The following is a 133,910-nucleotide window of genomic DNA, read 5'->3' as shown; positions in this document are numbered from 1 at the left end:
AGGACTCAGCTGACTGTCACTTTGTTTCTCAATATAATTGCGATTACACTGTGTTTCACTTTCAGCTTTTCCCTGTCGGGGGTCACCACATCATCGCATTCATAGTTTTGGCTTAGTTTTTAAGCCAGATGCCCTTCCAGACACAACCCTGGCTGGGTGTCCCTCTGCAATGAAAGGCAGATGCGTATACCAAAATGAAATTGTGTGATTTGTATTTTTTTTTTATTTTTAAACACTGTAGAGGATAGACATTTCCTATACAATAAAGGGTTTGAGCCTCCCCTCAGAGAACATAACATGGATAGGGTCTCTCCAACTCCCTGAAAAACTGATTTGTGTGTGTGTGTGTGTGTGTGTGTGTGTGTGTGTGTGTGTGTGTGTGTATATATCTATATATAATATTATATTATATTTTTTTTTCTTGCTCACCCTCTCTGTTTACCCAGTCATTGTAGGAACTAAAAATCTATTCATTTTGCCTTTGACATAAGTGAAGAAGGTTTTGAAAATCGTTTTTCTTTAGTTTTCTCAAGCTACTGCATTTCACACTTCATACTTTTACAATATACAGATTTCGGTCAATATCTTTAAATTCTTAACTAAAACTCACTTAAAAAGAAGTGAATCCCTGTTAAACCAATAAAACATAGTTTTAACTGTAATAATGAATAGCATAATGGGCGTAATGTGAACATGTCGTAGATGCACCTGACGCATCCAAATTTTTTAACACACTTAATTGTGAGATCTCTGGAGAATGTGTTATCTTTGTCTTGTTTTAACACCCCTTGTAGAGGCTGCTGTGTTTGGAATCAGTGTTGCAAAAAGCCAAAGAAAAAGCATTCATTTATCCTAATGACTCCTTTTATTGATCCTCCTCTGTCCTGTCATCCTCATTTCTCCTTTTCTCTGTGTCCTTTACAATGTCTTCTTCATTGCCTGTTCCCCTTCCAGCAGTCTGTCCTCTTGTCCCCTCCCCCAGGCTTCCATAAACATCAGCGTCTTTTAACGTAAACACGATAGACACTCTGACTTGGATAGAATGCAAAGCGGAAACAAAGGGGCTGGTAATGGGAAACCTAAATCAATTCATATCTTTTTAATAATCAGTGTTGCTGAGTGTGGTGGCTGTACAAAGCAGAGGAAGCGATCCTGCAACAATGGCGATGGTGTTGAATAAAAATGAATCGCTTTACCAGAATTTATGGATTAATTTAGCTTGTTAAAGCGTGTGCACACCCACCCAAACACACACGTAATGTAATTAATGGATGAATAAGAACACCAAGCTCTTTAGCAAGTGCTCTCGCATTCAATCTTTGTATCATCTTTCACGGCCTGCAGAGGTCATAAAGCAACGCCTTGCCATTCTGCTTCCCCTTCTCTTGTCATGTTGGTCCTCCTTAAACACACACACACACACACACACACACACACACTCTCATCACGATGGGATTGCGGGCCCACATTTAATGCACCCAATTACTTAGGCTGCCGCATTACGTCAGGCTTGGCAGGCTGTATTTTTAGCCGGGATATGCCCACACTCCCTCCCTTTTTGTGTGGATTAAGTTACCTCCTCGATGTCGAAAGAGCCTGTCCAGCAAGGCTTGATGGGAAGGTAGGAAGGTTTTGGGGGGTCACTCAGAAGTGAGCACGTTAAGTATAAGTGAGATGTGCAGCTATGCCTCTCCACAGTCAGCATTGTGGTTTAGGTAGACTCACTGTGAGTACGTTTCTATAGAATTTGGTCTGTGGTGAGGAGTGAGTGCATGCGCAGATGCCAGAAATTACACAGTTGTTCAAGAAAAAAATGTATGAAAATACATTTCCCTTACGACCTCCATCTCATTCTTTTGCAGTTTAACAGTTACAGTTGTGCTAAGAAAGCTGTTTCTCCGATGCTAGCCAGCTTGCAGCTGAGGAATCAGGAAGTGGCGATGACAGCTAGACCCCATGCAGCTAGAGAAATGCACACAAGGCCCCCTTAAAAGAAAGCTTTGGAATGTTTTCACTCTACTACCAAGTGTTTGCACCGTAAACGATGTGGAGCCAACAGCTTCACAAATAAGCCCTCCCCGCTCCCCCTTCCAAGATCCCCATCAATGCAGTTGACACAGGCGCAAGGGGGCCCCCGCAATGACATCCTCATTGAGAGGTTGGTGGCCACTCTCTTGTTGAACTTTCTTGCCAGTCCTAATCACTAGCGTAATCTCTTCCTCGACCTGGCATCACAGTGGTCTTGTTTCCTGATTCTGAGCAGAACAATCTGTCGGTTCACCCAGCTAATCCCTTTCATTCAGCCTTTAGATGAGATCTCAAGGAGGGTGTCAACAGTTCATATGGATGCCCCCTTTTTGGAAGGATTTAGGTTACCATGGCATCAAGGAGATGGCTATCGAGTCACTTCCAAGAGAGCTCTGTCATATTTTCCTTTCAGAATGAGCAATGAGTCAGTCGTTGCTATTTACGATGGAAAACAACATGCACTGTGCAGTGAGGTTTCCCGTTTGTCCTTTCCCTGCAGTCATGTAGATGCAGTGCTGCATTTTACCTAATGTGTTCAGCCTTGAATGATAATGAACTACTCTTGTCTGATTCTCATTGGGCTCGAGCTCCATGCAACCCTGCATTTTAAATAGAGATCCTCGGGTGCTTCCTGGACAATTTAGCAATAAGTGGTCCCATCATGAGAAGCAAGAAAGGAATAATTTACATTTCAAGGTGCTTTCAGACAGAAATTCCTATTGAATGAAACCGTAGATTGTTTCCCCTCTGATGCTCACGTCTGAACACCGTCAACTCTGGTGCGGACCAAAAACACCATGTCTTATTTCCAAACTAACCCTTTGGTGAGAAAGCGATCTGTCCCCGATCCCATCAAACTGGCAAATGATTGAATGTGGCCCCTAAAATTGCAGTCAACTCAACTTGATTCGCCATATAATTAATAAAGTTAGCAACAAAGTCCATGTGTTAGCACTGTTTCACTCACTAGTATGTACAGCAGGTCTTCCTGTTTACATTATTGTGACCAATAAGTAAAGAGAGTCATCTCATGTGCTTTCTTGTCATGCATTTTTGTTTACTTAGGTTTGTTTACCACCTGAAAAGACACCTAACCTGAGGAAAATTGGACCAAGTCTACAAACCCATTAATTGGTTCGGATTAGAGACGGCAAGCTGTTGGTTTTGTGGGAAACGGCTGTGCTGTGATTCTAAGTTCGTTTTACTCCTGATTCCTTCTGCCGTTACAACACATTTTACCTTCAAGAGCCCTTAAAGGCACACTTGCTGGCGCAGTACAGTATCGCGCACAAGCTGATTAAAGGATGATTTAATAAACGGACGTCTGAGTCTGAGCAGTGACTCAGTGAGTGAGGAGAAAAACCCGCAGGGAGAGACGGTGGGTCGGTTGGACAGTGTCTAAAAGAAGACGTGGGTGGAGGAAATGAGACACCACTCACCATTAAACGAAAAAAAAAAGATTAATTCAGAAGTAATGACATCACTACTAGAAGCAAAGTATATTACAACACCAAGGCTTGGTTGACATCTGAAACAGAACTTTAGCACCTCACGATGCTGGTATTGAAACTAGAGTGAGGTGATTCGCCAAACAGCTGCTTTGAGTTGCCTCCAAATCCCAGAGGTCCTCACACGATCAGAGCAGTGCTACATTGTCATTGCAGCCTGGAAGCAATGTGGGGTTTTGGGTGGCTTGTCTCCGCTTTCCAGGGATCAGAGTGCGACTTTGCAACAAAGAGGCAGGTATGAACCTGATATCCCCTCTGTGTCGCACAAGCTGCCACATACTCACTGCTCCCCTCCCTGCCCTTCTTCTGAAGACCCCCACATGTGATCTTCTGCCTTGGGGGACACACATTTGGTTGACTTCTTGCACCCTGATGTCAGTAGACGTGAATGCCTTGAAAGGAATTACTCCTGCTGCTACGTTTGCATTCTAATGTCTTGTTCTCATCACCAGATGTAAAGAAGGACTGGTCGGACCACGCTCTGTGGTGGGAGAAGAAGAAGACATGGCTGCTGAAAACCCACTGGACACTGGACAAGTACGGCATCCAGGCTGACGCCCGCCTCCTCTTCACGCCACAGCACAAGCTCCTGCGCCTTCAGCTGCCCAACATGAAGCACATGAAGGTCAAGGTCAACTTCTCCGACCGTGTCTTCAAGGCCGTCTCCGACATCTGCAAGACGTTCAGTAAGTGGAATCATGCTCGAATCACTCCTCTTACATCCTCCTCCTCCTCTTTTTTTTTTTTTTTTTAATTTCTTGGCAATCTGTTATGTTTACCCAACATCCTTACTCAGCTCTTCCAACTGGTAGTACACTGTTTTCTCAAGAGTCATGTCCTTGGAACCACGGCTCCATCTTGTATTGCTCTTATGTTTAGTAAACACAAATGATCAGTTTGGCTCCGATTTAAAACACAGTACAAGTACAAATCATTCATAAACATGAGAAAGACAGTCCGTAGAGTGGAGACCTTCCATCAAGGTGGACTGGCCTGCACAGAAACACTGCATTACTGCAACTTTACTGAAGTGTGGCTCATTTTCAGTTTATTCATTTTTGTGCAGGGTGGTGTATTATTATTATTATCATTATTATTATAATTGTTACTCATATCCCGATATATTTATGTTGAATATCGATATACGATATATATCCCGATATTTTTTTCCACAAAGCGAGTTTAGACAAAGTCAAAGTCTGAAGTTGTTTCATTAAAATAGCCACTAAAATAAAATAGTCCATTCTCTTTGTGAAATAAATATACAAAAAGTGAAATACAATCATCAATCTTCTTTATAACAAACCTTTAGCTATGCTAAAATCTTCAGCTAGTACTAATAGCACAAGAGAACAACATATGAAATAAAGTGCCCCGTTTCAGAGGAATTTTTTTAAATGTCAGTAGCAGTAACTTTACTTTTGAACTTTTTTTTTTTTTTTTTTTTTAGAAAGCAGAACCTCGTAAGAGAGACAAAAACGTGAATAAAAAAAACCTTAATTAGGCTTAGAACTACAAATAAACTTCATTCTTAGTTTGTCAATTCAAATTTGACCATCCCTTCATCAAAATAAAATTATTTCAATATTTTATTTTGGCAAGCGCCTCTCACAATCTAGACAGCATAATAATTGCATCCGGACTCGCTTCAAACCTCCTATTTTTTTTTTTAATCTTGTAGTTCGGACTAGTTTATTTATAACACATTGTTTTTCCATCACACGTTCTGACACACTGACAGGTAAGTGACCGACTCCCAATGATGCTCGAGTGTACTGAGTAGTCATTTATGTTATTTTATGAAATAGTGGCTACTATCGGGAGGAAAGATGGTATTAATTATATGACATATCTATGTTGCACGAAGCGGCATAGAAAATGGATGGATGGATCTATGTTGCACGTCTGTGCTTGTGCATCAGCAAGCATACCGTGGGCTTTGAATTTGTGGATTACTTGGAGTTGTTCTGGTTACTTCTATGTAAAGCCATCATTAATAACTAGTGGGAGGAGCAATTGCATTTGAAAGGCCATGGTTGCATTTTGTGTTCGGAATGATCAAAATAAGCGGTGCTCCCAAAGGTCAAAGTCACATATTCTATTGATATCCGCCATCCTGAGCACCACACTATCCCGTCTGACGCCTCTGAGTCAAAGTTTGCCCACCCTTAACCTGCTAACGCCCACTTTTCCTTGGCCTCCAGTCACTGTCTCCAGTGGGCTTTTCCCCTCATAAAGCTGTCCATCATGCAGGGTCATGACACACCTGTTGTGTCCTTGTCATTCGGCCACGTTCACCAGGCAGGCAGGATCGTGTGGCAGCCTTTCTATTTTTACTGGCCTCTCCAGGTAGCACTCAATTCTTCAGAAATAGAGCGTTTTATTTTCTGATGGCATGATTTTATGGAGTGTGGCTATACAGAGGGGTTGTTTTTTGGAAGGCACTGGCAATGACGGAGAGAAACAGGCCTCTAGCTTGAGCCGGGGCCGCCCTGGTTGGGAATGTGTCTGCTTGCCTCTGTAATACCTCTATTTTAGCTCAGAAATTTGGGACAAATTGCTTTTGGCAGACTTGTTGCATACCGAGTTGTTGCGAGATTTGGCTGTTAAGGCCCGACGCTGTGCATTATTGCTTCAGTGCAAAATGCAGGAGTGAGTGTGGCTTTCTTGTTCAGTTGGCACGAAGCACTCTTTCTACAATGTAAACCAACTGTAACCTCACTTCCATCTTTTTTTGAATTATAGCTACATTATTGTTATCACCAGCCAAAGACTTTTAATAGGGAGACTCCCATTCTTGAGAGTAGGAATACGGAAAAAACACTCCCAGTTTTAGAAGAGCTTCTCCCATCTTCATGGCAGCCTGACACTCTCCATGCTTTAATGTGTGAAATTGCTCAGTTCCACCCCTGGTTTGACCTTTTTACATTTGGCAGCTTTACCTCCCATGCTGCATTAGGAAGTGACCCATGAGTCACAAGACAATAACATTTTGCAGCCATCTTTGGAAATTAAGTTAAACCATCCAGACTATAACTATAATGTTTTAACATGAGTTTCAACGATATTGCTTTCCACATAAACCACAGATCCACCACTAATTACAATCGTGTCCTCGCCCATTTGTCCATTAAGAGTCATTCAGACCTCAGCTTCTCCTGTCTAGACATCCTGGATTTACTTCAGTCACTTAACCCCCCACCCTTTGCCGACACTAGGTTGTTTACCTCTTCCAAGCCAGCACACGAAGTGCAGTCTTCACAAGTGACTAACACATGACTGGACCTGGGAGCCCAAAGGTGCCACAAAAGGAGCTTTTTCTTCCCACCTCCCCACCACTTAAGGGTAAACAAGAGTCAGGTTGCTCTACTAAAGCACCACATGCAACAACTTTGGCTGTGTGAAGCCTCTTTTGCGTTGCCTATAAAAGCCGGAATTTGTCTATGTTGCCTTTGAAATGGAAGAAGATCCTCCAGTTTTCTGAGGTAGTATCAAAGCTATAACAGAGGCGGGACATCATCTATGTGTAAGGGTATTTCGGAATTCCGGGACTTGGCCTTGGATGTTTAAAACCTGGCTTTTGCTTCTCCCTCCCAGGTGTGTTGAAAGCAATTTTTGAGCTGTCCAAGTATTTTATACATCACACAAGACCAGGGTCCCCCTTTATATAGTTCTATATATTTCAAGAAAAAAAAATGCATCTCAGCTTTGTGATAGTAGAAAAACCCCTTTTATTAGTGCGGACTTTGGTCTTTGCTCTTTAATTTTTTCTTATTTTTGCTGTTTTTTTTTAATGTAAATATTATAACTGTATAAAATACTTTAACTGTTTTCTTAAGTAATTTTCATAAATTTTCTTTTCGTTATGACCTCATTGCCATAATATTTTGATGTTAATCAATTAATATATTTTTATTTATTTACTTTTTCCCCAACATAATTTTCCAAAAATTACAACTCTTTGTTTTTCATATTATGACTTAAACATTTTTTTTCTTTAATATTTCAACTTTATGCAACTCAATTAACATATTTTTCCTTATAATATTATGAGTTTATTCTCTTAAAATTGCAGCATATTTTCTTGTTAGAATATTACATTTTTTTCTCTTAATATGTTGACTTTATTCTGGTAAAACGGCAGCTGTTTTTTCCATTTCTGCTGTTTTTTAAAAAATATTATTTTCCAACTATTTCAACTTTCTTTTGTAAATTTTATCCTCCATAATTTATTTGTTGTTTTGCTTGTTTTTTATGAAGAAAAGAAAACATTTTTTTTTATATTTCAACTTTATGCTATTAAAATTATTTTAATTGTGACTTTAGTCTTGTAAAATTACTGCTGATTTTTTTCCATTTTTGCTGCTGTGTTTTTTTTTTTCTTGTTAAATTATAGTTTTTGAATGTGCTGTGGGCCAAGGAAAAACAGCCACGGGCTGCAAATGGCCCCCAGGCCGCACCCTTGACACTCTTGCACTAGCCTGTGCAGATGATTATCTGATTTCAGAGTACCACGTCTCTTGTATGAATGTGCACACAATTCTAGCAAAATTCTGCTTCGCTCGGTTCTATGTGAAAGGCTCAGATGGCTAAACACCACATCTACTGTCAACGCTCGGATGTGACAATTGTGCACAATCCTTGCGTAAAAGAGGCCTGACGAATGTAAGGAATGTACCACTAATGCAGGGGTCCCAAACTTGCGTATTTGCAGCCTGCTATGTGGCCCCACTACTTGACATCAAAGTTTAGTCTCAGTGCTACTCGCACACACTGGGGAGATGTTCAGAAGCACTGTAGCTTGCTCAAAGGAAGAGGCTCTTTAATTGGTCAATCAACACATAGGACAACTACTACTGTACTATTATTGGGATTAATAAACAGCAACCACGTTAACTCTCGACACGTAACTTTAGCAACTTGGCTAAACCTCAAAGCATGCTGGGAAGCCAGAAGCACTCTCAGTGACGGGAGTGATGCCAGCGCCGAGCATGCCTTGTGGCACCTTTTTGTAAATAGAATGCTCCAAGTACATGTTTAGAGTTAACGTTGTTGTTTTCCTCCACGAGTAGTAGTAGTAATCTACCTGTTGCTGTGTGATGGTTGTAACGTTATTTCTTTTACTGTGTGACACAGTGAGTCAGACTAATACGTTGAGTAATGATCTGCCATTTCCAAAGGAAAGCCACAGTATTCTATTTTTATTTTTATTTTTATGTTATGTTTTATGTCAGGTGGTGTTTGTTGCCAATTTAGTTGGTTGAAGCATGATTCCGGACTGAATACTTGTTGCCTCCCATCCTGACCCAGACTCTACCACCAGCGGCCCCCCGATGAAGTTGAAGCTTGAGACCCCTGCACTAATGTGATGTTAAACGACGATAAGTAGTATAGCAGCTAGCTAACTAGAAGGTAATGATAGCTGCTGATTCCATTGCAAGTGTTTTGCTACAACTTTTGATACATACTGTATTTCTCCAGAAAATTGTAGCTAGAATCATACAATGTCTGCGCTGGATGTTAGTTAAAGAATATGGCAATCAAGCGTTTCATTGCTTCGATAGTTCAGCACATTTACGGTCTGCCACGTGATGTCTTGGCAGACCACTGTTGTCATAACAATGTGTTTCTGCTTTAAGGTCCTGTTTTAACGAGCATTATCAGCCTTTTGCTTGTCCTTTTCACCTCTTTCTTGATGGGGGGGCATTCAGTGCCTCTTTAAATAATGCTTTAAGGACAAGCTGCCGTTCTTTTTGTGGTTTCTTCCTTTGAGTGAGTTATTTGTCGCCACATCAGCTACATGAATAATATTGACTGGACTTTTTTTTTATCCAGTCAGAGCAGAAAATGTCAATGTGACGATGCCTTTTGTTTTGGAGGATTTCTATCAGATAATCTCTGGATGATAGGAATTTATTTTATGAGTCTCTTGATTGGTTCCAGGCTATTGATCCATCAGCCAGGAAGCGAAGGTGAGTACTTGTGAGGGACATAAGGAAAACATCATCAGATGAACTCACCCCTATTTTTAGTCCATTTAGGGTCTTTTTTTTTCTGCTACTGCTTTGTAAATTCAGACTGTGACAGTCTACACGCTTGTTGTTGTGCACTGCAGTGAATCATGTGTTCCAAAGAGCACACCACCCTCCAGCACTGCTTTGCTGGCTCTCAGTCAATCCCTCAGCTCTGCTTACTACCGCAAGCTTTCTGGATGGAAGGTTGAGTCTTATTCAGGTGTCACGTCTGCTAATGGACCACATTTTTTTTTTGTAAGCCCTCGTCCACACGCGGGCCGCAAGTATGCGGCAAACTTTTTCCCACCAGATTGTGAAAGATTCTGAGCATAAAATTCAAATTCACGACCAAGTATGTCCGCAATAAATGTACCTGTTTTGTCATCTGTATCCGTGTATCGTTCCTGTGCCAGGTAAATTGCGGTTTTGTTGGTATTTTGTTGTGTTTTTCTGAATTTTCCTAGATTACACAAGTTATTGACAGATATCAATAGAATATGTGACTTTGACCCTTGGGAGTACTGCTGATTTGGATTATTCTGAACACAAGATGCACCCATGGCCTTTCTAATGGCATCATTTCAGTGTCAGTGTCAGTGAAGAAGACAACTTGGGGAAAATGCAATGTATCTATTATTTTGGGGGGAAGGGAAAGATTAGTCCTACCTTTTAAAACGTCAGAGACCCTCTCCCGCAGAAACTATTTTAACAGAAGTTGTCATAAAACTTCTGTTTCAGTTATTAGTGCCATTCAGTGATGTAACTTTGCAGTTTGAGTTTCCCATACATTCCATTGGTGGTAATGAAAATGTAATTAATCTGTTCCAAGGTCAAAATATGGCCATCGTTGAATCTTTACAGGCTAGGTTTTAGGTAATCAATGAGCTTCATTAACTGCATTTTGCAACTGTAGAAAGCGTAAAAAGAAGTAAAATGGTATAACAAAACAAAATAAATAACATAAAAACAATGTATGTATTTTCATTCAGAAAAGGAATTTGAAAAGGAGGGCTTCATGCGTGGCATTTGCTGTCATACAGGTGTAAAAAGAAGGTAACCCATGTTCATGTTAAAAAGTGAAAACTAGGAATGCATGGTTTTTACAAATATTTTTTACGATGCTGGTACTATACCTACTATACTGATCTATTTTTATTTTTTTAAGATTTAACTGTATTTTGTGCACACATGCACGTAACAACAACTCAAACAAAGTTGTATTTGACCAACTGTACCTGTAGATTTGTCCGAACCAAATATCATGACGTCACTACTACAGTGGAACCTCGGTTACAGTTCGCCTCGGTTAGCGTGTTTTTCAGTTAATGTTGAAATTTTCCGACAAAATTTTGCCTCTGTTTACGTTTTTTTTTTTCTTTTTCCAGTTAGTGTACAAAATGGTGTGTGTTGTCATGTTATTAATAAACTGCGTGAGTCCTACCGTGTTAAAAGTCTTGAATGTATTTTTATCACAAAACGTCCTTAGCTTCTAACAAATAAGCCAGCTTGCTAACAACATACCAACCGGAACTGGAACTCAGCTATGTAGCGAATTCGGTCATCTCTGGCAATGTGTTTGCACTTCTCAAATGTGGTGGCGATGGGAACAAGCCCTGGGCATCGTAGCGATGCCAGCGTTTTAGGTGGTGATAACGTTTGGTGTGTTGAAGCTCGATGTTGTTTTCCCTCATCGTGGAAGGTTTGCACAGCCTCCCTCTGAAAGAGTGAAGAACTCCCACACGTTATGATCACGTCACAGAAAAGGGCCGCTTGATTTGCTCATCTTGACCCACCCACAGCACAGTACGGGTGATCTTGCCTCATTGGAACTACATTGATTTTTTTTTATCAGATTTATCAGTATTATTTAATTCCTCCATATCGCAAAATATGCTCGCTCATGCAAGAAAGGGGTATTTTTCCACAAAAACAAAAGTTGCGCAACATCAAGGGCTTTAACGTTGGAACATATAATTCCATTTTTACTTGGCGAGAAATGATGTACTGTATCATCCTCTGATTTGTGATAAAGGAAAATAAGAGTGTATATGCATTTCCACCCCGACAATTATTCCTTAATAGTAAGTTAATAAATGCCATGTGGCTTACACGCACATAGTCCAACACACGCTTGTGCAAGTGTGTGTGTGTGTGTGTGTGTGTCTGTGTGTGTTCTGGACCCGTAGCTCAGTGGGACAGAAGCTCAGCAGCACGCCTGCAACTGACATGGCTGTATAAGGGCACAGGGATTGTGCTTTAACGCTACAGCGAAGCTAGAATGGAAGGAGAGAGTGAGAGTTAGCGAAATGGTAGATTTTAATGCTCCTGGAATGCTTTTGCTTAGTTACACAAAGCAAACAAGCCTTCCTACTAACTAAGATGTTCTCCCTCTGCTCATGCTTCCCTAAACAACCTCTTCAATCACATGATCATAATAATAATAAGGTGGGGAAAAAGAAGTCATTTGTGTGTCTGAACAAATAAGATTCTCAAATGTCAGCTTGGGTCTTAATTCAAATGGAATTAAATCCATGTGAGGATCCAGATGTGCTTGATTCCCAACTTGCCACATGTAGTCTGGTCCTGACACATGCAAAGCCCCCCCCGCACCCGCTATCACCGTTGCTGTTGCTGCAGAGTGATGATTCCCCGGCCTCGGAAAAAGAAGCTACTCTGTTTTAGTCATTAGATCACATTGTGAACATGACTCTTCTTCAAGCACACACACACAGACACAGTTATGATATGTTTAAAGTTCTACTGTTCAGCAGCAACCTAATAGCACTTGTGTGTGTGTGTGTGTGTGTGTTAGAGGACTGGAGGGGGTTGAGGTTGTGTCTGGCCTGTCTCAGTTAAGGATTACAACTTGAAGCCAGATTTGTGGGTTGCCTGAGAAAGGGGATTTGCAATTTTTTTCCACCGCTCATGTGGACAGCTGTGTACATTTCTTACCTTATCTGTGCTCACGCTCACTATTGTAGCATCATAACATTCTTTTTTTACATGCACGCCATTTGTACTGTATACATTTTATAGGATTCCCAGCTAAATGTTTTGAGAACACTTTGGTAATGTTCCTGAAAATGAGTCCAGCACTTAATGTAACACAGTGTTCAAGATTTTGCACAGTTCACTACGAAACAGGAAAAAAAGTCCAGGGCCTTAGTAATGCCTAACTTTCAGTAGCTGGACTAAATTCTTGTGTAATTTTAATATATGGTGTATAACATTTCATATGATTTTTGACAAACGTAATGTTTTTGTATGTTACTGTGAACGTGCAATTTGTATAAAAGTTTAATAATGCATGTTAAGTAGATAGCGAAACCTCTAACATTTACTATTAAATTCCTAATCAAGATAAGATTTCTTTTTCACTACCTAAAGTTTTGTTTTGTCACATGTACTGTATAACATTTTTATGACTTTTGACTAAACTAATGTTGTTTGTGTGTTTTTATGCACTTGCAGGATTAACGTTTAATAATGCATGTTAAATAGATAGTGGAACCTCTAAGATCGAACACCGTCAATTCCAGGAACGTATTAACGTTGAGAATGGACAAATGTTACATTTGTCCATTTGTCCATGAATGACTTTTCTGCTAGGCCACTGCTTAACTAGTGGTGTTATATGCACTGTTTGGGAAAACCGCATTTATTGAATCAAAAGTGTAAAAAATCTTTGTGTGTAACATCTTTCTAGTAGTACTTAGCTTTATCATAGCTGCTACTCTATTGTTAGCAAAAAATATTGACAACCAATGAAACTTGTGACTCCCTTTCTCACTCCAGATATCCGCCACCCAGAGGAGTTATCTCTTCTTCGCAAGCCACGCGATCCCAAAAAGAAGAAGAAAAAGTTAGAGGAGGCGGAGGAGGACGATCTGGAGCTAGAAGGTCCGCTGCTTACCCCTGGATCAGGTAAAGCACCATGAAAATGGGATAATGCTGATTTTGGTGCATTTTAGTCGAGAAACTAATATCATTTGCTCTCAGTGGAGCTTGTGATGGTTCCCATTGGCCTCCTATTCATTCTATGTGTCAACTTTTGAATTTGCCTTTGAAAACCACTAAGATACACCTTGCGACCACCGTACAAAATATTGTGGTGTTAGCCCTGCGTGGCCTCTGCAGACTCAATTCCTTGGCAGGGAGCATGAAGGATGGTTGAGATTCCACACATAGTTGGTCACGCTGCCATTTTAACCAGGCCACACAACCCCCCACCTCCCTCCCTCTTCCTTTCCTTCAGCCAGCGAGGGCTGAGTTACGACCAAGTGGGCAGGGAGGAGCAGAAGACAACAGGCTGCATTGCTTTCACCACAACAGCTAAAACTGTCAGACAGGGTAATGTCAAACTTTCCCTCCGTCAATGTAGCAAAACATCATATATTTTCATGTGCAATCACCTCCAAAAACATGATTTAACGTCTTTTAATGGAAGACAGCACCAACACCCAAACCGTTGGGTGTCTTTTCCGTGATGGATATATAGATATGTTATTTTTTCCCTCGCACTGTTTAATGGTGCCAAGGAGTGCTTACGGCAAGAATGTGCAGCATCCCCTATCAGATCACATGCTATAGCTGGAGAGTGTGTTCCATGGCCAAATTGCTAGGCATTATTCCGTCCCATGTGTGCAAGGGGCCTGGCCTTTTTGCTTGGATCTCCTGATGGGAATCACAAGGCCTCCACAAGGAGAGGAAGCGATGCAATCACAGCACCAGCCAACTCAACTCTTCCCTTCTTAGTACTCTAATGTAGGACATACTGTATATCACAGGGATGGGCATTTACTTTTTAGCTATTTGATGACATGCTAGAATCACTCTCTGATTGTTCTGAACCCCTGTTTCCATGCCAATTTCTCATTGAGCAGAATAATCAACGTACCATAGCTCATATCATGTTTGTCCTCTTTAGACACCAAACTACTGCATATGCTGTAGTTACAACTGAGGCATTTATTTATCTAAACCGCAAAGAGGACGGGGTGTTATTTGCGTTATGTTTCATTAGAGCAATTTATTTTTTTAAAGTTCAATAATGATTGGAGTGCAGGAGAAAGTGGAAAGGAAAACGTAGCTCTTTTTGACCACATGGTACATTTTAATAGGTATATTGCACAACACAGCGGCAACAGAGCCGATGTTGTAGTAGCGGTAAGGAGCAAACTGCTCAGCTCAGCTAGCATTAACAGCATCATCAACAGTATGGCAAAGAGGACGGGGTGATTTATGCGTTATTAAGCTATTAAATTTCTTTTTTTGAAGTAGTGGAAAGGAATGCAAAGCTCTTGTTGACCACATGGTACATTTTTAACAAGTATATTGTACAACGCAGCGGCAACAGGAGCAATGTTGTAATAGTGGTAAGGAGCAAACTGCTCAGCTAGCATTAATAGCGTCATCAAATCTCTTAATTGAATGGAGGCATTAATGTTTAGTTTCTTATATTCAGACAAGATTTTTTATGTTTCGACCGTCCGAATATGATAAGGTAAAAGCTCCATCTAATATACAGCGTTCCCTCGTTTATTGCAGGGGATAAAATAGCCCACAATAAGTGAAATCCGTGCAGCCAACTTCATTTTTTTTTTTACAATTATTATATATGTTTTAGGGCTGTAAAACCCCTCACCATACACTTTATACACATTTTTCAGACAGGCAATACAATTTTCTCACATTTCTCTGTCATTTAAACACTCAAAAAAACCTCACCCTCTATCTTTTTCTATGTCCCATTTTAGAAAACCCCACATACACAAGGGCCAAGAACATTAAAAAAGGAGCCTTAGAATGCATTACTGTGCTTGTACATTGTGTCCATAGCATCCTCTCAGACACTCGGGACTGTCACTTTGAAACGAGCATGGCTGGGTCAAGTTGTCTGACACCTCGCCTGTTTTGACTCTTCAGCGGGTGGACTTCCCATGCCAACACCTAAAAATGACTAAGATCTTCTCATACTTGTTTTCCTTTCACCTCCTTCCATCTTTAAAAAGTCTCCCCAATATTCCCATTGATTGTCTGTTCCCATTCCTCTACTTTCCTTCTATTTTCCCTACCTTTCTCTTTTCACCCTAGCCTCTGAGATCATATACATCGGACCTGTCAAAGGTAAGCTTTTCCCTACTATTCTTTTTTTTTTTTCCTCCCCCCTGCACTGCTTCTTCACCATCGCTTTCCCCCCCTCCACTGCCGGTTTGATGAGGTCACATGACATCCGTAACCTTTAGGAGGAGGGCGAGCAGCATACTGTATCATTTGGCTTTTCCGAGGCAAATGCAGCCCACATGATAAGTGCTTACGGTGTAGTAGCTCAGGGGTGTCCAAACTTTTTCCAGTGACCACACTGAAAAATGAAAGGATGCAGCTTTGTGATATGAGTGAAAATGCCTGTTATTAGTATGAACTTTAATTTCTACTTTCCTCTTTAATCATTTTTGTTTTGTAATACTATCATATTATTCACATAATATTATAACATTTCCCCCAACCTAATTTTCCAAAAGTTTATGTTGTTTTGTTTGTTTCTCATAATATTACAACTTAAAAAAAATAACTTTTAGTATTTCAACTCTATACAACTAAAATGACATTTTTCCTCATAATATACAAGTTTATTCTAAAATGGCAACTTTTTTTCTTGTTGTTACAATACTTTTTTTTCTCTCAAACTACACGATGTAGTTTATTCTCGTAAAATTACAGCTGTTTTTTTCCATTTCTGCTGTTTTTTCTTTTATTATCCAACTATTTCAACTTTCTTGTTGGAAATATTCTTGTAATTATGACATTATTCCCATAATATTTCAACTTTTTTCCTCATAAAATAACTTTTTCCGCAGCCTAATTTCCCAAAACTTTGTTTTATTTGTTTCTTATAATAAAGTATTTTTTTCTTTAATATTACAACTTTATGCTACTAAAACAACACTATTTTGTCTCATAATATTGCAATGTTATTCTCATCAAATTATGACTTTTTCTCATCAATGACACCATTTTTCTCTTAATATTTTTACTTTATTCTAGTAAAATTACTGCAGATGTTTCCATTTTTGCTGTTTTTTTGTTTGTTTTCTTGTTAAAGTATATTTTTACAACGTGCCGCGGGCTGATATACAACAGCTGTAGGCTGCAAATGGCCCCGGGCCGCGCTTTGGACACCCCTGTAGTAGCTTATAATAGTTTTCTCACATTTTTTTTTTTTAGATGACTTTAAGGCAGGGGTCTAAAACTCAACTCAGCTGCGGGCTACTGGAGGCAGAGGCAGGGTGAGGCTGGGCCGCGTCAATTATTCAAGTAGTAAAGTGACTAAATTGTCAACAAACAGAAGGTCATGAGATTACTCAAGAGTTTGACTCACGGTGTCATATAAGAAATAACGCTACAGTCGTCACACAACAACTTAACATGCAACAGGTACATAACACATAGAAGTGCCGCAAAGCATGCTGGCAGTCTGGAAGCTAAATCTTGTCCAATTAGAGTCTTTTCTGTTAAGCAAGCTAAAGTGCCTCTCACCATCTCCTCAGGGTGTGCGGGGTGCACGTACACTAAACTTCAATGTCAAGTAGGGTCCACAAAGGCGAGTTTGAGACCCCTGCTTTAAGGAGTGTAGAAGTTTACATCTTGGTGGTCCAGAAGCCCTCCATGGATGTGTGGGGGACAGCCTGTGGGAGTTTGATGCACGTTAGCATTCTCTGTGACTTTTCCCTCATATCAGCGAGTCTGTAAACAGGATGGAGGAGTTGTGTTGCCAGCTTGTATGCTCCTCTGTAAGATATTTTGGATTCCTCAAGAGACCCCTCGTGGGAGAATGGGAGGGCTCTTCCTGACCCGCTGAACCCGGCATTAGAGAAAATCCGGCAAGGAGTGCATGAATAACACCTCCTTTCCTCCCAGAAAGAAGGATGGGTGGCCCCAGCTTGCACCCACTGTTCTCATGACCTCCGTTGTTGTGCCCTCACGAACCAAGCCCACTTCCTGGTTAGAGATGCTCTCCTAGAGGAGAGCGAGATGGAGGAGGCTACAAATATTTGACAGAACATCATTTGATTTTGACCAATATTAAAGTACTACAGCTCATACATGCCCATGCCCTGCCTCCTCTGTGTAGCGGGTTGTAATTAGCTTTCCTGTGTGCAGTGCATTCCTGTAGGTTTCTTGACTGTGAGTAAGCGGGTATCCCTGCTCACCGCGTGCATTATCTGCATGCATGCTGATCCACATCAGCCCCTCCAGGAGGTTACTCATCTGCAATGTGTGGGCTCGTTTATCACATGCTGCTAATAAGTGTGATCACCTCGATGCTTCAATAGCTTCTCCTTAAGCTGCTCTTTCTGGTCTAACTGATGACTTTGCGCTTACAGGAAGCATCTACTCCAGCCCGGGATTGTACAGCAAGACAATGACGCCCACGTACGACTCCAGGGACGGCAGCCCACTGTCGCCCACGTCCGCCTGGTTTGGGGACAGCCCGCTCTCGGAGGGCAATCCTGGCATCCTCGCTGTCAGCCAGCCCATCTCCTCCCCAGACATCCTGATCAAACTCTACAAGCCCCAGTCCTTGCTGGACAAAGCCAAGATCAACCAAGGGTGAGCGGAAGTTTTTTTAGCTTGATGGTTTGTGACTGTAAGTATGTATGATTTGTGCTTTGAGAAGAATACGTTCTCGGTGTGCGCAGGTGGTTGGACTCCTCCAGATCTCTGATGGAGCAAGATGTGAAGGAGAATGAGGTGTTGCTGCTAAGGTTTAAATACCACAGTTTTTTTGACCTCAACCCAAAGGTAATTATCACAGGCATTTTTGACATTACTTATTACTAGGGATGTCCGATAATATCGGCCTGACCAATATTATCGGTCGATATTAGCATAAAAATTAGATATTGTTTTATATTGCCATAGATTTTTTTGGCTGATGATAGGATATTGGTAAAAAAGCAGTGTACATTATCCGTGTACAGTATTTTTAGTACAGTGGAACCTCTGAGATTTGTTCAGATTTAGAATCAATTTGTCCCATGCAAAGCCAACTGTACAGGCAATGTTTTTATCGAGTCTTACAAGTGTAAAAAAATAAGTTAACCACTGTTTGAAAATAAAAACAACAAAACCGTCTATCTTAAGTTCGATATCAAGTGATGACATGAATGGTTTTTCTGAAAATATTTCCGGGACATTCATCTGAAGTGGTTGTACTGTGTTATGGTGTGGTTTCCCCCTTGGTCATGCTGTTCTCAATCCCTCCCCAGTATGATGCCATCCGGGTGAACCAGCTCTACGAACAGGCAAAGTGGGCCATCCTGCTGGAGGAGATTGAGTGTACGGAGGAGGAAATGATGATGTTTGCCGCCTTGCAGGTAACGATTTGACTCTGAATGTGATGGTGTCTTATTCAGTGTTGCCTTGTCATCATTTAAAAATGGTTAAGACCTAAGTCTTCCATGGGGGATTGCGTACATCGGCCTCCCGACCGCACACTCGTAAATTGAGAATGGCCTTACAGCTCCAGAATCGGGGCTTGTGGCAGCCAGTTCTGCTGCGGACTGTTTATTGACTCTTGGCTGCTGTACATTGCAAAAGAATCAAACTGTCGTTGCTGTTGCCTTTCCTTACCAGGCTGATTGACATCAGTGTTTCCCATACATTCATTTGTGGTGGCCCATCCCGCCACAGATAAATTACTACAGTACATGTTCTGAACTCCTGTTTCAGTGCTGTGTTGGATTAAGTAGGATGATGCAGAAATATGCCTACCGTACTTGACATCATCATGTAGTCTTCCTTAGACTGCAAACTAGTCAGCGCCTCTGCTGGTTGCAACCAAGTAGTGCACTCTGTATACGAATGAATGAATCTATTAATTCATTATTATGAGGGGCAGTGGAAGTGACATACAGATTGGCCCCACTTAGTCCTGGGGTGGTGCCCTTGCTATTTCAGACCCTTGTAAACTGCGGGTGCCGGGACCTGAGGACGCCACCTCGTCCTCGCCCCCAGGGTTAATTATAGAGCATCTTAGTGCCACGGGATGCTGCGCTTCGGCCTCGGACCACACACCCTCAGCGGGACACACAGAGCAGTCTCATGATCTGCTCGGTCAGGCGTTGAGGTGTTTCTACGTTTCAGCTAAGCTGTTATAATTAACCGGTTTCCCGTTACTCCACACTGGGAGAATCCTAGTTGGGTGTGTTAGGACTGCTTCACTTTCTGTTAGCGCTTAAGCAGATACTATTTTTTCATCGGGGGGGGGAATAGCATGAGCTCACCCTATTGGCTAAGGTTTCATGAGTCTGGCTGAAGGCTGAGTGGATACAAGAGTCTAAATAAAGAGCGCAGATCATCCAAATTCACTTTGTCGCCTGCTACCGTTGGCATGTCATCACCTGGGCGGCACATTGACATGATCAGGTGTCAATCTCAAACCCAACACTAGGGTGATGACTCATGAAGAAAACAGGGACCACAGTCTTTTGTTTTTGAAAGATAGCAGTAGAAAAGTGGTGCATCATGTTGTACTCCTTTGTCCTACATTTGGTAACCACACAATTATCTGTCTTTGTGTCTAATGGGTCAACATCTGTTCATTTCGATGTTTTAAGAAGATGGCATTAGGAATCCCATTTGCCAGCGTGTTGTATTTGAGTTGTTGCGACACAAATATCGCCCTCTAGCTTGATTTATATCACAACCTTTGTTTCTTTTCTTATCCCGTCCCATTAGTCATCATTCCCAGTAAAATGCGTATTTGTCCGTCTCCTTCTCTTCTCTTAGTACCACATCAACAAGCTGTCTATCATGTCGTCCGACAACCACATGAACAACAGCGAGAAGGAGGTGGACGAGGTAGACGCCGCCCTATCTGACCTGGAGATTACGTTGGAGGGAGGCAAGACGTCCAACACGCTGGTAGGAGCACACAAATGAGTACAATGGAACCTACAAAGTGGAATCAACCACCCAACCAGTGTCAACACTGAGCGATGTACCAGTTGATATTGCTTGACAATCTTCTGTCTGGTTTTAAGGGAGAAGTTGTTTCACTTTGTTGATTATAGCATATCAGTCAACCATTGCAACATAATACTTTGTGTCCCACTGTGGTGGTTCCACTGCACGCCTGTGTTCATGTTACGTAAAGCACATTCTCCCAGCTGAAACAGCTCAGTGGCCGATCATGAGGTCCGATCATGAGGTCATTGTTTCACTGTGTTTCACTTTTTAATGTTAGGATTTGCTCAGCTTTGGCTCTAACTACAACGGATGGATTTTCCTTTCCTTCCTCGCAGGGTGACATCACGTCTATTCCCGAGCTAGCGGACTACGTCAAAGTCTTCAAGTGAGTCCACCATGTGTTCATTCACCAAACATTTACCAAGTGCATGTGAGTGAAGGAAGCAGGAAATAGCCTGAAATGACTTGGCCAAACAACTGCGGCCCGCTTAGATCCACTTTTGCTTGTTTGCCAAAGGCTTTGGGTTTGACTTTGAAGTTGGAATTGTTAAAACGAAGGAGTCTCGTAAAATTGTTGGGGTTGATATGTAAGGCATTTCCTCTTTTGAGAGTATTCCATTAGCGTTACTAACTGACCTCACCCGCTAGTTCCTCATCGCGCTGGCTCTTTAAGGCTGGATTTATACTACATGAATCCAGTTACACAAATCCCATTGGATAATCCCATGTGGCCTTGAATCGTATGTACTCGCATCAGAATCAGCTCTCCTTGGAGAAAAATTGGATCGGCCAATGTGACTGCAATGTAAACAGAATAATAATTCTGATAAACACACCCGAGCTGATTAAATCACAACTACAGTAAAAGCATAGACCAGCAGAGGATATAACAAAGTTATTCATCCTAGTCAAAGATCCTCTGTTTGACAAGAGCGCTCTGCGTTTTTTTTTTTTTGAGAGCTTTTTGTTTGTTTGTTTGTTTTTTTCGTTTAAAGACCTGCAAAAATCCTCCACAGTACAGCACAGGAGGGCTGAGCTTTGTGTAAAGATTGACTACAAAAATGCTAGTCAAAGATCCTCTATGTGAGAGGAGCGCTCTGGGTTTTTTTTTTTTCCCCAAAAAAACCAACTGCATAAATTCTAATCAAAGATCCTCTATATGTCTGGAGCACTGCTTTTTTGAAGACCTGCTGCAAAAATTTCCGTCAAATATCCTCTATATGACAGGATCACGCTGTTTTTTTGTTTGTTTTTTTTAAGGCTCTACTGTGAAGACGCCAATGAAATAGTATGTCTGATGTCATTCATGGGCTGGATTTTGCTCGCAAGCTACTAGCTGAGTGGCCCTAGCATATTGGTTACTTTCACTGTCTAAGATATTGACATGTAGTTGCTAGTAGGGTGCTAGTATTTGAAAGTAAAAGGTACTAAACGCCAATGGGGACCAGAAGTGTAAATCCAGGCTATGAAGGAAACCATATACCATGATGTGTTTCCAGGCCCAAGAAGCTAACCTTGAAGGGCTATAAGCAGTACTGGTGCACGTTCAAAGACATCACCATTTCCTGTTACAAGAGTAAAGAGGAGGCACACGGGACGCCCGCTCACCAGATGAATCTCAGAGGTAAGCATTATTGCAAATATTGTACAAGAGCGCTGCGTGTATCCTCCATCAAACCTTTGACCTCGCCCTGTAGGCTGTGAGGTGACACCGGATGTCAACATATCAGGTCAGAAATTCAACATCAAGCTGCTAATCCCCGTGGCCGACGGCATGAATGAGATCTGGCTGCGGTGCGACACGGTAAGGACTGCCGTCATGGTGCAGAATGATTGGCTAGTGGTTATGTGTTGCAAACCTGGCCTTTGACTTCCAGGAGAAGCAGTACGCCCACTGGATGGCCGCATGTCGCTTGGCCTCCAAGGGGAAGACCATGGCGGACAGCTCCTACAACCTGGAGGTGCAGAACATCCTCTCCTTCCTCAAGATGCAGCACATGAACCCCGACCCTCAGTTCATCGAGCCCATCACCACGGACATCAACCCAGAGTGCCTGGTGTCCCCACGCTATTTGAAGAAGTACAAGAACAAGCAGGTACAAGCAGTGACTAGCATGTGCTCTTTTAGCGAGACAAGAAGGTCACTCTTCTGTGGGAGCTTGTTGTTTACTTGTTTGACTCCAGCTGGGGGCGTAGCACGGAGCAGCGCCTGATGCTCCCTGGATGGACGCCTCCTGGCATCAGCGTTGTCTTTTCACTGTTCTTTACGGCACATCACCCATCAAACAAAATGTCCTACAGGCCAGATTTTCAGAAAAAGCTAGGGGCAAGGTGAAAGATTTCTACTTCAGTGTGGTTCATGGCCACTTTTTCATACTACTAAGTAGTTTTGCGAAGTTTGTAACCAGATGAATGTGTTTCATCAAAGTGTTTTTTTGTCCTGCATACGTCGACCCACACAATGCACCCACAGTGAATAAAAACACTCCTAAAATGTGGTCTAAATGTACATAGCATATATTACATGAGTGCACGTGATCATAGATCATAGAGCTTCTATTTTAACATGAGAGCTTTGCTATATTTAGGGATCTGCAGTAGTCCCTCGTTTATCGTGGTTGATTGGTTCCAGTGAATTTCCGCAAAGGATGCCTTATTTATCAATGCAATATTTTAGTTATCAGCATACAAAACCTGGTTCCGACCTTCTAAACACCTGTAGACATGAAATAACAGCCCTATCGTCACCTCATATTACCCAGTATTTTACACATAATAAGATAAAATAAGACATAATATAGACTCACACACGTTAGCATTGGGAGAGTTCCTTCCACTTCCTATCTCTGTACAGTACTTCCTACAGTGACTATTCTAATCAATGTAACATTACTGACACCTAGTGACCAGTGAAGATACTACATCTTGTCACAACATTGTCTTGGAATGTGTCTTCTGAATGCCTGTATTTGTATTTTACTTCATTTTGCCATTTTTATGCTTGAAAATGCTTAATTTAGGCCACAAATATGTAAAACTTGCTAAAATATGCATATATTTTTTTACAAATAGGGCATCATTTACCATGGCACAGTGAGGATTGACTGAAAAAAAAGTGACAGAGTGAAGTTGTGAAATTCCAAGTGGCAAGGGATGACTTTTTTTGTAGGTACAGATTTGCAGGCCGGTTTGGGTGTCATCCAATGGGGAGCATTTAAGTGAGCCTTGCAAACACCAGGAAATTACGTTGGCGGTTGATTTGTATGCACGCATCAGCTCTGTGGTGTGTGTGTGTGTGTGTGTTGGAACAGCTGAGTACACGTCACTGTGCTAGTGTGCAAGGGGATTGGGTTTTGCCTCTTCATGGTGCTCAATCTGGTTTCGTTTAGTCTAAGAGTGGAGCGTCGTAGGGGGTTTTAGGCGGATGTTGAGGTACAGTACCATGACTCACTAATGACTCGGTGTCCCATAGCAGCTGACGACATATTGTGGTGAGGAATACCAGGGCAGTTCTAAAGGCAAATATATAGCCTACAGTATGTACTGTACGTATATCACAAGTCATTACAAAAAGAGCCAAACTAGTTGTGCAGTTGCTCACGTTGTGTGCAGGAAACGGGCTAGGAATGCTGCGCGGGAAAACGAGGCTGGGAAAAGCCATGTCAGCGTTGACCCCCCCTCTTCCTCCCACTCCCCCAAAAGGACTTCCTGTTGCCAGAGAGAGACTCCCGCTGGACACACTCATAGGAATTCCCCGGGTCAAAGAGTACACATTTTACTGAACAGAAAACAAATGCTAATAATAAAAAGCACAACAATAAACTTCCTGGGCGTGCAGTTGGAATAACAAATTCTTGTCTGTAGCTACGATGAAGCGTGCGCGCGCTGCTGGGTATATGTCGCCCCCTTGTGGATATATGAGGAATTACATGGGCTGCACAAGACTATTGTACATTGTTACAGTGGAGAGAACGACAACAAGAAGAAAAGCTTGATATCAACTCTAAAACATAAATATAAATAAATAATATATACGTCATATAAATATCCTTAGCATGCATTCACGATATATCAACTCACTCCTTACTCTTTCTACTACATCCCTTCTTGATATCAATTTTACTTCCTGTATTCAACCTATTTGTTGTTTTTTCCTCCCCCTTTTTCCTCTGTGTCCCCGTTTCCTCCCTCTTCCCTGTTTCCAGCAAGGCTTTATCAGGGATTTGGTAAGTTTTGTACCAGTGTGTGTCCACCGGGTGCATGTTTGGTAAACTGACCATGCAGGTGCCTGGTTTGGAAGAGTAAAACAGTAGGTAGTATGATTGTTGGTAGTTTTCGTCTCTAACATGTGTTCATGGGGGTCTTACGTATACAATATGTAGAGGTGGAACAGTCGGGATCAGTCATTCTAACCTGACAGTGGAACCTCCGTAGATGGGCGGCAGTTTGCAGATCAAACTAAAACAGGCCATCAAAAGCACGTGTCAAACTCAGGCCTGGGGGCCAAATCCGGCCGCCCTGCAATTTCATCCGACCCGCGGAACCGGCCTCACAGACCTTAGCAAACAAAGTGCTTACAGTGATCTGCGTAATGAAGCAACTCCTCCAGAATAAAATACTCCCCTGGCATTTTAATTTGAAAAGTGGAAACGGTATTTTTTAAGGCACAAAATTCCCAAGCATTCATATTAAGGGTACCGGGATAAAAGCTGTGTAGGTTGCTTACTTATCTAGTCGTCAGTTCTAGTGAGCCATTTTCTCAAAGTTTGACCATACTAACTAGTATGTTTTCACCCTGGGTTATTGGCGCATGTCCTGTCATGTTGGCAACTTCGAACGAGCATCTGTGTGTTTGCACTTATGATGCATATGAGTGTGCTTCATTCACCAGTTATGTTCTGTAAAAGGACAAGAAGCTTTTAATACTTTCAATATGCAGAAATATACAAGTGTTGGAAAGTTCAGAATAAACAGTAAGAAAGATACAAAGTTGGGGGTGGGGCGTAATGTCCAGTGCGGCCCACAACCTAAAGTCGGCTTTGAGTTCTGGTCCCATGTGCGATTGAGTTTGACATTCCTGATCTAAAGGATTAACCTCACAAGAGTTTGGATTTTGAAGTGTGACAATAACCATAGAACAGCATGTGGCTGCGCAATACAATATCACAATGAAATATACACTAATTAGTGAGCACATGCTTTTTCAAGAGTGGTTTTACTTTATTTCAGTTTTATTTAGTCCGTTTTTGTTTTACAAATGTTAGGAATGTTAACGGTTTTATGATGACGACCGTTCATTGACGAAATGATTGACTTCCAATGGGGAGAACTTGAAAGTTAACCGTCGTCACTGTGGAGGTTCTACTGTATAGTTTTAACACATTTAACATGGTAGCTTTGTAGTGCTGCTGACTAGTTAGACTCCATCACCCATGTTGCTAGAATCCATCACCCCTCTTAAACCACATATTTCACGCATGAGGTCATCCACTTCATTGAGCCATATCGTTTTCTTCTGTATCGATTTGGCTCTTATCTGACCGCTGAGGAATGGAAAGTTGAGAGAAATAACAACAAAGAAACAGGAAGTATCTTCAGTCTGGAAGGATCCATGGCTGCCTCATGATTGAGTTGTATGAAGATGTATGCATGCACCCTCGCACGGGCTGGAGTCTTCCTTTCTCCACCGTGATATTTGCTTGGTCACACATGGTGTGCATCTTGGTGGTGGTAATGGTCTCAACAATGAAGCATCTCAAGGCTGTCACTGTGTGTGTTTGTTTCAGATATCAGCCCGCATCCTTGAAGCCCACCAGAACGTGGCCCAGATGAGTCTCATTGAGGCCAAGATGCGCTTCATCCAGGCGTGGCAGTCCTTGCCCGAGTTTGGAATCACTCACTTCCTGGCCAAGTACGAGGAGTCTCCATCCGCTACCTTGCCTTGTCATGAAGACGTCCCACAGGCTAACTTTCACATTTTCTCTTGTCTTCAGGTTCCAGGGTGGGAAGCGTGAGGAGCTGATCGGCATCACCTACAACCGTCTGATCCGCATGGACGCCAGCACTGGAGACGCCATCAAGACCTGGCGCTTCAGCAACATGAAGCAGTGGAACGTCAACTGGGAGATCAAGATGGTAGGACCACGGCCACGACCACCCATTCTCTCCAAAACAGCACCATGAACAAGTGCAAGAAGTTCACCAATGACACATGCTGACAACAATGGACTCCTATTTACTTCTCCGCTGTCATTTTATCCAAGAGGAGACTGAGAGCAGCAGAGACTGTGGAGTAAAATACTGTCGAATCCTTCAGCATTTGAACATCTTGACATTTAACTTAGGATATCAAGGAGATGGTCGAGATGGGACAAAACCCAGGAACTATGAGATTGTATTTCTAGTACCTTGTCAGTCTGACTTCCAGATTGCTAAAGTAATCAACGGCTGGTTGCTCATTGATGACATTTGAGGCAAGAAATGATGAGAACAAATCCACATGCTAACATTATCTTAGCCTGTTGCTGTGCCTTATGTGCCACAGTATCCTCTTTGCTGCAGTCGTCATAAGAAGTAAATAAAGGAGACTTTATTTACGTTCGCCTCTGTTAGCATATCTCCAAGCTTACCCTGTTGCTGTGCCTTTGTTGCAACTATTTTCTCGCAGCCCTCAGTCTCCCCTTGGATAAAATGTGTCTTCTGATATCGAGAAGTAAGTACAGGTGTGTTTTTCGCAGTTTTCTCGTGGTAACATGAAGTGGAAAAGTGCTCCTCCTGTCAGTCCTTTTAAAAATAACCACCTTGCACAACAGAAGTAAACAATGGCTCAAAATAAGCCACCAAGTCTATAATACTGAGTTGTATTACGAAGTGATGGCCTTAATTCTTCCAAACTAATCAAAGGTCCCAACATGAGCAACTCCTTGTAAAGCCATCCATTCTTGTTTGTATGTCTTTAGGTGACGGTGGAGTTTGCGGACGAGCCCAGCTTGTCGTTCATCTGCGCCGAGGTGGACTGCAAAGTGGTGCACGAGTTCATTGGAGGCTACATCTTCCTCTCCACGCGGGCAAAGGACCAGAACGAGACTCTAGATGAGGAGATGTTCTATAAGCTGACCAGCGGCTGGGTGTGATCAAGTGGCAGCGGTGGGCGTGGTCGCATTCTTTTTTCTTTTTTTTTTTTAAGTCTCCTCAATGTTTTCATTTTAAAGTCCACAGCAGCTTTTGTCCCATTTAGTTTTCTAATGAGGTCACTTGTTAAAAACACTAAACCCTCCGTGCTCTATTTTCGCCACCTTCTAAGCACTTGGACCGTGTAGCCTTGATGATGAGCCGTTTCCTTCTTGTGATGTTTTATCGGAGGACAAACTTCGATCACATGACCTCAGCGGCCTTCTGCAATTCCGGGTACGTTCAGCTTTTGAATATCTGACAAAGCAGGATGAAGGCTTACTATTTTTTTTACGCTTTTATTTGTTGTTAAACCGTACTTCGGAGGACATTTTGAATTTGCACCTCTTTGCATGCACGCCATCATTGGTTAAAAAGTAAATAATCTCGTATTATCTTAGTTTGTTGCCAGCCTGCCTCTCACACCACATAGTATTATTATTATTATTATTATTATTATTATTACTACACACCAGCAAAAGGCCACGAGAGAATGAATTATGCAAGCTTTTTCCCACAGTATGAAGAAGCAGTAAATGAAGTATTATTTTTTGTAACTAATGTAAAAACACAGGTTTTATAGAATTGTACAGTCTTTTTCTCTGCTTTTTTTGTGTGTAGCGGGTAAACACATTTTTTGTCATCCTATCAGAATTGAAGGGGAAGTAATCATGTTGAAGATAGATGAAGATCGTTTTAAATATGAGATATTAGCTAAAACTTCAGTTTTGACATAAATGAATACACGTTTTGCCTTTCTCCTGCCAATTATTTGTCTTTTTAACAGTTGTCACCTTTTTTGTCAGCTTCTCACATCTGAAGTGTTTTATCATTATTATTATTATTATTATTATTATTATTTAGGTATGAAGGAGATACTCACGCACATGAAGACTCTAAAGTCCAAATCAGCAAAAAAAAAAAAAGAATAAAACCAAGAGAGAGAAATTTAAAAAAACACCCTTTGCTTGTGTGTATGTGTGTTGTTTTTTTTACATTTTCCCCCTCTGCATTTTTTATTTTTATTTGCCTGCGCCTCATGTCAGGTGTGATAGTGCATGTCCTGTTGCTCGTTTTTGACTGTAAAAAATGCATTTATTTTAAAAAATAAAAGTAATTTTTATTTAAATGTTTGCGCCTTGTCATTTGTGTAATTTCTAAAAACAAAACAAAACAAAAAAAAAATCCCACTTAAGGCTTTAAATTGTCTGTACTGCCTACGTTTGGCCACCAGAGGGCAGTGCGCTGTTACGTGTCTACTGTTCCACGACAGGCTCTCCGTCCCGCCTCCCGGTTCCAGTTAACTGGTGTCTCAACACCAATCAAACACCTCCCTGAGCGGACAAAGAGAGAAAATCACGTCTATTTGCAGGTTTTTGGGCAAAGCCTCTTGGCTCCTCCGTCATTATACACACTTTGATGTCAGGTATATGAAAGTGATGCGGTCACCATGACAACTACTTGGAGCTAATGTTCACCGAAATATGGATTTCAGTGCAGATGAAATTCAAAAACTTGTACTTTGTATTTTTGTATGAGGTCAAACATTTGGGGGGATTTAAAACCGTTTCATCCAACCGAACTGCTGTGGTAAATTCATTGTGTGTGTTGACTTCAACAAAAATAGCTTCCGTACATGCCTAAACCTTTCTTCCGGTAGCTAAAAATCTTTAAAACAAAAAAACAAAAACAAATGTAGAATCCAGGTTAGTGTAATACTTCCACCTTTTTATTTTGAAGCATCCTTTGCACTGAACAGGAAGTTTTAATGCTCTGTAACTTGACAGTATTTATTTGCTTAGCGATGATGACGTTATTAAAAATACAACACATGTCGACATAAACCCATTTTTCATAGAAATGACCCCTTATGTCGACCATGTATTTCGATGTCTGCTTAAGCCCCTGGGGGACAGAAATGTTTACGTACCCCCACGATTTTAAATATTGAGAAACTGACAAAATCTATTTATCTGTACTGTACAGACTGAACTCAAAACCAGCGAAATGCAACAAAATAGAGAGCAGTGAAGCATACAAGCATATTCAAGAGTCAAATTGCATGCCGAGTACAACAAATGCATCCATGTTGGCAGGTCTGCAGTAAAATTGAGAGTCCTCTCTTTCTCTCGTCATGTCTGCCATGTTTGTGACTTTTGGGAGCGTAAGGATCAGGGTGTTGCTGTCACCGCAAATCGTCTTCTATAAAGACAAGAAGGTAAGATAACTGAGCGTCTTAATTGGATTGGCTGTTTATTAAATATGAAGGTGATTTTTGATTGATTGATTTTTACTTATGCAAAATCCAGAGGAGCCGATAGAAAGTAGCGGCGATTGATCGAAAGCAGGTGATGGATGGGTGATATCTGCTTTAAATATCTTTCCAAGTAGCTGTCTTCGCATCCATTAAGAAATCTTTTCCTTCTAACCCCCCCCACTGAAAAAAATAAATAAATCCCCCTAGGTGAGCAAGTGAAGCCACAGATCAAAACTCAAAAATGACATCAGCGCAGAAAGGAGCTAAAGAGAATGAATGGTTTTTGTGTTCCAGTGGAGATTGAAAGGTCACATGAGTAACAGATGATGATCCATTCAAAGAAAATAAAATGAGACCTTTTAGAAGCGCCGACCCAAAAGAAACACATGAATCTTCCTTTTCAACGTCTCTCATGTTATTTTTCTTTATGGAGCTTGGTAGTCATATTATTATAACCAATATTGGAAGAAAAATGACATGTCGGTTCATTTCGGTATCGCTTTTTCCTGCTGATAATGATCATAATCAGCGATAGGGGACATTGCAGAGTTTCATACTGTCCATGGATGTTTGTGCCACATGGAAATGTGCAGCATTCAAAATTGTACAGCTGCTCTCTGAAGTTCGACGTCTCATATGATGACAAGACTTTTAAGAAGTTATGTTTCCAACAACAAAACGTGAGCGCTTCCAGTAAGTACCTTTTTGATGCACGTCTCATGAGATTTGTTAGAAAATTATACGACCACACAAGCGTCGCAAATCAGCCAAAGAAAAAACAGAGTTAATTCTTGGATGTTATCCGAACTGAGGTCTTTCATGACAGGGATTTGAACGTCGGTAAACTTTGCGTTAAACTTTACATGTATTAAAGCCAAAACAGCACCATCTGGTGGGCAAACGGCAGTCGTCTTTACCCGGCTCACCATGGGGACCGACGCACCTCGCACTTCCCGGTCCATGTGGATCTCCACAGCCAGAGAGGATGTTTATGTTTTCCAGGATTTAGGGAGGAGGAAAAACAGGGACGGAGCCAAGGGAGACTGCAGTGTGCCAGGTAGCCTCCTTTGGGAACGCCAAGTGATGGAAAAGTAGGGCAATTAACCTCTCAACCCCACAAGCTCTTCAGTGGCTCCTTCATCACGCAAACATGTCATGTGAACAAACTTCAAGATTATCTTTGGAGACGTTTACCAAAGCATGTTACTCTGCAGACCAACTATAAGGAGACCCCGTGCGACATGTCATCCACTAAGTGGCGCCTGAAGTCCCATTTGAAAACACGACAAAACACCTGAGAACCTCCAAGTTAAATTGTCCAGTGTGATTAGCTTGGATCGATTTATCTATTTACTGGGGCTCCTGTCAGTCATGGGACTTTAGAATTGTACTAACTTTTCCCCCTTTAACCCTGTAGCCATGTGTCGCAATTAGCATAGCAACCAAGCTGCCCCTAGTGTTGGGGTCTGGCGGTTTTTCAAAGGCTTGATGGCGCCAATTGTCAGTATCCCATTTAGTATGAAGTAATGTAGCAACCCGTGACGACTGATAATTGTAGGGTATTATTTAGTATTAGCATCGGTCTTGGTGTTGGTGTTACTAATTTCTATTTTAGTTGAAAATCTGACTATCAACTCTCACTATCGTCCAGAAACTTACAGGTAGTTTTAGATACAGTAGTTAGCGCGTGCATTATTTGCGTGTCTTATTTAATAATTAGCCCTTATTACCAAGCTTATTGCCTCATTGATTGTTTTATCTATTTTGTATCAATTATCCTTTTAAGGTTGCAAGTAACTGGAACCCCGCTGACCTCGGGGGCAACAGGTGGACTACACAGTGGAATCACACAAATCACCAACTGCACCCCTACACTATCAGTGACCGCTAGGTGTCTTTGGCTACCAGCCCATTGTCACAAAAACACCATCGCTGTTTCAGTTCCTGCATCCGAGCCCAACCTGGACTGAGCAACAAGAATGTCTGCTGTTGGGCAATCACTCCGCAGCCTCTTATTGAGCCTGGCGGCGTCCGTACGAACCTGGACTCGGTGGAGCGTAGCGCCTCTTTCATCAGCGTAAATCACCAGTCAGCGTTTTCCCTCCAGAGACCCAGCTGCCTGAATTCCCAAAGTCACCGTCAGGAAACAGCCAGTGGCCTTTTAACCCTCCCTACGTGTGCATCCCTTCAGCCTGTGTCGGTTCACCCCACTAGGAAAAAGTGACTCATTACACATAGCAGGTTTACTCATGTAGGAGGTTTCACTTCTGCCTTTCCGCAGTTTCCACAACCTTCTTGTTGCTGTCTCTTTCCCCGTGGACCTCGTAGCAAAAAAAACATTCCCCGCCGCATCCGCGTTTACCAAGCTTGTTTAAATCAAAGTAGATCGTCTCGAAGTAAGCATAACATCCCGGTCCCTGAGGAGTTTTTTTTTTCCAGGGAACTGTTTCCACATGCTGAAGCAGATGGCTGAGCAGCTTGCTGTAGTGTGGATTCAAAAGCTAGCCAGACAAATTGTAATTTGAGCCCATGGAAGCTTCAAGGAATGGAAACAAGGATTATTCATACTTGGTTATTAAGTCTTGCCAGCTGCCAATTGCATGTGTTTTGCCCTGCATGGATTCATGAATAATTGGAAAGTATTTGTCACTGATGAAAGCTAAACTTTGGGGTGCATGTTGACAGGACTGCCATCACTGTCATCCGAACCAGACCATTCAGTCCAAAACCGCTTTAACAGGTGAGTTTGAGTCCGACAACTTGATTATTTACAAATTTTGCACCAAAAATTCAAGCAAATCAAAACAGAGAGTCATTGATGTCTTTTCACACTTGTCAGATGCAGGTTACAAATATGTACACATGTAATATGGACACCTCCCAGGTGCCCTTTCACGGGCATATAGGCTGATGCACTTCGTCGGACATCTTGTACAAATTCTCCTGTTTGGTCATGTATGACGACATGCTAACCACACAGATGCAAAACCCAAAATGTGCTCGGCAAGTCAACATTTGACCCATTTTTTCGACCTGCAATTATGTCACCGCCAAGCAACACACCTGATCGACTCATTGTCAGTCAGACTGGATCGAGTTTGGATCAGCATGTCGACTGTTCCGAGACAACCGCTCAGGCCAAACACCATATCTGACCAAACGTACCGCACTAACAGGGAAAGCAATCTGGAGTTTAATTTCAAAAGGTCTAGAGGGGGCTAGTGTGAACTGAACTATGTACTTACGGTGACCAAATACCTGTGGTACAGATCCAGGTACAACAAATTCTGATAAAGCAATCCTTTTCTGTAACATGCTAGCACTTTGTTACCCAAAAGGTATTGTATTGTATTGTATGTACTTTATTTATCCCACAGCGGGGAAATTTACTTGTTACAGCAGCAAGACAAGTAAAGAGAACAGTGTAAAGAAAGCATAGTGTCTACAACATGGTTCAGGTGGTGCAGGTGTTGTAGAGCCTGACAGCGGTCGGTATGAAGGACCTGCGGAACCTCTCCTTCTTACACCGTGGGTGTAACAGTCTGGTGCTGAAGGAGCTGCTCAGGGAAACAACAGTGTCACTGGTAACTGGTTTGTTTCTTTACAAAGCATTTGATCAACGACCTCAGTGGAGGCAGTGGTGTCTATTCAAAAGCTAACAAGGGATGCCAAAACTATCAGGAAATTATTTCATCATTTTGCAAAGGGCTTGGATGAGCGGCCAAGCAAAGCAGGACAGACACAAACACACACACGGTTGTAGATACTCACACAGTTGCACAGTGCTATAGCGATGGCGTTGAAACAAAGACAGCAGTGGGAATAGTACGGATATCTCCCATACTGTTAATTGCGGGTTGCTGGAAATTGTTCAGTGATTCGAAGAAGCGTAACGACCCCTTTCATGGCGACCTTGGTAAACGAGCTGGTTCCCGTTCACCCGGTTATTGGGTGGGAAACCTACCATGTCAGAGTTACTGAAGGTTAGTGACTGCGTAATTAAATCGTAAAATATTATGTTTGGCACCATTATGGGCTCTGGGAACGGAGTGGCTTTATGACCGTTGGACATTGTCTTGTAAGTCCAGTATCACGTGCAAGACATTTAACTCACACCGATGCATAACAAGAAAACACATCCAACAATAGCAGTAGCAGAGGCAAGAAGGCAGTAGTAAGAGGACAATGGGCGCTGGTGACATCCTTCATAATGGCGCTAGCTCTGTGGCAGCTGAAACGATCCAAAAGGGAGGGGCCTGGGGGAGTCCAATTATTTTCTGGCCTGAGTTTATGAGCCTTCTGAGAGCTGTATATTCTCATAAATGTGGCTGTTATGAGTTGAGAAACCTTTTCAGGTAGCATCATGGTGTCCAAAGCACCCTAAGCTTCATTTTTACGGCCACCTTGAGGGTTGTTCATTGCGCTTTTCACTTAATGATGGTAGTGCATCTATTCTTTTGAAAATGGATTCAGTGCTGAAATGCCAGTGACACGGGATATTTGTCAAAGCTGGACAAGCAGTGTTCTTGACCATAGGATTCTAAAAGAATACATAGAGTTCTTGAATGTTTTTGTGTCATTTCGCTGAGTAAACCGTGCTCAATGTAAAAATTGATCTGCCATGTAATGTAATTGTTTGTTTTATGGACTGAGCACCAGCTGTCCCCTAAACCATTAGATTACCAAAGCAGAGGCAACAAAAGACCTAGTCTCTATTCATCATAAAGGCAGACTGATAACTGTTATTGTTTTTCAATTAGGCCTCCAAATTGATGCCACGTGTTTGGGGGGAATATGTTATAAAGCAACATAAATAGCCACAACTCTTAATAAATTCATCCCGATGTAACATTTCTTTTCGATCTGAGGCAACAAAATGTTATAAAATCCTTCATAAGGAAGGATAACACATTCCAACCTCATAGATGGCAAGAGACAACCTGTTACATGGGTGAAAATGTACTTACAAATGCTCAATCAGGATCACATCAAGATGAAAATTGGTTTGACAAAAAAGCTGCCACTGCATAGGCAGGGAAAATATTTCAATAAATGATTATTTACTCATTCAAATTACATTACAATTTTGATGACTTTGTCTCGACTTGACAATATCATGAAAGACGGGCAACTCGACATGAACTTTGACATCAGTGACTCGGGACCTGACTCGGACTTTAGTCTGATGACTTGAAAATACTTGAGATGTTCAGCGAGTGTGTTGAGTAAAATGTATCCCCATTCAAAGTATTCAACATTGTTACATCACTTCTGACAAGACAACACATTTTCCCACAGAATCTTCCTCTTTGAATGCATCTATTAACATCCAATCAGGTTTAGGAACAAACAAGGGTGTGGCTTACATTTCTGCGAGTGCCAGACTGCTGGAGCATGGTAGAAAGTTATTCACATGCACACACACACACACCCAAAGTGCATCAGGTAAAATTAATACTGTATATCTTGAACATCTTCAGATGTTCATTTGTCGGTGTCCAGGTTTGATGATGTAATGAATGCAGACTCAGCCACCTGTAAGCATATCTCATTCATGCTAAGTCAGTAAGAATTTATAAAATACTTGATAATAATGGTAAAATACAGGTACCAATGTTAAAAAAGCTCTTATTTTTGGTCAAGCACTGACATTTTGCAGTTTGTTTGGTGGTCCTTAAACGCACCATAGCTGCTGTGAAACACACAAAGTGAAACTTATACAGTCATGGAAAAATGTTTCTTCAGTTTATTGATCCATTGGTACATTTGTTTGGACAAATACAATGATGATAACAAATATATCTCAAAAGAGTCTAATGTAAGAGCTGATGTCTAGCAACATCCATGGTTTTCTTGATGATAACCAAAATCACTTAAGTTCTCACATGAATAGCTTTAGCATTGTACTGCCAAAAAATGTATCCCTTATGAGCTATTTTTGTTGTCACTGTTATATTAGGTATCTTTAGTTGTATCAGGCATTACAATGAACAAGAAACTGAAGAAACAAATGTGGTCGAATCATTTTTTCCATGACTGTATATGGTCATTCTCCAGCAAACAAAATTTAAAAAGAGATGAAGACGGTTCTGGAGCTGAATCTTATCTAATAATTTCACCAGTCACTTTTATTGCAAATGTTGATATGAAATTGGAGGAGAACATCAACATCAAGCTAGCTGTATGTTTTTTTGGGGGTGAGAGGTGTCAGAGATAGACATTTTTAAGTGCATATACACTCGTGGATGCTGTTCACTCCCGTGAAAGCCAGGGATCTACTGTATTTGAATGCGCCTCTGCCTAGTGGTTTGCAAGTTTGCCTCACAGCGTGGAGATCTGGCCTTGAATCCTCATTGGAACATTTCTGCGTGGAGTTAGCCTCTTCTCCACGCGCTTTCTTGTTTTCTCTGGGTAAATATATCTGCTAATGACTGGCAACCAGTACAGCATGCACGCCACGCCACGCCACCTTTCATCCGAAGCTTGCTGAGCTCCAGCTCCCCCTTGACCCATATAAGGAGTATTGCAGTATAGAGAAGGGGTACAGTAGATCGTTTTTTGCGACTTAACAACTACATGACGTTACGTCTGTATTTAATTGGTTACATGGCATTTAACATCTGTCCGGAGGATAAATCATACAATCCATGTGGAAAAACACACTTTCTTTAGCATTTATAATACATTTGAATGTGGCGTTATTTTGCACATTAGCTAAAACAATAGTCATACTTATTTGTAAGTCACTGTCAGTTCAGATAAAGGAAACACACTGGAATATTCACAATAGATGACTAAAGTGTGCTAACCGTCTCAGTAGTATTATGCTTTAAAACACAATTCATTATTTTAAACATTTAAATGTGTGTAGAGGAACTCCAAAATATGGCTGGTGACGTAGATGACTGTGTGTGTGTGTGCGTGTGTGTGAGAACCTGCTACTGGCTTCTTATCCACATCCACAGCCGCAGTCAGTGAGCCCGTCAGACAGGCGAGCGGTCAGGCGGTCTGCCCCAGTGGTAGTCTAGAGTGGGAAAAGTCTCCTCTACAAGAAGAAACTCTGGAAAAGAAAAAGTGCGGACATGTTCGATTAATCGACAAGCTAGCTTTTAGCCGCAGCGGGCACGAGGTGAGGATCTGTGGGCTGCACGTGGAACGAAGCGTCGTTTTAAAAACACAAACAGGTAAGTTAATACCGCCAACGAACAAGTCGTTGCGCGTATGTGGTAAAATACGAGTTCTTATAAGCGTTTTACCGTCTATTTTGGAGTATATTGTCGCGATAGACAGCTATGCTTTGCTTTTCGCCACTTTTGTATTGGAACAAGTGTGCGCGTGCAGATAGACTAGTGCGCTCGAGACCACTGTTTTGCTAACCAACCTTGTTCACCTTCCAAACGACGAATTGAACAATATTTGGCACATGCTTATATGTATTTGCTTTGCTTGAATATTCTCAACATAAATAGTCCATATAACTGACATAGTTTAACCTCTCATTCACCCCCAAGCTTTCAAACTGAGTTGAAATGATGCTGCTGATTACCATAACATGTATGTTTAGTGTGCTGTGTTCATACAACATATTTTATGTTAAAAGTGACATTCTGGTTAAATGTTTTCCAAGTATGTTTAAATATTCATGTGAAATACCACTCGGTAGAGACAGAATTGGTTGTAGTGGTGTATGTATTTGGAAAAATAGTAGTGTGTGGAAGTGTTAAGGCTTGTTTGAGCAAATTTTTGGATATTGGCAGTAAAAAGGTTCTACAATAGGTTATAAAGGTGACTTCCCCAAACCCTTGGTCATTTTGTAATAGGCCAATTGTCACTTTCTCACTTGATTCATCCTTTTTGCAATAAATTACAAGTTGGATGTGTTTTCTTTTAGTCATTATCTTATGTACAGTATATGTTGATGTGTCATATATATCTGATACAATTTTGTACGTTTGAGCTAAATCGGCAATTTGGATCTTTGAAAAAAAATGAGTGAAACCCTTTTCAAGACTGAGAAGCAGAAGGACATTTCTTACTTGGAACTTCCAAAGTTTACCTCCCAAAGTATTCTTGTTTCAAGCAAACAGAAAAAAATACCTAGATGCCGACTTTGAACAGGTTACTGTACATTGATCTCCCCCGATTTCTCAAGTAGGAACGCTGACATCGAGCGACTTTTCCTAGCTGGATAACATTCTACTTTTCTGGAACGTACATTTTCATTTGTTTGTCTGTAGAATTAAAGGGGTAGTTCAGACTTTTTGACATGAAGTTGTATGACATCATCAGCAACAGTGACTTACCCCTCACTTGGTCCCGTGAGCCTGTAGTTCTGGTCGGATTTCTGTGATGAGGAACATAGTTCCAGTTAGTTGCTGGAGTCACTTAAGTAAAGAGTTTGGCTTTGCAAAACAAATTGCGTTCTAAAGAGTAATACATTTGCATCACAAAAATGCCTCCTCAACAAAATCAGACCTCACAAATCGCTCTTTCGTCGTATCACATTTTTGTGATGCAAATGTATTACTCTTTAGAACGCATATTGTTTTGAGAAGCCAAACTCTTTACTTATGTGACTCAAGCAACTACCTGGAACTATGTTCCTCATCGCTGAAATCCGACCAGACCTGGGCTGACGGGACCAAGTGGGGGGTAAGTCACTGTTGATGCACTACACTGCTGATGGGGATGTCATACAACTTCATGTCAAAAATCCAAATGATCCCTTTTAAGTAAAAACTACCTAACCAGTGGCCACAAAAATGTAAGTCTTGATGGGTCATTCCTAGGATGTCCTTTCATGTTCCTTAATTGCTCAGTCAATATTGCATGACTTAACTACAAGGATATGCAAGCTGATGATGCCTTTTATTGTGTTTAATTTGGTACTGATCCAAACTAGCTTTATGCCACTTAAATCTGTGGATCAGTAGACCAGCAACTGCATCTGTATAGACTGTAGTTCTGTGAAAGGTAGACTTCTTTGGTTCTTAATAAGCCTTGAGGCTTCTAATCTTAACCATGTTTGATGCTTATGACGCTGACTATAGTAACCCACTTATGATAAAATATTGTCTCTTCCCCCAGGCAGGAGTTCAGGGGCAGGGCTTAATTTGCTTTGCTACGCCATAAAAGATAAGCTTACACCGTATCTTGCTCCATATTTCTTCTGTCCAATTACAGCGAACATAATGTCAACTGTGGAGCTGGCCGTGCAGTTGTGTTTACCGCCTTAACTTATCCTTTCTTCCTCCAGAGAAAACAGATCTTAGGTTTTATTTTTAATTTTTGGGGTTTTGAATGACTCATTGTTGTACTACTCGCTTATTGGTCTGTGGTCTTACCAAATTTATTGCCATGGGTTACAGTTAACAAATACTGAGCTCATTTGGGTGCCTGGCATCAAGATTATTGATTCATGGTAAGCTAACGCCTTGCTGGCATTATATAACATTTACTTGTTGCCAAGTCAACCCTACAAAAAGGACTGTCCATATTTTCTAGAGGGCAAATGATTTGATAATTTTTTTGAGGCTTGTTGTGTTGTTTTCCTGTACCTAAATTTTGCTTTTTTTTAAGTTCTTTAGAACATTTGCATGCTCTGCTCTCAACCTTGCATAAGCATCATAGACTTGATAGAGACACATGACTGGAAGTTTCATAAGGCTGTGTGAATTTGGGTTTCTGGTCTTGACCAATGCAGATCATGAGATACGATCTATTTTGGTCCTCGTTCACATTCCGTTCACACTTCCATCTTTAACATTGGACAGTATAAACTGAACTGACCCGGATCAGACCAGAATTTTTTTGATAATCAGACCCACACGCACCTTTCAAGCGGCTTCAGTTCCATTGTTTGTTGTGCACCTGGGTTCAAAAGATCATTACGAATTGCATTAGAGAAATGGTAGAACCAAGAACCAACTAACAAGTCAGTGCTGTACAGTGGAACCTTGGTTAGCATCAGGAATCCGTTCAGAATGTCCAAGTCAAACTGAAACGTACTCCAACCAAATAAATTTTTACCATAAGAAATAATGCAAATCTAATTAATCTGTTCCGGACACCCAAAAATGTTAACACAAAATACTCCCAGAAAAAAGTTTTATAATTATAATTTTTCATACAGATCTCACTTCAAACATCATTTATTATGCAAATAAATGATGTTTGAAAGGGATAAATGAACATTTAATGTCGATTTTACCTTGATTATTGACAAAGATGGTTATGAGACCGCGAGATCCAAACAGCCACCACGTTTGTGTTTGGTTGTTTCTTGAATTCAATAGTGTTTCTCACCTTCTTTATCAAATTGCTGGTACTTGCAACTTTCCTTGGCTTCATCATGGGTTATTTTGCAACCGTGATCAGAAGAAAAGCAGAGACTTGTGGCCTAACTGTGTTAGTTTGCAAAGAACTACAGAGTCAACCTCTGATGAGGTCATACAGTAGGTGGGCACTGAGCTGGGGGATAATGACAGTAACAGGCTTCCAACAGGGACATTTTGGACTTACAGTTGGACTCACGCAGTGTATTAGTAAAGCAACAAGACGCTCGGCATATTGTATGCTAACCAGAAAATGTACACAAACTGAACAGCGAACAAAATTTTGGCTTAAATTTTTGACGTAAAGTGGAAATTATGCTAACCGAGGTTCTTTATATGTCAAAATTCTAAAATAGTCTAGTCTCTTGCACGGTGTCCAAGTGGCCATGTGTGCCACACAGTCAGGAGATCGGGAAGATCTGGGTTCGAGTCTCCGTTGGGCATCTCTGTGTGTCCGGCTTCGCATTCCAAAAACATGCATGTTAGGTTAATTGGTGACTTTAAATTGTCCATAGCTATGAATGTGAGTGTGAATGGTTGTTTGTCTATATGTACCCTGTCATTGACTGGCGACAAGGCCAGGGTGTACCCAGCCTCTCAGAAAAATTTCAGCAAATTAGAGCTACTCAAGGGGAGAAACAGAATAAACGTCTGTTTTTCCTTTCTTTATCTAAAATTACTTCAGTTTTATTGGTGAATATGCTTTCTCCCCGTCTGGAAAAAATGTCAGGTAGTGCTTTGCAGGCAAAGTTACAACAGAAACACATTTGTTTGCATTGCTGGGCTGAAGTTTATACTGTTTCCAGTGACGTCACACACGGCAAACAGTGTGGTTTTGGCTCAAGGTCGTGCTGCTTCTTCTTTTTTTTTTCTTTTTTTTTTTTTTTTCAAGATCCCTGGATGCTGTGTAGTCTCAAAAACTAAACAAACGAGAAAGAAGTGTGGTGTCACAGTGTCAACAAAGTGAACCACGCAAGATGAAGGGTGCTGGATTAACTGATCAAGCCTGATGAGTTCTGCTGTTTTCAAAAGAAAAGCCTTTCTGTACGGTCAATTGTTGCAGTGGATTGAATCCTTTCACAGTTTGGATAAGCAACCCTAGTTTTGTGCTTGTTCTTCCACTTTGTACCAATAAAATTTAAATGTCTTTTCTGCCAAACAACAAAAAAAAGCTTAATGTTTTTCAGGCTCAGAGTGGAGTAACTTCACAGTGAGATTCCCCAAGTGATGATTTGGAATTATGCATTGTAAAGCTACTAAAAGTATTGATGCCTCGTCTTGTGTAATACCAGTGAGAGTTCGCTCATGGCATGAAATGGAATGTGTAGGTGCACAAAAGAAGGATTCATGCAGTTATTTCCCCACTCATAAAATGTGGCTGCTACGCACGCTAAGACTGTAGCATGATGCAACATAACAGGATGGACACCAGACACGTAAATGCAACCGTGGCATTATGGGATGCACTGTAATTTATGTTCCCCCATGTGTGCACGTGGCAATGTTGGCTATGTGGCTGTCCCGCAGAAGCCCTCAAAAGATGCTTGGGATGTAAAATCCAAAGCAATGAGTCATTATGAAAGAGATGCATCAGAGACATCTTTTCATGTCTTGAATTCCTGTTAGAAAACTCACAGTGTATGCATATGTTATCATTTTAGCAGCTCACTACTGTATTTTTGAATTTTTAAGTTCATGTGCCACACAGAATTGCCACAGGAGCGTCTGTCCTGTGTGTCAGCCCTACAACCAATCAAGCAGAATGCTCTACGCTGCCTTCTATTAGTCTGGTTTAATGTAGCTTAGCCTATGTTTGTTGTTGCTTTTTCTGACAAAGTTGAAGCCCCTTTTACACAGAGATCCTGCAAAATAGCTGCATCACTGCTGCAACAGTAACTAACCACTATTGACATTTATGTAGAACCAATACAGCAACTTTTCAGCTTCTGAGTTTTAACAGAGGCGGGACAGCGTTTGTGTGAAAAGATAACCTACAATGCCTGGACCGGGTGAAGTTAAATGTGAAGTTAAAATACCCAGCACTTATTTCTCCTGCTTTGTTGTTTTGTAAACAATTGTTGCTGTCTGACAAGTATTTTATACCTAACACAAAACTCATTGAGCATCTAGCTATGCAAACGCACGTAGTTGCGGCAATATCCAACTTTGCCTGGTTCTGTGTAAAAGGCACAAGCAGATAAATGCTGTGTAAAAGGGACACCTGCTTTGAACACAATGTGAGTGTCAACTGTGCATTCCCTTTTACACAGGCGCCATGCCGCCTCTGGTACTGTTAGGGATGGAGCAGATCCGATCCAGTATCAGATAGCAGCGTAATCCACATATATCGGAAATTACCGATACCACCTGCTGAGATTTCCGATCCATGAGCCGTTTCGGTGCTTTAATGTTGTCAGCAAATATAGCTTAAAGAATATCAGTCAAAGTAGGCAAAAGCGTATATCAGCGAACGTAGCTGTCTCTACACATGCACCGCAGCCGCCATACTCAGCGCTCCGCCTGACGCCTTCAAGGCCACACAAAACTGCTGGATATTTACAGAAAACAAAACTTCCAGGGCCCGGTTGTTCAAAACGGTTATTTTAACCACTGGTTAACCCCTAACCACCGGTTAAATTCTTAACTCGCCGCCGTTAGCTAACCGACCGTTAAATATGCGTTGTTCAAAACATGGTTAGTCACGGCGTTAGTTAACGGCACCATCAGAGTTAACCGTGTGGTTGACGTCACTGGTCAATGCAAACATATCCCACAATTCCTCATTTTGTTGACTTACGGTTTAGCGAAAAAATTGATAGCGAAATGATTTAACAAATTAAAAAAAAAAATGAAACAAAATATTTTAGTTAAATATATTATTAATTCGAGTATGCAATATTTAACATACTTTTCAGCTTTACAACAAAATGAACCTGAAGTTAGTTAGTTAGTAGAATTAAGTTAGTTAGTTAGTTCGCTCTCAAACTACTTCTAGAGGCAAAATATTGCCAGACAACTTCATCCCCTGCAAAATCTGACAGTGGAGAACAACAGCCCGGAAAAACCCAGACTTTAACAGGCTATGTGAAAGAGGCTAAAGTTTTCTCTGGTCCAAAAATCACTAGATTAGTTTGTAAACTTTGTGCATTCCCGGTTCGGGGCCTTTTCACATGCTAAAAAAGTTTTTTTACAAAGCACCCACCAGTGTCGTTTGAGACTCAAAGAAATGCCAGCTGTTGCTTTTTTTTTTTCCTGGTGCATAAAAAAAAAGTGTCTGCACAGCCAAGTGAAGTCAACTTTACAAAAACAAGGTCTCTGGAGAGGAATCGAGCATGACCAGCGCTGAGCCGTCGCCCAGCTCGGCAGTTAACGAAGTGCTTTTCTCCTTGAAAATGGGGTGATAATCAGCCGTGAAATTTATGTACGTTGTTTCGCTGCCGCTGCAGCAACACGGCTCCCTCTTCCAGTGCGCTTGTGAACATTACATAAGACAGCTCACATTCAAAGCATAAGCTTGCCATCAGAGCTGGCTACATGTCACTGCCTGGAGGCTCCTTGTCTACTCCGTCCTCCTTCTTTCCTCTTCTTCCCTCACCATTCACTCACGCTTCAGTGGGTCACCTGAGGGGGGGGGGGGTAATACACTGCTCTTTGCCTGGTGACAGCTTGCGGGTAGATGTGGGCTGCCTTCCTTCTCAGCTGGAGGACAGTGGATAGGAAGGAGAGATTAGGGCTTCCACTGAGATCATCTCTGCTGGGCTGAACGTGAGTTTCGCTCGTACCTCCACCGAAGATTCAATGTGGTCATAGCTGTTTGTTTGGTAGGAAAACTACTGTATTTTCCGGACTTTAAATTGCGCTTATTTTCATGGTTTGGCTGGTCCTGCAACTTGCACTCCGGAGCGATTTATATACGTTTTTTTTTTCACACTGACAACCGTGAGAGGACGCTCTAGGCTTGTGTGCCAGTATCTGCTACTCCTATCACTCCTGTACTACTGAAAATTTACAATGTAAACATCGATTTCTAAGCACAACGGATGGCCTACCCACACGGACACGTTTGTAGGTCAAAACGTTAAAATATTTTATCGTTTCAGCCTTTCATCCCCACGGCATTGTGGGTGTCTTGAAACTGTATTTTTTTGAAAACTGCTTCCACAGTGGAAAAATCTGAAAACGGCGGCTTGTTGTTGCTGACCCACCACAACCTCGTCGCCACCACATGACCAGAAGTGAGCTTTGACAACAAGCTAACATAATATCTGAATATTTCGACGAACATGACTCACCTTAGGTGACATTCTCCTGATATTTTGTTGTGTTATACTCCAGAAGTAATTCCGCTTCTCGTAAGCAGAAGACGACGGACTTATGCACATTTGTTCTTTCTTCTTTCATGGTTTGGAGTGTCACGTGGTTTCGTCTGCGTGCCTGTTCACAGTGACACACCTAGGTGAGGTGTGGCGCTTCTAAAGGCAACTGAGAAAGACGGAACACAAATGCCCCCAAAAAGAAAGTCATATTCTGCAGATTACAAACTGCCAGTAGTGAAATATGCAGCCGAAAACGGTAATCAAGCAGCTTGAATAACATGCTGCCGGAAGAGGCCTGTCAACAGTGCAGTTACGTCTCCACGCCCATTCCCGTTACGTTAACAGACACCGATTTAGCCTGTTGTTCTCCATTTCATTGTTATTACTGTAACTTGCCTTTCATTGATGGAATGTCTGTTGTTGGTCTCTGATTTTATAAATTTCCCCACAAAACGTCCAAAAAAGTCCAGTGCAACCTATATATGGTATTTTCCTCTTCATTGTGCATTTTTAGCTGGTGCGACTTATACTCTGAAGTGATTTATAGTCCAGAAATTACAGTACTTAGCCGATTTTCCGCAAAACATTGTGGAGACACGGGGCATCGCCAGTGGACGAATCCACACATTACTTACCTTTTAGTTCAGAGCTTTATTTTCTTCCTGATTATCCACGTGTATATACACACTCCTGATCAAAATTTTAAGACCAGATGAAAAATTGCATGAATTTACATATTGCACTGTTGGATCTTATGGAGGTTCTCAAGCTTCAAAATGCAAAAAGAAGGAACGGGAGTGAGACCAAAAAAAAATTGAGTAAGCAATTTATTACAAACAATCATAAGACTGAAGTAGGGCGGTCAGCTGAAAGTTGAAGACCATAGCTTTAAAAAAAGAACAAAAAAGCAAAAAACCTAACCGCTAAACTGAGGTCTCGCATAAATGCTGACAGTGTTTCCAAAACCCATTTTTTTGGGGGGGGTGGGACTTTAGAATAATTTTATTATACAACCTCGGGGGTGTTTGGGGGGCTGTCAGTACAATTCCGGTATTTGTTGGAGTCTACCATTTCTGGTGCTCAGCTAAACAAGGATTGTTGGGCCTTGGCTCAGTTTTGCGATCTTCTAATCTCCACTGTTGTTCTAAGGCCTAACTAATGTGCTTTCTATGTAAATTAGGATGAATAAAGATTGCGTATCCCGTATGTGTAGGTTGGCTGACTAAGAATCTATTTGTACAGTTCTATACTCAACAATGAGAATGTAAATCTTAAACACAAAAGCTAGCTATAGGGCTCCAGAAGCCCGTAAGCATATTGTTTCCATTTCTAGGCTGAGCACGCACGATGCAGTGGAGTTGTCGCTGGTACAGATCTCTATCACTTTGCTTTGCTCCGTATGCTAAATGGGCCTTGTGTTATTGCATTTTTCATTTCCGAGCCAAATGCGACATGTTTGAATTCAACTTATGACATTTCTCCCAGAAATGCTCTTTAGTCCGGCGCCAGACCTTTTTTATGTTCCACCGAGTTGCCTCTGGGCTGACGTAATCTCTACACAACAATGACCTCCAGCCAACAATGGCCCCCTTCCAGCCCCACTTACATTACCAAGTGGACAAGTTTGTTTGTGGATTATTTACTGCTCGACTGTACCCTGTTTTTTCACCTCTCTTTTTCTGCTCCCCTTTTCCTTGGCGTATTACTTTTGAAAGCTTGTAGCAACTGACAAAAGTTGGTAGTTTTAAGGTCTGTTGTTTATTAGTTGACTTTTGGACTTTTTCTCGCCGCACAGTAGTTCATCCACTGGTTACGAATGACAAATTGATTCCTCGGCTGTAGGAGTGGCTTGTGCGGTTTGTGTTTGTGTGTGTCACCACTGTGCTTCTCGTCAAATCCACAGCATTTGGACGTAATTAACCCACTTCTTCTATGCGCAGACATCCACTTTGACTGAGTGAACTTGAGGGCCACTCAGCACTCTGACATGAAGTACCTCCATTCAACTCCAAAACAAGCAATGTCACACGTCGACTTTGTGTTAATTGGGAAAAGCAGTATTGGTGTACTTAAGTCAGACCTAGAAGTCACTACATCTAAGAATGCAGGCTCTTTTACAATGAGATTTCACAAAAAAGCCAAAAAAAAAAAAAAAAATCCCACAAAAAATAACTGTAACTGATTTCGCACAGTGAACCAGCATCCCGAAATCAGACCATTAGGGACCAGTTACACCACTGTACAGCAGTTATTCTGTTTAGTATCTATTCTGCAAGGGTGTAGTGAATACTTTGAATAACTGACACAAGGAATAGTGATGATAAACTTGATTCCTTTTACTGACAAGTTTTTATGAATCCATCACTAAAGTGAACAGAGTACTTGATTCACTCGAGTCGGGTGTCACAGCGCAGCATGCACCAAAAAAAAAAACAAACTCCATTGGCAGTACATAAGCACTAAGCAAACACCTCATTGAGCTGGTTGGCTTGTTGTAGGGATACGTTTGGATGTGGCAGGTCTGCCCCTTAAACACCTCTTATGAAATGTTGACCGGTTGGTCCAATGTAGGTCTGTCACGGTAATCAATAAATCAATTAACCACACGGTAAATAAAAACAAACTCGATAATTTTGCTGGCCTTGATATATTGACACGTGCATGCATGCATGTTTGTTTTCCTCCTCTCTGTCTACCAAACAGGCTGGATGACAAGAGGGTTTACTGTGTACTGTGCATCTGTCTCAACACCTGAGTGGAGGCGGGGCCGCTAACGAGTGCACTTAAGGAGTGGTGCAAGTGAGGAGTAAAGGGGCGTTTGCACTTGCATGCATTTTGCCTCCGCATTGTCCCGCAATTTGCCGAACTGACCATGCTTCCACACGACTTGTTTTACACCTTGTCAAGTACAGTTTACGTCTAGTGCACAATAGTACTCACGACATGCATTGTTCCTGCATGGGTATGCATTGTCTACACCACTTCCTGTATCTGTGAAGCAGTCCTGGCATTATTTGGTCCTGCTGCGTACCAAATGCCACGCAATAGCAGGCCTCACCCCATCACTTCATTAATTTGCGTTCCTGTTAAGGAATAATACCAATGTTCATTATTTATTCAAGTGTAATTTTGTTTACAGAGATTTGATACTCCATTTTATTTTTTTGTTTTTATTGTTGTGTGTGTTTTTTATTGAAGTGTTTTTTTTTTTTAATCTTCAGAGGTCTATTTTTTTGCTTCTTTTTGGTTGTGATTGTGTTTTTATTTAAAGGGGACCTGTTATACTAATTTTCGGGCCTTTGTATTAAGTTCTGGACTCCTATAGAGCAGCTCTATTGCAATATATTAAGGCCAGCAAAATTATTCATTTTCATATATTATGTGATAATGAATTTATTATCACACAAGGCCTAGTGAAACAGTTTTTTTTCTTGAATGAGAAATCTTGTCACGTTTTAATCTTGCGAGATCTTGCGACGCTCCGAATTTCTAAACATTTTTAGACCTTGACCTTAGACCTTGACACCATCACACCTCCTTATACTTTGAGCTTTGACTTTGTGGATCTGTTTAGTTTCTACAAGTAGTATGCAAGATTGCTGTTATTTATAACTGTCAGGAAAGATTGCTTTTAATTACGACTCATACATGGCATCTGGTGAGGGCAGTGATTTAATACATGACACAGCTATGTTGACCCACGGGGACCAGGCCCACCTCTTCAAGCATGCCTGGTCCAAGAAAGTAACGCTTTAAGTACGGATCAAAGCACTCACACTCATCAAAAGTAACGATGCAAAAAAACGGTGGTACTTGAAATATGTTTGAGGTGGTACAAGCCTCATCCATCATCATTCATCATCTGCCTGTCCTCTCTGTCTTTCTCTCTCTCTCTCTCTGTCTCTCCCCTCTGCCCACTCAGTTAAGAGAGCACCTCGTTGTCGCCTCTCGGAACCAACTGGTCCCACTTGTTACCCGAGATGAGTGCCAAAGCAGCCATCCACAAGGAGGTCTTCGTACCCCACGATGAGAAGATGCTGGCGGCCGTGCAGGTGAAGCGGAAGACCAAGAAGAAGATCCCGTTCCTGGCAACCGGCGGCCAGGGGGACTACTTGACCTTCATCTGCCTCTCAGGTGACTAATCCGGTCCTGTATTTCAAAACGTCTGACTTAATTGCCACCCCAATGTTCCCCATGATGGGCATGTTTCCTCTGCTGCGCTAAATCAATTAACGGCTGAGCTGCAGGTCAATGCTGATTAGATTTACTTTGAAATCGAATAATTGTTTCTCCACAAACGAGGGTTTAATTTTTGTTTCATTGCCTATTAATTGAATTAGTCATGTGTAGCAGGGTAATACAAGAGCCCGCCAATCTGCGCCGGGAAGCGGTGGATCAATGAAACGTGAAGTCTAAATGGAAATCAGGCTGCAGGAGATTGCATCACAGCGTTCAAAGGTTTGGGGTTTAATTACCACTTGTTGGATTTAGTGTTCATTACTGCAACAGAACGGTCAAGAAGGCTGTGCAATTAAGAGTTGACATAAATTTGTGTCAATCATGAACACTAAACCTTTTTTTAATATGCAATCATGTATGTTATAATGCGGGGATGTCCAGCAGCTCATTTTTTCATTGGCCTGCTGCATATTATCTGAAGATCATTAAACTAAAATTATATCTATTTTTTTTATTTTAATTTAATTTTGTAAATGCTATTTAATTCTATTTTATTGCTATCCATAAATTTTAAAATTTATTGTTTTACAAAAAAATCCTAAAAATCACCCCTCCCCAAAAAATCACAAAAAAAATCCTCAAAAAATGTAAAATTATAGTTAATTAAATTAATAATTAACTTTTCTTGTTTTTATGACCGGTGGTGTCATATATTTAAGCCTTGTAAATTGGAGTCGTTTTAGCGTATTTAATAAGCGAAGAACATCAAAGTTGTCTCTGCAGCCTCCGATTTTTTTTTTTTGTATGTCGCCATTGATCGGGGGGGAAAAAAAAGGACGTAGCACTATCCTCATCTCAGCTCCTGAAGCAGATGACTCAAGAATAGGAGCACTCAGCCTGCTTAATCGGCACGACATAATCGAATGTCTACCTTGACATTTGAGGATAACGAGTGCTAAAACACAATGCCAAATTGACATTGACTTTTTATCGACTTTTCATCCAGAAAGGGCACTTCCTAGAATTTTTGATACAGCTGTATCCAAGAAACAGTCCTTTGAGTGAGTGGAAAAGAGCTGGGTCCATGGCCATCTTTTCATATTACGATGGCAATAAATTTATAAGAGTACATAATAAGTCCTACTGGCCATTCAGATGTGAACGATGTCCTTGCAATAAGTAGAACTGACGTCTTTTCAACTTTTCTGGAAATTTGCGTTCCGATCATCTTTGTGCTTGTGCTTGAGTGTATCCATTTGTTTTGTTTTTTTTGCAGGGAGATTAGTTCATCCCAGTCTGCCTCTGCCCAACTTGCCTTGGAGATTCTTGCCTTTCCCTGTACTTTTCACAGTGTTAGTCCTTTTATTTTTATTTAAACTCTTAGTTCGACTTGACATACAGTTAAAAAAAAAAAAGTGAACAATTCAAAACATTCACATGCTATTGTTTTTCTGACATTTTTTACACTGCATGGCGGCGCTGTTGTTAAACCCCAAAGTTTGACCTCATGAATTGGATTGACTTGGAATTTCCCAAACAGCTCGATGCGATCTACAAAACACCCACGCTAACTTTACGGTGTTTTTATAAAATCGCCATGAAATCTGTTACACATTTTCAGGGGACTGACAAGCACGTGTGTAAAATTTGAGTAAGATTGTTGGAAAAACATGGCCGCCATCAAGCAGAACATATCTGCAGGGGCATGGGTGGGACTTAGCAACTAGTTGTCCATCAGCCAATGACCATTTATTGAGTCATTTTATATATATCTGTATTATACATATTGGTATTACAAGTATCATGTAGCTTGTCTTCCATAGCATTTTGACCACAACCTGTTGGGGGCGCCACAAATGTCATTTACAGTCATGAAAAGAGTCTCAGTTATTTTCTGTTATGATTTGAACTCTTGAGAACTTGTAGTATTTATTTACTTGTACGAACCACCATGCTGGCACCAGCATCATTCAAGCACAAATAAACACACTAACTGACCTGCCAGCCTCGAAGAAATTTAAGTATAGCATAGTATATATAAAAGTATATCGTATAGTCCCCCCGACACCACACCTAGCCTCCCATCGGGGCCTGCCTCTATTTGAGAAGCGCTGTTCTGTCTAGTATTTACAAATAAGATATATTGTAACATTAAGTAAAGTTCTATTATCAAGAAAATTAGCAACTGGGGATGAAATCTAGTACTCTGCAGTTGAGTTCCCTGGACACTATATGGTGAAATACTCTGTTAGGACTAAAGAGAACCAAAATCGTCACATTTACCACAATAATCTCTCTCTCTATATATAGATGCAAATGATTTTTCCTGCATTAAAACATGATGACTGTGTGTGCATGTTTGCATAATGTCCCTTCACTATATTTAGCCTCGGCTGCCTTTAATACGACGGTCATAGTGGTCCCATCACATTGTCCTCGAGGTCTGCCCATGAATAGATGTACTGTACTGTCGGAGCAATGCAAAGCTATGTGGATGTGTAGCCATTCACTTCATGTGGAATTCCTTAAAGTCATTGCGTGCACAAAGAGCAACAATTCAGTCTGTGTGCATTAAAGATGCATGGCTGGTGTGTGACTTTGTGAATGCCTATATGCATGCACTGTACAGCACAGTATGTAAGGCTGGGGAAGGGGGTTGGGATTCTGTCAGACTTTCAGTAGCACAAAGTGGAGGCCCTTGGGCCATACAGTGGCTGTGTTATGTAATGCATGGTATGTCACAGCTGGAGGAAGCCAACAGTGTGAGGAGGCAGACACAAGTATGGACGTGGTGCCAGGATAAAACACCCGACTATCACTGATGCTCTGCTCCAAGATAGGTAACAGTAAAAAGGTTACCTCACTGTTTTTTTTTTTTTTTTACAGCAAAGTGTTTCAACTTGAAACCAGTCTAACTTTGGGATTAATGGCATGCACGCATTAATAATTTGCAGTCTCGCATCTGCTCAAAACATTACTTTAATCATACAAGGTTGTTGACACAAACTAACACAAATGCCTTTCATCTTCATTGTTTTGCTCGTCTCCATTCAGGAAGCTGTGGTCTGAAGTGGAAGTACGTGTTTTGATGACGATTCTGGCATCAAATGGAGTTGCTCCTTAAAAACATGGCACATAAAACATGTTTTCACTGCTTGTTTAGCTACGGGGAAATCTGGTTCTTTTAAAAAGTCCAAATTATCATAGAGTAGAGATACATGCTTTTTATTGCCTTGTGACTCTGGCAGACTGGAAGCAGTGAAATAATAAAGATGTGTGTCTTGCTCCCTCTTGGAGAGCAGAGCTTCTTGTTCAAAACATTATGCATGGCTTCAGGAGAAATGTTGTTACTGCTTCTGTTGTTTGGCCTCACAGTGACCTCTTATTTCAGCATATTGCCAAAAAGTCTCGTATAGTCTTTTGCCTCTTACCAAGAAAGGTGCAAAATCAAAACCTAGAGTCTTGATAGCATGTGATATCTCTAAGTAAGATTTGTTGTAACGCCCCTGACAACAACATCACAGCGATTTTTCTGGAGAGAAGCCAGCGAACTCAACGTGGTCCAAGTCAGTTAGCGAACGTTCTCTTTGATCACTGGGCTCCATGCGGTGCCTTTATGGCTGGACCTCTAGGCTGAAATGCTCGGCCGCCTGCAGAATGTTTGGCAACAGAGATGAGAAAGCCCAAGATAAGACTCTGCGAACGTTTCACTGGCCTCACAGACCTTTAGTCTTGCATGATTCTCACAGGATCTCTTACTGGTCCTAGAGGAAATCGTTTCTACTTCTTTGGCCTAAGGCAGTGGTTCCCAAACTTTTTACAGTTGCTTACCCCTTCAGCTATTTGACTTGAAGCCATGTCCCCCCTACTCCTGCACACTTAAAAAATATCAACCTTTTTTAATCTTAATTAATTTGAAATATTCAACATGATTAATTAGTTAATTTTAATAGTAAGTAAGTAATTCTGGTTCAAAATGTTTTTATTTCTCATGGTCCAATTTCGATGAAGGTTTTCCATGAGCACTGATAAATAGGTAAGTATTCGTCCTACATATCTTTTATTTTATTTGATTGGGTTGAACTTCAGCTTCACTTTTTTCCACTTGCAATGGCTTTAAGTCTGCGTGTTAATTCAATAACAAATTGAAAGTTTAACAAACATGATAATCAACAGTACAAAAATTCATACAACCAGCAACCAGCCTCATTTTTCGGGGGAATCCCCACTCTCTCATCCTGAGGGGTTTTCACAGTGCTGGGATTGGAACACCAATATACATGTAAATTAAGTCTTCAAGATCAAACTTAATGCACAACATAATCATCAAACTTACTTACTTGTTCATATAAGTCACACAGGGCAGTGAAGAACTTCATGCATGCTCTGTCTCCTTCCTTCTTTCTGCTCAGACTTTGCCCTGCGCTGTGAGGCGTTCAGGCGCACTCGTAGTTGTGAGTGTTAGGTGCTAATTGTTGTTCATTTTTATTCACGTACCCTCTATGACAACACATACCCCACTTTGGGAACCTAGGGCCTAAGGAACTCAGTTTGCATCCTTGTTGTTGACTCCCACGCCCCTTGTTGTTGACTCCTGTTGGTGTGTTTATGCTACATGTCATTGTGTGGATGTCAAGGAGGGATGCATGTGGGCATCCATGTAGGAGGAGTATTCTTCGGAGAGTTTTAGAGTACATGAGATTATACAGGCTGAGAAGTTCATCCACCCTATTTTTTGGTTTAAAATCACTAGGGGTATCCCGATCATGTATGGATATTGGATATCTGTCCAATATCAGCAGAAAAGCATGTCTGGTATTATATCGCCCTGCATCTAAACTCTCGGATATAAGCACTCCGATACGCCATTTATTGTTGTTGATGACCACCCCGTCAGTGGTGAGTAATTTCGGGTTTAAACGATTTTAATCAAGCCTTTTCTAACATTCCACATTACTAAATAAGTAAAGTATGTGTGATTCATTCTGATATTGTATCGGATTGATATCCGTATCGGCCAACATCCGAGGCTACAATATCGGTATTTTATCGGAAGTGAAAATGTATCACGATACACCTAAAATCCCCCTCATTTGGGCTGGACGTTGCAGTGACCCATATTTCAAAATGCCAAAAATCTGAATTGTCACTTGAACTGTGTAGTGTAAATCCAGTTTGAGGTCTTACAGTATGTTCAGTTACTGTAAATGATATGTGGCGCCCCCTATGGGTTGTGCTCAAAATGCTTTGGAATACATGCTCGCATACATGAAATGCACATTTCCTGGAAGTTTTAAAATTATTAGATAGATGGTCAGTGACTAGTGGCCAATTAGTGCCGCCTTTACCTTTGCTAAGACGTTGTGCTTGATGGCAGGCATGTTTTTCAACCAATCTTGCTCAGAACTTTACACACGTACTTGTCAGTCCCCTTAACCTGGATGGATCACCCTGAAGTTACAGTTAGTTTTTTTTTGCAGAGCACATTGCGCTGTGTGAAAAATTTCAAGACAATTCAACTTACGGGGTAGAACTTTGAGGTTTAATAACCTGGTGTATTTGTCAGAAAAATAGCAAAACAGGCAACACAGTAGGTGTGAATGTTTTGACAAATGTTCACCCTTTTGTGTGCAGCAGTTCAGGAGCAGAAGAGTCCTATTTTTTGTGAATGTAGATTTGTGCTGCTTCCTCACTAGAACTGTCCACCCATGTAAAAAACCCTGTTCATTTACAATCTAAGAATCTCATTCAGTAGTTGAGCCTGGTGTCACAGGGTCACACTATGAATAAAATCTTGCACTCACACCTCCAGCCAGCGTCTGCATTTCCATACATAAAACACTATTTTCATCAAAAGCTAGTTGCCCCACGGCTATTGATTGTCTTACAAGATGGATGGAGGGGCGAGTGGATTGTGTAACTCGCCGGTAAATTAAGCTCTCTGGGCCCAGATCAGTTATATGCCCTGTTTATTTGGTTTACAAAGACCTCAGTCTGACTTTCAGAACAAGGCAGAAACAACACCTAAGGTCCTCGGTCTTCATACGTGTTTTAGTGTAAGTCAAAACTTACACCTAAATTAACGGCAAAGTCGCTCACAGTGTAGTCAGAACACATGGACATATGAAATACAGTAATAAAAAGATTAAATACAAGAATGAAATGAAACATGAATAAAAAGACAACCACTTCTTATTTTCATCTCTGTGGTTGACTTGCACATTGGAAGGGAGGGAGCAGTGGGGGGTTCTGGCTTGAATGACGCCCTGGGTGGACCGACTCTTAATGATGGTTGCAGCCATTGAGTGGCTTGAACTGGGCATGCAGCCAGTGCTTTCTACTATTTGACAATGTCTACTTTCACTTAACTTTTCACTTTTTTCAAGAACTAGAGTGACGTGACTGACGTAACTAGCTCTCTTTCTTTTTGTACTACAATGATATTTCATGGGAGAGCGTCGTAACTCTTAAAACGTCGTTACGCCTCTACTGTATTGTCAATTTTACAGTTTTTATTAACACACCGCCACAGAAGCCTTAAACCTTCTCTACCATGCTGGTAACTGGCCTGGTCACATAATCTTGTGGGATGGAATTGTCAGCAGACAGGGTTGCCTTGGTCACTCTAGCACAAACAGCTGATCCCACAAAGTGGGTTGAGGTCAGGACGACTGGCGTTCTTTGTAGTCTTAAGTCATGGAGGTAGCTTCTGAGAAACACTGCTCTGTCATGGAAGATGGAGTTCCAATTTCCAGACATCGCTGATATGGAATTGTTTTCAGTAATGACAAGCCCCGTTTTTCCAGCAATGGAAACGACGGAGATGCGCCCTACACCTACCGAAAGATCAAAACAAGAGTCAATAGCAACAGCAGACTAAACTGTTTGGCATAGGCAGTGAACATTTGGCGCATTTTACATGGGCGTAACGCAACGAGTTTTTGCTGCTCATCCCACAAATGCATGTTACTAATGGGGCATCGTTTAAAGGTTAAATAAACAGGCTTTCCAACTGTCAGACAAACAGATGAGGCGAAAGATAAGAGACAGGACTTTGCAGAAAAATATTCTACAGTACATTTAACTGTTGAAACCAAAGGTCTCGGGGAGTTTGGCCCAATGCTTGTTAATGAGGTTTAGCCAGACGTGGGTGTGTGGGCGGCCCGTGTTCTGAAGAATGCTGCCTTCTGTGGGCTTCTTACAGGGCCCATGTATCGGCTGTGACTGATGCCGGGCTCCAAGTATTTGCAGAGTGCACAGACAAACAGCCCACTCACATGGGACTAATACCACATTCCGTGTTAGTGTGTGTGTGTGTGTGTGTGTGTGTGTGTGTTTGCATACCTCTCTCCCTATCAGAGCGCCACAGCGGTCTTCATCCAGACTAATTAGCCTCATGCTGCAGTTCAGCTCCCTTTTTTTGTGCCAGATACTTTCCCCAAACAAGCTTTGCTTCCCACTTTCTTCCCCACCCATCATGAAAAACTCCTCTTCGGCCCCCATGCTCAAATCTCGTCTTGGCTAGGTCTATTTGGGCTTGGGAAAGGCCTCTGTGATTGATTGACCAGAGCTGAGCCCAGGAGAGGAGGGCTTAGACAGAACGAAGATAAACCTGAGGGGGAGACATAAAGTTTCAAGTGATAGACTTACAGCAGGTGGACTGGAACAGATGAAAAATCAGGTGCAATGCAGGTGGACTGGAATATATACATATGTGTGGGTGGGGGATGTTGTCATGCAGTCTTAAATCCACATCTGAATATACAGAAGGTTTGTGCTTGCAGTCCATTTTGAGTTGTCAGCTTCAAGTTACTGTTGTATACCAAACTCTGCATCGTGCACATTCATCAGCTACTCCCAGGTCCAACTTTCCTTCACAGAACAGCTCATAATTTTACACCGCTATCCCACAAAGTGTTTGGTTGCCCCTACTTGAGTTGTAGAGAGTAGCGAACGCTCTATCCAACACCAGTGATGGGTGGTGTCAGTTCTCAACCAATAGCCTAGAAGATTTATTTGAATATGTTGAGACGCAGGTTTGACCTCTGGAATTTATTTGTGGTTTGAATATGATTTGTTTTGTATATACCACAGTTCACAAACAGCGTAGGAAAAACGGGTGGTAATTATGATTGGATGTTATTGTTGACACATGGACGAGAACTTCCCTTTGCTAACCAAAACAGCAACAACTACCGAGGCTTGGAAACTATCTCTCACAAAGTTTTAAAGGTGGTCTTACATCCTTTTGTATTCTTTTGAAGATGCAATTTCCCCTGACATTAATTGATCAAGCATGATTTACGTTAATAAAAATAGCCTTGCTGCTAATAATCGTCCTATCCCTAATTAGCAATGCTCATGTGACTTTGTATACTTGATTTTTGATGCGGTCAAATAATTTCTGAGAATGTTCTGAACTCCTGTTTCCATATCTGTGTTGTATTGAGCAGAATAATGCTGCCCAAATTCTTAGTGGATGTAACGAGCCAACGTCCCCTTCTTTGGAGAGCAATCATGCCTTAATTGCTTTAGGTAGCGATTAATCCACAAATCGTCCAATTCCACACCATCGACAAACCTTAACAATTAAACCATTGATCAGTTTTTATCCCAATTCTACCCCAAATACATTTATGGTAATCTCTGCAGTTGAGTCAATAAATGGTCCTGGCAACTGTATGAGGAATTACAGCGTCCTGGAAAACTTGGAAAATGATTGACCAATTTTCCAGTCATGGAAAACATATGGAAAATGAGAAAAAAGGTAAAAAAAAAAGTCCTGAAAACAGTGCAGTTATTCTGGAAATGTATTTACCCTCCCCCTGCCTTGTTAATGCAAATGGTTTAAAAGTTATGCTTATACATGTCTGTTGTCACCTTATCTTCCGGGCAACTTTAAGGTCCAGTGCCCCATGTGACACTTCAAGCCAATCAAATTAGCATTTCCGCTCAGAGCAGTTCTGCAACCCACTGCTTCCAATTGACTCTTTTCAGACCCCGTTAAGGACTTGGCGTATAGAGACAAAACTAGCAACTGGGAGTTGATGCATTTTCTGTTTTCCGGTCTGATTGTTTGTTTTTTGTTCTAACCAAAGAAAACTTGCCACAAATATCTCACTCAGTTCTCCCAACATCAGTTCCTCTGCATCCTCTTGCAATTGTAGCGTAAGCGTCCACTCCCAACAAATGAATGCAAAAACAAACTTTGCACTTGCATCACTCGGCACACCATCGATTATATTTAGATTAAAGGAGGCGTGTGCTGCAGATGGTTTAATCCATGAGACGGATAACCTCGCAATAAAAAAAAAAAAAAGACTTTGTAGTGGATGTGTGAAGAGCGTTCCCACCTGGTGCTGTCTTGCAGTCCGCGGTCGTTATTCCAGCAGAGCTACAAGGCGTGGTCCCTGGTCTTTTGTGTTGATACTGAACAGGTTTTTGGCCTCCTTGCTGGGATGAACTCTTGAACCAAACGTCTTCACATGTTGTGCAAAGTGTTGATGGTACCCGGCGGCAGGAGTCAGGAAGCGTTGAGGAGCAGCAATTATTTGGAGGAGATGACCACACCGCCACATGTTTTTGATAATGTGTACTCTGACCATATGCATTGGCTCGCTATCAGCGGAGGCTATGACAACACAATTCCCTGTGTACCTGGGAAAAAGTCATCTTCATGGTATGCTCAGCCTTTAGTTTTGTTTGAACAATTCCATATCCAAATTCTTCCACTTGTCTGTACAGTGTGATTCGACCCAAGAATATTAAGTTTAGTGGTTTAATAGATGAGGAAACAAATGCTTTCTTTAACTTGGCCTCCGAACCGTTACGTATGGACTTGTTTCTCAAAGCTTCCTCGGTTTCTTTAGTCCATTAATCCAGTTGTTTCTGGATCCTCTTAAGATGCACTCAACCACTTATTTTGGATTATCAGAAAATACCATCACTGCAGTGAAGCCAACAATATAGCATGCTCGCAAGCTGGTTGTCCTTTCTACAAGCTTATTTCCCATTAAGTTGATATACTGCACTCTTCTGTCCTCTAAAAGAACTTTGGTTTGTCTTATATGGTGTCTGCTGACTTGGTTTAACATTCTTTCTTACCCTAGGTCTTTTTTAGACATTTCCATACAAGATATTGAAGATATACAAGATTTCCATGCATTATATGTCCCCAGTTGCTAATTTTGAAAAGTAGCAACACAAACTGTTAAACTGTAAGCGATAGGGACGAAGTCCAAGACGTTGTGGCATCTTAATGGCTGCATGATTCATTTAATTGTTTTGTGTGGAGTCTAGACAGCCATTATAATTGAAATGGAAAGTAACAGAGATTGAGAATATGCACTCCAAAAATTAAATATACAGTCGTCTCTCGCTGCATCGCGGTTCAAACATCGGCTCCGCATTCTATTACGTTTTTTGACTAATGACTAATTAGTAAGTGATAGCTGTTTTGTGGTTGACTACAGCTTAGTATTAGTGGGAAAATATGCATATTTAAGCAAACTGTATGTATTTCTTGCCCAAATTAAGCATTTCCAAGCATTAAAATGACTAAATGCATTAAAATACAAATACAGTATAAGACACTTGGCTCACGAGACGATACACGAGATGGGGTCTACGGGAACGAGACAAGACAAGATTTTAACATTACTGTAAATTCCGGTGTGTAAGCCGTGCCGGTGTATTAACCACACCCACTAAACTTAGAGGAAAAAACAGATTTCTTTATATAAGCCACACCGGTGTATAAGCCGCATGTGTCCACATCATAAAATGACATATTGTAGCACGCACGAGCCTGTGAGGACCAGGCAGCCCGTTATTTGACATGAGCCAATCATGAGTTATAAAAAAACTGACGACGAGCTTGTCAAACCATTGGAAATTGCAGGAGGCCATTATTCAATATAACAGTCTTGCTCACGGTTTCATCTCACAAACATTAAACTCGTCACACCACAACTTAACACTGAAATGTTATATCGCAAAAATTTAGAAGCATGTACCAATATGAGTTTAATATGAAGAAAACCCAACAAGTTTTCCCATAATGTATGAGAAAACCATTTCATTGGAGGAGCATAGAAAGCATAGAAAATGGTGGAATGACACTGCAATGCTGCCTCTATCCACCAGAGGGAGCCAGAGGACCAGTGTTGCCAACTCTGCGATTTTGTCGCAAGATCTGTCGACATTATGACCCCCCTTGACGACTGCCCCAAAGGCAGTCGGGCATCAACAGTGCAAATGAATTGCTATTACATATATTGACTAGAATAGTATGCTACTCATGAACCATGTTAATTGAGCCATTGAATAAACACAGCATAAGCTGTTATTCGCTGTTTAATTGTGCTCATTTAAAAACAAGTTCTCAATAGCCAACGTGTGGTGGGAGAACTTTAAGAGGCACTGTCCGAGATAAAATATTAAAGTTGTTTTATTTTGATGAAATATGGACAATTTGAAATGAACAAACCAATAAAGTTTATTTGTAGTTCTAAACATAATTAAGGTGTTTTTACTCACTATTTTTTCTCTCTTATGAGGTTATGCTTTTTTTTCCTACAGCATTTTATAACATCATATACAAATGATATGCAAATTAGACGATGCCATCATCTAGCAACTTCTAGCGACTTCTAGGACAGCCAGTAGCTACTTTTCAGTGCAACAGTGCAGAGGACCCGGACCCCAAAACCAAAAGGGAAGCTGACGGCATTGCAGCGCGCCAATGTTAGTTGTTTTTTTTTTCAATTTAAATTCATATTGGGACGTCAGGTACGCATTTGGAGTGTTGAGTTGCTGTGGGATGAATTTAGTGTTAGTAAAGTGTTCCTTGAAAGATGACACCATGAGTCAGACTGTTATGTATACTGCAGTGGTTCTCAAATAGTGGGGTGTGGTGAACTGTCAGGTGAGGCGTGAGAGGCAGGGAGGACTTTCAATATTAGTGCAGACCTGCCAACATGTATGAATTTGTCATACTCGGCATGGAATTTGACTCTTGAATACACTTTTATGCTTCACTGTTTTCCATTTTTGTTGCATTTCCCTGGTTTAGTTTTGAGTTCAATCTGTACAGTACAGATAGATAATAGTCTCTCAATAGTATTTCAAATCGGGTGGGGGGGGCGCGAAAACATTTATGTCCTCCAATGGGGGCATGACAGAAAATAATTGAGAACCATTGTTATACTGCTGTATTTAATGACCTCCTGCGGTTTCCAATGGGTTGACAAGCTTGTTGTGAGTGCGCTGATTGCTGGTGGTTGGATCCTGCCCAAGAAAGTGCTACCTTTCCTTACTGACTCGCGAGCGGCACAGTATTTAAACAATTCGTAGTAGTTGTGAAAAGGAGATGCCATGAGATTAGAATTTTGCCATAAATTAGCCACACTGCTGTATAAGCCACCGGGTTCAAAGTTTAAGAAAAAGTAGGCGCTTATACACCGGTACTTTCATGGTACACAGTACATTTAATAAAATATATGACAATGTATTGCAATCTACCACCGGTAATTTAGTTTTAAATTAATTACTCTTCTGCGCTCTGTGTTTATGCTAGCGACCACGCCTCCTCTCACTGAGACAAAGAGACTATATGACTGACAAAAGGTGGCAAGGTTGAATAATATAATATAATATAATATAATATAATATAATAGAAAAATAAGAACTCATTTGGCATGTGAAAGTACAAAAAAAATTCCTTGTTCATATAGACAGCCATTTCCCAGAGGTTTACTTCCCTTTTACACATGATATTTTAGATTTATTTTATGTTCAAATTGTTGCAAACATATGCTGCTTGTCCCACACAAGTATTTATCTTTGTAACTATGTTTGGAACTACAGTATATTTAAGCCATCAAACGGGAGTGTTTCGTCATCTTTTTTTTTTTTTTTTTTTAATTTCATTTTATTTTTAAATGTTGGCCCCTATTTTGCCACTAACATTTATATAAAAGTAACATTTTTAAATGCCTATAGTTACTCCAGTAGGAGCATTTAAAAAAATGTAATTCAAACATGAATTACCCATGTTCTTTTGACCTTTTTATAAGAATAACATGAAAATGAAAGACGTATGGTTTACATCTGCAGCCAAACACCCGTAGATCATGCTCATGTATAAATAACACTCATTAACTTTACAGCTAGAAATGACAGATACGAGTTTGGCAGCATTCCTCTCGCATTAATGTACAGGTGCAGCCATAAATCTATTGTGTCCGACTCCCTGGATGCTTCTTATTTGTCCTGAAAGACTTATCTGACTTATTTAGAGCACTCAATACCTGCTCAACCGTAGGGACTAACGGTGGATAGTTAAATAGAAGAACACATCTCATGAGTACTAATCTTTAAAAGTAATTAGGGGAAAGTACAATAATGGTCCACGCATGTTTCCAACAAAGTGAGGACTAAAATCCATTTCAGGGACCTGAAGCTTAGCACGGTGTGAGTCAATTGGGAGCTCAAAAGCAAAGGAAAATGCTGGGAAACGCCTGTAAGTCTCCCTCACTTTTCCATCAGAATGTCTCAATTTTGAGATACTACGGTGTGAACATCTGAATTTGCAACACTGCACACTTTATCAGACGTTCATCATCATTCAGTAGAGAGATGCTTCCAACTGTCCCCTTGTTGAGTCCCGCCCTCTGTGATTTACAGTCCCTTTAATGGTAGGAAAAGTGTCCAATGCCTGATGCTGCATAAATAAAATACTTGTTGTACATTGTATTTATGCGTGGCGGCTTTATCCTGAAAATGACTATAATACAAAAATGCTTCTTTAAAAAAATGATAGGTCAAAGCGGCAAGGATTTCATCAGGTGTAATGAAGTCATTTCTGTGCCTGATTCCACGGCAGAATCCTTGGCGAGCTTGATGTTTGTTATATCATTTAAGGCCGCTGCTTGGATCGATTGTTGAAGTCAGGCTCTCGGATTTGCTGAGCCCGTACTTTGGGAGTTAACTCTATCTGTCTCTTTTAAAGGCAAAGAAGGATTTAACTACTGCCTTAAAATGAACTTTTCTACAGAGAGCTCAAACAGAACCGTTTTTTCTTTCTAGCATATAATTTATCTCTATCAGAAGAGATGGCATATTTTTGTGATAGCTTAAGTTTGGTTTTGGTTTAAAAAAAATTGTGACACTTCATCTGAATTGTCATCAATGACCATTCTATTTGTCCTATCATTAACTGTCTTTGCAGAGACAGGCATTATTTCTTTTAATTAATTGGGAGAAAAGATGCTCTGATATTTTTATGGATGATTCTTTCATGTGTTCTCCATCTGTGAATGGCTTCCCCCTCCTTCCGATCTCATGTGCGGCCCAGTGTTTCCAACATATGTGATGAAGACATTCGCATCTTCTTACATACGTAAACAACATGGCCGCGGTGCTCCGTCGCAGAAGAAGAGAGGCATTACCGCGAGTGTCTTCATCACATACACATGAAAGCACAGGCAACAGTGCGCAGCGATACGGTGGGAGACAAATATACCACAGAGTGTTTTGTGAGGTCTAGTTTTTTTGAGGAGGCATTTTTGTGATGCAAATGTATTACTCTTTTGAACGCATATTGTTTTGAGAAGCCAAACTCTTAAATGGCCCCAGCAACTCAGTGGAACTACGTTCCTTGCCACGCATCTCCGACCAGAACTAGACTCATGGGACCAATTGGGGGAGTAAGTCACTGTTGTTGTAGTGCAGTGCTGATGGGGATATCTTACAACTTCATGTCAAAAAATCCGAACAAATCGCCGCAACAAGGAGGGGGGTTGCCGACTCCTGCTCTCGTGAAAGGAAAGGACAGCAAAACGGTACAACAATTGGATATAGGTACAAAATCTTGGGTGCTTAGAGCTGTGGTATAAATCCAGCAAATTGCTGTGAAGTGATCCATGGTGATAACACATTTGTTTGCCTTGCTTGTTGCAGTAGTCCGACCAGGCCATTAGATGCGGATCTGCTTTTAATGTAAATAGACAGCATGAATCCACTGCGCTTGAGTAATTGGACCTTATGGGCAGACACACACATACAATACATACCCTCGCGCCTCATCACTCTTCCTTTACATTTATCAGATAGAGCCAGCCTCCTGTTGAGATTAGAGTAAATGGCCTCTCTGGACTAGGCTTGTCTTTCTTTTGCCAGCAACAAATCTAGCATCAGTGGCAAAGCAAAGCCAGACTCCCATCAGTTTATCAGAAAGAAATATCATCCGGCTAAGCCCGGCTCTGGAGTGTTTAAGGGAAAACAAACATGCAGGTAAAAGTTTGAACTGGCAAATATAAACTCGGTGAAGTATTTCACAGATAGCTGTGCAGCATTTCATATATAGATAGCGTCACAATTTCAAGTATTCACTGCTCTCGTTAATCTTCCACAAAACACAATTGAGTTCTTGTGTTTAATAATGAATTTCAATTTGTAAAATGTTTTTTTCCCCTAATGCGTCTGTGTAGGCTCTCAGTCGTACAGGAGTTGTCCAACGAGGGAAAGGCTTCTTGAGACGTCATCTGTACTTCTGTGAAGAAGGTGTCGGACGTTTCGCTCCTCATCCGAAGAGCTTCGTCAGCGAACTAACAAGTGCTGGTAGCCTAGGCCTTAAATACAGTAAGAGTTGGCGGAATTGGTGTGCCAATGCCCTCCTCCTATTGGTTCCTTAAAGTAAAGGAAGCTATTTTTGTCAAACAACAGAACCCATTATTGAATCGGAATGGTGGTTTGAGGTTTAATTTGGACCCTGTGTTCAGCAGGTTACTGAGACCAAACCCCACAGCTCTTAGTCATGCAAATGAGGTGGAGCCAGGGCCGAGCCAAAACTATAGATGCTAACGAGCCAGTATCAGAGTCGTTCATACCCAACTACAGGTAGCTACACTTCCCTTTGATTGGAGGTGCTAATGGAAGGAGAGGATTAGACCACAACTCCTCCCAGTTTTAGTGTAAGGAACCAATAGGAGGAGGGCATTGGCACACCAATTTATTTAAGGCCTAGGCTACCAGCACTTGTTAGTTCGCTGACGAAGCTCTTCAGATGAGGAGCGAAACGTCCGACACATTCTTCACAGAAGTACAGATGACGTCTCAAGAAGGCTTTTCCCTCGTTTTTCCCCTAATGTTTGCGGTCCTATACACTCAAGTGCTGATATATAGACCCAGTCGTGTTTGAAATCTCAACACTTCAACTTGCAACTGCCATGTAACATTTCACTTGTCCTTATTAGCTTCCCTCAATAATCTTTAACCGTCATACAAGCAGATCAATAGGAAAGTGAGTTATGTCTTCTTGCAACACACACCACATGTTTGTTCCTGCTCTGTACAAATCAGGACCTTTCAAACCAATTAGGCTGAGACTTTGCCCCCCACCCACCCTCTGCTTTCGTGCCCTGGGACCTGATCAGGCATCTAGATGAATGGCTCCGTTTTGAGTAGCAAAGCAAAGTGGGGGCTAATGGGCCCTCTTTGTTAACCCGCCTTTGCCTCTCCGGCTTGATCGATTTACTTTGGAATAACAGAAAATTGAGGCCATTAACTTTTGAGCAATATGCTGATATTTTCTTTTTTACCTATTGATTTTTGTTTTCCTAAAAGTCAGACATGTGGTTTCATTTTGGGACTGTTTTTGATCAGGAACACCATAATAGTTGCTGTGTCATGTGGATCACCCAGCCTTGTATAGCATGTGTGTGAGTGGCATGCATATTAATTGTTGTAATGAAGGTCATCCGGAGGAGCAGCTGGAGTCCTTCTCTGTATCTACAACACTTGCCATTACTAAGTAGCTGCCTGCCGCGGATCTCACCAGGGCAACCAGAAACACCATATGCTCCCTAGCTGTCACTTGAAAAATTTTCAGGGTTGCTGCAGCGAGTTGGGAGCTTTTTCAAGACATGTGAGGTACACAAGGTCTTAAAATCCAAACTGAGAGGACTACCCTAATAAACCAACTGTGGTGATTGAGTCTTGATTTCATTGTTAATGCTCTAAGTCAGTTAAATCAATCCTCAGATTTTTGTGAAAATTGGTGTCAGAAGTGGGATTGGGACAGGGTGAGCCCCTCTCTTCAGTTTCATGGTCAATGTACAGATTTTCAACTTGTCATATCTAGATTGATGGTATTTCTCATCATGATCATTGTACACATTCTTCAACCTAGTCAACTTGGGTTTGTGTATTGGGTGACGATACTGCTTCTTTGGAATTTCATTACTATTGTTTTCAGAAGCGGGATAAAATCATCCCGCTTCTGAAAACAATAGGGATAGTTTGGATATTTTGACAAGAAGTTGTATGACATCCCCATCAGCAGTGGACTATATCAACAGTGACACGGACAGTCATGGAAATCCGACCAGAACTGGACTCGCGGGACCAAATGGGGGGGTAAGTCACGGGTTGATATAGTCCACTGCTGATGGGGATGTCATACAACTTCATGTCAAAAAATCCTAACTATCCCTTGTTAATGATGATTGAAATAGGGAACATTTCTGAGAAATGAGGGAGATGAATTGTGAGTTTGCAGGCCATTACATGTGATTTAGCTATCATGCCAGATAACCTTCTCTTCAGTGCCATATTCAGTGTACCTAAGTTCTGATATAGGTTGAGAGTAGTATTTAGAATTTTGGGCCAAATGGGAACAAAAGAGCCAGGTATGCAGGATAGAACCTTGTTAAAATCCTCGTAAATTTAGAATTTGGTGACACATGGTGTCAGAAGCAGGATGGCTAGTATGACAGAGCTATGGATGTGATCTAGCTAACATGCCAGAGAACCTTCAGTGGTTAATGTACAGATTTTCAGCACACGGGCCTGAGGTTCAAATCTGGGTTGGGGGTGGTACTACTTTAGAATTTGGTGGCAAATGGTGTCAGAAGTGGGTGGTCAGTGTTTGGACTCCTGGTTGAGGGTGCTACTTCTTAGAGTTCCGTGACAGCATACACGACCAACTTGACATTGGAACCAATCAGGACCTAAAGGTTAGACAGGATGTGGATTGGCATCATGGCATATCACTCTCCTCAGGCAGCTATGTAGCCCAACAGCCTGGTGACAGCACACTGCTGGGTTTACCCTGGAGTGCTGCTGTGACTTCCTGTGTCAGGCAGTGGGTGGGCTGTGCTTTTGGTATTTTATACCAAGGGCATGGATCATCACCCCTGCAAAGCTCCCTAAGAGACATGCATTCATAACAACACACACTTCTAGAAAGTTACTTTGTATTTTGCTTCTTTTGTTGTTCAGCAGATGGAAATGCAAACATCTCTGGTGTGTGTTGAAGGTAATGATTGAGGCTATTTCATTTTTAGTTTTATCCCCCCACAAGTTGTTCTTCCTGTCACACAAAAAGAAAGGAAGAATGATATCATAGATTATTATCGCTCGCACAACTCCCAGCTGCTTTCCTGCATGCTGCACGGAGACGAGACCAGATGGGAAAGCACTAACAACGGTGAACAAATGAAACTTTTCCTGTGCGTGCGTGCGTGCGTGCGTGCGTGTGTGAGAGAGAGCGAGCGAGAGAGAGAGAGAGACTGTGTGAGATCCATCTTCGCAGAGGAGCAATTTGTGCCCTCTAATGACACTATTTTGTTGAATGTGTGTAGGAGGGTGACGTGCCCGCTGGGGACACACTCTCTGCTCTCATTCTCTATGTTCTGAAGCAATGAACTTACACAGTAATTGCCTCTTGTGATTCATTAGCTATTGGCTGGATCTCAATATTAGACGGGTTACAGGACCAACCCCAGGACAGTTTTTTGGAGATGTGCCTCTTGCATGGACTTCATCTTTGTGTTCATCTCAAGGATGTTTCTTTTGAACTTCTATTAACTTTTCACATTGTTATGAGTTACGGCTTTTTTCAACCCAAACATCATCTACACACATCTACACAAGCACAATTAACATATTTCACCTGAACTTACTCTGATGTATTACCGCACTGTGTTCTCTTTGTAGAGTCGCATAGCCAGATAGCAATCATATTTGTTGATTCCCATGAACCCTAAGTCATAAATATCACTAAGCAGCATTTTCCATCCTTTTGTTGCCTCCTCTGACTAGGAAAAATGGGGATTAAGAAAAAAAAGTGATACACATTGTACCAGAGACCATTCATTGACGTGTAGGCAAACCAAGTGGTCCCAATGTCACCAAAAATATGCTTTGAACTTTGACATTCTTTAGAAGCATTTTTAGTTGTTTTGTATAGTCGCAAAATCGGTTCACTGTTGGGAGAAAGTAATTCAACTTTGATCCGAACAAACAGGCCAATCAAAGAAATCCCGTTTAAAGGTAAGACCGTTGACTTAGAGAATGTACAGTATCTTTGCTTATGTATATGTATATGTATGTATACGGTTAGCATGTCATATGATAGTAGTATGTATTCCAAAGAATAGGAATTGAGGGTGATTGTACATGGTTTGTTGCGATACATTTCGGAGGACAAATGGATCCTTCAAAGAAGTTGTACCAGAGAAAGTGACCTGTACATTTGAAAGCACCTTCTAAATCCTCAGAATACTCATCTTTCCATTGGATCTGAAATGTCCCCTGGGTTCCCATAAAAGTCTGTGGAGGATATAAACCTTTAAATAAAAAATGTTTAATCTAATAACTTCTCTCCCCTAAGGAGAAATTTTAATGGTGCCTTCTCTTACGCAATAGGGTGTGTTTTATTAAATAATAATGAGCTGGCACCGTCAGGTGTCTGTCTAACCTTGAAGGGAATTGGAGGGATACTTCCTGGGGAGTCTGCCTGTCACCGGAGATGACGATTGATGAATGTTGTTCGCCATCCACTCCTATTTGGTGACATTCAACATCCATCACAACCCTCCAAAACTTTTGAGTCCAAACCTGTTCACGCTGTTCTTTTAAGTTTGCACTGGAAGACAGATGCTGAAGAAGAATGGATGAAATAAGACAGCTGCTTCATAGGTGTGTCCTGCTACACTACGCTTGGTGCATCAATATACAATTACTCATGAGTGCAGAAAACAAGATTTAACTTTTGTCATAAAAAAAGTTTCCTGCATTGTACTGCAGTTAGCGCCATTAATCTGTTCCAGAAGGTCCGACTCAAACCAAAACGTGCACTAACCAAATAGTGCTTCTCACCTTCTTTATCAAAATGTTGGCGCCTGCAACTTTTGGCTCTGTGGTAAGTTATTTTGCAGCCGTGATCAATGAGAAAAGCAGAAATTACAGACGTTATAGACTGGGTAATGGAGCTGAGGTACAAGGACTTCCTGTTCCAGTTTCCATGCTGACAGGCTGCTAAAAGGGACGTTTTGTGGATTCACACACTATATTAATAAGACTAGAAGAAGCGCACCACATTGTACGCTAACTGGGAAATTTACGCAAAATTTTTGCACAAATTCTTGACGTAAACCTTGCCGTATGCTAACTGAGGTTCCACTGTAATTTATTCTATAAATACCTCTCTCTCACTTGTTATGAAAACAGAAGAACAAGAACAGAAATTTATCACATTTAGCTCTTGCATTAGCTTCTGGCTGTTTAGTTTTGCAAATGTATGACAATCATCATTGCCACCAAATAATGTAGTGGTGATTGATGGGGCTGATGTGGAGTATCTAAAAATAAATTAGATTTATGTATTGGTTAATATCCGACTTGTCTAACGGACATGGCTTTACAATTACATTTATCCCTCATTTATCGCGGTTAATTGGTGCCAGACCCGACCTGACCCGACCAGAATACCTGAATTGCTGCAAAGTAGGATTCAATATTAATAAATGGAATATTTTCGTAGTTAGAGCATAGAAAACCTGTTTATGACTTTCATAATACAGCTTTTACCATTACTGTATTAGAGCCCTCTAGGGATGAAATAACACCCCTATAGTCACGTTTTATACTCCTATTATTCTTTGTTCACACCACATTGCTAATGCGTAGGCTACAGGATCACTGCAGTCACACAAGAGACAGCCACAGCTTTAAGCATAGAATGCTAGCGAGCTAACTAGTCAGCCCCCAAGTTAGTTATTCTAAACTTTTCAAACGCAGTAGGGAAGATGGGCAAAGGAAGAAGCTGAAAACTTAACACTTCTACAGGGAATAGGAGGAATAGGTTGTGGAACACATACGTAAACAAGATGGCCGCGGTGCTCCGCGGCGTATGTCTTCGTCACATACACATTAACACAGTGGCGACAGTGCGCAGGAATAAGGCAGGAGACAAAAACATAACGCCAAGCGTTTTGTGAAGTCTGATTTTGAGAAGGCATTTTTGTGTTGCAAACGTATTAATCTTTTGAACGCATGTTGTTCTGAGAAGCCAAACTCTTTATTTAATTGTCCCCAGCAACTAAGTGAAACTGCGTTCTTCATCACGGAATTCTGACCAGAACTGGACTACAATGCTGACAGGGATGTCATCTTCATGTTAAAAAAAAAAACGAACTATCCCTTTAAAGGTGTTCTCAATTGCGCAATATTAAATCCCTGTCAATCCTTTCCTATTAGACACAGCTACAACCTCCGCTGGACCTTGTTTAAAGGAGAACAGCTGTGCAAAGGAAATGAGCTCTCGAAACAGGCCTGAACTGTAATGTTTTCATACTGTACTTCATATGCTTTAACTTTCACACGGGGGGCCTCAAGGTAGTGGTCCGATCATGGCGAGTTATAACGCTTAATTGAAATTTGTTACATAAAGAAGTGCAATAGTCCAGCATTTTACATCTCATAACAACAGATTTATCAAACAACTTATGCAACTTTAGATGATTTATCCAAGTCACCTGCTCAGTGTGATCCAGTTCACCACATTTTTTGTTCCAGGAATTCAGTTTAGATTGTCCCGAAAGTGTTGAGGAATGTACTGTACCTTGCTTTGACTCTTTAGAAATACTGATGTTTATCCCGTGTTTACTATGTGATGACAACCAGACAGTACATTATGATGTATTCTCACATGAAACACACTTACAAATTTCGACACACAGCACACACTTTGGCATGTTTCCTCACGATACGAGAACTTTTTCCATTTTAAAGGCGCTTTCATACTTTCATATTTTCATATGATGCTTTCATACACACCTTTCATTTGTCCAGGTGTCAACACAGTAAACAACCAGTGGTTTTGGTACGACCGCCCTAAACTGTATATTGGTGATGTGACCGAACAGATGACACAGCTGACTCATCGTACTAGTCTTTGGTTTAGCATGTATGCAGTTAGCAAGTCGTCAAACATGCTTAAGCAGCACCTTCATTTTTTTCACCTTCTAGTAGTAGGCTGTAAAAATACAGTGGAACCTTGGTTAACGTCATAAATTCGTTCCAGAAGGTCAGAGTCTAACCGAAACTGACATTGACCAAATGCAATTGACTCATAAAAAACATGTGAATCAAATTAATCTGTTCATGATAGTTTTACATGGAGAAAACAATTTGAAATGCACATACATACATATAAATGATGAGTGAAAGGGATAAATGAGCATTTAAGGTTACCTTCATTGAAGACGTGACTCTTGACGCGACTGTTCCCAAAGACATGATGTGGCAGCGAGATTGGTTTGGTTTAGTTTATTTGAACATGAAGGTTACAATGGAATACATCTCGTGAATCATTTTTTGACAGTTCCACATGTCCAAAAGGAGTAGGAAGAAGCAAAGCTTATTTAATCCTACCCCCCATCCATTCTACATCTAGTACAGTACATGTAGTTCACTTCCTGGATTCCATGTCATGTTTTCAGTGATAGTCAGGATAACACATAATAGATAACGGTGAGATAACCGTCCCCCCAAAAAAAGAGAGAACATTCATAATAATGATAATATGATGACAATACTAAATAAATAAATAAATAAATAAGAACAAAGCTTTTTTTTTTTTTTTTTTTTTTTAACACAACAAAGAAAATTATAAAAAAAAAAAAAAAATAAATAAATAGAAATAAATAAATAACAAATAAAATTTAATTAAATAAATAAAAAATAAAATAAAATAAAATAAAATAGAAAATAAAAAAATAAATAAATAAAATAAAATAACAAACCTGACAGAACAATCAGGACTCTTCTGCCTTGTATTTGGCAAACATCAACTGCTTGTATTGTTTTTTGAATTTGCTCATCTCTGTACATTGTTTGAGTTCTTTACTCAATCCGTTCCATAATTTAATTCCACACACGGAAATGCTATGGGTTTTCAGCGTTGTTCTCGCATATAAATGTTTTAGGTTTAATTTTCCTCTAAGATCATATTTCTCCTCTCTGATTGAGAAATACTTGATTAGATTTTTGGGTAACGAGTTATTATTAACTTTATACATTATTCTAGCGGTTTGAAAGTGTACTAAATCTGCGAATTTTAATATCTGTGATTTTAAAAATAAAGGGTTTGTATGTTCTCTATACTTGGCATTATGAATTATCCTCACAGATCTTTTTTGCAGTACAGTGAGTGAGTGAAGATTACTTTTGTAGTTATTTCCCCATATCTCCACACAATACGTTAGATATGGAAATACTAAGGAACAGTACAGAGTGTGGAGTGATTTTTGATCAAGAAGATATTTTGCTTTATTCAATATAGAGATATGCTTGAGATCAACACCTTCCTTTTTAACACCACCTTCCTGTTGTGTCACGAGTTATTTCTTGAAGTCAGTAGTGTTTCTCAAATCAATAAGAAAACGGAGCCAATAAAATTACAAGGGCCAGCATTTTGATGAAGAAAGTGAGAAACACTTTTGAAGAGAGAAATATCTCATGACAAAACAGGAAAGTGGTGTTGAAGAGGACGGTGATGATCTCGCTGCCACATCGTGTCGTTGGGAACAGTCACGTCTTCAATAAAGGTAAAAGTAACCTTAAATGTTAATTTATCCGTTTCATTCATCATTTATATGCATTTAGAATTGTTTTATGCATGTAAAACTATAAAATCGTGTTAACATTTTTGAGTCAACCACTGAAATGATAGGCAACGGACAACCCAGCTAAATAATGCACGTAATGGGACAAACCTATTCTGCCTACAAAGACCGCTATTAAAACACCTCCAAAAAAATCTCCAACAACGTTTTCTGGTGTCATATACATGCTGTCACCATGTAACCGGCACATTCATGATAACATGGAATACTTACAGTATTTTGCCGTACTTTGGTCATTTTAAGCATTACCGGAGCTTCCTTCCTGGGCGCATAGATTTCACATAGCAACATAGAAACGAACGCTACACCTAGCTTTAACTTTTCCAAACTCAAAAAGAAAAACGCAGCAGCAGTGGCGGCAGCTCCAATATTTAGCATTACCTTTCGGTAGTGGCCTGAGGTGTTGTGAGCTCGTGTGTGGTGAAGCTAGTCGCTAGCTGGCTAATAGCGAGCCGGTGTGGTGTGGCGAGGTGTCACTACGGCAGTAAAGTATTTCTTCAGTGCAACAATGTTAATAACAATGTCGATGTAGCTTGGTTAAGATGCAGGTGACATTCTGTAAATGAAGCTTTGTTGGCGGTTTTTGGAGCTTTTTTTCAGACGGCTTTATAGGCGGAATAGTTGTGTCCCATTACGTGCATTATTAGCTGCCTCTTTTTAGCTGTTTTTAATCTTTGGAACACACAGAAACGAGTTCATGTCTCACATAAAGATTGTGGATGGTGGGCAAAATACTAAAGTCTAGTTTTCCTTTCAGAGTATTATAGAAGACAGCTGTTCTTCAACTGAAAACATACAGTAGGCAAGATTTACTGTAAATCAACAAGGTGATTTAAAGTGCTTTACATGAAACCAAAACATTGAGCAAACCCTAAAAGCAATCAAATAAATAAAGTACAAAGTCAGATGTTTAAAGAGTTCAGTGGCGCTTACAAGAAGCAATAAAAACGTCTGGCTGTCAAACTGTGTTATTGAATGTCACTCAGGCAACGTTGTGAACAGCGCTTTCATCCTGCAGCACACATCACAGAGGGAAAGAATGCTCAGAGTCAGAGGCCCGGTGTAATTAAATATTTGCCTGTATCCTGGAGCTCAGTCTCCAGAGGAATGCATTCTGTGACCGAATAGCTGGATTATTGAGTGGCCCAAAGAGTCCAAACTCGGAGGGGGCAATAATGTGCATTTATAGCACTTGCAACAGGCTTTATATTACTCATCAATTACAACTGAAAACATAAATAGTTTCTTAGCCTCTTCCCTGACTTGCTTTCTATCTAAAAAACTCCCAAATGTATTGTACAGGTGTGATGAAATGTACTTACACATTTGACATTGTTTGTTTAATGAAAAATCCTCATTCCCCCTTCCTATTGCTGCGCAGACTTACTGTTTGGGCTGACCTTTGCTCTTCATGCTGCTGCATTAATTCAACTCCTCGAGTTCTACACCGCAGCGCGCATGTCCAGAGGGAAATGTCACTGTAATCAGTAGGGCGTTTGCACTGTACATCTCTCACTCGACAACCAAAAAGGCTGCATAGATGCTGTTTTCAAACGTGCTGTATCTCCTTTGTTGCCAAAGCTAATGTGGATACAGGATGAGCCAAGTTCAATGTTAACTTTATGTCCATTGGGGTTGATGAAGGTCTGCACAGCTTAGTTCATGCAATCAGTCGCTAGCCTTGCTGTTGGGTTTGCCAAAAATATTAGTAATTTACAACTCCTAGTACTTGCCGGACACGGGACAATCTCAGATTTGTTCATATGTATCATAAATTCCGCACTATTGAGCGCACGTGAATATAAGCTGCACAACACCAAATTTAAAAAGAAAAACATTTTTGTACATATATAGGCCACACTTGTCTATAAGCTTCAGGCGTCCATGTTGTAACATGGGATATATACACAGAAAGACACACTATAAACTTTGCAATCCTACATATACTCAATGTTCTCAGTGTCACTTGTTTGCTCCAAAGAGTGAGACTTGAGACACCTTTTTTCCCCATCGACGTTCAACAGCTGCCGGGGTCCAAGCAGAATCTGTAGGAATTCTACACTGGATCATACTTACATAACATCTGTCAGATCAAAACACAATCACTGCATAACACTTCAAAATGTGATATAAGCATCCACTTCACTACTCTAATTCACTACTTCCTGAATCTGCATCATAAACATCATGGGAACTGTAGTTTTTTTTAGCCACAAATTAGCTGCATCATTGTTTAAGCCGCAGGGTTCAAAGTGTGTGAAAAAACAGCGATTTATAGTCCGAAATTTACGGTAATCTGAAAAGCCAATTTATTCAATTACACAATAGGTGTCCAGTATGTTAACGTAACACACTAACAGTTCAACTATACAGTAGCAGACACAACATATCAAAGAGTCTGAATATGCTAAATTAACAGGCAAGTTACCATAAGCAAGTTCACCAAGCTCTTTGTACAATAATTATGTAAAACAAAGATGAAATTAAATGTAAATGACATTTTGGTGGTCAAAATGCTTTGGAAGCCTACATATAATACAGATATCCTCAAAGTTTTGTAATTCATTAGACAATAGACAAATGCTAGCTGCAAAGTCCTGCTCGTGATACCCTACAGCGGGTGTTTTGTAAGGCGCATGGAGCTGTGTGAGAAATTTCAACTCAATCCGACCTACAGTATGAGGATCAAACTTTGGGGGTTTAATTGAAGACTTAATTTTTCCTCAGTTGCTTTGCAACAAGATAAAGTAACAATTTCATCCTTTTGACTGAATTCTTGTAAAGAGTAAAACCCGGTTAGACATCAAATGAAGTATTAAACGTCAAACTTCTAACGCCTGAGTTAAGAACACTCTGGTTTTCTGTAGCTCAAGTTGATTTGTCTAGCTTCCAGGAAGCTTTTGAATGTGTCGTCCTTGAGTGAGTGTTTCAGCCATGTGCCAAGCGCATAACAGACTTTTGGCTGTAGGCAAAAAGTGACCTTTTTTTCTTGTTAAAAGTTCTGTGCGTTTGAATTCTGTTTTTTAAAAGGATGAAATGCTTCCCTTGACTTTGAGATCGTCAAAGAAGTGCATGTTTACCTGACAAAACCACACAAAACTAGAATGCAACAGTCGTGTTATTCCGCATTGTTTTTATTACAGTCTGCACAGGCTCTCTGTGATATCTTGTTGAGCTGTCGTTGGCCTCAATGCATGTGCTCCTATTGACTTCTTGTGACATGTCACTGCATGGTTACCATTCTGCCTTACAGCAGACCTTTTACACAGAAGAGACAGTGTTCAAAACAATGAATAGACTGAAGAGGTGTTTTTGTTCTGCCATGTTGATGCTGGTCTAGCCAGTACTGACTATAAACCCCATTGACAGCCTTTCTGAAGATAACCGTGTGTTCCAGCTTAAGCAGGAGGGTGGGCGTCGACTGACTGTCATATGATAACAGGTCATCTTTTCAGTTCAGTCATACATGTAAGGCACTTACAACTCAGTAAGGACTTTGTTGTCGCCTTGGCTATTGTTACAACAACCAAACGAAATAATTCTGTTGTTGTCCAAGTCAGACATTCTGTACATCCAACATAAAAACATTCCAAAAGTGACAATATTTTGATTTGGAATAAAGAAGCATACCTTAACTAGAGATGAAACAGAACATGGTTTATTGATAAACCACATAAACATATAGTTATTGCAACATTTGACAAAGTAATTATTGCATTTATTGTGTTCATAGTTATACCGTGTTTAGCTTCTGAGAGTCCATGATCAAAAGTTGTTTGCCAACTGCTCAACAAACATAAAAAGAAGTCTAACGATACATGACGAAATGCAAATCAAGATTGTTTTGCACTTATAAAGAGGACTACGGTCAAAGAACCGTAGCAAAATTTTGCCATTTTTTTGGGCAAAGTCCAAATCATACAGAAACTGTAGCTTTCAAAAAACTTTTGACTGTACAGTGATAATATTGATAACTGTGATAATTTTGCCCACGATTATCTGTAAAGTTAACCCTCCTGTCTGAAGTTTGTTCTTCTAAATAAGGATACACTGCAAATTAAAGCTGTTTATGGGGGGTGTGTAGTCGTGTAGGTCACCCAGAGAAAGTTTGAGCGTTTGCAGGCATCTGCCACCTTCCGACTGCTCGCACGGTGATCAAATTCAAAATTTCAGGAATTGATTTTTGGATTTATAAATATCTGATTAATTTCAGGCGTGTCATAGCTTTGCTCATACGAGTTGAAACAGAGTTACTACTACGTTTGTCGGCGGTTCTGAGTGATTGTAAGATTATCATTTGACTTTCCTGAGCATCAGATATTGGTTGCACAATTGAAGCAAAGTTCCAACTAGATGTCTGGGGGTGATTTGCAGTTATATGACAATCAAAATTGTCAGACATTTTTTCACAGGGTTGAAGCCAGGTTACGACTAGAATTTTAGGAATGATTTCTACTTTCTGACCAGTAAAGCCGGTCCGACGATCAGATGAATTGGAGATGAATTTCAGATGAGATCAGACAAATTTTTCAGAAATGTGGTCGCACAGTTGACGCAGAGTTACGACTACATTTAAAAGAGTTATTAGCAGTTTCTGATTGGTCATATTATGATGCATTTTCTAGCGTGTAAGAACTTTGCTGGCATAGTTGAGAAGAAGTTATGACTAATTTTAAAGGGGTGTTTGACAGATTCCGATCAGTCCTACCACGCCAAGATACATTTCTGGTGTGTCAAACATTTAGATGCACAAGTAAAAGCAGGTTTTTGGCTGCATTTCTCAAACTCAGTGGGTGAATAACCTGCAAAAATCATGTTTTCAACATATCTCTTCTTTGAGTTTACAGTTTTGAGCAAGGTTCAAATATTAAGCGAAGCTTTTGTGTGCCTTGTTGTCCTACTTGGCAAAGAAAATGATTTATGTAGTTCACGTGGGTGGCCCCTTTCTGTTTTCTTGAATGGTGTCATTGTCAACCATGTGCTCCATGTGTCTCGTCATATTTTCTTTCATAACAAGCTTGATGGATTTGTTCTCGGCGGATGATAACTTGATCATTTGTCATCCGCCGCCACTGGATGAGACATCTTGTTCCCAGCGTTTCCCATCTTAAAACAACTGTGATAATATTTCCACGCAGGGAAGCTGATCCCCAGTATGTTTGTCGCATGTTGAATTTCCCTCCCCTTCAGGCACTGTGTAGCCAAGCACAACAAGGGACTGATCCACTGGAGGAAGTGACTGCATGTCACCGTCGGAGCAGGATAGACACCCCAGCATGGCCTTGCTGGGACAGCACAGCCCACATTGAAACAATAGTCTTGGCAGCCTCTTGGTGATTGTTAGAGGATTTATATACTTTATTATGTTGGAAAAATGCAGGATTCAAATTGAGGGAAGTATCCCATTCTACCGTTTGACTAAGAACAAACCCTTATCAGTAATTATGGAAATCGTTTTATGATGTTTAAGATGTTTCCTTTCAAGTCAGCTCTATTAAGTTGAAATTATTGTTTAACATTCAAGGCAGCTGCGACTGAGTGAAAGTCAAGTGAATATGAAATTAATTTGAGAGCCTCTAAGTTGGCTGGCACTTTGATTAAGACCACGGTGCCGACGTTTTGATTGTTCTATGACCTTGAGACAGACTGTTTCATCAACATAAAGTCTCATGAGACTTCCTCCTTAACTCTGCAACAAAGCTGCACGTGAACATGGAATGAGTTCTCCTCATAACATATTTTCGGTGTTACATAAGTGCAGTTCTAACCCTCCGGTCTCTGTGTTTGTTTTGAACACAAAGCTGGTATCAGTGAATATGCTACTGAAAATGTTTGGATAAGTCTCTCAAAGCTTGCTCTTTCTAACTTTCTGCACTTGTGCTGTATTTTTCTGTTGTTTTCCATGTGTTCCACTCCTATCCAATGTGTTTAGTTTTTTTGGATGGTAATGTCATAAAGGAATGGAGGAAACAGTAATTTACAAGAATCAAATATAACTCCTAATACTCTGAATAATTGTGTTTATACTAGGGCTGTCAAAAATAGCGTAATAACGGCGGTAACTCATATATTTCATGAATTACGTAAATTTTTTAAACGGATTTGTCCTTTTGTTCTCATATTGGTAGTTATCCTTTCAGTGTGTCCCTAATACTCCTCCTTACTTATGTAGCTCATTCAAAGCAATTTGCAGCACAATTCCCAAACTAAGAAGATAACAAAATAGCACAATTCCAATTGTGATTGCTGCTGTTCCCTGTTCTGTAACATAATGTTTTTTTGGTTGACCAACTTCTGGTCTGATTACATGAAGGCAGGGTTTTGCCATTAGGCTGTTTCTGGTTGAATTCACAACACTGTTAGCTTCTGTTTTTCTATTAGCTGCTGCCAATCCTCAACATGAGGAAAAACACAATTTTCTCAGTAATAGGTTTGGCAAAAATGTGCCGTTCTTTTCTAGATAGAGTTCCACAGAACAAATGCACCTTAGTATCATCAGTGCAGCAGTTTATTAAATCCAGCTGTTGTCTTTATTGAAACAGTTTGGCCCCTTGAAGTTGTGTTGTTCAAGTTCCGCACGAATGGTTCTACGCTCTGTTTGGTCATGCTTGTGGCTTTGTTCCTTCTATGACCACAGGCCAGCACCTCACGTATTAACTGCAGCTGTCTAAATGGATACACAAAACATCCCTGCTCATTGGGGAGCTTGCTCCCTGAATATATAACCTGTTGCAACAATGGGTCCTGCCTATATTTGTATAAAACACATCCAGAGGAATGGGAGGAGAGCGCTGACGGTAAAGACAACAGGGGGACATGGTGGAGCGTATTGCTCGGCCAGCGATTTTAATCGTGAACTTTGTGGAGAGATGAGGATCAGAGCAAAGAGCAACAATAGCGAAAGTTGACCCGAACACTTCCTCTTATCTGAAGCGACACAATAGATCATGTGGGATGACGGAAGCGGAGGTCTGCTCTCCGGGTTATAAAAGCAATAAAAGGAGCTCGTCGTCTGGATGATCTGTAAGCAAACATGGATGTCCGAAGGAAGTGTATGCAACCCTGTGAAAGAGGGGCCGATTAAGGACAAGACATTAAACAGGAGGTGAAAAGTGCAGGTAGAACAACACTAGTTCATCTTGGGTTACCGAAATAGCCTTCATTGCATTTAAACTGTAGCCCCTTTTACACTGCTTATTAAAAAGCAGTGTTTTTCTTTGGTCACTGGTCTGTTTGAAATGCACATGCGGAATGGGATGTCCAGCTCCACAGATTACTACCGCCAAAGACAGTCATCTTTGGGTTTTTTTGTTTTTTTTACTTGAAAACAATGTTAAGTAATATATTGTATGAATGGATATATATGCTATATAGATGCATATATAGCTTATTATTTATGCACATATTGACCACAATTAGTTTGAAAACAAAATGTTTCACTGCACTTTATTTTGATAAACATTCACCGGTCAGCCCTGTTGGCACTGGCGTATGTGCGACCAGATAAGTCTTGTGTTGATGTTGACTTTGTTCCTTATTATTCCTTATTCCTAATTATTCCTTATTATTATTGCAGTATTCTCGGTTCATGTTCTGCTGGTTGTTGAAAAAACAAATAAGTTAATAAAATAATAAATAAGTCATACAATTATTTGTCATAATAAAAAAAAATTGCAGATGAGTGTCAGCATTCCGCCATCCCATGCAGCCCACCTCCACAATTTCAAAAAATCCTGGAAAACGATGTAATACGTAAGGTCCTCTGCCTGTGGCACTGTAAACAGACAGAACCATGTGACAACGTAACTATAGAAGAAGAAAGAACAAACACGCATGAAGTCCATCGTCTTTCACTTGGCAGACTTGTCCAGACTTACGATGAAGTGGAATTACTTTTGCGAGTCATTTTGAAGCTTTAGACAACAAAATATCAGCAAAATGCCGACTGGGGTGAGTCATGTCAGTCGAAATATTCAAGTAAGGTGTTAGACTTAACACTCCTAACACCCTTTTAAACATGCCACATCCTGCCATTCTTACAGCTATGATAATGTCTCAGAAGGTGCAAGATTGTGAGGTTGACTTCCTTCCCCCTTTCTGTGTCGATGCCATTTACACAGAACAAGGTGGTCAGGTCAGGTGTTAAACTTCACAACCCTTCCCCGGCATGGCGGCATTTCCTTTTATACAGGCCCCATCCTGCCTTTACTGCTTTGATACTACCTACTACCTGTGTCCATGCCATTTACTATACACAACAGCGACACAGCAAAATGGTGGATGAACGCTGTCTTTGACATGCTGTGTGAAAGGGGCAGTTGTCCCTGTAGCATCATGTAGAGGACAAGGCGATACATGGGATTGAGTCTACGAGAACGAGACGAGACAGAATTTTAACATTACTTTGTTTGTAAAATTACATTGAAAATATATGAAAAATATATGGCTATAAATTGCAATCTACTATTTTAATTACCACTACGTTACACTCTTCTGCCCTCTGTGTGTAAGCTAGTGGCCCCACCTTCACCCACCAAGATAAACAGGCTGTGTGACGGACAAAAGGGCTCCGTTGATGCTGTTGTTCTATGGAACAAACACACCAAGTTGCTGGAACCATTGCACAGGGTGAACTTTGTTTCTTGCCTGTTTGGAGGCAAGAGATGAGGAAAACAGACACGCATGCACATAGCATTATACTCTTAAGGCCGGAAAAATTATTGACTTCATTTTCATTTATTGTGTGATTAATTCATTTATTTATTATCGTCCTGGGCGTAGTGCCCACGAGACATTTTTTTTCTGAATGAGAAATCTCGGCACGTTTGAACCTCGCAAGATCTTGTGACACCCCTAGCATCATGTATAAAAAAAACTACAGTTTATATACTACGTAGGTGTCATAAGATTTCGTGTCACAAGATCTTGCAAGATTAAAACATGACAGGATTGCTCGTTTAGAAAAACACTGTCTCGTGATAATCAATTAATCACAGGATAAATTAAAATTAACTTGATAATTTTGCTGGCCTCCATATATTGCCAGGAGAGGTTCACGCTGTGCTGGTTCAGCACCTAGAAACTTCATACATACATTCAACGGTGAACAGAGTGAGACCTTTTGTCAGTCATACAGTCCCTTTGTCTCTGTGGGGGAGACGTGGCTGCTAGCAGACACACACAGCAAAAGAGTACAGCTTTGTAAGGAGCAATGCAAGGTAACATGAGGGGAAAAGATGCTTGCAAAGCCAAATTTCGCAGCCCCCATGTGGGAATATTAATGAGCAAGGTGAGCCCATCAACACGAACGAGCCAGTATGCCGAATTTATGTGGTAGCAAAATAAAAGGCAACATAAACAACAAAATGAATTTGCCCACCTCAAACATATCAACCCGACCCACTTTTGTGTCTGTATCTGTAATGTAATGTTATTGTGTATTTCTTTTGCAGTGACAAATAAGAAACCAGCGCACGTCACCATCACAAAGGTGAAGCAGTTCCAGGGATCGTCCACCTTTGTAAAACGGTCACAGTGGACAATCGACCAGCTACGGCAGGTCAATGGCATCGACGCCAACAAAGTAAGCGCGGCTGAATTCTACTGTTCCAGTTGAATTTGTGCAGACGGGTAACAAATTCTGACTTTCATTCCCGCTAAGGACTCTCCGGAGTTTGACCTGACATTCGACAACGCCTATGACCAGTGGGTCGCCGGTTCTGCGGGAGAAAAGTGCACCTTTGTCCAGATTCTTCACCACACCTGCCAGCGTTACATCCCCACGCGGAAACCAGAGTTTGTCAACTGTCAGTCCAAACTGCTGGGAGGTGAGACCATCATTGAAACACAAAATCAAGAAAATGTTGTTTTTTTTATTTTTTTTAATTTTTGCAACATTAATATTTGTGCAGTCTGAATTAAATGATGTATGAAGGCAGTCTGCTCAAGGTGTCTATGAAAATGCATGCTTGTTTCTTGTGTGCTGCATTTGTTCAACACAATTTATTGGCAAGCGTCTGTGTTCTAAGTGTGAATTTTTGACACCCTGACAAATAACATTAACATGTCATTACAAGCCCCTATTTGTTACGTGGTTTGGCAGCGAAACTGTTAATTCCCCCTTTGGAATAACCTCAATATTACAGCCATCTAGTACATGTGACGGGGGAACACAGCAATCTCAATACAACCTGGCGGCTCAGGTGGATGTAAATAGTTTCCTCATAAACCTAAGCAAGAACGATGCTTCCCGCCCGGATAAATCAGATATTGATCTGTTTACCCTTGACTCTCATCTTTGAGCACTGTTCAGCTTTTGTATTATTCATGTAGATGTGAATACAAACACATCCTCCCCCAGCCTGGCTCTTGCCTGAGCTCCATCAAATCCCATGCACCTTGGCTCCTGCATAGATATTTGCACAATGGCCGACAAACAGACTGCACTCACTTAACCTTCTCTCCTTGGTAACATTGTAGAGGAGAGTTGCTTGTAATGAGCTAAAGTTTTTCACAAGGTGAAGCTGTTGCATTTGCCGTCGTATTATTGATACCACTGTAGAAAACATGCACCATTTGTGCAATACCAGAAACTGCTATGTGTTAGGTATGTATTATATATTATTTTGTATGTGTGCATTTCTTGTCTGGACATCACTTTGCAGATAAATGGTTCATTGGCCATCATTTGTATTACAGCATGTCTTATCAAGGAACAATTCTATTGAAATGAAACGTGTGTACTTTTAGAGTGCGTAGCTTGTATAGCACTATAGATTTACTACCTACTGTTTTTTGGTCATGATGTCTACTATATTGGGTAAAGCCATTTAAACCCACCATTACAATAGGTTGACGAGACAATAGCCACCGCAGGAAGTACGCTGTCCATAAAAATCAACAAGGAACTGCTAACGTGTGCGTTATTTTCTCTGATTATATCTACGATATTTAGTAATACAAATGTAAAGGTAACTATATGGGTGTTATTTCATGTCTGGAGGGCTCTAATAACGTTAAAACCGTATTCAGGAGATTGTAAACAGGTTTTCTATGCCATAACTATGAAAATATTCAATTTTTTTAATATTGAATCCTACTTTGCGGAAATTAAAATAAAAATGATTATGGGCAGGTTTGGAACCAATTAACAGCGATAAATGAGGGACGACTGTAGTAAAAAACTGAGATGCGGGAATTGCATTAAGCTGACTTTTTCAAGGTCTGACAAGTTGCGCCCTCAGGATCGGAGAGGGGATCTCCTTTGTGTGTAAACGATGCTGAAGTTGCTTGGTGTGCACTGTGACTGGCCACAAGGCATGCCAGCTTTCCGTCCACTCCAGTTTAAGTCTCACACCAGTGCAAAACAAAGATCATGACGCTGCTCAGGTGTGGGACCATAACTGTGGGAGACTCTTATCTGCTCACTCCGTGCTGGCATCCCACACCTCCAATTTGGGATTTGCTTATTCTGTAGTGGATTTTTTTTTTAGACAAATCTTAAATTTTAAGAGACACATATCTGTTTGGGATATAGGTAAAAATACCCATCCACAGGCCTCTTTCAAATGTCCAAATGGGGTTAAAAATGTAATTAATTTGTCAACTATATAAATGAGATGTTATCAAAATATGCCAATGAATGTACCAGAAACACGATGAAGAAAAAAAAACACCCACGGTATAGAACTGGTTACAGCACAGTGCGATGTGGGAGAATACACTGTTAACTAGTCTAGTGTTCTTAATATTGACATGATAGAGTTGCTACTGCGTTGGCTTTATTTCCCATTACTGTTTCATCTACGTCTGGTATTTGTTTTATTACTGTAATTTATGCTTTTACATAAGTTCTGTGTATAGTGTGAGTGACTTAGAAGTTCATTTACGTGTATGACCTGACTTACACCTGTTATGAAAGGAATATTTTCCCTCGCTGTTCTGGATGGGTCCTGCAACATGTACTGTATGTGCTTATCTGCAACAGAGAGAGAACACAAGCATAAGAACTTTCACTTGGAACAAAGGCACCCTTTTCATTTTAATTGATCTCTCACACACAAACACACACACATGCACGCACACACACAGTATAATTATGAGCCACTCTTCTGTTGCCTGGTTGAGACGCCCAGCCATCATGATCATTTGAACCGCATCCACCGCAAGCTTATGAGGAAGAGGAACTCAGTTTCACTTTAGGGACCGCTTGGTCCTCACTAGACTTTGGCTGGTGGCCTGACCGTTCTCTCCAGCGCTGGCATTACAATTGCTTGTATCTGCGCCTTTTAATATTAAATTATAAACCTTAGTTGAGACTCTTACCGTTATTTTACAGCTGGTAGAACAAAAGAGTCTGGGTGGACTTCACCCTGCTAAGAGGGCAGGTCCAAACACACCCAAACTTGACTTGCATCACAGTCGCAGAATGGAACTCGTATGTAACCTGAGAACCACCTGTACATTAAATATTACCTAATATGACATTTGAGGTGCTTAGACCAGTGTTTTTCAAAGTGTGGCACCTCCTCAGTTTGGCGTTTTTCCTACTCGCTGCATATATTCTGGAGTTTAATGCTCACCCCAGACTTTATTTCACTACAATCAATTCATTTTGCTTTTAACATAATTGACTTAGCAGGTTTGAATTTTTTTTAAATTTATTTTTCCTCAAACTGCTGCACCTCCCCTGAAATTATCCGTCACATGCGCAGATGTTTACATGCCTTTTTGACAAGTGAGGGTTGTTCAGTAAATAGAAACCCTGTGATTTAGGACATGGGCAGTCCAAAAATTCATGGCCAATTTTTTGAGAATGACACAAGTATTAATTTTCACAAAGTCTCCTGCCTCAGTTTTTATGATGGCAATTTGCATATACTCCAGAATATTACGAAGAGTGATAAGATTTATGGCAATTAATTGCAAAGTCCCTCTTTGTCATGAAAATGAATTTAATCCCCAAAACACCATTTCTATTTCATTTCAGTTCTGCCACAAAAAGACCAGCTGACATCATTTTAGTGATTCTCTGGTTAACATAAGTGAAAGTGTTGACAAGGACAAAGACTGGAGATGACTGTCATCCTGATTGAGTGAGAATAACAGACTTTAAAAAGCGGGTGGTGCTTTTTCCCCTCTGTTAACCATAGTTACCTGCAAGGAAACACGTGCAGTCCTTATTGCTTAGCACAAAAAGGGCTTCACAGGCAAGTATATTGCTGCTTGTAGGATGGCACCTAAACCAACCAGTCAAGGAGAGAGGCTTCAGGGCCCCAAGAAAGTCCAGCAAGCATCCAGACTGTCTCCGAAAGTTGATTTAGCTGCGGGATTGAGCAGTGCTCGCTCAGGAATGGTAGCGGGTAGTAGATCTGCACACACAGTCAGGCGAAGACATTTGGAAGACGGCCTGGTGTCAAGAAGGGTGCATAGAAGCCACTCCTCTCCAGGAGAAACATCAGGGACAGACTGTTATTCTGAAAAAGATACAGGTATTGGACTCATGAAGATTGGGGTAAAAACATTTTCTCGTATGAATAACCTTTCTGATTGTTTGGGGCATCCAGAAAAAAACTTGTCCAGAGAAGAAATGGTGAGCAGTACTATTGGTCCTGTGTCGGGCCAACAGGAAAGCATCCTGAAATCATTCATGTGTGGGGTTGCTTCTCAGCCAAGGGGGTGGGCTCACTCACAGCTATGAATAAAGGATGGTACCAAAACAATAAAAGTAACTTCTCCGAACCATCCAAGAACAGTGTCGTGATAAACAGTGCCTTTCCAAAGGTGGCTTGGGGAACAACATAGTAACATAGTAAAATCTGACAAAAACATATAAAAACACTGAATTTGCAAACTTTGTGAAAACCAATACTTGTGTCATTGGGATCAGATCCTAGCATTATACTGACAAGCGACTTCTTCATACTGTGTTGGTTTCGGAAGTGAGATGTGACTTGAACCCCTGTTCAAAAGTTTAACTCCTGTGCCATGTAACCAAAATGTAAAAAATATTAACCGAGTAGTAACTAGTATATGTATGACCCCCAACTTTAAATGGCAAGGTAACAGTCTTGAGGCCTCACACTAAACCGATAACGTCCACAACCGGTAACTCCTCCTGACTAATCTTCAAGTCTTTTTACACACACAAAAATTGATAATTCCTGTCATCATTTCTTCACCACAGAAGCCCAAGCTGTAGATTCAGTCATTGTCCGTTGCAAAGTGTTTATGAACAGAGTGAAGAAAGATCTGGTGGCTCACCATAGTCATCTCCGAAGACGAGGTAAGACCTGCAGCATGCAAAAGCGAGAAAATCTCATCCCCTATATTTTTCATTTATAACTGGGGATGTTGCCTTTTTAATAAAGCCAAGCTTCTGCTGCCTCTCAGGGCGAAACTGTGAGTGACCTCAGCTGTCATTTTTCTTTTTTTTTTTTTTGAGGCAAGCACTGTGGTTAATACAAACGGATGCTCATGGCGAGCACAAGGTCAGATCCCCTTCCGATATGACTTGTCACTGTGTGTGTGGGGGTGAGGGGGGTGCAAGCTGGAAGGGATTTTGAGGAGTTTATACCCAAAGGTTATTTGTGAGTTATGTTCACTGTCCGGGCCCCTCACTGTCAGCTCGGTGAATGCTGCAGAGAATTATGCTCTGAAGGGCAGCGCAAGATGGAGTGTTCTTTGCTAATGGCTTCTGCGGTCGCTCCATCGCGATGGTTTAAAAAACTTCACTCAGTGCAGACTATAATGACTAAAATGATGCCTTTTTAAATGCATACGTGCACAGCTGACAGTTGATCTACTTGCGAAAAGCACTGAGAATTCCATGGTTTTGAATACCAAGCAGCTTTTTCACATATGGGGGCACATGACAGACTCACAGAAGTACGCATTTCAGGGGACATCTTTTCAACAGATGACACTTGAAACTTGGATATAACTTGGAATCGTCAGAGTACATGTTGGAATACATGTTTCCCTCCCCAGTGACGGCAGCACTCGTGCATCCCCAGACTGTGACGCTATCACCACCATGCTTGATTGTTGCCAGCTATTAAGCTGGCAGGCTGTGTGTTCAGTCCAAGCTGTTGCTGATGTACATTGCCTCGTCTTTCATTCATTTCCTATGCTGCTTATCCTCAGTAGGGTCACGGGGGTATGCTGGAGCCTCGGGCAAGAGGTCGGGTACATCAAGTCAATCGCAGGGCACATACTGTATAGACAAACAACCATTCACACTCACATTCATACCTATGGACAATTTAGAGTCTCCAATTAACCTAACATGCATATCTTTGGAATGTGGGAGGAAAGCCGAGAACTTGGAGAAAACCCATGTACGGGGAGAAGATGCGAACTCCACACAGAGATGCCCAAATGGAGAGACAGACTCAGATTTTCTGGATCTCCTGACTGTGTGGCCAACGTGCTAACCACTAGGCCACCATGCGGCCACCCATTAGCTGCTCCATAGCATTATCCCTTCAGTAAATGGACTGTAATGTGAGAGGGACACTGACTTCTGTGAGATGCTGTATGGCCTCTAACATAGTGGCAGCGCACTTTTAATCTTTCTTATGCCTCCTTGATGGGTTTCGTCATTCATTTCTTGCATGAAAATCAGTAGCTGAAGGCCCTTTGACAACATGTGCTTATTAAGGCAGATCATTTTGATGGAAGTCATTAATATTTGAGTGCACTGATTGTAAAAATCTGTTCTATCACTTTCCTTCCGCCCACACATACATGTTTTATACCCTGCAGCGTTATCCTTGCACAGCAGCGATAACATTGTGTTGAGTGGGAAGGCAACGTAGCGTGCCCTCTCTCATGTAGTGAGACGTGTGCGCTCTTCCAAGTTAACTGTGCTGTATGATCCATCTTAAATGTAAATGCAAGCTGTCAGCAATTTGTCAAGCTAGCCAGATACGTGTTCATGGCGTGCATGTGCTTATTCTACCCAGTAACACAGGAGGGGAGCCTGCAATACACCTCAAATTGGCTCAATCACTTGCCTTTTAAGTCACATTTAGGAATTAACATTTAGGAATTAACTGAATGGAATCACAGTTCCAGGGTCCGTCTGTAGTCATGATAGAATCTCAACCAACTGCTCAGAAAGTTTTTCTTTTTTTAGCAACAGTACGATATTTCAAAATTTTCACATTTGAAACCCCCCACAAATACAGTAGTATACACTGATACATTAACAATGTAAAGGCTCATAAAACACCACACAAAACAAGGGGAAGAAAACAAAACAAAGAACAAAATATATTAGTATTACTATATTTCAATGCTGCATTTCCCATCAGTGGTGCCATTCTGTGGTTTGTTCATACAGTGGTACCTCAGTTAAAGTCGGCTGCGGTTAGGTTTTTTGGTTAACATCCAACATTTTTGCCAAAATTTTTTGCCTTGGTTTGCGTTCAGCAGCTCGGTTGGCGGTTGGTGGTGTGATTTGTTTCTGCTGCCTTCTTGGATCACACGCACAAAGGAAAATCTTGCTATACTTGTGATTGTGCAATGCATTGTGGGCCACTGGCGACATTTTTAGTTCAACAGCATGTTTATGTTTTCTGATGCCAGAGAGAGATACACGATGTAACAAACATATTGAAGGCACAAAAGAGAAAGCCGATTGACCGTACTGAGACAAGGGTGGAAGACCTCTGAATTTTACAGCTTAAAAAGTAGGCCGTCGTCATTTCACAAGTAAACAACACACAGCCGCGTTGTGTTGGCAAGAAATGACAACGCTCCTGCACAACTGATTTACACTTTGTCAAGTTCTGCACGACAATAGTACGCACGATGCGCAATGTTCCCTCGTGTAAACATGGATATGTCACCACCACTTCCCACATCCGTGAAGTAGTCGTGGCGTTATTCAGTCCTGCGTGACGCTACACAACAGCAGGCATTACCCTGAGCTTCATTAATTCCATTATTTGCAAGGGACCTCCTTGAGAATTTTCCCCGACTTGCTCCAAGAGGTGGTGGAAAATTAACTCATTGTGAGTGAGACACACAGAGGCACACTTTGATACGTTCCGCCCGCATTGTTTGCACATCGGTTGCGGTGTATTTATGGATTTTACATTAGCCAAATTTGACAGCAGCACTGTTTTTTTGGTGAACAAATTGCTGTTATATGGTTGTTGTCCAAGAGTGTCCACTACAGACAAAATTAGGTTAAACGTTCACTTCTCCATTTCATGTCGTGTTTGTGGCCTTGTTTTTTGAATGTAAAACTGTGCATATGAAAAAGCCTTTAACAGACCTCTCTGCATAGATTTTTGTTTGTGGCATGAAACAGTTTAAAAAACGGGCTTGCCCTCGAAGCATATTCTCCGTGTTGTTCAGTTGTCCATTAATTTGTTATTTGTCATTATGTTTGCATTATTTTGTCCATGTAAAAAGATTGTTTATAAAATGTGTTTTGTGCATTTTTTGGTGTCTAGGGATGAGCGAGTAAACTATCTGTATCTGTTCACACATCTAAATTATCCAACAGTGGGCGGTGCATAAACCTGAAGTGGGTTGTGCTTAAATTGGTATATTATTGTAAGTCTGAAATTGACATGGATTGATCAGAAGTTGCTTTATTTACTATTTATTATTCAGCTATATGTGTACCGTGTAAGTGATCTGTAAGACTTTATTTTTTACTAATCTGTGTGAAGCTGGTGATTCATGCAAACATCCACTGATGGCAAAGAGGGAAATAATCTGTCAGCCTTGTTCACTGTATTTTTCTCAAAAGCACCCCATTCAGTACTACAAAGTTTTCCAACTGACTTTGTCACCAGCAAAATTATAAGCAAGCAGACCAAAGGGGGAAAAAAAAGGAAGTGACTGACGCACGAGCCGTGTCCAGCTGTTTTGTTAAATGCACCGCGTAGGTTACGAAACAAGTTTAAGATTGTAACATGCTTAATATTTTACCACGCTTATGTATATAATGTAGTATGATAGCAGGTTACTGTTACCACTGTCTGTGTACTGCCAACTGAAAATTAACAAAATTCTTATATTGTAGGCAGCACGCCTGTTTTATGATGACTTCATGGAATAAGACAAAAATACATTGCAAGGAAAAAAGCGGTCATGCTGCCATTTGAGTTGCATAAGTGAGTGAGATGTACTCGTTTTATGCTCGTATTCGGCAAAAATGCATAATCCGTAACGGATACTCGTTTATAAAGAGTATCCGGCTCACCCTTATAGATGTACATTTATTTTCTATGGGAAATTTCATTAAGTTAGACTGCATTTTGGTTTGAGTCGGACCTTCTGAACAGGTTAAGGAAGCTAACCAAGGCACCACTGTACCTCCGTTTTTGTTGTTGATTCTTTCCAGAAGGTCCAACGAAAACCGGGGCAGTTTTTCCCAAAAGAAGAGGGGGCCTGAGAGGCAGTGGGGTACACATAAAATGTCTTTAAAGTTGGCAGGTCTGTTAGTGTTGTTATTCGTGCTTAAATGAGGCTGCCAGCACCTCATACAGTGCTTTGTTCAAATAAATAAATTAATATTACATGTTCTGAATAGTATTTCAAATCGGGGGTGGAGGATGAAATAAATTCTGTGCCCTGGGGTGGTGCGACAGAAAATAATTGGAGGAAAGGAAATCATGTAAATCCGATGAATTTGTTTCAGACAGCCAAAAATATTAACAAAAAATACATTTCAAGGAGAATAATTATAATTTTACATGCGGAAAACAATGTGAAACAATTATAAATTACGAATAGAGGGAACTTATTGTTGATGCGGGCTCCTGCTGAGATGGAATTCAATAGTGTTTTTCACCTTCTTTATTAAATTGCTGGCACTGGCAGCTTTCTTCGGGCCCATGGCGGGTTATTTAGCAGCCACACACCGTTTGGCCACTCGATTTTGCAGAAAATGGACTAGTTTGTTTGACAAAAAACTAATTCATACAAAAACTGGGGCATAAAAATTAACTGTATCAGCCAAAAACCTCCAAAAAACATGTGTGGAGTTAATTCTGTAGACGCTTATCACATGACGTGATGGGATGTCATACAAATTTGGGTAACTTTTGAGACGTATTTTTCTGTAGAATTGTTGGTGAATTCCAAATTGCACAATTTCCTTGGGCATCCGACTTTATTTTGACGGTATTTTTATTTTGCTGTAATAAAAAAAAAAGTCTCGAGGCTTGTCAAGGATGCTCAAGCTTCTGCAGTTATGGTGCAATGCAGTCCCATCAGTGACCTTCCTAAATCACATGGAACAGAACTGTAACGTCTTCCAACAATAAAGATGATCAGCTTCTCTACTCCAGTCAAAATTGAAGCCATGGAACATAATCTACTCCCACGCAGTTCATTCAGCTCCTTCCCTTGCTCTCATGGTGCGTCCCCACCCTGCTTCTCTGTAATTGTATTCTCCATGACGGGGGAGCCCACGCTGCAGCGTGCCTCTGAATGAATGGCGACGAGGAGCCTTGGGAGAAAAAAGGTGCAGAGTGAAGACAAATAAGGGGAGATGTTCTCCGAGTGCTCGCTTCTGGAGGGTGGGAGTTACACTGAGATGATTGTGATGATGGGAGTATTACTTCCTGGACGCCCCTGAAGGATGAGGAGGAGGATTAAAAGGAATTTGGCTCAAGTTAAAAAGGTCTGGTGTGGAATCTAAGAGGAATTGTCCAGACAGGAAGTGTGCCTCATCTGAAATTACTTAATCAAGTTAACATCTTTTGAAGGAATACCAGCTGTCTTGTTCAGTGCAGTGCTTCCTGGCTGTCGCACAACGTGGAATGTGTTGGGATTGCTGGGATTATTTCCATAAACAGGCCTGCTGTCCACAGAAGCATCTCCATAAGATGACAGATGATGTCCTGACGAGAACACAGCTGCAGAATCGCAGGACCTAGTCTGGCTGTTAGCATAGCAAAGTAGCTCTCTTGACATGCTGCAGACCAACTGTCAGAGGATAATCTTCACTGGGGCTTCCATTATTACCTCTGAGCCTATCTCTATTCTCATCAAAATGCATTTTCAGCCTGTAAGTGCATGCCACACCAACATTTGACAATCATAAGACTGGAGTAAGTCATAACTGGAAAAGAAACACTATTGGATAGAAGGGCATCCATCCTGCATAAAAACTAAGCCAAAAAAATACATATAAACTCTCAATCAAATCACTCAGTTAAAAAATTGCAAGAATTTACATGTTGCACTGTTGGATCTTCAGGTGGTTATAAGTTCAGTTTCAAAATGCAAAAAAAAGAAATGGGAGTGAGACAAAATGTTTTGAGTTGGCAATTTATTGCAAACAAGCATTAAAGAGGGCCTATTATCCTCATTTTTTGGCCTTTGTATTGAGTTCTGGACTTTATAGAGCAACTACACACGATAACCTGCACAGAAAGCTTTCTAGATCTTCCAGACTGCACCTCTTCCTGCAGTGTTTCCTTGGGTTTCCTGCCTCTCGCCCAAACAATCTGTGTAATTTACTCAACCTCAACACCTTACTCAATTTACTCAATTTACCCTACTCCAGGTACGCCTCCCGCCGAGCCCACTCTGCTGTGATTGGTCACACTCCCAAGTGCTCCAGAGGACTTCCGGACAGCTGCCGAACCCCTTTTGTTTGATTACTTACACAAGATAAACACAGTTGGGGCACTGATAAATTGTTACTTACAGCTTACTCTTCTGACTCTTCAATACGACCAAGTAACGTTGGAAAGGCGTCGGACTTCAGCAACAGTTTGGCGGATAGTCCAGCTTCATATTGGCACATATACACAAACCAGTCCCGTGTGAAGTGCCGTTGACAGATGAGCATATTTTTCCCTTGCTAGCCGGGAATCAGCAACTCCAACCACTTCTGCCTGGTGCTTGCCTCTTTAGGCGCACCCGAACAAACATTTCCTGGGAGCCATTGGTCGACGTGTTAACACCGTGAACAGAGCGAAGCAGAGTGGGGGCGCTGAGCATGCCAATATAAGGAAGTCCGGGTCAGTGGAACTCGATATTAACTGCAGAGCCGTCCAAAACTGCTTTCAGGGCTCACTTCCAAATGCGCAAATGCGTGGTAAAGATGGCTTCATGGAGGGCATTCACTGTCTGGAACTGATGTCCATTTTTGCCATCCATCGCCAAATGTTCTCAATTGCATTTAGATCAGGGAAACAATCAGGATGGTCCAAACAAGTGAGGTTTCCTCTGGAAGAAGACCTTTGTCAAGTGCGCATTGTGAACTGCAGCGTTGTCTTGTTGAAGAAAGTCATGTAACATCTCCAAATAGCCAGCTGCTGTTTCACGCCCCTGCACAACCTGAAGCTCCACTGAAGTAAAAAGTAGTAGTCGTCGCCGGCTCTCACGAAGTCTGCTATGATGAGTGATAGCAAACGCTCTCTCAATGCTGCTGTTATTGACGGAAGTAGTGTTCATTGCTATGGGCTCTGTGAAATCAATTCGCCCAGGAAAGGAGCTTCGGTAATTCTTAAAATGACCTAAATATGTAAGCCTTGCATGTTATTATGAATGCACCTGCTACTACATGGTCACAAAATTGTTTGTAAAACGATAAAACATTGTTGGAGGTGTTTTAATAAGAGGACTTTATAGGCCTACTATGTGAATCCCATTAACTGCATCGTTAGCTGCCTCTTGCGAGTAGGTTGTCTCTATTTAGAACGCACAGAAAAGAGAAAGACGTGTGTTCATGTCTCACATAAGAATTGCAGATGAGGAAAATAAAAAAAAGTGTCCTTAACATTTTGGTCAGAAGTGTGTATTATATCACAAATATATTAAATATGATTTAAAATATAGATTTTTTTGTGTAAAGTGGAAAATAATACTTTAAATATAATATATATCAAAATATATTAAATATTCATTAAAAAATGAATCCTGCAAAATGACTACATCAGAGCCATAAAATAGCTCATTTTGCCACATCTCATGCAGCACCACAACCTAAAATTTGCAAACTTGGAAACAAATACTGTACTATTACATTAAACTAACAAATGAATAGGTCAGGCTGGATGAGGACAAAATGGTGTACACTTGAGCCATATTTTAGCCACAAGTACAATTGAGTAAATACAGTAAATACTGTGGAGTTAATCCTGACGGAGCTGCAGTCTCACAAGGAACGCTGAAGTCTAAATAGAATTTGCGAGATTCATGGAAGTCTGTCGTGACGTCATGTTCAAACTCTGGGATATTTGGCGTGTTTTTCCCGAAAATGTTTGTTTTAATGTTCATGTGGATATGATACCGCTTAAGAAAATGGAACTACACTGAGCTGTCACAAATTCAAATTGGAGAAACAGCTCTACAAGACAGTGCATGATATGCTGCACCATGAGACTTCAGCTTAATTTTGCTACATATTTCCAACAAGAAAATAAGCTTGAAGAAAAGTTCCTTCCAATACCATTTCATTTGTCATTTGTCCTTCCAGCTGCACTAATGGCATCCATTCCTTCTGTCTCTCCTCTTTTGTCTTCTACTGTCCCCCTTCCTTTTTCCTCCCCACCCCCCGGCCTGCAGGTAACAGTATACTCCACTCAGCCGCCGACAGCGTGACGAGCGCCGTGCAGAAGGCCAGCCAGGCTCTGAACGAGCGAGGTGAGCGATTGGGGCGGGCTGAGGAAAGGACTGCCGACATGATGAACAGCGCCGAACAGTTTGCTGTCACAGCACACAAGGTGAGGCGGTCGTCCTGCTTGAGATGCATTGGAATATCTTATCAGGTTGTCTGCTGTTGGAATTCTTGGAAAAGTCAAAAGCTAATGAATTCACTTGTAAATACAGTGGAAGCACTAAGGGCTAGAATGCTTGTCGCCGCCTATTTTTTCGTATTTAAAAAAAAAAAAAAGTCCAGTTAGAATGAATGGAAATAATAAGCTTGTGCGTCAAACTGTCCCCATCAGAACACCTTGTAGGCAATGCTTTAAGTAACATTGTAATTCTAACTGCCATGCAAGTGTAAAAAGAAGTTAAACTACAGGTATGTGAGCAAGATTCAATGTCTAAAAACAATAAAAATCCTTATCTTTGAATAGGTGCTACACACAAGTGATGAAGTGTTACCTTCTTCTTGTAGTATTTTTATTATTGATTATATTAATGAATAAAATAACAATTATTATATTCTTGTGATATTTATAATTTATGTTTCTTTATAATTAATTTATCATGAAGGTTATTAAATATATTTTACAATGTATTATTAACATTTTCATTAGTAGTATTACTATTATTGTCAAGTCATTGTAGCCATATTTGACTTGTAGTTCCTATGCTACCTACTGCAATAATTTCCATTTTCTGTTCTATGGTTATCATCATATTTCTTTCTCTTCTTTACCCCAAACTAATCTTTAAATGCTGGCTGACCTGAAATAGCCACAGTTTATTTTGTAAATCTTGCAAGATAGAGATCTTCTGTTTTATACGTATATTGCTCAACATTTTGGTTGTCCGCGTTAGACTTTAGAGGTTCCACGCTATGCAAGCATTGCTTTTTTTCCTCTATTTTAATACAGTAAGCTCATCGGGTATCCCCATTTACATTCGTCGTGTATTGTCCTCCATTTCTTCCATGTCTCTAAACTAATGAATTGGCTGCTGCTTAATTTAGCAAGTAACATTATTTGCCACTGCAAAACAATGTAGCTGATTTTGATCACTGCACTACATCACACACACCAGCCAGGTAGCCGTGCTTGCACTAATGCATTAAGTGCGACACCAATAACTTTAATTTTGCCGAGCTCTACCATGTGCACGCAAACTGTAAATCCCATCAGAAATGATCTCAATGCACAGTGTGTGTGTCATGCAGTGTAATTAGGGAGGAGGTCTAATTGAGACATTTCAAGAACCTTGCTCTCTCACTAATCACTGATGAGCTTTCATGGGGGCATGATGCATTTTAAACACCGAAAAATGAGATGTTTAGTTACCTCGTGATGCACGACTCCCTCACTGTCACTTAAAACACTTGAAAAGTAGCTCATGGTGTGAGATACCTGCAGTCACTGAGGGTCACCTTGCCTCTTCTCACTTGTGGAATTCCATGCACGGTGTTGCGATCACAATGGCTCGCGTCTGTGTGTTGCTCTACTGCCCCCTCTTGTCCAAACTCAGTACTCGGCTTCACTTGGTACCCCTGCTACCCAACACTTCTGTGTGTGTGTGTGTGTGTGTGTGTGTGTGTGTGTGTCCCGTTCACATTACACCGGTAGCCATGGTCATCCCTCAAACACGCCTCCAGCCAAGCCCATTAACGCTTCTTAATGAGACCAATAGAGTTTTCTGTCATTGCCTGAATTAAAAAAAAAAAAAAAGAAATCATTTAAAAAGGACCACTGCTCGCTGCCTTCCAGCACATAGCAACCACCATCCCTTCAGCTGCCTCTCAACACAGATTTGTCGCCTGCAGGTCCTCATTATTTCATTGTACTTTTTTAACAAAGTTTGCAACCTTTTCTAACATGTAAAGAAAAACAACATACAGTATAATGCACCTTCCTCTAATAGCAGCCTCAGTTCAACATCTTCATCTCCTCAAGTACCCACATTAAATGTGTTATGATACTGGTAATTATCCCAGCGTGCTGTATATAATACCGTAATACAATATATGAAATGTATGATTTATTATTGTTTTTATGGTAATATTGTAATGTGTATTATTTTAAATATCAATAGTTGTGTAAGGGAAACTAATTGACAAATTATTTATTCTAATTAAAATACACTTATAATTTTTTTGCAAATATTTAAATTATTTTATCAACCGTTACTTTTTAATGTGCTTTTTTTCCTGTTATTTTTAATATATTTTGTTTAAAGATAACAATAAAATGTCAAATAAAAGACGTCCTTTTCAGACATTATGTACGCATGTAATACTGTATTTGTATTATTATAATACACATATTTTAATATATATTATTTAAAATGATTTGTGAGAAACATGTTTAAAATATTATACTGCAAATTATTCTTAAATATTGTCATGACTATAATTTTAATACTGTAAACAAATGTACATTATTGTGCAATTTATTTATTGTACTTTAAAAAAAATATTGTATGCATTCTTTTTTTTAATAAGTAGTACAGTATTTGTTTGGGATGAAAATTATATATAACATGCTACATCATTTTCCAAAAATGCATTTGCACAAATTTAAGCCTCCTCTGTAATAAACACCTTATCTGCAGCTGCAGATGAGTTGTTGTTGTTTTTTTAAGAAATACAGTATTAGAAATAAGGATCTTTCTCATGTGTACCTTCTACAAACCCCGCCCCCTACTGTGTTTTTCTGCAGCTTGCCATGAAGCACAAGTGTTAAAACAGCCACTGCCAAAACCAACTGTGGGCTCGGGAGGGGTGGGACGGGGCTTCGCCAATTGCCCCTCGCCGTCCAGGATGCGGACTCCGGGATATTTAGTTGTGTTGGTGGGAAAAGACATTGTAATATTTGAGTTATTGCATTGAGCGACGGGAGGAGGAAGCTGTTGACTTGAAGCCACTTTATGAAATTCTGTCAATAACCTTTTTGTCACGCTGATAAGCTGTACTGTTTTCTTTTGCCGTTTTAATTGTCGTTTTATGCACAGAGCAGCGATCATATGGTTTGATCCGGGAGACACCCAGTGACGTCTCCTGTTTGTAGCCTAAACCGTCCCCACATCAACAATACGACTACATCCTCGGGAGGCAAATAATCGTATCCGTGCTGCTAACAGAACATCTGCTCTCCTTCTTTTAAAAATCAATAAATCCTCAAGTGTCCAAGGATGCTCCCTTCGGATTGTTGGGGACTTCTTTAAGTTGGGGTTTCCCAAAACTTTTCAAGAACCACACTTGACTAAAATGCAGTACATCGCGTATTACTAGAACACTGGCATACAGCATACTAGTGTCCATCGACACAAGAAAAACAACACACGAGACACATTTTACTCGGACAACTGACCCATTAAAAACTGGCTGGTGATCTGTTTTCGGCCCCGGGTCCCCAGTTTGGGAAACCCTGCTTTAAGCTATGTTGTTATCCATCATTCCATAATATGTCAAAGCAGTATTTATAAGTAAAATATCACATTGGTGTTGTATTAACCTGAATATATGACGGTATTTATTTTTCCTTGACATTTTTTTAATGGTCAGGTTATATCCAGGCGTCTAGAGATTCATACATGCAAACCAACCAGCTGGCACCAAATAGTCAGAGCTTTTCTTCCCGTCACTCACTCACACACACACACCAGTGGCCTGGAGAGACACGGAGACATAGTCAAAAACAAGTGAAATATAGTCTTAGTTCAATCTACCCAGTTGCTGAAAATCAGATGTTTGTCTTTGACTTTTTTTGGTCTTATCTTCACAGACAGTCTGGTTAATGCACCAACCGCAAGTGAGACTGAAAAAAAGACACATTTATTGTCTTTGTGAGACTGTCCACCCAAAAAAACCCAGCAGCCCCCCCCCAGCTACATTTTGGACCCTGACCCTGGTTTTGGGGTACCTTGCTCTAAGTTATGTTGCTGTCCATCATTTAAAAAATATATAACAAAAACAGTATTTAGAAATAGAAATATGACATATATACCATATTGACCCGAATATAGGACGATCATCTGAAAAATAACAGAAGATAAACATTTTTTATCCCACACTGGGGACATTTCACGGCTGTAGTATAAAATTTACAGACAGAGAATAAACAAAAGACAAGTCGTCTTATATTCGGGCTCAAAAGTTTTATACATACAAATGAACGGGTGGCGCTAAACTTCTCCCCAAGCAAGTCAGAGCTTTTCAGCCTGTCACTCACACACACACACACACACACACACACACACACCAGTGACCTGGAGAGACACAAAGACCCACTCAAACAAAAAGTATGACTTTTTTTCCTAAAACCATGCTTTGAAAAAGATGTGGCGTCGTGTATTCAGGGTCGTCTTATATTCGGGTCAATATGGTATAGTTCACGAACCACAAGTGAGACTGAAACATATATATACAGTATATGTATATATATATTTACAGTATATATATACAGTATATATAGTTAAAAAAATCGAGCTGCACTGGAAGAACAGTACATTTTCCGTATTGGAGAGTTAATGTTCCCAGGAGGCCTGTCGTTCAGAGCTTCTGCGTTGTGAAGAGCAGCAAAACATGCCAACCTTCAGTAGAGCTGATGCTTCCCATACGTCCTATGGAGTGTTTTCAACTCAGTGGCTCAGAATCGCTTCTTCTGTAACTTTGGTCAATCTCAAAACACAACGTGTAGTCTTTGTGTTATCTTTCAAGGCTTTTTGGCTTCCTCGCTGATAACGATACCGCCACTCGCAATCGAGATGTAATTGATGTAATTTTTTGTTGTTGTTTTTTTTACATTGTACATTTTCTAATCGATGACATTTTAACACGCTGCCAGTTTGGTGGAGTTCGCCTCTTTTAAAAGAAAGTGTGGCCTAAAAAAAGTCAGTGTGCTTTCAACTGTGTATAACACCAACACTTTGGATGTTTTATTGTTTTCATAATAAAAAGATGTTTAAACCAATGATGTGTTGTTTTTATATCATGCCCCATGGGCATGCGGTCACTTTATGTTCCTTGCTCATAAATATTGACCTAAGTCTTTGTTTTTTTTATTCATTCCTTCATTTATTGTTTTTTTTCTCTCGACTCAAATTTCAATGCAAAAACAATTAGTGTCTCTACTTTGACTACAATATTGACGAAAAATAGAATTACTATAATGCCATTTAAATTCATTAAATTCATTCATTCTCATTCCCGGCCAATGAGAACGTCCTAATAGGAAGAAAAAAAACACTGGATTGTTTTTTTACACTCACGTACAAGGCAAGACTGCCCCCGTGTGGTGTACTGGAAAACCATCATCACCATCTCCCAATATGCAAAAACATGCAAGTGTAAACATCCATCCATCTGTCTTCTATGCCGCTTATCCTCACTAGGCTCGCGGGTATGCTGGAGCCTATCCCAGCTGACTTCGGGCGAGAGGCGGGGTACATTCTGGACAGTTAAAAATGATATAAAGTACATAATATTGTTGAATAATAACTGGGTCCATCTATTTGACTTTTTGGTGGGTATTTATTAATATGTTGTTATAATTAATAACAAAAAACCCTTTTGTGTCAGATCAAAGAAAAAAACTCAAAATTCAAAATTTGGATCTGCAGATCTGTTTTTTTTGTTAGATGTGACACATGACATTTATGTAATATCCATCCATCCATCCATTTTCTATACCGCTTCATCCTCATTATGGTCGCGGGGGCATGCTGGAGCCTATCCCAGCTGACTTTGGGCGACAGGCGGGGTACATCCTGGACTGGTCGCCAGCCAATCGCAGATTTATGTAATATAAAGTGCCATAATATAGACTGTAATATTGATAAACTGATATGAATGTATTAGTCAATGTTGTGTCCATTTAATTAACCAGCGGAAAATTTTCTAAAACAAAATGTTTGGTTCTAAACTCAAACAGGAAAAAAAGACATCGTGTATTGCATAACATTGACATACAGTACAAACACTGTACACTAACAACAGTAAGTTGCACAAAATAACAGAAACATAACATAAATAACATAAACTTTGAATCAAAAAGCTAAGAAATTGTGTGCCTGATTGATGATCGTTGAGGAGCCACCAAAGCACGACCCGAGACCTGACCCTCAGTTTGGACAACCCTGCTTTAAAGTGTATGATGCCCAGACAACACAGCATCTCCTGAGAATGTTACCTCCTAAACAATACCACCTGGAAGTCCATGACATGTAAATCCTGAACAGGAGCCCTGGGTGCATGCGAGAAGGAGCACCAGTTCTGCAGGAGGTCCCATAATTCTTCTCACACTCCGCTTTAGAATCTGCCACTGCTATTGATTCAGACAAACTGATTATAGGTGTGTATTTTCAGTGTTAACGTATGCACCGACCGCAGGTTGATGTTGGGCTGATCGAGTGCTCAGGATCCCTAAGTGCTACAGTAAAATGTCTTGTCAGCGCAATGGCTAATGCTAACCTTTTCCAGCATGCGCTTTTTTTAGCTTGCTTATGACACATTTGCAGCAAGTCTGTGTGTGTGTATATATATATATATATATATATATATATATATATATATATATATATATTAGCTATACATTATTTATATTGAAGATACCTATGAATGAAATGTTTTTTATTTATTTAGAAATACATTAAATACATGTGAAAAAAATACTAATTATATAAAACTTAAAAACTATTAAAAAAAACTGACAAAACAAATGTCTATACCAATAAAAATATATATATATGTCCAATAGATATTTGATATTTATGCATGTAAGTTGTAAAAATAATTTTTGAAATATTTGTAACACATTTGCATTTACAAATATCTGTAACAATAAAACATGTTTGAATATCCATCCATCCATTTTCTTTACCGCTTTTCCTCTGTATGGTCGCGGGGGCATGCTGGAGCCTATCCCAGCTGACTTCGGGCGACAGGCGGGGTACACCCTGGACTGGTCGCCAGCCAATCGCAGATGTTTATGTTGAAATAATATAAAACTAAACAAAAATTCATACAAATTCAGCAAAAAGCATTTGCAGGAAATGAGTTCTGAAATACTCTAATTACCACCAAGGCCTTTCCATTGGATGCAGTGAGGGTCATTGTCAAGTTATTTATTGCGGAGCTTTGGTTCCATTTCCTACTAAATTGTCCTGCGAGATCATTGCTTTGTGCGTGCCGTGATGTGGCAGCATCATTGATCCAGCTGCTTGGCCCCCCCAGCGTGTTAGCGCTGTATGAGGAAAACAGATTGGCTACAAATAAGCAGTGACGTGCAATCTTTCCTTCCTGCGGGACCAATCTAAGCCTTCACTCCATCATGAACTGAGTCTATCAGCCCCCTTTTCGGAATGCATACATCTAAATGCTTATGCTCGCTTCCCTTAAGTCAGTGCAACTCGACCGTCAGCCAGACGTTTAGAGACACTTTTTCATGCTCGGAAATTACAAGGTTTGACTGCTACTGTACATGCAGCATCGACTAGTCACATGACCTGACCCAATGCTTGGCAGTTTTAACATTTTTAACACATGTAGCCCTTTTTAATGCGTTTCCAATGCAAATTTAAGGAGGTTTAGTCGGTTTATCATCGCACACCAGCTTATGGTGAAATGAGGTTTTTACACACAAAATGACAATTGATTGTGTCTCTGACTGTGTTGTTGTATCAGTGGCGGGCAAGCTAGACGAGCATGTGGTATTTTACTAGGCCACAATTGCTTCAAGTGATCCATAGCCCTTTTTACAGGCCCAGAAACCATATTTGGTCACTTAATGGACGCCATGAAATGGTATTTCATTGCTTACAGTTTATTACATGTAATGACAATCTGTCGCCCTTTGTGATTTGTGCTCAAAATGCTTTGGAAGTCTTGCTTTCAAACCTGCATCATCACTAGACAAATAGCCAATGACCAATGCGCAATTAGTTGCTGAATTGCAAATTTTGCCTGATGGCGGCCATGTTTTTCAACCGATCTTGCTCCAATTTTTCAGACATGTACTTGTACGTCCCCTAAAGGTGTGTACCATATTTTGGGGTGGTTCGGCTAAGCACCCTGAACGTACAGTGGCGCAACACAGTCGTGCGTGTTTTGACAAATTTTGCGTGCAGCGATTCTGTAGTAGAAGAGTTAGCTTATGCATGACTTTCACATGACTGTATTTCATTTAAGCGTGACAAAGCTTTTTAGAATATTTTTGAAACTGTTTTTAAGCGTATTTAATGTTTTATTTATTCATTAGAATTTTTTTTATACCAACAAAAAAGTATAACTTTACTCTTGTAACATTATGATATGAATAACTCAGAAAGAATAATAATAAATATATATGACTTAAAAATACTTTATTCTCAGAGGATTAAGAGTTTTTTTCTTGGGAAAAAAATACTTCATTCTTGGAACGTCATGATTTTTTTTTTGCCCAAAATTATTATTAATAAAAAAATAGCTAATTCATAAAATATTAGCTGATGCTCTTTTTCTGGGAAAAAAATACAATATTTTTGTAACATTGTTTTTTTCCCTCAGAATTAATAATAATTTAAAACATACTAATCCTTACGTACATTTTGTATGTATTTATGTTTCTATTGATTTTCAATGGAATATCGTTGAAAGCTATGAGGAAGCTGCCTTGTGTCTTGCAGTCCTTGCTTCATTTGTGCTTCCGTGCCTGGGATTGTCCAAAATCGAAAAATGATGGGCTAGAAAAACATCAATATTGCGGTTCCCACCCTTCTGTCCCTTTCATACCTCTGTGCATTGCTGCAATGTCCCGTTCAATCACAGCGAGATATCAGCATGCAGGCGACGCCACGCCCTGCAGTTGTGCAGAGCCGGCTGTGTGAAGCCTGCAAATGATGGCGGAATATGCAGGAGGGAAGGAATCCATGACACGTTCTGTCTCTTCCTGTTTGTCAGTGATACACCAGCACAGCCTCAGCCTTGCTAATATGCTACATATTCCGCTGGCTTGGGTCAGGCCGGGTGAGCTGGGGGCCAGTTTTCGTGCAAACCACGATGCGACTTTAGAAATGTATGTTGAAGGTGTGCAAAAATGACATGTAAAGTGAAATAAGACCAAACTACATCCCAAAAGTTATACAAATGTGTCTTCAACAACACCTTTTGTTTGGAAATGGGGACAGTTGACTCGCAAGGATATAGATAGTGGATGCAGTTTGCAGATTAACCACTAGATGTCACTAAAGCCCATACACCCTGTACAAGCATGATGCAGTGGTGCAATACTACAGGACTCAAACTTAGATATACTTTAGAGTAGTCAGTGTACAGCTTGTACAGCAGTGTAGACTTACCATGCACTGAAAATGAGTCAGCACCGACATCTAAACATCTGGCAACACAACAGTGTCTGGCCTGCAATCAAGCATGGCGGCGTTGGCGGATGAGTGCTACCGGGGTTCATTGAAGGGAAACGGAAGGTGACGGAGATGTTGCCTCCAGGCCTGGGACCAGTTGAGCATCCTCAAATGGAAGGTGTCTAACTTCCACCAGTGATGCCATCATGGAGGAGTGAAAATAGATTCCAGTGACAACCTATGGTGAAGTCCATGCCCAAGAGGAGTAAGGGCAGTGCTCCGTGTTCACTGTGAGGCGTGCCAGCTATTAAGACAATTAAGACTATTAAGACAATGGCTGTGCGTTGACTGATTTTGGAGGACGGTGAATCATGTTTTCCTCAATGCACCGTGCTTGATTGTAGGCGAGACACAATTCCCATAGCAGTGGTCCCCAACCCCCAGGCCGCGGCCCGGTACCGGGCTGTGGGCCATTTGGTACCGGGCTGCACAGAAAGAAAAAATAATTTCCATTAATTTTTTTAATGTTTTATTTTGAAAAGTGGCCGCATTCTCTCTGTTCCATCCGTCTCACTTGACGCATGTCCATTGTGCGTGTGCTAACTTTATCTCATGCCGCACAGATAGACTACTGCTGTATTTTTACCTTTTTTCTTTCACCTCATATTTGGTGTCAAATGCTGATACTATGTGGGAATGCATAAAGGTAAGTTTTGATGACTTGTTGAGTGCTAATGTGCACATTTGTCTCAAGTGAATTCATGCTAGCGCACTGCCTTTACCACACACGTCAAACAGATGTAATAATCTTTCTGGAAAAACTTGTCTGGAACTTGAACTGGTGGATGGTGGGTCGGCATTCATTTTGTGCTTTTAATTTGATGATATTCATGTCTTAGTTTTACACAATACATAATAAATAAGATAAATTAGATCGCTATAATGTACGAACCTTCCTCGGTCCGCGGGAGATTTGTGGGAACACAAGCCGGTCCGTGGGTCTAAAAAGGTTGGGGACCACTGGTCTATAGTATTGTCACTTGACATTATTTAAAAAAATATGTCCTATGTCCTGTTCCATCTCTCACCACTGAGGGGCACTGCAGCTCCAAACTGAGCGCCTCTCATCGCACGAACCCAGGTGAACTTTTCAGAACCAAACGTGCTCCCTTCACTGGCAGCCAATAAAAGTTGCCCAGCACGGCCTAAAATGTGCTGAGCTCTCTTTTTGTGCAATAACACTTTCTTTTTCTCCATCTTCACGTTGCCGCACTCTTCTTGTCTCTCTTTTCCTGGGCTCTCTTTTGGGACGTGCTCCCGCTCTTGTTCGATCGCTCTCTTTTCTTCTTAGAGACGTTAGGTCCAGTCCAGCTGTAGTCAATCTAATCCTTCTAATTCGCTTAATCTAATGTTCTGGGTATGCTCACACTGCGGATCCGTGCTTTCTGCTTCTATACTGTGTGAAAGGAGTCCTGAATACCAAATAGTGTACAGACCTTCCCTTTTCCACCGTTCTCATGCTTGAACTTGTTGTTGGGACATTTTCATTTATTTTAGGGGAAAAGAACTGCTTTGAGAGGATCCATACCAAGAAAGCTAAGAAAACTTGTTGTGCTGTCTTTAATTGTGCTCTACCTTTAAACACGAGTATATATATTTTCTTTTTCATATATTTTATTCATTTTTCTTGTTATTTATTTCCTACGTAATATAGAGTCATGGAAAAACATTTTTAGACCACCCTTGTTTCTTCAGTTTCTTGTTCATTTTAATGCCTGATACAACTAAAGGTACCTTTGTTTGGACAAATACAAAAATATAACAAGAGTTGAATTTTGGGGCAGTACAAGGATAGCTATTCATGTAAAAACGGAAGTGATTTTGGTTATTACCAAGAAAACCATGGAAGTTGCTAGATATCAGCTCTTAAATTCAACTCTTATGAGCTGTATGTGTTATCATCGTTATATTTGTCCAAACGAATGTACCCTTAGTTGTGCCAGGCATTAAAACGGATCAATAAACTGAAGAAACAAGGCTGGTCTAATCATTTGTTCCCTGACTGTATATTAAACATTTCAAAAACCAAAATCATTAATGAATTATAAAACTGCGACGAGAAAAGCAATGCATGGCCACCTGATGGTAGGCAGCATTTGTGGGGCACACTCAAGTGTGCCCCTAAGCCAGTGGGGAAAAAAATGCATAGGTTGTTTGCATGACAGGTCACGAAAAGCAACACTAAGGACTAACAGATTGTAGCAATTCATTTTGCGATAGCTCTGTATGAAATATAAAATACATGCGTAGAACCTCTCATGTCAAAGACAGTGTTCCAGGATGCGGATCGTTTGTTACAAAGTACTGGGAATAAAGCATCGCTACATACAAAGAAGCAACATTCTGTACTGTCATGCAAGTGTAAAAAGAAGTTAACCACACTTACTAAATTATTTACATTTTAATGGATGGCGAGAAACAAAAACAATTCTTGAATCTTGGAGTCTTAACGCTGTACTCGTATTTTGTCATCTTCTTCGCACCTGTGTTTTCTTCTGGAATAAGTAAGTCGAAGAAACAACAGATTGAATCCTTTGATTTGTGGTTCGAGATTTGACGTTTGAATTTTAAGGTTGTTAGACTGCACTGGGGAAAAATCTAAATTGAACAGAGGCGTCTGCTGGATATGGCGGGGCACTGTCCAATCTGCCCCATGCATGCTTTATAATGTAGTAGTGTAGTTTCTAGCGGATTTATAGCCTCATTGTGTATTCATCAGCAGCTCCCAGTCTATAGTAGCAAACATGCGTGTTTCAGGGATTACTGAGCTCTATTAGCAGATAAAAGGGGGGGCGGGGGTGGGGTGGGGGTCTTTCTCAGTGGAAATGGCAGCAGATAGGCTATGTAGGTTAAACGTTATGCGGCCCAACGCTCGCTTTGTTTAATCACGTTCGCAGATAAGCCCACCAGTGTTATTTGCGTCTCCCCGTTGCTGACACCAATTGTTTTGCAGCTTCCTCTCTGGCCGTCAAATATGCGGCAACAAAAATCTCTTTTAACTCGTGTAAAAGGAAAGAAATGTGCGTCATTAGATGTCGTCGGTCTCAGCGAGAGGATTAGAGACAGGGCTAAAAAAACAAAGTGGGCCGAGTGGGACCCACACTCGCGTCACTGTCTGGGTAGCGTTTGTTCGTCCTGACAGCAGACAAAGAAATAATGCTGGTCTGTCACCTTTCAGCTCCTTGTAGCCTCTCACCTGGCGCGGCCTATTTATGGATTTATAGGTCAACTGTCCGACTATTTCATGTCCATCTGGTCGCATTTCCCGCCTTGTGGGAGCCAGGAAAATGTGTTACCTGCTGTCTCCCGGGCTGATGGACGTCATAAGTGTCGTGCCCAACTGGGGATGCACTGGTGACTCTGCATTAGAGACTGGGGGCCGCCAAATCCAGCACATGCAGTTTTCGTCACAATAAACACGTCATCCTGGGATTTTCACGGATGTTTGGATGGAAAGATTGAAGGAAAGATACAAGGCCTGTCACGGTTTGCTGGATGATAATTATCCTACAAATTATTGCCGATAAACGATATTATTGTCAACATTATTTGGAGACCATTTTTTTAAAATAATGAAATGATAATATATGACATAATAATGCGAGTACATTGTATCAAAAGCAATAACGTGTAATTTCTCAAGAGTATTTAACATTGTGATTGGAATGTAAAGAGCTTTAAATAAAATGAATTATAACATAATAAATGAAACAAACAGAAAAAGACAAAACAAAGCAAAATTTGTCAGCAAATTCCAGTGTCAGCTACGACAAGGAAATGTGAAACTTGAAGAAGTTGCACTGTTGCAGCTTTTCTGCGTTGTTATTATTTGCTATTATTTCTTCAGAGAAGCCGGTGCAGTTTTATTTAACTTAAAGATAAGCCTCTAGAGTTGTGAATGTGAAAATGTGGTCCTGTTTTCTTTTAAATGCAATTTAGGTGCCAAAACAATTGTGCTGCAGGGTGACATGCAGGGTTTCATTACATTTGATATTCATACGAGCTCGTCTATTTTATGCAGTTTAAGGCAAAATAAGGTCCGGACCTTCGCTGTGAAAAGAATTGCATAAACAGACCTTAGTCAATTTGAATTGAAGTCCTCTGTCATAGGCATTATTTAACCACCCGCCTCACTCCTGTGCCGGAACAGCGGAAATGTCAATTAGCATCCGGAGTGAAGCTGTGAAATTGTGCGAATAGACGCCGCGTCTGAAAGGAGGGCAATCCGGCATGGGGCAGAAAAAACAAATTAGGAGCGAGGAGGTCGACGACATAAGGAAGACGTTGGATTCACTCGCTGAGGACATTTCTGCTGTCAGCCTGCAGAAAGACATCGTGGACTTGATAGAGGAGGTGAAAGCCTTGAGAATGCGGAAGAGGATAAACGGCTCGCATATCTGGAGCAGAGTGTCGGAGTTGGCGCGGTACACCAGAATGAATGATGTGATTATCACTGGTCTCCTGATAAAGCCTCCGTCATACGCTGGAGCGCTATGAGCTGGATGTTAGCTCCACAGAGCAACAAGTAGCTGCTTTTTCACAGTCTACGGGAATAAACCTGGACGGAGACAACATGGAGTCATGCCATCCACTGCCCTGGAGAAGCCCGACGAACAAACTGGCCGTCATCTTTAGGTTGGTCAGCAGAAAGTACAAGAACGCACGACCGAAACACAGGAAAAAGCTAAAAGGATCCAATGTCTTCATCAATGAGCACCTCACAAAGCACAATGCCGATATCGCCAGCAAAGCACAAAAGAAAATTCAACACACGTGGACGACACGCGGCGCCGGAGGACGCCAAAGTCCTGGTTGTCAGGAGCATGGAGGAGTTGGACAAGCACAGATGACTCTTCACACAACAATGACGCAAACTGAGAGTTATTGTTCATCTGCACCCGGAGACAACTCGATGGAAGCTGGAAACATGTGAATATACTGATCGTCAGTCACAGGACTTGGAATATGAAATAGATCGCGGAAGAGAAGAACCGCTTCTCATCCGTCATGAATAATTGCAAGAGAAGGATTAGTATGGATGGAAAAGTGACAATTATTCATTTCAATGGAAGAAGCTTGTATGCGAAGTTTAATCGCATGAAGTCATAGCTGCACCTGTTTTAGATATCCGAAGTGTAACAGAACAATTGTTCGCACACTTGAGTACGTGGGGCAATGTGGCGATACGGTACGCTGGTGTAGGCTTGTGTTGATTGGTCGATTGAGAATCGTCACTTGGATCGTATAACTGGAAATGTAAGAACGTAACAATAGACCACAGGAACAGGAGACACCTGCTTGGCTCCTATGATGACTTACTTGTGATCGCATGTTGACAGATCCATGTATGTTTGTTCATACGCTATGAAAAATTCTCTTTACAAAGTCAAACTTTAGTGTGAGTTGAAAGCTTTTTTTTTTTTTTTTTTTTTTTACTTTTAAGCGACTCCCCCCCTTTTTTTTTCTTGGTCTCCAGCTGTCTTTTTATATTTTTCATGTTGTTTCATCTCTTGCTCTCTGCCTGCTGAGACAGGAGGAGGAACTTGTCTGAGCAGCTTTGATGATCGGCTGTCGGGGCAGCATGACCCGCTGGTCCAGCCTGGATTTTGAGAACCAAAGTTGAGGCAACTTTGAACGATGACAGGACAGCCTCCCTTTTGTCTTTCACACGGAGCTGATGTTTGTGGGGCTGCAATGCAGTTTACCCAACAAGAGGCAAGGCCAGATGAGGACGGTGCTAAACAGAGGTGAGGATAGACATGGATTGACTAGCCTCTTTCACACAGAGACCCCACAAGATTGAATCAGACCCAGCACAGAAACCATTTAACCATTTCCGTGATCTTGCATTGTCACTTACAGGGCAGGTACACCTTGGCGCTGTTCAATTTGGTAATATTAACAAAATGAGACACAAATGCTAACATAATGACCCAACCGCAACATATAGGCAGTAAGCCTGTAAGCAAACCTCCAGAGGTTGGATGGAAGGTTCCTGGTGTTGATCTGCAAGTCGAGTCTGCTGTGTTACGTAAGCACTGTGTTCCTGCCTCATCAGCATTTTGGATGGTGGCGGCGCCATGGCATTATTTAAACAACCATTAGGATATTAAATGGCATTTTTACTCCAACGCGTCCACTTGTTAGTACTTTTTATTGGAACTCTCTGGCGTGAGAACGACCGCCGTGGTCAATAGGGTGTGCTTACAAAACGTTAAAAGGGCTTCACAGTCTTGTCTCTTGGCTTTGGCTGCCATAGACGCTGCCAGCGAGCTCATCAGCGGCACTTTTGGCTTCGTATTTTGCTCTCAGGAGATTTGTGCAATTTGTCTGTTTAGAATATTGTCGTCTTTTTTACAGTGAGCCACGGCATTTTAAGTAGAAGCAAATGGGAGCTTAAATGAATGGATTGTGATGGAAAAAAAATGTACTGGATATTTTTGTGAGTGTGAGGCATTTTTCATATTCTTTCTTTTTTCCATTACTTAAATGCATTTATTATTATTTCATTGAACCACTTAGTCTTTATGAAAGACTTTTATCTGTCAAAATGATTTGTTTGACTAAATATTTTTTCCTTGTTTGTTGGGGAGTCACACGTACAAAATCACGTGATGCTGCGTTATGTCGGCGTCATTCGACTCTCAATTGAAGTCATTGCGCTCGCCCCTCCCGCTGCTACCTTAAACCCTGTTCACACTGCGGCTCACGAGTCACAGGTCTTTCTGTTTTTCTGTTCCCGCAATTAACCTGTCAATCTTCAGTGATGGTGGCTTCAGCCTTGACCCTGACCTGGAACACCACGTCACTGCTGACAGCACATTTCACCTCCAGCGGAGCATGCCAGTCTCCCATTGGATTTCGGTTAGCTTAGGCGATGATTATTCTGGTCATCAGTTGTCCTTTTCTTTGGGTCTTCTAATTTACCTCAACATATTTGTCGTAATTAAAGGGATAGTGTGACCGTATCTCCTTTCTGGCATTTAAAAGTGTTGTCCCCAGTCACCCCTCACCATCTCACCCCCCCCCTTCATCGCTTTCCTGACAAAGTGTCAGTCGCTCTTGTGTCTCAATTAGCATCAGCACTCCATCACCCAAGCGGCCCCCAGCATCCTAACTCCCTGGAGGGGAGAGCGATACTGCTGATGCATCGCCATCGCCATCGCAAGATAATTTGTTTAAATGACAGATTAGACCGGGTAACTCGATGTATGCGTCCGATGCACTATGTAGTGTCTGTTACCAATCTAATAAAGCTGGCCCCTGTTTGCTCCTCCCCTCCATAAAATCCCGCCGTTGAATGAGAAAGAGGGGGCCGTTACGCGATCCCAAGGCCCTCCCGCCCGTAATTGAATTGCGCGGCCGGGAGAGCTGCGAGGTTTTCGGCGAGGCGCTCATTGACTCATTGATCGACGCAGAGGGGCTTCAGAAATACGCCTCGCAGTCGCGGCCAATCAATCAAACAATTAAGCCCGGTCTCTAGAGCTGCCTGTTCTCCATTTAAGTCTAACCTCCCGGCTCCCCGCTTGCCGCACATTCCAAATTAATTGCTTCTCTCCCCACAATAAGCCCTGCAGCTTCCCTTGTCTCCATGGATACCCCGCGCCCAGCCCACCCCACAAGCTTAGGGAAGGTAGCTGTGACTTTGCATTTTTGTGCCAATAACGCACCCTCCCGCTTTCCCAGAAAGCCCAGCAGGCTGCTATGACCATCATTTTCAGCATTACAGACCTCTAATGCATCTTTCTGATTCCAAAACAACGCAGTCGTCATTATCGGGCTATGCCTGCGTGCTAATATAAATTGTAAAATAATGTGCGCGCACGTCACCTCACACAGTGCTAACATGCGCCCTTCTTGATGCAGTTCATACAAGAAAAAGCCCACAGTACCCTTGCTCATGCACAACATGGACACCTGTTTTTGCATGATTGGGTTTTCACCCAAAACGTGTGTGCACTGTGTGGATTTTCCTACGGTAGTGCATGAAACAAATGGGTCCGTTTGTGTTTGTTTGTGTATCGTTCTGCGAAACTGAGTGCCCAAGCAAAGCGCAGCTAAATAACCCGCGATTGAGCCAACGAAAGTTGAGAAACACGATTGGAGTCGACCTTGCCAGGATGTACGGGCGGGGTGTCGAAGCGTTTTCCAGCGAGGGTCACGTAGTGAGAAATGACAGGGTGCAAGGGCCACTTTGATATTTTGTAAAGTCTTCGTACGTTTTCTTTTCGTACATATAACGACTTTATTCTCATAATATGAGAACTTTTTCCCCAACCTAATTTTCCAAATATTACATCTTTATTTTGTTTTGTGTTTCTCATAATACTTTATTATGACTTTACGGGTTTATTCTCTTAAAATTGCTTTGTTTTTCTTGTTAGAATAAGACTTTTTTCTCGTAATATTTTGACTTTGTTCTCGTAAAATTGCAGCGTTTTTTTCCCCATTTCTGCTGTAAATTTTCAAACGATTTCAACTTTCTTCATTGCAAGTAACAACTTTGTTTTGTTTTGTTTTGTGTTTCTGAAATTATTACTACTTTTTAAAAAAAAACATATTTTTTCCTAAATATTTAAACTCCTCCTACTAAAATTACATTTTACAAAATAGTACAAGTTTATTCTCGTAAAATTTCTACTTTTTTCTTGTTAGAATACAACTTCTGTCTTTTAATATTTTGGCTATATTCTCATAAAAACAGCTGTTTTTCCCATTTCTGCTCTTGTTGTTTTTTAAAATTTTCCAACAATTTCAATGTTCTTTGTATAAATGTTCTTCTGCTAATTATGACTTCATTCCTATAATATTTTGTCTTCATTCTAATAATATTAAGACTTTTCCTCCAACTTAATTTACAAAAATTACAATTTTATTTGTCGTTTTCGACTTACAGTAAAAAAAATGTCTTTTTTTATATAAATAACCTTTATATTACTAAAATGATGTTATTCGTCATCATAATATTACAAAGTTATTCCAGTGAAATGATCACTTTTTTTCGTTTTTACAACTTTTTCTCTTAACATTTTGATTTTATTCTAGGAAAATTACTGCGGCCCGCAAATGGCCGTCGGGCCAGACTTTGGACGAGCCTGACACACGGGAAGTCCGCATCAACAAATAAAACTCAACCATTTGTCATGAATCATTATTTTGCATTGTTTTCTGCATGTAAAACTCTAATTATTCTGTATAAAATGTCATTTGTGTTCATTCTTCAGGGTAACTGGCACAGATTGATTGGACTTACATGATTTTTTTAACGGTTTGGTTTTCCTCTAAGTCTGACAATGACATGGATTGATCAGAAGTCGCTATAGTTATTGTTTATTAATCAGCGATAAGTGGATTTAATGAAAGAGCGTCTGTGATATCAGGGCTCATACTGATTTCCGCCTACTTATCCTTCCTGGAAATGGTGAGGGTTGCCATCTCTGATACCACATTTCCATTTGAATTTGTCGTGTCAGCTTCACTATCGAGGAGTCGGGAGCGCTTCCAAGTGTTGCAGCCAAAAAGAGCTCCATCCTGCCGCACCGCCGCCGCCCTTCACCCTGCCCTCTCACTCCCCATCCCTTCGTCCCCCTCCGCCCTGAAGACGAGCCCTACCCAATAAAATGCTGTCCCACAACAACGGCAACAGGATTACTCCTTGCATCCGTGACTGGAATCTTCACCCGCTCTCCTCTGGCCATATGGTGTGATCGATTGTGCTCGCTATGGCAGAGCGTGTCACCTTTAAGATGGCGCCTCCACGCCCTCGCTAGCATCTGTCGGAATATCTTTCTTACACTATGCTCTCCCTGACTTTCCTATTTCTCTTCCCATATCCGGGGTGTGACATGTCAAAGGGCTTAGGAGAGATTTGGGAGTCTAGCCTGCATGATAGCTCTTGGGTGTCTGCCCCGAGAGCGCCTTACTGCGGCACAAATCACCGCGTTACCAGCTCGATGTGATAAATCAAAGGTGTCTCTTGTCTTTTTTTATTTTTTTTTATTTTAGCGACGTGTCCTTAATCTTTCCAAACGGCCACCTGGCCTGATATGTAACCTTGACTATGTGAGCACACACACGCGCACAAACACACACACACACACACACATACAAACACAAACTGGAATGGTGCCTCAGTCGCACGGATGTCCTTGGGCTTCACGCACGCTCCCAAACAGATGGAGACATGAAGAAGCATGGGTAAGATGTGAAGGTGTTGCACAGTATTTGTGTCATGGAGGATGCATGTGATGGAAACATCCACAGACAGCCAGTCAGACTCTTGAATGCATCGGCTCTTAACATTTTTGGCATTAAGTCTAATCCAAAATATTGTATAACCTGCATGGCTTTACAGAACTGGGGATGAATACCATCATAACTACAGTGGCAACCCAGTTAGCCCCTTATCTTCTCGAAACAACTCCAAACTGCAAGCCTCTACACTACAACATCATTTGAAGCAATCCACTATCAACATTTATGCAATAACGCGACAAAAAGGGAATAGACTTTCAGACATCAACTGATCACAGGATGGAAAATGCTGATGTCACTGTGGGCCAGCTAAGTGGCCTTGAGAAGTGAAACTTAAATCTGATTGGTTTAAAAGAAACCCCAAAAAACAGCCTGGTTGCTAATAGTGTGTATGTGACATGGGCCAGCACTACTGATTCTGAAGGCCCAGGGCAGAGTACGTCGATATAGCAACACATAGAAGCTGCAAACTCGCATACATGTACTGGAAATGAAGATAATAGACTGTTGGGAATAAATGAGTACAATATCATGGAATAAACACTAGAATTGAAGTTGTAACCGTCGGCAGTGCTTCTGATCGTGTTTAGGCCAGCAGAGAAGGCTTTACTGGCCCTGCCTGCACACCACTGATATTTGTATGTGTTGTACATGCACACATGCAGTTATTCTTCCCCCGTAACAATGAATGGAAACACAGTTGTCGCTCGCTACGTCGCTTCCTCGCGCTATCGCAGTTTTTTAAAAATGTATGAATTAATAAAGCTGGTTTTGTGGTCGATTATGGCTTATTTTACGTAAAAACAAATAAAAGACAAGTCATATGTAGTATTCTGGTCACTCGGCATCAGTAATTTGACCTTGATGAGACATTACCTTACATTACGTTACCTTAACACTGCATGGAGTCAGCCGTGGCATGTCCGACATGATAGAGTGAAGAAGTGGTACGTTTTTGACTTCCTGCTTTGTCCTTCTTCCCCACTCCTTTTGAAACCTATTCTTAAGTGTAAAACAAATCAATTGCAGGCTTTCTAACGCAGCTCGGTAGCTTGCTATTTGCCATGAGTGGTGCCTGTCTCTTATGGCCCTTCCGTGATCCTGTAGCATGTGCATCGGTGTTGCACAATGTAGTGTAAACAAAGAATAACAGGTGTGTAAAGGTGACTATATGGGTGTTATTTCATGTCTACAGGGCGCCAACAATAGTAAAAAACATATTTAGAGGGGGGTTTCTATGCACTATCTATGAAAATATTGCATTTATTAAAATTTAATCCTACTTTACTTATCGAGGCCGGGTCAGGAACCAATTTACTGTGATAAACGAAATGAAACTTGGATATATTTTACAGCAGTGACCTGTTTTTAGTGGGTAGTGGGTCTTAATCTGTGTGCTTCAATTCTGAACATAATTTTGTATGCAGCGGGTTGTCGTCTATTAATACTCCAATAAGCTGTAACAATGCTCTGTGGTGCTACTTGAACGTCGCTTTCAAAGAAAAAGACCAACGACATTGACTGTGCCATCCTGTCTCTTGTTGAGCTTTAGAAAGTGTTTGACTGACAGCATTGTATGATTATTATACATTAGCTGTTTAAGTGGAATGTGCATCTTAGCTTAACGTCTCTTGTAGATTAATAAAGTATCTATCTATCTATCTATCTATCTATCTAGCTAGCTAGCTATCTAGCTAGCTATCTAGCTAGCTATCTATCTAATTGTCATATTTGGAGGTGTTTGAAATCGTCATGTAAAATAGCTAATGCTAATCGGTAGCGCGTATGAGATTTTCAACATGAATTAGCATCATGCTAGTGCATTTCACAGAGAAATGAAAGTTGTAATTCACATACTTTACTTCTGTATGGCCAGTTTTCAAAGTAAAGGCTCTGAAATTGAACTCAAGGGGAGGTTTGTTTTGTTGATAACCTGTTATCTGTGCTGAGATAGCAAGTGGGAACCAAACGTTAGCGGGAGCAAAACAGAAAAGCGTAACAGACACCTTTTGTTAAAATAACTTTTGTGGATAAGGACGTGCCTGAAGTGTTCATTAAACTGGCTTTGTGCTGGCACACTGTGTTATTTTGCACTGCCTCAAAAAGTATATTTGAGAAAGTCACCACGGCAACCAATAACCGCAGTGGAACCTCTGATGAGTTATCCTTCAGGCCGCTCGCCCTCATTTGGAGACTTGAGCTTGAAGCTGAAATTGAAACATATCGGCATGACTTTGACAAGATGTGATAGCATGCACTCTTATCTTTAAAAAGAAAAAAGTGACAGCATAAAGTCAAGTTGTGATGAAAGCTGGTTAGCAGGGAGAGCCGTCTCTTCAAAAGAAGGGCTCGTTGGGTGAAAACCGCACTCGTATTATGTCCCATTAATCTGCCTTTTTTGATATTCACGTCCTGTTAGCCTGCAAAAATCTCCAATTCAATTGCTTCCGCAAAGTCCTTTATCTTTCCCTTTTTTTTCTTTTGGCGCTGTGAAACCGTGACTGGGAAAAGGGAGCCTGCTAATGACTATCGTACTTCCAATCTCCAATTAGCCAAAGAGAGGAGCTGGTTAATGACTTCCAACAGCGTTTAGCAGACAGTCCTTCAGGCCTTGCACACAGCGTGAGAGGCTTTTCTCTTGGAAAATGTTTTTACAAGCACTTTGCAGGCCACAAAACAACCTTAAGCAGACAACGCCAAATCCTTCTGTTACGCTACACAGTGGAACCTCGGTTTTCCTCATGAATCCCTTCCAAAAGATCAGACGAAAACCGAAACGTACGAAAACCGAAGCAGATTTTTCCATAGGAATGTAAATGTAGCTAATCCACTCCATACACCTGTAAATATGGAAAAAACACATTTTATAGAGAATGCATACTGTATAATTTGACATGCAGGAAACAATGTGAAATACATAAAAATGACGAATGAAATGAGTAAATGAACATTTCACATCACTTTTGCGTAGAACTGTTTGCTTGCACTTACAGTCATAAATATGCAGTGTGCTTAAACGCCCCGACAGCACAGGGGCACAGTGCTAAGAGGGGGGAAAGGAGACAGAAACTGAGTTGTTCATCGTTCTGCGTGCTTTCTATGGAGAAATAAACCACACACACACAACAAAGATGGTGCAAAGATTTCTTGGCCAGAATCTGTTCTCTGGTATTACCACATCTAACGTAATAATCATAAAAGTAATCTTAATTTGCTAAATATACGTCAAAAAAGATCATTTAGGATAATCCATAACGCCATACAAAACCTCTACTTCTAAAATAACAAATATCACAATTCGCTGATCTAGTAAATTTTCACACAGATAAAATTATGCATAAAGAAAACAAAAAGCTGTTACCCCAAAATGTCATAGAGTCCTTTTCAACAAGAGAAATGAGCATTTCAGCATGCGGAATGAAATCATGGAACAGATTGAAGAAGGAACTCCAACAAAGAACCGAGATGAGCGAGTTCAGAAAACAACACAAAAGAAGAAGCGTTTTGAACCACTGGGCACAAAATGCTACAGCATGTCTACTGTAACCACGACAACGCTCGTTAATCTTCATTCTTGTGAGTTCATTGTCAGTACGCACCCCTTATTACAGCTAAGTTCACTTCTGTCTTTTTAAACTAATTATTATGTATCTACTATTATACTAATTATGTGATCATTACTTATTATGATTGTAGAAAACCCCTGACGATCCTATTACTACATCGTTACATTACCTCATCATTTTCCATTGTGTCATTTTCCCATGTATTACCTGGTAAAGACTACATCGCAATACAGGAAGTGAATGAATGTATTGCAATTGATGTGAAATGGTAGGTTTAAATAAGCTTTGCTTCTTGCAACTGCAAATTGAACTGTGTGATGTATTCCATTGTAACTTGTATGCATGTTCAAGTCAAAGTGAACCATTGCCATTACCATAGAGCTAGCGTTCATTTTGCACTTGTGTGACAGTTAACGCTGTTGAAATGTGACTTCAAACGTTGCCACGTTGTTTAAAGTGGCTGGAAGTTGTACAAACGTTCTGCAAGGTCATGTTGCACTGCAACGTGTAACATTTTTGCATGCAAAAACACACGTTTTCTTGTAAGCAATGGACATGATGTAGTCGTTACTTGAATTCCCTGCAGAAACAGACTGCAGGGACAACTAGGAAATGGTGACAGTGAATCAGCACTTGCTAATTGATGTGTACAGAAAGATGCTGGGCATATCCCATCTTTGGTCTTAGACTGCTGACAGTGTGCAGCTTTGCGGAGGCGTCCCTCAGGGATGGTGTCCTGGTGCTGAGGCTGCACTGCAGACACACACACACACACACACTTTTCCATTGTGCTGTAAGTGAAGGGGTGGTGGGTGCACCGCTTGCATTTCTAGGATGTGCAACAACAGAACAATAGCGCTTGTTCAGTCCTGGAGGCTACATGCTATTGAACCCGGTAAAAGGTGTATGGATTAAGCTGGTCAATAAATGACCCTCAAGATAATCAAAGCGATCAATAGTTGACCCTGTTGCCCAAATGCGGATCAATACGCAAGCTTGTTATTACCATGTAATGATTTAATGAAGCATGAAGTCCTCCTCCCTGATGTGCACACTGCATGTATACAATGTACACATACTATGTGTCATGTACTCTATTGTAGTTAGTAGTACTGGCTAAGCTCCACCAGCAGCTCTTCTGTTGAATTGGAAGCCTCCCTCCGTCTGCTCCATAGCGGACATGACCACATCACGCCCCTTGCAAATACCACCCGCCAGGGAAAGAACGAAAGTGAATGACTGCTTCTCCCAGACAAGACGTCAGGACGTTCGAGAAAGTTCAAAAATGAAATGTGACTCGTCGACCGAGGGCTCATTTTCTTCAATATCAAAAGTCCCACTCAGTGCCGTTTATTTTCTGTTTGTGTGTTTGTTTGTTTGTGTGTGTTTGTTAAGGTGCCAGTGTGAAATGGTCAGAATAGCACTGCACCATTTAGTCATGATTTATTCAGACGTTGAAGAATTTCTATCACGTTTTAAAAAAAATTAATTAATCAATAAGTCATGCTGTTTTGTGGTTAGATATGATCTATTGTTACTTTGTTTTTCCTTCAATGAAGCATTTTCATGCATAAAATGGCTAAATGAACTAAAATACAAATGGAAGGCATTCAGAAGACACATTCAACATCGTTGTGATGACATGTAGTATTCTACGCTGGTGACCAGGTGTCAGTGACGGTACTGTAAGGTTGGGTGAGACCCACCAGCATCAGACTTGATCATCGGAATAAACAATAAACAGGCGTTTACGCAGGTAAACAACAGGCACAATAATACACATCATAATAATAACAAGGGCTACTGTTGCGGCTGTGACCCACGCCAGGCTAAAACTCAACTTTGAACCCCCGATGTCACTTCCTGTCCTCACCCCCATCAGCTCCCCTAGCACTGGAACACGTTTACGTCTTATTTATCTCCTAAATGTCTTATTTTCTTTTATTATGTGTACTATTAATATTATGTGTGCTTACCATACACACGTTTCCGTCATCCGGGTGTAAAAATAAGTTCATTTCAGTCTAGAAAACAGTAGAACACTGAAGAAGGCATGCATACGTTGTTTGACTTGTGTTTTTAATGTGTTTTATCGTCACACACTAAGTGTAAAACACAGTCAACCACTTTGGAAAAAAAAGAAAGAAAGAAAGAAAGAAAGAAAGAAAGAAAGACACTAACTTTCATAACAAATGACGTGTATTCTTTGTATTCTCATGTATTCAACTTTTCTTAACACACCTTGTTTATGCCGCTGTTTCTTTTGGAGTAAGTGTTGGAGGAAAAGCCACAAAAATCCAAAGAAAAAGCAAAAAAAATTGGAGTCAGTCCTTCCTCTTGTGAGGTCTGCTGCAGTCTTGCTGCCATGTGCTGATGTTTTGCCTTTCATCAGCTAAATCGCATATTGGAATTAATTTTAGCATTTAAAACCCCACAAAAAGCCAAAGTAAAAGCAAAAAACCCCAGCAACACGCAGCGTTCGACCCTGTAAGATACGCTGACATCTTACGTGATATGCTGTCGTACGTCTCGCGAGACATCAGGCATGACAGCGGTACATCTTTTGCAATAAGGTTTGCATAAAAGCCACAAAAAGCCAAAGCAAAAGGGAAAAAAAACGAGCCAGTCCTTCCTCTTGTGAGGTACACTACGGTCTTGCTGCTGGATGCTGACGTTTTGTCACCAGCCATGATTCGGTGTTGCCGAACAAGCCGAAAAAGAGAAAACATTAATGCCAGCGTTCATTTGTGATGCAGCCCGTTAAAAAACACCTTTTTAAAATTGTCGTCAATTAGAAATTAGATTGCGTGCACATGCGAATACATTTTTTTCCAATCTTTTGCAACCTCCATTATTAATATGAATTAATAACACAGGTCATTTACATATCCTGTAAAGCAGGAGCAAGCATTGACACCCACTAGCAGGCCTTTACGTGTTATGTTACTACATCGATCCATCCATTTCATGGTCATCCCAGTAGCTGCACTGCTGTGTTCCTGGAACTGAAAGTGATACTCACACAGGAAGAACTGAGGGGGGTGGTGGGGGGCTGAGGTGGTAGTTTTTTTTTATCTCAAGGTGAACAAGGCACAAAAAAAAAAGATTCAAGGGAGGAGCTCATGAGGAAAGAAAGGGAAGTGGGATGGAAAAGATGCAGAGAATGAAGGCGGATGGGGATCGATGCAGGGTTACCAATTGGACATAAAAAGACTTTTGTGTTGTTTGAATTCATTCTGCACTATACCACGGAAGCATCCGGAAGCATGTGACAGCCGTGTTGTGGAAGTGATGGATGGGAAAAGCTCTGTTAGCGGTGTGCGTATGCACGTGCGCAGTGAGGTGATACATGCAGCAGACAGGCTGGCCCTGACGGTGATTGACAGTGTAAGCGCATGTAGACCACAACATGCATACTGTATGCATGCTTGTAGCCCTCACACATGCAGGAAAGCATCTACTATGCATTTTCAGCCATTGTATTGCGTAGACGTGTCTAATATTGCGGCCGCTGTGTTTTGTGTCAGTCAGTCCAGAGGTTCCAGATGCAGTCGGAACTTTTTTCCAAGCTCAGTGTTCTGTCATTAAATGTGCGGATTATTACATCAGCACAGCAAATCTTATAAAGAACACTCTGACCTTCGTCTCCACTTCAAAAAGAAGTGAGTCTGGCAACAGTTGCCGTGTTGCAGGCTACCCTCACACACCTGCTTTTAATGTGTGTGTGTGTGTGTGTGTGTGTGTGTGTGTGTGTGTGTGGGATGACGCAACAAGCATATTTTGGCAATTGTGTCAGTGATGACAAATTGCAATCTGACCGACATTTCCACTTTCTATTTTTCTTCAATTTTAAATGAAGTCACTAAATAATTCCAAGTTCTAACTAATAAAAAAAATCTAATAATTCCATGTAATATTTCTTCCATATTTTTTAATTATTGGCAGACGTTTTTAAAACACATTTTTACCAACAATACATTTTTTAAATAAAAAATAAACACTGTTATTATTATTGGTGTTATTATTTTTATTATTATCATTATTATTATCCATCCATCTTCGTCCGCTTATCTGAAGTTGGGTCGCGGGGGCAGCAGCCTAACCAGGGAAGCCCAGACTTCCCTCTCTCCGAGGCCTCCTACCGGTTGGACGTGCCCTGAGGTTGCGGTTCTACTGCGAGTTCTTCCGGGTGACAGTGCTTGTCACCTTATCTCTAAGGGCGAACCCTACGGAAGAAACTCATTTCGGCCGCTTGTCCTTTCCGTGTTCCTTTCTCTCGGCCCTTTCGGTCACTCCCCGTCTTCATCTCTCACATGAGTATACAACACCCTCTGCTGGTAGCAGAAGTAAATACAATAACAGACACATACAACAGAGCACAGATAGATCACTCTAATACACCACAAGGACGCAAAACACAATGCGCATTCAAATGCTGTTAAAAAAAAACATGCAAAATCACACTTTAAAAAATTCTGCAAAAGAGCGAGTCCGCAAAAGGTGAACCGCAATGTAGCGAGGGAACACTTTAAACCATTTACCCATAAAGCAGCCTATTGCAATATTGATACAAGAATATGCAATAGCTTCTTCCTTTCTATATAAATATATACAGTGTATAAATGTATGTACACTGTGATAATACAATATGATGCACACATGGACAAAATATGCCTTCTTATGGATGTCCTCCATTGTCCCAAAGGAAGCAGCTGGATGTGCTTATTGGAGAGCTGGAATCCTGACCTCCAATCAGACGTTTTCCCATGATGGCCTGAGCAGATGGAACGCCAGCCATGTAACATGTTTAATAAACATACCAAAGCCTGATTAATCTGCGGCGTCACGCACTATAGCATAAACACAACATGCAGGATGTGCACAAAGGATCCCACGTGGGCCGTGACAGCTGTCAGTCACTTGAAATGTCGCGTACAATGGATTAGTGTGGGCATTAACAGGCAACTAATTACCCTGCGCTGCTTTTCACGTGCACTTGCTGTGAATATTTAATGGCACTCGGTAATGAAGTCGGGGTGGTGAAGTGCAGTTATTAAAAACTGTGCAGGCTTTTAAATGTAAGGTGTATAAATAAAAGTTGGGCAATATTAATAAGGGATTTAAAAGGTGTTTATAATGCACTGCAATAATACATACGCCCACAATTAGCATTAGACACCTTGCTGTGCTGTTTTTCCTTACAAAAAGACATTAAAAAAGACTTGTACGCTGATTTGCAGCTGCGTGTTCACATGCATCGTCCTGGACAACTATCGATCCGCCCAGGGAGGAAATCAATAGGTTTTTACATGAATGCACAACAAGCACTTTTTAGTACAAGCGCGCTGAATGCGTACGCACGCGCCTTACAAGACGGCCGGCCTAATTGTACGCAGACGCTTTCATGTCGAGAAAAGATTGAACAAAGTGCTTGTTACGAGAGGCCGGTAACTCAGCGAGGGTGGGAAAGTTTGGAGGCCTGCCGCCATTCAACTGAGGATTCAATTATTAAAATATTCTGGTAATAGTCAAATTAAAACCATAAAAGAATCACTTCCTTGCAGGTGCATGCCAGGAAGTAGACCGATGTCTGATGAGGCACAATCGAGGCAGACCGGCAGATGCTTCTTCAGATGACCCAATGATAAACTGCTTCTGTCATAACTGCACAAACGATTGTTCGTAATGACAGTCTTACCTTGAAAAGAAGTCAACCAATGTAGATAGAGACACACATGATGTGGTATGTTTTGGATCACCCGCTGTTCCTGTCCATCGAGATGTGGTATGCTTTGGATCATGGGCTGTTCCTTTCCATGACAGGTATGGGCACTTCATGCGGTATGCTTTGGATCATGATATCTTCATTTCCATAGATATCTTGATCAATGACACATGATGCGGTATGCTTTGGATCATGATATCTTCATTTCCATAGATATCTTGATCAATGACACATGATGCGGTATGCTTTGGATCATGATATCTTCATTTCCATAGATATCGGGATCAATGACACACGATGCGGTATGCTTTGGATCATGATATCTTCATTTCCATAGATATCTTGATCAATGACACATGATGCGGTATGCTTTGGATCATGATATCTTCATTTCCATAGATATCTTGATCAATGACACATGATGCGGTATGCTTTGGACCATGAGATGCTCCATAGATACTGTAGATCAGGGGTCTCAAACTCGCGGCCCGTAGGGCCATTTGCATCCGCCAAGTCACATCTTGCGGCCCGCGACTTGACAGGAAAGACTACTGTAAATGCAGCCCGCAAGGGCTAAGTCAGGGGTCTCAAACTCGCGGCCCGTGGGCCATTTGCGGCCCACCGAGTCACATTTTGTGTCCCGCGACTTGTCTTCAAAGATTACTGCAGTACGGCGTGCGACAAGCCAATGTTACTCGTAGGATGCACACATTAGCCTTCACTGAACTAAGAGTGATTTGGTAGGCTTTGGATCCTGAGCTGTTCCTGTCTATAGACATCCATGATAATAATAATAATAATAATAATAATATTAATAATACATTTAATTAATAAGCGCCTTTCTAAAAACCCAAGGACACTGCACATGATACAGATAAAAACCCAACAAGGGATAAAAACAACATAGGCAGGTCAACGTGAGTGTGCAATCTTGTGAGTCAACATGTCGGATGTCACAAGCTAATGAGTTCCAGAGTTTGGGAGCAGAGCGGCTGAAAGCTCTGCTCGCCATGGTGCTTAGGCGGGCAGAGGGCACAGCGAGGTAAATGCAGGAGGAGGATCTGAGGGAGAGAGCTGGAGTGGCAACGTGGAGGAGGTTAGTCAGGTACGGGGGGCTGAAGGGGCGTATGGCCTGAAGCTATGTAGAAGGAATTTGCAGTCTATTCACTGCTGGATGGGGGTGATGTGGTGACATGAAGGAGTTCTGGTTAAAATCCAGGAAACAGAGTTCTGGACCACTTGAAGTTTGTGGAGGACTTCTGGGGGAGACCGAAAAGGAGTCACCAGGCTATGGATAAGGACAGAGGCAGCGTGGATAGGGAGGGAGGGCCGGAGACGATTAATATTGCGGAGGTGAAAGTAAGCAGATAGACTGATGTTATCGATGACACCCAGACTCTTTACCTGAGGGGCGGGGGAGGCGGAGGAGCTGTCGATGGTGAGGGTGAAACTGTTGACTTTGGAAAGTGACCATTTTGTTCCAATTAAAAGGAATTCGGTTTTGTCACTGTTGAGTTTGAAAAAGTTTGTGGTGAACAGGAGGTGAGGGAGGAGGGAGGGAGGAGGTGAGGGAGGTGGGAGGGAGGAGGGAGTTTGGTTTAGTGGAGAGGTAGTGCTGGGTGTCATCAGCAAAGCAGCGGAACTCAATATAGAACCTGTGGGAGACATTGCCAAGGGGGAGAAGGTAAATGATGAAAAGAAGGGGCCCCAGGGCAGAGCCCTGAGGCACACCTGTACTGACAGAGGAGAGGAGAGGTCGGACCTGAAGGACCTGAGCTGTATGAACTGAGTGCGGCCTGTGAGATATGAGTGAAACCCGTCGAGGGGGGTGTGGGTATGCTGGGTGGGGGGTGTGGGGTGATGTGGTATGCTTTGAATCATGAGCTGTTCTTTTACACGGATAGATTGATGCATGACTCACGATGCGGCATGACTTGGATGACGAGTGTTTCCTTTACATTGATAGGTAGACAGATGCTTTGGATCTTCAGATGTCCATTTCCATAGACAGAGGACCCATGATGTGGTATGCTTTGGATCATGAGCTGTTCTGTTGCATCGGTAGGTCGATGGATGCTTTGGATCTTGAGACGTCCATTTCCAACGACGGATGGCCCACGATTTGGTATGCTTTGGATCACAGCGAGATGGCAGGGTTGCGTGCCATCCTGTTTATTTGAAATCATCCAACATTAGCACTGGTGCTTTTCTCATGACCACGTGCAATGTGACAGCAAATGCTTGTGTGTGTGCGCTGCATGAGGAGGCCGAGCATCTTTTCCTGGCATGACACATGTCGAGAAAGCCATGACCTCTCCATCCTCCATCATCATCCTCCTCTTGGCTAGCAGGCACATTATTCACCAAAAGGCACACAAAGCCAATCTTCATCCCAGCCTGTCAGCTTGGGGGAGGTAAATGACAGCATATGTCTGAATCAGATTATTCTCTTCTGACCTTGTTGCTCTTCAATCACATTGAGTTGCACATTCCTTTCTACCTGCTTTCCGTGTGTCTTATTGAGACTGGCATGCATGTAAGGCGGAACCTTGGTTTGCGTCATTAATTTGTATCCAATTCATCTGTTCCAAAAATGCAACTATAGTTTTACATGCAGTAAACAATTCCAAATGCATACAAGTGCATATAAATGATGAATGAAAGGGATGCATGAACATTTAAGGTTGCTTTGACCTTCACTGAAGACGTGTTTCTTGCTGTGAGTGTTCCCAAAGACACGATGTTGCAGCGACACACCACACGGACACCACCTTCCTGTTTTGTTATTTCTTGAATTCAATGGTGTTTCTCACCTCAATAACCCAAAATGGAGCTAAAGAAAGTTTCAAGTGGCAGTATTTCGAAGGTGATTATGAGCTATATACTGAACTGAATTGAAGTGACGTGTGGTGTCCGTGTGGTGTCTCGCTGCCACATCGTGTCTTTGGCAACACTCACGTCAAGAATCATGACTTCAGTGAAGGTAAACGTAAAAGGTAATTTATCCTTTTCATTCCTCATTCATGTGCATTTAGAATTGTTTTATGCATGTAAAACTATAAAATGTTTTTTTGTGTTAACATTTTTTGAGAGTCATTGTTGGCTAGGTAGCAAGCTCGCTTCTTTGTGAGACGCTAAGGACGTTTTGAGATAAAAATACATTAAGAATAGAGTTGGACTCACTCAGTGTATCAATAACACGACAAGGTTGTAAGCCAGACAAAAAATGTACGTAAACCGAGGGGTAATTTTGGCGTCATTTTTTTTTTATGTTAACTGAAAAACACGCTAACCAGGGCGGACGGTAAGCGAGGCTCCACTTTATAGGAAAAGTATTACTGTAAGAGAAGTTAGCCAGTTTTTACTCAAATTAAATAAAACAAAACTAAAGTAGTTTTTAAACCGTGTGCACTTGACGAAACTATGAAACCGAGGAGACATAAAGTGCTAAAGTGTTTCAGTGTTAAAGTACTTGAGTGCTAAAGTGCCCAAGTGCTAAAGTGTAAAGTACAATTTCTACTAAAGTCACGTGAAAAGGTTTCCAAACCCTTAAGATTGAATAAATGTATTCATAACAATAACCCAACTAATGTGGTACAGTTCGCTTCAGCCCGCAATGGTACAGTTTGGAAAAGTGCACCGAAACCTGGTGTGTATTACCCAGATTCCCAAAGATGGAGGACACCTAGCATCAGAGGAGTACTAGTTAGTGTGGTCCCTTTTTACGACGGGCGATGAAAACCCAGCTGTGGAGCAGTACAGTCGCCATTATTTGTTTTGGTACGCTCCACAACGTTGTGCAATAAAAAGGAAAAACACCACATATATAAGTATCCATGTTATATATATAAAAAGATGACATTGAGGGTCGTCTTTTTTTTGTTTTTCGACTGTGGCATCCACCTCAGGCACACCAGGCTGTGGGACTCCCCACACCTTCATTTCAACACAACACAAAGACAGCATGCAGAGATGACGAAAGAAGAACAAGACGCTTGGGGCGAGAAAGAAAGCTGAAAGGTGCAACGGAAAGAACAAGAAAGCGTCGTGACAGTTGTCTGAAAGGCGCCGCGTTGCAACGTAGCACCTGACAGCTCGCTCGTGCGTCAGGTGTTTCTGCACGCGGCTCGTCCCTGAGTGTATCACGCAGAGTTCACATCTCTGCGTCTCGTTTTTGCATGTGCTATGTCATTTTAATGGCGCCATTAAATGACATCATGCCTCGGAATAGAGACCGCCACGATGTCGTCCTTGACCTCTCAGGCTTCTTTGCTTTTTTATATACGCTGCAGAGGCAGCGACATCTTATATAAATCATTGATGCTAAGGCAGCCGCCATGCGCTGTAAGGCTCCAAAGAAAACCTCATGTTCGCAAATAACCAGCGGTAATACTACCTACAAACACTAGGGGCAATATGCCTGTTTTCTTACTACTGGCGTGAAAGTGTTAATTCTTTGTCGACCAATCAGCAGATGGCATTGTGATTAACTCCGCCTTTTATGTACTAAAGCAGCAGGGTGCCAAGGATTTAGCAAATCAGAGTCTGAAGTATTTTGGCACACTTTAAAAACATTTAGCAAGTACAACAATACCAAACTGTTGTAGTTGGTGGAAACCTAACTGTCCAAATAAAAATAGAAGAGAAAAATATAATAAAAAGTAGCATGATAAAAATGAAATGCAGAAATAAAAAGTAGTAAAAAATTCAATTAAACAATTTGCTTGTGTTAACATCTGCGCGTGGAAACTCAACTCACTTTTTAAAAATAGTAGTAATAAAAATGACAGATACTAAAAACATAAAATGCAGAAATAAAAAGAACAGATTTTTTTAAAACAATTTTCTTATCTTAACATCTACGCGTGGAAACTCAACTTACTTATTAAAAATAATGATAATAAAAAACGTCAGATAATAAAAAAAATATATAATGCAGGACAAAAAAAAAATTGTACAATTGTTGTGTCTTAACATCTGCTTGGTGGAAACTCAACTCAGTTAATAATAATAATAATAATAATAAATTATGTTTAGTAAAAAATACAATGTAGAAATAAAAGGAACTAAAAAAATATACATTGAACAATTTTCCTGTCTTAACGTCTGCTTGGTGGAAGCTCATCTCACTTATTAAAAAAAGTCATAATATAAATATACTGTAATATATAATAAAAATATACTGTAAATATAAAAAGTAATCAATGAAACACATTTTTTGTCTTAACATCTTCTTGTTGGAAACTCAATTCACGTAGTAATAATAATAATAATAATAATACATTAAAAAACATATAATTAAATTGCACAATATTACAATTTTATTAATGAAATTAATGAAACAATTCTATCTTCTTATATTTTCTTGCTATATTTTGATGACACATATTTGTATTCTTTGACCTGTCAGTCGTGGTTGTTGGACAACTATAAATAGACATAGAAATAGAACAAAAACAATTTATATTATTATTTAATGAAAGAATAAAAACGACATATAATAAAATATATGATCTAAATTAAATGTTGTCATATTTTTGGGATGCATCGCCCTTTATTGTTTCTTCTCTTACTTTACGGTTCTGCAAGGGTGGAAACCCAGCACTCTTGATGAAAATAAAACAACATAAATACAAATACATTTCATAAAATAGAATCCAAAAATACAAATAGGAATTTGTAATTATTTTCTTGCCATGTTTCTATGATGCATCGTCCTCATAATGTGATTTCTGTGTTCGAAAACGCAATTATCCTTCCTTCTGAGAAAAGACACAGCAAGCAAATGCAGATGTTACAGATTTGTTTTCCCCACACATACTAGACGCAGCATCCCCACATGTGAATGTATGACACACTCAACCTTCACGCACGTGTCTGCAAGCGAGTGGACGCTAAACCTGAGCGATGGAGACACAAAAAGATGCTCACGGATGAGACAATTCAATCTTGTAATTCAATCTTGATAACACGGAGGAGGAATTCGGGTTCCAGAATCACTGCTCTGTGTAAATACGCCAGGAAAACGTTGATGCACAGAATAGTGCCGTAAAGACGACACAACACAAACACTAAAAGCTGGCGATCTCAGCAAGACCAGATCCCCTTCCTCTTCATCACTTATTCACCAACACAGCACACAAACGTTTCTTCTCAGCATTATTTTATGTCCCCCCCCTCCCGCAAGCAAGCTGGGGAAGGGCAGAAGACAATATGGACGGTGTCAAATAGTGCTGAGAGGAGACATGATGGACAATGGTCGTCTGAAAGTAATACCGCAGCTCAACGCTGGTCCGTAATAACACATCCAACTGGAAAGTTTGCAACTGTTTGAGGGCGCCGTGTCACCGCTGTGTCCCGACGAGGGATTGCCCGCTGCCGGCCCCCCCGGGTGTGGTTGGGCGGGTGACGCAGGCCTCCATAGAACTCCAATGGACTGAGGCGCCGCATTTCATGTTACTCACAGAGCTGCAGAACACGCTGCCAACGTGTGAGTCAAAGTGGCTTCCTGCCAAGTGGGCTTTCATTCTTCTTTTGACTTTGAGAGATTAACACAAGGGTCCTTATTTAACCCTGAAGGTCCTTAAAATCGAATTATTTCACCTACTTTTGTGTTTACCTTAGAAACCCTTTATCTTGCCTCCATTGGGTTCATTTTTGGCAGTACAGCCTCACGTGTGTATTAACACATTGGGCCAAAAACCTCAAATCCGAGTAAGGAAGGTGTCTTTTCTGTGTGTAAAAATGTCTAAATGCAAAAATAAAATGAATAATTCCAAAACTCGTGTACAAAAACAACAAAAATAAATGTATAACATACAGAAGTTATTATAAAGTCTGTTGACCTTCAAAGCCAGGCGAGACTCAGGCATCTACAATCTAGTAATTATTGCGTACGCAACAAATAATGTGTCCCAATTGTAAAAAATTGTGTTCGTCCACCTCAAGAAAGCTGATTCATCCTTGATTCTTGATGTCTTGCGGTGTCATGTTTCATTGCCTGTTTACTTTTGCTTTGAAAGCGGATGCCTTCCAGCGGTGAAAGCGCTTACAAATCAGAAATATTGTGACGACACGGTGGCAAAATCATGGCGAACATTATTGATCATTATTGAGTGAAGAATGTCATTTTCAATGGGAGATGTTTGGTCTCCAGGAACAAATACTGTATGTCACCTTTTGTGTAGCGCTGCTCTTTTAGCCCAACAGAGCTAACTGTAAAACGTTGTTAAAATGAATACCCTCTGTCACGTTTCACGCATATTCACTGAAAACACACACACTGAATGGCACAGCATGTTCTTAGGATCTTTGAACAGTTTTAACTCCAACCCTTATTCTGCCCTGGACCTGACATGCCTTTTTTTTTAACTCACACGCTTTCCTCACGCTCTGCACACTTTTATATTTTCGTTTAGCCACTGGCTCCTTGTTGATTTACGGCCAATGCAGCCGGTATTGACGCCTCGATAGAAAAAGGTACTTTTGGTCATTTCTCTTCCGGCTCACACGAGCTATTGTATGTGCTGCAGTATTACATTATAGACTATATTAGAGGGAAAACTGCACACTGTAATATTTCTCTATTTCGCTGCACTTACACAGCTATCATGTTGAGAAAGAAAATATCCACAACTACGCTGATAAAGTTGAACACTATTTGGGAAATAAAAAGGTATGTATTTAGAATATGTAGTATTTCTCCCAGAAAATCATCATCATAATAATTGTGTTACGTTTACAAGTGCAAAAAGAAGTTAACCACTGTTGACAAGGTGCAGTGGGCTTGTCAAGTTCCATTTCCTGTTCTATGGTTATCATCACACCGCCCCTTTACCTATCCTTCTGTGGTGAAAAATGCTTTGGACAAAATGCAGCGATTAAGTTTCACTTCTAGCTCGATGGTTATCGTCTCGCTTTTCTCCCTTTTCCATCAACCTTCTGTGGTGGCTTCAAAAAAGCCAAATAAAAAACAAAACGCCGCTTGTGGAGCACGTTCGCAGCAATTTTTAGACACATTTTCCCAAATGTTTGTGACTAAATGCAGCTCACGTTACAGTGTTTCATTATCATCTCAATTTTCATCTCAAAAGCCAACTAAAATGCAAAACAGCTCTTGTGAAGTCAGCTCTCTACATCTGGCATTTTTTTCCCCAAAATTTGTGACAACATGCGACTCACATTGTAGCGTGCAAGTCTCATTTTCAGTTCTATAGTTATGATCACACTTTTTCCTCTTTGCCATCAGTGGCAACCTTCTGCAGCGGCATCAAAAAAAGCCAAATAAAAAGCAAAACAACACCTGTGGATCTATCCCCTTAAAATTGCTGACGTTTTGTGTTATTTGTCAGCCATGACACATTTTTTAACTGCAGAATCCCCATAGTTCCCCGGGTTAAACAATAAATAGAAATGACATTGTTGCTATAAGTGAGCCAACTCATTCCCATCCCTCACAAGCCATTTCACAGCAAATGGTGCTCCATGCCTCTCACGTTAGCGTCCCTACTTTTTTGCAGTCATTAGCATTCATGTTACAAAGTGGCAGCGCGGCATCGTCACAGCCCATGTAGTTTTTCATCATAATTATTGTTGATGACTCAAATGAGGCGCATTTAGTGAGCGTTTGCTACATAGCAGAGTTAAAAGGCTCGTGTGCTGTTTGTTGCAAATAAAACGAATCATGCAACGTGAAGCAAAATGCATAAACTTTCAAAGTCCAGAGCATGGAAGAGAAGGCAGGATACAGGCGAGCAGCATCCTGCAGCCCTGTGTGATGCAGTAATGCACCGACTGCATTAGAAAAAAAGCCTTACAATGCTCTTTACTGCCACCTACAGGACTGGAGTGGAACTGCATCAGTCATGATTCTAATCTAAGGAGTCAGACGGACGTTTTTAAGACTGTTGTCATTAGGTAATGACTTTTAATGTTTTTAAACAGTTGGGTTTTTTTGTACTTTGCTAAGTTTAAGTGTCCCCCTGAACACTTCTGCAGCAGGACTGGGCATGGCAGAACCCAGGCCTGTACAGGATAGAGAGGAAGTAGGGGCCTGTCCTCCTTTAGCTGCCAGCTTCTGGTCGACCTTGAAGAGATCGATGCGGAGGTGGTACATCCGAGCTGAGTGTGTGTGGAGGCTCATAAATAGGAATGATGGATGGCCCTGGGGACCTGAGGCAGGGTAAGGGTGGGCGGCAGGGGTCATCACGTAACACCTTGCAGTGCACGAAGCCACAACACAAGACAGCCCTCACCAGAGTCGAGATTAATTCCTGTTTTCACATTAGCATCCCTTCCGGATAAACTTCATACACACATCTTCCGCCGCCCACAAGCCCAGCCCCCGTTTTTACACATCCAAGAAAATCTCGCAGATAACAGAAGTCATATTTTCGTTATCTTCATGTTATTGCCTTCTAAGCCACATGCAAGCCTGCGTGAAGACATGATTGTCTCGTCACTCTGCACTCTTCCCCTCACAGCGTATGCTGCCACTTGGTATTGATAAGGACGCTTGAAAAATGACCCTTGCTGAAGGCATTCTAGCAAAAAACAACCAAAAAAGATCCATAAAGTGATCCGGTGATCTATACGGAGTGT

General features: G+C 40.9%; 2 protein-coding genes across 7 annotated transcripts in view; both read left to right on the top strand.

The window, feature by feature from the left end:
• The window catches only part of fermt2 (FERM domain containing kindlin 2), a 40,413-nt gene extending 11,788 nt beyond the window's left edge, over positions 1-28,625 (top strand). For 2 of the 5 annotated variants that reach the window (XM_054796946.1, XM_054796950.1), the window contains 15 exons: positions 3,989-4,222; positions 13,346-13,474; positions 15,644-15,676; positions 17,935-18,160; positions 18,250-18,352; positions 18,820-18,927; positions 20,342-20,476; positions 20,857-20,906; positions 22,021-22,145; positions 22,219-22,325; positions 22,399-22,617; positions 24,727-24,747; positions 26,308-26,432; positions 26,515-26,656; positions 27,481-28,625. In XM_054796946.1, coding sequence (XP_054652921.1) covers positions 3,989-4,222; positions 13,346-13,474; positions 15,644-15,676; positions 17,935-18,160; positions 18,250-18,352; positions 18,820-18,927; positions 20,342-20,476; positions 20,857-20,906; positions 22,021-22,145; positions 22,219-22,325; positions 22,399-22,617; positions 24,727-24,747; positions 26,308-26,432; positions 26,515-26,656; positions 27,481-27,654 — 1,931 coding nt within the window. In that variant the 3' untranslated portion in view covers positions 27,655-28,625. The remainder of the gene's footprint in view (positions 1-3,988; positions 4,223-13,345; positions 13,475-15,643; positions 15,677-17,934; positions 18,161-18,249; positions 18,353-18,819; positions 18,928-20,341; positions 20,477-20,856; positions 20,907-22,020; positions 22,146-22,218; positions 22,326-22,398; positions 22,618-24,726; positions 24,748-26,307; positions 26,433-26,514; positions 26,657-27,480) is intronic. The other 3 variants (XM_054796948.1, XM_054796947.1, XM_054796949.1) reach the window with 3 other exon arrangements.
• Positions 28,626-36,854: 8,229 nt separating this feature from the next.
• Positions 36,855-100,336, top strand: stxbp6 (syntaxin binding protein 6 (amisyn)). 2 transcript variants are annotated; one of them, XM_054796008.1, is made up of 7 exons: positions 36,855-37,132; positions 48,521-48,732; positions 82,202-82,332; positions 82,411-82,576; positions 86,935-87,033; positions 95,295-95,452; positions 98,087-100,336. In XM_054796008.1, the coding sequence occupies exons 2-7, from the start codon at positions 48,579-48,581 to the stop codon at positions 98,108-98,110; spliced, it is 732 nt and encodes a 243-aa protein (XP_054651983.1). In that variant the 5' UTR covers positions 36,855-37,132; positions 48,521-48,578; the 3' UTR covers positions 98,111-100,336. The 2 variants fall into 2 exon arrangements, with proteins under 2 accessions (XP_054651983.1, XP_054651982.1); XM_054796007.1 differs by lacking the exon at positions 86,935-87,033 and having other exon boundaries at positions 36,866-37,132.
• Positions 100,337-133,910: the final 33,574 nt, after the last annotated feature.

This window comes from Dunckerocampus dactyliophorus, chromosome 13 (assembly GCF_027744805.1).
Source record: "Dunckerocampus dactyliophorus isolate RoL2022-P2 chromosome 13, RoL_Ddac_1.1, whole genome shotgun sequence".
Taxonomy (NCBI): Eukaryota; Metazoa; Chordata; class Actinopteri; order Syngnathiformes; family Syngnathidae; genus Dunckerocampus; species Dunckerocampus dactyliophorus.
The sequence above is the reverse complement of the archived record's forward strand: the minus strand, read 5'-3'. Positions and strand labels throughout refer to the sequence as shown.

Bases quoted from the DNA above. Each gene is read 5' to 3' on its own strand.
- stxbp6 (XM_054796008.1), top strand. From the start codon at position 48,579: ATGAGTGCCAAAGCAGCCATCCACAAGGAGGTCTTCGTACCCCACGAT. The intron at 82,577-86,934 runs GTGAGACCATCA...TCTTCACCACAG, and splicing joins TCAGTCCAAACTGCTGGGAG to AAGCCCAAGCTGTAGATTCA. The intron at 87,034-95,294 runs GTAAGACCTGCA...CCCGGCCTGCAG, and splicing joins TAGTCATCTCCGAAGACGAG to GTAACAGTATACTCCACTCA.